Source organism: Pelophylax lessonae, assembly GCF_965119305.1.
Source record: "Pelophylax lessonae genome assembly, chromosome: 2".
NCBI lineage: Eukaryota > Metazoa > Chordata > Amphibia > Anura > Ranidae > Pelophylax > Pelophylax lessonae.
The window spans coordinates 328,957,944-329,102,122 of record NC_138769.1 but is presented as its reverse complement, the minus strand read 5'-3'; the positions used below and the strand labels follow the sequence as shown (position 1 = coordinate 329,102,122).

The 144,179-nt window shown below is 45.1% G+C and overlaps 1 protein-coding gene across 1 annotated transcript; it reads right to left on the bottom strand.

Annotated features, from left to right (window-relative positions):
- Positions 1 to 63,807: 63,807 nt before the first annotated feature.
- On the bottom strand, positions 63,808 to 124,700 carry STK40 (serine/threonine kinase 40). Its single transcript, XM_082247174.1, has 10 exons — positions 124,433 to 124,700; positions 121,383 to 121,468; positions 120,684 to 120,827; positions 115,501 to 115,728; positions 113,284 to 113,336; positions 103,987 to 104,102; positions 102,400 to 102,544; positions 96,270 to 96,389; positions 78,642 to 78,723; positions 63,808 to 64,201 (listed from the first exon to the last, which is right to left on the bottom strand). The coding sequence occupies exons 1-10, from the start codon at positions 124,542 to 124,544 to the stop codon at positions 63,956 to 63,958; spliced, it is 1,332 nt and encodes a 443-aa protein (XP_082103300.1). The 5' UTR covers positions 124,545 to 124,700; the 3' UTR covers positions 63,808 to 63,955.
- Between the last annotated feature and the right edge of the window lie 19,479 nt (positions 124,701 to 144,179).

Sequence of the window (144,179 nt, the reverse complement as noted above, 5' to 3'; positions counted from 1 at the left end):
AGCGTAGGGTCTGACAATGGGTCCAAGGATTTCATCCTGATACCTAATGGCAGTCAGGGTGCCATTGTATAGCCTGTAGAGGTCTGTGCGTCCCTTCATGGATATATCTCCCCAGATATATAATCACTGAACCACCACCAAACCGGTCATGCTGAATGATGTTACAGGCTGCATAACATTCTCCACTGCTTCTCCAGACCCTTTTATGTCTGTCACATGTGCTCAGGGTTATCCTGCTCTCATCTGTGAATAGCACAGGGTGCCAGTGGCAGACCTGCCAATTTTGGTGTTCAATGACAAATGCCAATCGAGCTCCACGGTGCCAAACAGTGAGCACAGGGCCCATTAGAGGATGTCAGGCCCTCAGGCCACCCTCATGAAGTCTGTTTCTGATTGTTTGGTCAGAGACATTCACACCAGTGGGCTGCTGGGGGTAATTTTGTAGGGCTCTGGCAGTGCTCATACTGTTCTTCCTTGCACAAAGGAGCAGATACTGGTCTTGCTGATGGGTTAAGGACCTTATAATGCCCTGTCCAGCTATCCTAGAGTAACTGCCTGTTTCCTGGAATCTCCTTCATGCTTTTGAGACTGGTGGGAGACACAGCAAACATTCTGGCCTGTATTGATGTGCTATCCTGGAGGAGTTGGACTGCCTGTGCAACCCCTATAGTGTCCAGGTATCCAGAGGTAGGGGACTCGAGTCAGACTCGAGTCACCAGTTTGAGGACTTGAGACTTGCTTGCTTAAAATCAATAAAAGACTCGACTTGACTTTGACTTGTTATTAATGACTTGCGACTTGACTTTGACTTGACTCGAATTGACTTTGTGTCCCCCCCCCCGAAAATTTTACCCACACTGTGACTGAAATTACCGTCTTTCTTCCTGACTCCCTCTCCCAACAGTCACAGTGCTGCACTGCCGCCCGAGTTCCTCCATTGTCAGTCAGTCCAACAGGACAGCAGCGGCGGCGGGGTTGAAAGCTTCTGTTGTAGTCCCGCCACCGTACACAGCAGCCACCCGCAGTACACAGCAGTGCACTTGTTGCTATTGCCGCCTGGCGTCTAGCAACCAGTGACGTCACCTGAGAGAGGAGGAGAGTGAGGCCCAGCATTCACAGCGGAGCCTTCTTCCTCCTCCACCACGCGCCTAGAGTGGTGGCTCCACCCACCTCCTCCCTCCAGCAGCTTCTCCAGCAGCATGGCACCCCACCGAGAATCTCAGTTACTGACAGACAAAGTGAGTACAATTTAATTATACATGCCCTAAATCACACATTATATTACAATCTGGTATTTAACCACTTTACCACCGGAGGATTTTGCTGTCTTACGTCTGGGCCACTTTTTGCGATTCGGCACTGTGCGACTTTAACGGACAATTGCGCGGTCGTGCGACGCTGTACCCAAACGAAATTTACGTCCTTTTTTCCCCATAAATAGAGATTTCTTTTGGCGGTATTTGATCACCTGTGCGATTTTTACTTTTTGCGCTATAAACAAAAAAAGAGCGACAATTTTGAAAAAATAACAATATTTTTCACATTTTTTTTATATGAAATTCCCCCCCCCCCCCCACAAAAAAAATTTAATGTATTTTGATTGGTTTGCGCAAAAGTTATTGCATTTACTAACTAAGGGAAAGATTTCTGTCGTTTTTGGTGTTTTTTTTTTAACGAGTAATGGCGGCGATCTGCGTTTTTTTTTTTTTTGCGGGACTGCGACATTGCGGCGGACAGATCGGACCCTTGACAGACAGGAAGCTCTGACCATCTCCTGGAGTGTGTCGGCAGCCTCTGACAGTTTCCTGTAGTATGTCTGCAGCCTCTGACAGTCTTCTGTAGTATGTCTGCAGCCTCTGACCATTTTATCTACTGTGTCTGCCATCTCTGACAGTCTCCTGTAGGGTGTCCGTCTCCTGTACTATGTCTGCAGTCTCTGATCATCTCCTGTAGTATGTATATTAATGTGCCGGGGGGGGGGGGAGGCCTAAAAAATGTTTGCCGAGGGTCCAATCACTATTAAGTATGGCCCTGCCTCCGCCACCTCACCAAGGCAAAACCAATGAAGGAAGGCTGTAGGGGCATGAGTCCCAGATGGAGAGGTGTGCTGCAGCCGTTCTACAGCAACACAGTTCTACATTCAGTTCTGTAAGCAACACTTTATTTTCTAGCAGTGCCCTTCCCGAGACTGGACTCTGGATCCGCCCCTGATATATATATATATATATATCTATATATAGATATATATATATATACACATATATATACACACACACTACCGTTCAAAAGTTTGGGGTCACCCAGACAATTTCATGTTTTCCATGAAAACTCACACTTTTATTCATCAAATGAGTTGCAAAATAAATAGAAAATATAGCCTAGACATTGACGAGGTTAGAAATAATTATTTTTATTTGAAATAATAGTTTTGTCCTTCAAACTTTGCTTTCATCAAATAATTCCTTATTTGTAGCAATTACAGCCTTGCAGACCTTTGGCATTCTAGCTGTCAATTTGTTGAGGTAATCTGAAGAAATTTCACCCCACGCTTCCTGAAGCACCTCCCACAAGTTGGATTGGCTTGATGGGCACTTATTACGAACCATACGGTCAAGCTGCTCCCACAACAGCTCAATAGGGTTTAGATCTAGTGGCTGCGCTGGACACTCAATTACAGACAGAATACCAGCTGACTGCTTCTTCCCTAAATAGTTCTTGCATAGTTTGGAGGTGTGCTTTGGGTCATTGTCCTGTTGTAGGAGGAAATTGGCTCCAATCAAGTGCTGTCCACAGGTTATGGCATGGAGTGATAGCCTTCTTTATTCAAAAATACCTTTTACCTTGCACAAATCTCCCACTTTACCAGCACCAAAGCAGCCCCAGACAAATCACATTACCTCCACCATGCCTGACAGATAGTGTCAGGCACTCCTCCAGCATCTGTTCACTTGTTCTGATTCTTATAAATGTTCTTCTGTGTGATCCAAACACCTCAAACTTAGATTTGTCTGTCCATAACACTTTTTTCCAATCTTTCTCTGTCCAATGTCTGTGTTTTTTGCCCATCTTAATCTTTTACTTTTATTGGCCAGTCTCAGATACAGCTTTTTCTTTGCCACTCTACCTAGAAGACCAACATCCCTGAGTTGCTTCTTTACTGTGGACGTTGAGACTGGCGTTTTGCGGGTACCATTGAATGAAGCTGCCAGTTTAGGACCTGTGAGATGTCTATTTCTCAAACTAGAGACTCTAATGTGTTTGTCCTCTTGCTTAGTTGTGCATCGGGGCCTCCCACTTCTCTTTCTATTCTGGTCAGAGCCCGTTTGTGCTGTTCTCTGAAGTGAGTAGTACACACCGTTGTAGGAAATCTTCAGTGTCTTGGCAATTTCAATTCTCACATGGAATAGCCTTAATTTCTCAGAACAAGAATAGACTGTAGAGTTTCAGAAGAAAGTTCTCTTTTTCTGGCCATTTTGAGAGTATAATCAAGCCCACAAATGCTGATACTCCACATACTCAACTAGCTCAAAGGAAGACCAGTTTTATAGTTTCTCTAATCAGCACAAGTTTTCAGCTGTGCTAACATAATTGCACAATGGTTTTGTAATCATCAATTAGCCTTTTAACACAATTAACTAACACAATGCACCATTAGAACACAGGAGTGATAGTTGCTGGAAATGGGCCTCTGTACACCTATGTAGATATTCCATTAAAAATCAGCCGATTCCAGCTAGAATAGTAATTTACCACATTAACAATGTTTGGACTGTATTTCTGATTAATTTAATGTTATCTTCATCCAAAAAAAACAGTGCTTTTCTTTCAAAAATAAGGACATTTCTTACAAAACTCCTTCACAGATGCCCAATGGCAGGCGGCTGCAGTAAATACAAATCCTCCAGATGTGTATCGCACTGGGAGAAATCTCAGAAAATTTTGACAAGGTGGTACCTGACACCTTTCCCCCTCTCCAAATTTTATCAACAGCATGACCCATCCTGCTGGCGCGGATGTAGCCATGTGGGTACCATTTTCCACACGTTCTGGTCCTGCAGGAGCTTGACTGGTTTTTGGAAAAAAGTTTTTGAAATTCTTTTGACTGTCACAGGTATATTACTACCACCCAATCCGGCTTTAGCACTCCTCTCCTTAGGCATTGACAACATTCCTCCTGACACACGGACGGTATACACCCATGCCCTACTAGCAGCCATAACAGTCATTGCCAGACATTGGAAACAGTCTGACCCCCCATCACACCTGGAATTAATTTGTTTGATTAACTTGAACTTTTCCTATGAAAAAGCATACCACTATTCTGTTTCTCAAAGCAAAAAATGTATTAACTACTTGCCTACTGTGCACTTAAACCCCCTTCCCATCCAGACCAATTTTTAGCTTTCAGCGCTCTCACACTTTGACTGACAATTGCGCGGTCATGCTACACTGTACCCATATGAAATTTTTATCATTTTTTTCACACACATAGAGCTTTCTTTTGGTGGTATGTAATCACCTCTGGGTTTTTTATTTTTAAAAAAAAAAAGAAAAAAGACAGAAAATTTTGAAAAAAAAAAAAGTTTTTCTTATTTTCTGCTAGTAAATTTTGAAAATAAATTTTTCTCCTTCACTGAAGGGCGCTGATGAGGCGGCACTGATGGGCACTGATAGGCTGCACTGATGGGCACTGATGAGGTGGCACTTATGGGCACTGATGAGGTGGCACTTATGGGCACTGATGAGGAGGTACTAATATGCCGCACTGATGAGCACTGATAGGCGGCACTGATAGGCGGCACTGATGAGCACTGATAGGCGGCACTGCTGGGCACTGAGAGGTGGCACTGCTGGGCACTGAGAGGTGGCACTGCTGGGCACTGAGAGGCGGCACTGACGGGCGGCACTGATGGGCACTGATAGGCGGCACTGATGAGCACTGGCGGATGGCACTGATGGACACTGACGGGTGGCACTGATGAGCGGCACTGATGAGCATTGATGGGCAGCACCATCAGCGCCCACACTCAGTGACCACAGTGCTGCCAGTCAGTGCTCATCAGTGCCTAGATGAGCAGGCACTGATGGGCACTGACTGACAGCACTATGGGCACTGATTGTGGGCATTGATGGGGGGCACTGATGGCGGGCACTGTGGGCACTGATGGTGGCAATTTGTGTATGTGTTTTACCTTTAGTAATCAGGGCACTGGTGATCAGTGCCCTGATTACATTCCTGTGTGTCCCCGGCGGCTAACGGCTCCCCCTCCTTCCTCACACTGCAGGCTCCGTGTGAGGAAGGAGCGCCGGCGATGAGAGATGATCTCATATGTTTACATATGAGATCATCTCTCATTGGACGGCTTGATCACGTGGTGAATGGCCGCTGTGATTGGCCATTCACCACGATCTGTGATCGGCTGTGTCCAAGGGACACGGCCGACACAGATTCTCCCCGATGCGCGCTCGCGGGAGCGCGCGGGGGGCGTGTCACTGGGAGGCCGTTTAAAAACGGCCTCCCTAAAATTCAAGTCCGCGCTGCAGCCGTATATAGGCTGTAGCGCGGATGGGAACTGGTTAAACATTGGGAACTGTGGACCCCCAGTAGATACTATACCTCTCTCTTCCGACAGGTTTCTTTACACTTTTACCCAGCTTTAGTTTATGACTATGTAACTACTCTGTTATTCATTTGGTCCCACTCTTCCGGTATTCAGTAGCAGCTCTTTGTTATTAATTTCTCTAGCCCAACTGTACGTTTCCATCTGTTCTCTTCATTTATTATACCCTTTTGTATAGACATGTGTATTCATGTTTTTTCTGGTCCCAGCTGTTGTTTATGGTTTATTCCCATATAGTGTTGTTAATTTTCTTGCAAAAATCAATAAAAATATTGAAACAAAAATAAGGACATTTCTAAGTGACCCCAAACTTTTGAACTGTAGTATATATATATATATATATATATATATATACACTTGGCTGAGGACTATTCTCTTGGTGGTCTTTCATGGAAAAAGGTCTAGACTCCACAAGCAGATTGCTTTCACCTTCAGAGACAATTTCTCAAAGATGCTACAGACAGATAGGTTAGAGATACGAGCACAATTGGCTGCTGACATATACAGTATCTCACAAAAGTGAGTACACCCCTCACATTTTTGTAAATATTTTATTATACCTTTTCATGTGACAACACTGAAGAAATGACACTTTGCTACAATGTAAAATAGTGAGTGTACAGCTTGTATAACAGTGTAAATTTGCTGTCCCCTCAAAATAACTCAACACACAGCATTTAATGTCTGAAACGCTGACAACAAAAGTGAGTACACTCCTAAGTGAACATGTCCAAATTGGACCCAAAGTGTCAATATTTTGTGTGGCCACCATTATTTTCCAGAACTGCCTTAACCCTCTTGGGCATGGAGTTAACCAGAGCTTCACAGGTTGCTCCTGGCGTCATCTTCCACTTGCGCTCCTCCACCTTCCATTTAAGGATGCCCCACGGATGCTCAATATGGTTTAGGTCTGGAAACATGCTTGGCCAGTCCATGACCTTTACCCTCAGCTGCTTTAGCAAGGCAGTGGTCATCTTGGAGGTGTGTTTGGGGTCATTACGTTGGAATGCTGCCCTGCGGCCCAGTCTCTAAAGGGGGGGGGGGATCATGTTCTGCTTTAGTATGTAACCGTACATGTTGGCATTTAGGGTTCCCTCAATGAACTGTAGATCCCCAGTGCCAGCAGAACTCATGCAACCCCAGACCATGACACTCCCACCACCATGCTTGACTGTAGGCAAGACACACTTATCTTTGTACTCCTCACCTGGTTTCCACCACACACGCTTGACAGCATCTAAACCAAATATGTTTATCTTGGTCTCATCAGACCACAAGACATGGTTCCAGTAATCCATGTCCTTAGTCTGCTTGTCTTCAGCAAACTGTTTGCGGGCTTTCTTGTGCATCATCTTTAGAAGAGGCTTCCTTCTGGGATGACAGCCATGCAGACACCAATTTGATGCAGTGTGCAGCATATGGTCTGAGCATTGACAGGCTGCCCCCCCCCCCCCCCCACCCCTTCAACCTCTTCAGCAATGCTGGCAGCACTCATACGTCTATTTCCCAAAGACAACCTCTGGATATGACACTGAGCATGTGCACTCAACTTCTTTGGTCGACCATGGCGAGGCCTGTTCTGAGTGGAACCTATTCTGGTACAGCCCATATACATGTAATATAGAAGCAAGTACAACTCGCTGATACGGGCCTGGACCCCCAAACCAATGAGTAGCAGGATGGGCGCGTAGTGAGCTGATGCAGTTTATTTAGTTCCAGCTGTAGCTTGAGAGAGGGGTAGGCAGAGTGATATCATCAGCACTCTGCATCTCCCTGCAGACCGAATGATGGTTTGGGCACTAGTTCCAGCTCAGCCATGTGGAAGAGCTGCGCACGTTTGCTGCTTGACTAACTGCTCACTGTGGACTGGAGACAAGTTGTTAAACATTGCATTTTTGGAATATTGATTGACAATTTTGCTGGATGTGGGCTGGTGCTATGACTGTCTCTTTGTTGGATTGGGCTGTCTCTTTGCTGGATTTGGATGTCTCTTTGCTGATTACATGCGGATGTTTCTTTGCTGAATGTATGGGGCTGTCGGATTTGGTGGGCTGGCCAGTGGGCAGGCTCTGGGAAATATGGTGTTCAGACCCGGGGGGTGGGGGGGGGGGTGGGAGTCCTAAAGCTGTGTAAGGCGCCCCAAAAATTCTGATGGCTGCCCCGGTGACTTTAATCTCTACAAGGAGGTGTGTGCAGGTGGAGGAGTCATCACTGATTGCTGAAGCATTAGATTAAAGTGTGCCGCCAGAGGTCCTGAGGTGTGCCACGGAATCATGGGAGAGAAGGGCTGTCAGACGAGCTCGTATCTGGCTGAATGAAAAAAAGGTACTGTGCTAGAATGTTTTACTGTAAAAGGGCTTTATATATGTGTGTGTGTTCATATGGGTGTGTGTGTGTGTTCATATGTGTGTGTGTTCATATGTGTGTTCACATCTGCGTGCTAAATGTAGGGCAGCCCATTCATTTCAATGGGCTTCCCTACCCGCAGAAATGCAGGGAAAGAAGTCCCTGAACCTTTTTTTTAAATTACGCCACACCAAAAGCACCCCTTTTTTTCCTATTTGTGGGGTACCATTAAGAATTATTGGCACCCCTAAAGAGCAGAGCATTTGTCTGTGTGTCAGGAACGAGCCCGATTTTTGCGTGTTCTGTGACATACAGTAATGTTAACTGAACCTTGGACAGGGGTGTCTCAAGACTGAAAATACTTTTCAGGGCGCCCCGACTAGAAAAGTAGTTCTAGTGTATGCTGATGTTTATCTTTTTTTTTTTGTATTGTTTGTGTTCATAAGTGTTTTCCCTAAGAGCCCATTCACATTAGCGCGACTTGTCAGCCTGACAAGTCGCGGTATGTCGCGGTCCATTGAGTAGTACAGGACCCGTTCTAATAGGAGCGACACAAGTCGCTCCAACTTAGAAAAAGGGTCCTGTACTACTTTGGGGCGACCTCGGAGCGACTTGCATAGACTTCCATTATGTGAAGTCTCTGCAAGTCGCGCCGAAGTCGCGGTGCACGCGACTTCACAGGTCGCCCCCCGAAGTCGTGTCGCCTCAATGTGAATGGGCTCTTAATGGCAAGAAAAAATGGACATTTAAAAATGTTCGACGTGCCCAAACACCACGTTTAGGCACATTTAGACATGCCAAGTGTTTTTTCTTCTCGAAAGCTCCTCTTAAAAATGCACTTGTGATGGTTTTTTTTTAAGCCTGTGAACGCTCCATTACAAATATGCCTGTAAACGCCCAAATGTGCATGGACACATAACATAAAGTTCCTTCTACAGGCTGAAAGGAAAAATGCCAAACACTTGTTTAACCACTTGCCTACTGCCCTATAGCACATTTACTGCTACAGGGCGGCCACGCTACGCAGGACCACATATATATATGTATGCGATCTTGCACTTCTGGGTATTGGGCCCCAGTGCGCGATGTCCGCTGGCACAAGCTTATCGTTTGGTACACAAGCAAAACGGCAGCCTGCCTATGTAAACAAGGCAGATTGCCATTCTATCAGTACAAAAGGCATGGATCCTGTGTTCCTGTAAAGCAGGAACACAGATCCATACCTTCCTCTAGTAAAGCCTAGTAACTAGTAACCCTTTAATCACCCCTGTTGTTCCCAGCCAGTGCCATTAGTACAGTGACAGTGCAGATGTATTAGTGTCACTGGTCCCCAAAAAAGTGTCACTTGAGTGTCTGATTTGTCCGCCGCAATGTTGCAGTCCCACTTTAAGTTGCTGATCGCCGTCCTTACTAGTAAAAAATAAATAAATAAATATTCCATAAAACAATCCCATAGTTTGTAGAACGCTATAACTTTTGCACAAACCAATTAACATTTGCTTATTGGGATTTTGTAGCAGAATACATATTAGCCTAAATTAATGAAGAAATTAGATTTTTTACATTTTTTTTATTGGATATGTTTTATAGCAGAAAGTAAAAAATATTGTTTTTTTTTTCAAAATTCTCAATTTTTTTCTATTTATAGCACAAACAATAAAAGCTACAGAGGTGATTAAATACCACCAAAAGAAAGCTCTATTTGTGGGGGAAAAAAAAGGTCATAGATTATAATTGAGTATAGCGTTGCACAATCGCGCAATTGACAGTTTAAGTAACGCAGTGCCGTATCGCAAAAAAATGGCCTGGCCATGAAGGGGGCTATACCTTCCAAAGCTGAAGTGGTTAAGCAAATCAAGGTTATGCTGCTGCTTAGAGGAGAAATGTACAGTAGGCACATAAAAAAATGCTGGATGCCAGACCCAAGTGACTATATCCCCCTTCCACAAAATCTTGCTCAGTTGTATCAAGCAGTCCAAAAAGAGAAAAGTGTGACTAGAAATCAGAGCCATTCTGGATATTTTTGTCATAACCTGTTCTAGAGCATCGACACAAGGCCAGAGGTAATTTCTGTTATTGCTCAGTCAAAGTACGTTCCTGGAAGAAACAGGATCCTGTTGATTGTTCATTGTTCTAGTCCAGTTAGCTGTGGTTTGGCAGAAATAAATTGCTGTGATAGCTAGTTTAAGACCTGGATCTGCGACGGTAAAGAACAACCCTTTAAGAGGAATTTAAAATTTCTATTAGCAGAATGTTTAACCACTTTTGGACCGGAAAGATTTGCCCCCTTAATGACCAGGCCACTTTTTTAAATTTGGCACTGTGTGACTTTAACTGGTAATTGCGCACTCATGCAATGCTGTACCCAAACAAAATGTATGTCCTTTTTTTTCCCCACAAATAGAGCTTTTTTTTGGTGGCATTTGATCACCTCTGTTTTTATTTTTTGCGCTATAAACTAAAAAATACTGAATATTTTGCAAAAAAATAACATTTTCAACTTCTACTTTTGGACTGCCTATCTCATTTCTTGAGGTGCCAAAATGGCAGGGCAGTAAACCCCCCCCCCCCCCAAATGACCCCTTTTTGGAAAGTAGACACCCCAAGGAATTTCCTGAGAGGCATGTTGAGCCCATTGAATATTGCATTTTTTTTGGCACAGGTGTTTAAAAAATGACTAAAAAAAAAATCTTTTTTTTTTTTTACACAAAGTTATCATTGAAATTATATATTGCTCACACATGTCACGGCTATATGTGGAATTACACCACAAAATACATTCTGCTGCTTCTCTTGAGTATGGGGATACCCCATGTGTGAGACTTTTTGGCAGTCTAGCCGTGTACAGGACCCCGAAAACCAATCACTGCCTTCAGGCTTTCTAAGAGCGTAAATTGTTGATTTTACTCCTCCCTACCTATCACAGTTTTGGAGGATATGACATGCCAAGAAAACATAAACCCCCCCAAATTACCCCATTTTGGAATGTAGACACCCCAAGCTATTTGTCGAGAGGCATGGTAAATTCCTGGAATATTTTATATTTTGCCACAAGTTTCGGGAAAATAACAATTTGTTTTTGTTTTTTTTTTATACACAAAATGCTTACTAAATGATATATTGCTCACACATGCCATGGGTATATGTGAAATGACACAATTTTTTTTTTTTTTTACACAAAGTTGTCTCTAAATGATATATTGCTCACACATGCCATGTGTATATGTGAAATGACACCCCAAAATACATTCTGCTTCTCCTGAGTTCGGGGATACCCCATGTGTGAGACTTTTTTGTAGTCTAGCTGCATACAGGACCCCAATAACCAATCACCGCCTTCAGTCTTTCTAAGGGCGTAAATTGTTGATTTTACTCCTCGCTACCTATCACAGTTTCAGGGGCCATGAAATGCCAAGAAAGCACAAAACCCCCTAAAGCTATTTGCTGAAAGGCATGTGGAGTGTTTTGCAAATCTCACTTTTTGTCACAAAGTTTTGAAAATTGAAAAAAAAAAATAAATTTTTTATTTTATTAATTTTCCAAAACAAATGAGATCTGCAAAATACTCACAATGCCTCTTAGCAAATAGCTTAGGGTGTCTACTTTCCAAAATGGGGTCATTTGGGGGGGGGGGGGGTTGTGCTTTCTTAGCATTTCATGGCCTCCGAAACTGTGATAGGTAGTGAGGAGTAAAACCAATAATTTACGCCTTTAGAAAGCCTGAAGACAGTGATTGGTTTTCGGGGTCCTGTATGCGGCTAGACTGCAAAAAACTCTCACACATGGGGTATCCCCATACTCAGGAGAAGCAGCAGAATGCATTTCACATATACTAATGGCATGTGTGAGCAATATATAATTTATTGACAACTTTGTGTAAATAAAACAAACAAAAAAAAACAACAAATTGTTATTTCCCCAAAACTTATGGCAAAATATAAAGTATTCCATGGACTCAACATGCCTCTCAGCAAATAGCTTGGGGTGTCTACTTTCAAAAAAATTGGTAATTTGGGGGTTGTTTGAACTGTCCTGGCATTTTATGCTCAATCTTAGCCACACATCACCCACTCTTCTAACCACTTGAAAACCAAGCCTTTTCTGTGACTTTTTGTTTACAAGAAAAAAAAAATGATTTACTAGAAAATTACATTGAACCCCCAAACTTCATATATTTTTTTTTTTTTTTTTAAAGCAGAGGCCCTACAGAACAAAATGGTGGGTGTTGCAATTTTTTTTGTCACCCGGTATTTGTGCAGAGATTTTCCAAACGCAACTTTTACAAATAAAAAAAAAAACACTTTTTTAAGTTTAATGCTCAAATACGCTAAATATTTCCTAATTGTTTGGTAAAATATAAAAGATGATCTTATACTGAGTACATAGATACAAAGCATGACATATTTTAAAATTGCGCACACCCGTGCAGCGGCAACAAACTACGCACATTTTTAAATCCTTTAAAAGCATTTACAGGTTACCACTTTAGAACTACAGAGGATGTCTACTGAAAGAATTACTGCCCTCAATCTGTCGTTCGCCGCGATACCTTACATGCATGCTGCAATTGCTATGACACTAGACGACGCATGCGCACGCTTTTGCATGCGAACACGGGGGGAAAGGGGTGCTTGAATTTTATTTATTTTTTTCATTATTTATTTTGCTTTTTCTATGTTATTTTGACACCTTCCCTTTCATTTTTTATTTTATTACAATTTTTATTGTTATCAAAGGGAATTTAAATATCCCCTATGATAGTAATAAGTAGTGACAGCTACTCCTTTTTTTAAAAATTGGGTTATTTTAGACTCTAGATTTCTCCTCTGCCCTTAAAGCTTCTGACCACACCAAGATTGGTTCGATAAGATGCTTTCCCAATTTCCCAATAGTGCTGTTTATATCTGGCGAAACCGAAGTCATGAAATGCTCGTAGCTTCCGTTATCTTAGGCCATAGAGATGATTGGAACCATTCTGGTCTCCAATCAGCTCTATGGTCAGCAGATGGAACCACCAGCTGCAGTCTCGGGTTACCTGGTGGGACAGGAGAGCCTGAGAAAACTGTGGAATGCGGGGGGAGGGGGTCCCCTTCCACTGCTTGTAAGAGCAGTCTAGTGGCTAATTATCCACTAGGATCGCTTTTACATGAAAGCTGACCACTGCCTGTAAAAAAATGATACCAAGATGATGCCTAAATATGCAGGCATCATCCTGGTACCACCACTCAAAGTCCAGCATTGCTTGTCCTTGTTGGGTATATATTGTAAAGTTCTTTTTTTTTCATGCAGCCTGTGGGCTGAGCGAAAAAAGAGAACAGATTCCTCCATGCACATCGATCGATCTTGTGGATGAAGAAATCTCTGCCAGAAAATGGGTGGTATGCCCACCATTAAACCTCCCAACATCCAACCAACTTCTTTTTTTTTAACAATATTTTTTATTGAACTGTATCACAGTATAACAGATAAAACATAGTAGTGGTGTACAATGGAACGTTAACAGAATTACACTGAATAGCATGTCACTGGATTGAACACAGGAGCTTGGATAAACTTCATAAACTTCATGAATAACCAAACAAACGGTATAATAAACTGTAGAATGTGAACCTCTTGGGGGGGGGGGGGGGGTGCATAGCCAAGAATAAACAAATCTTCAAGACACTGCATTAGTAATGCTTGAGCCAAAAAGAAAACTGCCGTAGTAACCGTAAGTCACTTTGTGGGGGTGGTAAGGATCCAATCTAAGATGGAGGTAAAGTTGTAAGAGTGTGACACAATAAGTCAAGGTGTGTGGGGCCTCCAGGTCTCTTGAGAAGGCTGGAGCAAGGGTGTCGGCATAACATAGCCATTTGAGATGAAAGGCTGCATGGCGTGGGTGTGGAGACAGAGCAAGATCCATATATTCCTTTTGCCAAAGATCATAAAGGTCCGAGCGCAGCTCTGTGATTGTCGGAGGAGACGTGTCCATCCAGCGTCTGAGTATGGCTATGCATGCCATCATGTAACAAGTGAGCAACCAGTGTTTGTTTCGCAGAAATATGGGTTTGTGCTGTCTTGATAAAGAGTTAAGTTGATTGTCCAGGTAACCGAAAAAGAAAAGCATAGATGTCCTTATGAAGCGGCACTCCCAGTACCTGAGTTGTAAAAGAGAGAAGCTGGTCCCAGAAAATAAAGATGAGGGGGCATTCCCAGAACTTATGTAGCAAAGATGGATGATGGAGCTTGCAAAGCGTGCAAAGATGGTTGTTCAGATCTGAAGATTGTCTGAGATGGGGAATGTATGCCCTATGAAGAATTTTGAATTGTTGTTCCCACCAGAATTCTTTCTGGATGAAGAGGCAGGTAGTGACGTAGCCCTTCAGGATAAAGTGTTGGGAGTCAGTAGAGTGGAGAACTTTGTTCCAAGGAGAGGCCGCCTGTAGCGAGACAGTTTTGAATATTTCCTCATTTGGTTTATAGAGGTGGGAGATTTTATGCTTGCCCTGAGAAATCCAAGAGTCCAGTACAGTGCCTTTAAATCGCAGGGCTTTGGACGGGCAGAGGGAGTAAAACTCACGCATTGGTGGATAAGAAATTGGTGATGTTGTGGGACCCCGTAGAGTTAAGATAATTTGGCGATGTTGAGAGGGGTGCCTGTGTCAACATCATATAGTTGAGAAAACAATGACAGGCCCTTTGAGGACCATAGGGTAAAAGCAGCATGTTGTTGCGCTTGCAGAAACAGGGGATGATTCCTGATAGGTAAGTATCTTGAAAGTCATTGTGGGGGCTCACAGCTTTTTCTTCATCTCCCTCCAAGCTGCAACCGTGTCTTTGACTAGGAGGTTAGCTTTCAATGGGGGAGGTAGGTCCTTGTGTCCGCAGTGCAACAGAGCAACCAGATCATAGGGGGCATTAATTTGGGTTTCTAAAGCAAGATTCGTAAATCTTGACTTCTGGCCTATCCAGTCGAGGCATCCACGTAAGAGGCAAGAGATATTGTAGGTTCTCGCATTAGGGAGGCCTATCCCCCCTTTGTGCCTTGGGAGGTATAGTTTGTGAAGGGCAATACGGGGTCGACGACCTTGGCAAAGGAAGGTAGTCAAGGCCCAATTAAGTCTATGTATGTCGTTGTGTTTCAGTAGAAGGGGGATGGTTTGTAGTAGATATAATAGTTTGGGAAAACTAGACATCTTATAAAGGTGGCACCTTCCGAAGAAGGAGATTGGGGGAGTCCGCCAATTTTGTAGTTCTGCTACAATCCTGTCCAAGGCCAGGGAAAGGTTGAGACTATATACGGATGAGGGGTGGCTGCCTATCTTTATCCCCAGGTAGGTGATGTATGTATTGGTAACTTTCAGTAGGAAGGAAGATGCCCACGAGGGTGTGCATGTAGTGTTTAAGGGTAAAATTTCACTTTTGGAGAATTTAATTCATAGACCCGAGTAGGTACGGAAAGTTTAAAAAACAGTGTGGATAATCGGTAGGTCGTGGTGGGGGTCTGAGGTGAAAATAAAAAACATCATATGCAAAGAGCGCTGTGCGGAGTTCCTGAGTTCCCACCCGAATCCCCTTCAAATGGGGGTGATGTGTCAAGGTTCTAGAAAGAGGTTAGAAAGCGAGGTTGAACAATAGGGGTGTGAGTGGACAGCCCTGTCTTGCGCCCTTATACAGGTAAAAAGGCTGAGAAGTGAGACCCGCGGCCACAACTTGAGCTGATGGGCAGGAGTAAATTGTACGTATCAGGTGAAGAAACGGAATCCGAATCTGACGAGGACCAACTCCAACCACCGAAAACTAACATTATCTAATGTCTTTTCGGCATCAAGTGTGATAATCGCAGGTTCGGTGGTGGAGTCAGCTTCAGAGCCACCAGTACCTTTCAGATATTAGAGGTCACCGATCTGCCTTGGGTAAACCCAGCTTGTGCCGGGTGGATAAGGGTGGGAAGGAGGGACCCTAGGCGATTGGTGATAAATTTAGAGAGCAATTTGGAGTCAAGATTGAGTAGGGATAATGGACAATAGGAGCCTGGGTCCACAGGATCTTTTCCCTTTTTGGGAATGAGTTTTACGAGGGCCTGGAAGCCTATGGGTAGGTAGGGGCTGCCTGAGAGGATCTGGTTAAAAACATCTTGCAAGGTGGGGGCCAGAGGACCCGAGGCCGGTTTATAAAATTCTGGGGTATAACCATCGGGACCAGGGGCCTTGACGGGGGCTAAGGATTTGATTGTGTTGGTAACCTCATCAAGTGAGATGGGAGCATTTAAAAGGTCTGATTGTTCCGGTGTGACAGTGGGCAGTTGGACAGAAGATAGGAGGGCGGAGGCTGCGGTGTCATGAATCGGGTCAAGGCCGTATAAAGTTTTATAGAATTGTTCAAACACCTGAATAATGTCTCAGGGCGAGTCGACAATTCTTCCCTGCCGGTCTTTAAGGACAGTTTTGTGGGTGGGAGTGGAAGGAACCTTGCAGAGTGAGGCCAATAGTTTACCCGGTTTATTCCCAAATTTGTGGAATTTCCAGTCCTGTAAGGATCTGTGTACGTTTTCCTGTGCCTCGGCCCATTCCTCAAAGCGAGATTTGGCCAAATGCCATTGTTCCCCATTTTGACAGGTGTTGGAGAGATTAAGGAGAGCCTGTGCTAAGGGCCCTGCTGGCTTCTATGTAGGCTTTATTCACTTTTTTTTTTTTTATAGGCCGGGGCATAGGAAATGATTCGGCCCCTCAGGACTGCTTTCCCAGCCTCCCAAAGCAAGTTGGGGAAGCAGTCCAGCAAGGAGTTATTGGCCAGGTAGTCAGTCTATGTTTCCTTAATGATGGTTTGGATGCCAGGATCTTTAGCAAGGTATGAGGGGAACCGCCACGGTCCCTTTTCTTTTGCTGTTGTGAAATATGTGAGGTCAATAGAAACTGGGGCGTGGTCTGATATAACGATGTCGTGGATACTGGGATGGCTTGTGTGTTGCAACAGAATGTCGTTACAGAAAATGTAATCGATTTTGGTAAGGGTGTTATGGGGATGTGAAAAGAAAGTATATTCTCTAGCATCAAGATGGGCCAAACGCCAGGTGTTGACCAGATGGAGACTGCTAGAAAAGGTGGCTAGGGGAGAGGGTGGAGGCCCCAGACGGGTGGGGGGGGGAGAGCTTTAATGCCAAATCTGTCTTCGAGGGGGTCCAGAAGGTGATTAAAGTCTCCCACCACCAGTAGAGGTGAGTGTAGATAAGGGGCTAGGATAGCCATGAATGATTGAAGGAAAGACTTGGACAGGCTGTTGGGGGCATACACTCCCGCCAACGTCCAGGAACGTGTGAGAGTTTTAAGCTGAAGGGCAACAATGCGCCCTTCCTCATCTACTGTAGATGAAAGCAGGTCACTGGGGTAACGTTTATGAATTAGAATTAAGATTCCAGCTTTCCCTTTTGACTGCAGGAGAGCCAAACACTTGGCCCACTCACAGCTTCCACATGCGAGTTAAGTCCGAGTGACCTAGATGGGTTTCTTGTAGAACAGCAATGTCCGCCCCCAGGTGCTTAAGGGGTGACCTGAGGCCCTTAACATTCCATGTAATAACTTCATACGGGATCAAAAGACTGGATAAGGCAGAGGTGCAGATATAACAACAATAAAAGTGACAGTAAAATAGTGTTGTAGCTCAAGATGGTAGCACAAGAGGTATGTTTGTAAACGAGGGATGAGCAGGTAGAGGAGGGTAGTGAGGGAGAGGGCTGGAATGAGGCCCAACAGGGGCCTAGGGTCAGAAGTACCGAAGGATAGAACCAACAAAGCCTTGACATCACTTTTTTCCTCATGTAAGCCATACATTCGTAAGGAACAGCGTTACTGGAAATCGAAGTCTGCCGCCCTCACGGTTCCTTGGAGAAGTAGAGTCGGCGACCGCGGGTGAGCAAGGCCAGGCTGCAGACTTGGAGCAGAAGTCTGATTTCCGGCAAGGCTGTGAACCTAGGAGGGGCAGTGACCCCAGTAAAAGATCAATACATAGACATTAAACATTATCCTCAAAACATCATGTGCAGCATGTAAACAGTAGTAATACAAAACTAAAAGAACAGAGAGAGACCAGATTCTAGCAGCTAGATAGCCGAACCCTGGTGGGGATGAGAGAAAAGTAAGGTTGTAGTCCGTGTCAATTTCCGGGTGTAGGCGGGTGCCAGGTGTAGCGATGTGCACAGTCAGGGACCGAGTCCCAGTAATGGGACCCCTAACGTGGCCGAGAGCGGTATGTAGGGCCTGAGAGGCGTAACTTCTTGGCAGGATCCTTCCTGGGGCTCCTCTGTTCCCTTGGTGCCTGGGGGTGTGAAGGCATGGGGCCAGTAGAGGCGTCCAAAGTAATATGGAGGCAGGAATGCAGGTAGTGGCTGGCTTCTTCCGGATGAGTAAAGGATTTTTGCTCTCCAGAGGCATCCGTGATGCGCAGTGTAGCAGGATATGCAAGGGTAAATTGAATAGCTTTCCTGTAAAGGGCTTGACAAATGGGCTGGAAAGCTTTTCTGCGTTTGGACACTTCCTGCGAGTAATCCGCAAAGATAAGGAGCTTCTGTCCATCAATCTGAAGGGATTTGGAGTTTCCGGAAAGACTTCAGAATGTTTTGTCTGTCCATATAATTGAGGTAACAAACTATAATTGGGCGAGGGGAGGGCTGTTCGTTTGAGGGGGCCCCTAGGCGGTGGGCACGCAGGCAGAGGTGATGCCCAGGGCAGAGGGGAGACGAAACATGCAGAAGTCTGACAGGGTGTCTGCGCTGTAAGTCTCAGGAAGCCCTATAATTCTCAAATTATTTCTCCTGAAGCAATTCTCCAGGTCATCAAGCTTGTGCAGGATGAATTGTTGTGTTTGTCTGGATTGTTGATCAAAGAAGAATGAGCCCTGAAGCTTGTCCTCAATATCTGACATCCTGTGTTCCAGCTCTAATAGCCTGTTTGAGTGCTCTCCTAGCTCCCTCCACAGCTGCGCTATCCCCTGAGAGATAGCCTTATCCACGGCTTCCGTGATGGTAGGGGAGAGCAGAGCCGCAACTGCCTGGGCCAGTGAAGCTACTTGGGCTTCAGGGAGGGATGGGGCTGGGTGAGCCTGTGAGGCGGCGGCGGGCTGCGAGGCCGCATCCGCCATTTCTGCAAGGCTTGGTCCGCAGACAAGCCTTTAGGAGGCGGATTGGCCTGCAAATGGCCATGGAGAATAAATTTGTCCATAGCTACCAACTCTCCGGTGCAATGGTGAGTGCTCCTCTGGGTCAGATGGGGTTGATGGGCTCTGGATGACATGTAGTAAGCAGATGATGCCGGAGCCGTCTTTCCGCGCTGCTTACATGGGCGCCGGAACCGGAAGTATCCAACCCACTTCTAATGATGGGCATACATGCAATGTTCTTTTTTTTTCCTGGGCTGAAGGAAAAAAAAAAAAAAGAACATAGCAAATTACTCCATTCGCATTGATCGATGTGGATGAAGAAATCTATGCCAAAAAAAAAAAAAAAGTGTTAAAAAACATATGGTGAAGCATAGGGGATGCTTTGTATCCACACCCCATCCCCTATGCTTCTCCATATACAGTATGCTCTTTTTTTAACTGCGGTGGTGAACTCAACTCATCAAAGATTGCCATCAAAGATTGCCGTATATGCTGAGAGCAAACGCTGTTGCTGTCAGCATAAACAAATCAGCAGCTGATGGGCGTACCTGGAAGGCAAACAAGGGTTAACAATAAAACAGTAACAATAAGACATTAAATTATAATGGCATAGAATGGGAGTATCTGAAAAGCAAAAAATGGTTAGCACAGAAAAACATTACAGTATATTATAAAGTACAGTAAAAGTAGAGTAAGGACAGAAAATTACCTCAATAAAACAACAACTACTTTTGGCTTTTTTATTTTTATTTTTTGTAACTTTTTTAACACTTTTTTTTGTAACTATAAAAAGGTTCCAGGTTAGGGTCTCTCAAAATGCGACATCTTTTGAGACCCTATGTAACTGTGCCCTAGACTGTGCCGTGCACAGGGGTGTTGCTAGGGGGGAAAAAACCAGGGGCTGAAGCCCGAAGGTAAATTTGATAACCCCTACCACATTTTTAAATAAGTCCCACCCAAGATCCTCCCACATTTTAAAGTAAGTACCACCCAAGCTCCACGCAATGAGCCCCACCCCCCCCTCACTCCTGCCCAATGCCCCACCATGAAATGTTCTTGTTCATTATTTACAGAGGCAGAAGCTGGAGCCGCTGGATTGTGCTGTTGTCAGTCAAATCCTGTGGGCAGAGCTTGGGCGGCTGGACTGGACCATACCATATATGTCAAAAGCTGCACACACCTTGGCTCAGGATATAGCCCGCAGGAGCACCCCCAAAGAAAGCAGCTTCCTGTGGTAGCACACCATTAAGAGGAGGAGCCCAGAGCACCACTGGCGTACCCAAAAAGAGGAGGTTTCAGGCTGCTCTGTGCAATATCATTGTACAGAGCAGTTAGAGTAAGTATAACATGTTTAATATTTTTACAATCAATTTAGGTATAGCTGAAAAAAGACTTACAGGTTATTCATGGTTTACACTGTTCCCAGGCACAGATGGATGGGTGTAACGCTCCTTGCGTTTCTTATAAGGTGTGGATTTTCAGCTGCAGAAGTAGTTCCACGTCAGTAGTCATGTAGGAGATATGCTGAGATACCAATCCCAACCTCAATGACTCATCATGTATGGAAGGTCTTATTTCAGCAAGTAAATACACACAGTAATTAAGCTGGTTCCTAGTGTGACTTTATATACATGTGGTAAGACAATGATAAAGGTCTTAGGGATAGGTTTGAGTGGAAGTGGTAGGTGACAGACACTTGAGGTGAGACAGTGCAGATGGATGCAGGAAGGGTTAGCGATCATGTATGATAACAGATGACAGAGTAGCAGGTGCATACAGGAGAGATCAACCCAGTGCAGGAAATAGTAGCAGTAGCCTCAAGAGCTAGCAATCTAGTTATGCAGATGTAAAAGACAGTCCTTGCTATGCAGAGCTAAATAGTGTAAGCCTAGTACAAGTCTATAGAGATTTCCCCTGTGGGGTACTTAGCACTAATAGTGATAGCCGAAGGATCGCTCAGGAGATGCGGATGATCCAGTAGCAGGATGCAGGGATCAGCGCAGCGAGGTTCGTCAGCGAGGAGAGCTTGCAAGCATGGAAGCTTCAAGCAAGATTAGTATCCAGGTACTGGTGTTTGAACGAACACATGTGAGTGAGAACCGACGCCCTAAATAGCCATCTAGTCCGGCGCTGGGTGATGACAGCTTCAGCCTTAAAGTGAAACACACCTATATGTGTTTCTTCTGTCTAGGTAGATGGAAATCACCCGGAATAAATGTGATAGGAGGCACTGAGAGTGCCAGAACCTTACATTACCCCCCCGTAAGGCCGGCTCCGGAAGGCCTCTAAGGCTGGTTGTTGATATAAGAATCATATGAGACTGGTTGCCGATGCAAAAATCGGAAGGAAAAAAAAAAAAATTCTCTTTTTTTTTTTTTTTGTTGCCGATATGAGAATCAGAATGAGACTGGTCTCCGATGCGAGAATCGGATAAGACTGGTTGCCGATATGAAAATCGGGAAGAAAAAAAAAAATTGGTTGCCGATATGAGAATCGGATAATACTGGTTGCCGATACGAGAATCGGATAAGACTGGTCTCCGATATGAATATCGGAAAAAAAAAATGGTTGCCGATATGAGAATCGGATCAGGTTGGTAACCGATCTGAGAATCGGATCCCTTGTTGCCGATATGAAAATCGGATCAGGTTGGTAGCCGATGAGAATCGGATCCCTTGTTGCCGATATAAAAATCGGATCAGGTTGGTAACCGATGAGAATCGGATCACTTGTTGTTAGGGTGTCTGCTACATGGACCCCTCACTAGAATCGGACGCATAACCATCCGAAGTAATCCTAGTAGACCTAGCAACCAATGCTTCTTCAAACATCCTCAGATCCTTCCTACATACCACCGTGCCATTAGAAGCACGTACGCAGTCAGGTGCAAGAATCTCTGTATTTTCATCGGAAGCCAGAAATGTGCTTGCAAAAATAGGAGTATCCTCAGGAGGTGGTACAGGAGGGTTTTTTGAACGTGGTATAAAGTTCACTGGAGTTGAAGGAATATCTATTCCAATATTTGTTAATTTCTGGGTGTCCTTCACTGATATAGAACGGGGACAGGGCTGGCAACAGCCTTGATAATTTCCAGGCTGTTTTTCAGGGAAGACCCTTCGGATTCGCCTGGCCTCCATTGGGAGAGCCTTAGGCCTATGGGGTCTGGTTGGGCAGAATGTAATGAAATGTCCCCCTTCACCACAATAAAAACAAAGGCCACAGATTCTCCTGTGATCTCTTTTTTCTTGTGAGGACAACCTAGCATGTATGGCACCAATCTCCATAGGCTCCTCATCCATCTCTGTAGGATCAGGGTCCAAATGGGATGTGTCAGAGTGACAAGGTCGGCTGTTTGAGGCAGGCTCGGACCATGACCAGGCAGGATCACCATATCTACTAGGTCTCCTTTTTTCCTTAGGTAGCCGGGGTCTGTGGTTACCTGGAGCGGGTTTAGGAGTGGGGTCAATAGCTGAATTCTGAGAAGAACTGGATAATGGCATTTCCATTTTTTCAGACTTCCTTTCTCGTAGTCTTCTATCTATGGTGATACTGAGTTGTATCAATGTATCCAGGGTTTTTGGCATCTCTGCTCGGGCGAGCTCGTCCTTGACGGCTTCTGATAGGCCAAGCCTAAATTGGGTTTTCAGAGATGCATCATTCCATCCTGAATCAAGGGTCCATCTCTTGAATTCTGCGACAAAGTCTTCTACAGGCCTTTTTCCTTGTTTCAAGGATCTTAACTGAAGATCGGCAGTACTCTGCCTATTGGGGTCATCATATAGGCTAGTGAGCTCTGCCAGGAACAAGGCATAGGAGTTGAGAAGCTGGTCGTTTTTTTCAAAAAGAGAATCTGCCCAGGCTCGAGGATCGCCTGATAGGTAAGAAATAATAGTACAAACCTTAATGTGATCAGTAAGGTAGGTACGAGGTTTTAGCAAAAAAAGTAACTCACATGCGTTTTTAAATTCGCGAAATTTTTTGCGATCACCTGTAAATACCAAAGGGGGATTTATCTTGGGTTCAGGAGACTGTGCAGAGGTAAGTTGTGTCAGTCTAATTACCTGCTGCGACAGAGCCTGATTGTCGTTTTTCAATTCAGCAAGTGCGTGTATTAACGCAGATACCTGCTGTTTTAATTGTGTCACCTGAGTGGCTACTTCTGCTGAATCCATTTTTTGGGTTCGTTCAATCTGTAACGCTCCTTGCGTTTCTTATAAGGTGTGGATTTTCAGCTGCAGAAGTAGTTCCACGTCAGTAGTCATGTAGGAGATATGCTGAGATACCAATCCCAACCTCAATGACTCATCATGTATGGAAGGTCTTATTTCAGCAAGTAAATACACACAGTAATTAAGCTGGTTCCTAGTGTGACTTTATATACATGTGGTAAGACAATGATAAAGGTCTTAGGGATAGGTTTGAGTGGAAGTGGTAGGTGACAGACACTTGAGGTGAGACAGTGCAGATGGATGCAGGAAGGGTTAGCGATCATGTATGATAACAGATGACAGAGTAGCAGGTGCATACAGGAGAGATCAACCCAGTGCAGGAAATAGTAGCAGTAGCCTCAAGAGCTAGCAATCTAGTTATGCAGATGTAAAAGACAGTCCTTGCTATGCAGAGCTAAATAGTGTAAGCCTAGTACAAGTCTATAGAGATTTCCCCTGTGGGGTACTTAGCACTAATAGCGATAGCCGAAGGATCGCTCAGGAGATGCGGATGATCCAGTAGCAGGATGCAGGGATCAGCGCAGCGAGGTTCGTCAGCGAGGAGAGCTTGCAAGCATGGAAGCTTCAAGCAAGATTAGTATCCAGGTACTGGTGTTTGAACGAACACATGTGAGTGAGAACCGACGCCCTAAATAGCCATCTAGTCCGGCGCTGGGTGATGACAGCTTCAGCCTTAAAGGGAAACACACCTATATGTGTTTCTTCTGTCTAGGTAGATGGAAATCACCCGGAATAAATGTGATAGGAGGCACTGAGAGTGCCAGAACCTTACAATGGGGAGGACACACTGATTACACTGTTCCCAGGCACAGATGGATGGGGAGGACAGGGGGTCAGTCATGGGGTGGTATGGAGAGGAGAGAAGTACAGGGGGTCAGTTATGGGGTGGTATGAAAGGAGAGGAGTACAGGGGGTCAGTCATGGGCTGGTATGGAGAGGAGTACAAGGGGGTCAGTCATGGGGTGGTATGGAGAGGAGTACAGAGGGTCAGACATGGGGTGGTATGGAGAGGAATACAGGGAGTCAAACATGGGGTGGAGAGGAGAGGAGTACAGGGGGTCAGACATGGGGTGGTATGGAGAGGAGGGGAGTACAGAGGGTCAGACATGGGGTGGTACACTAATGAAGCACAGGCCCCTCTCAGTTTGACCCATAAAAGCAAAAAACGGGCTTGATAAAAGGTAGGAAAAAAAAGTACAAGGGTGGGACCTGTTTATGCAGATCTAATTGTTCAGTAGAGAAGGAGGCTTCATTCCTGAACTCCATTATGTAAGCGCCTGACAGGAGAAGGGAGAGAATGTGGTGATGTCACAAGATGCAGGACAAAGAGCCACCTCCCAGGCTGAGGATGTGAGATTGGTCCCGCCCCCTGCCAGCTTCCTCCCCGGCCAGCGGCTGTTTGTTTGTAAGGTAATTGGAACAAAGCAGCAGAGCCCCACATATCGGCTACGCTTACACCGACATCAGTTCTTCATTTAGACAGCTCCACTCACTTTCATTGCGGTTACCCCCGGCTTGCCTTGGGAGTGACTTGGGGCTAATCATTTTAAAAAGTTATATGAGACCCGGGGCTTTCTGGGAGCCCGCTCTGGGCTATAGCCCCGGTCAGCCCCCCCCCATCCCCTATGCCACTGGCCGTGCTGTACCCTATACTAACACTCAACTAGTGTGTGGTAGCAACGTAAACAGTCCCCCAAGCAGAGACCAGGTTGGCCAAGACAGGAGGGATAAAAATAGCAGGTGTCACGCCTAAATCCGCATCTTCGACAGACACGACATCTTCTTTGGGGTGATCTTTGGGTAGGGGTTCTCTGGAGGACATCCGGAAAATGCCTCTCATGCAGCCATCTGGATTGTGAATTGGGGCCACAGCATCTCCTGAATACAGTAGGGTTGTGATGATCTCTTCCTGGAATTTTAGGAAGGATCCACTTCGTCCTGATGCCTTGTATAAGACAAAAGTGTTAAGCAAAGCCAATTGGAATAAGTAAACAGACACTTTTTTGTACCAGCGTCTAGCTTTCCGGGCAATTAAGTACGGCTAAAGTGATGTGCAGTCAAAAAAAGGTGCGCAAATCAGTGAATAGAAGCAGCACTAGAAAAATGTGTAAATGAAATGAAGGTAAAAAATAATGCGCTTCAATAGTGAACCAACAATGATGATGTGTGAAACATTCAAATCATATAGGTGCAAAATGCACAAAGTTGGAGGACTTCAAAATAATGTGTAAACAAAATACAGTTCATCAATTAAAGTCCATAATCAAACATGTGCAAATAATAGTATGTTCACAGGTGAGTCCACAATGAAAATGGTGACTGAGTTCAAGTTCCAACGTAGTGAGTGGCCTCTTACCATGTGATTAACAAAACAGAGCCTCCAAGCAAGACTTGACAATGTGATGATAAAATAACGCCCATTAATAAAGATGGACTCTTACCAGAGATGATGGAGGTAAAGACTTCAAGCAAAGTAGGTATATGATCCCGTGTCAGCAGGACTGAAGAGGTGGGATACTCTCCTTGAGGGTCCTCCAGATTACATCCACCCATGGCATCCAGATAAATATACTTGGTGCGGCTCAGGATGAAATGGCCCAAAAATGAATTCCCAAAAGAAAGAAAGGGACTAATAGTGCATTATCCTTTTAAAACCAAATTTAATAAAGGTAAATACACTTACAGCAATCCAAGTTAAAAAGATGCAACATAAGCTGAAGAACGTCACGGCCGCCTGCAGAACGGTTTACGTGACGAGATGACAGCATGCTCCAGTCCCAGTAGACGTCGGAAGGAGCTGGTCGCGCTGTCATCTCGTCATGTATGTATGTATGTATATATATATATATATATATATATATATATATATATACATACATAGTGCTCAGCATAAATGAGTGCACCCCTTTTGGAAAGTAAGATTTTAATCAATATCTCAATGAACACAAGACCCATTTCCAAAATTTTGAAAAAAACTGATTTTTATAGAACATTTGTTCAGCTCATTACATGAAACTAAGGTTAAGAATATAACTTCGTTTACAAAACCTTCAGTTTTACTCCAATTAGTTGATGCAAAAATTAATACATCCCACAACAAAAACTATTACATTTACTATTTTGTATCACCTCCATGATTTGTAAAGACAGCACCAAGTCTTCTAGGCATGGAATGAACAAGTTGGCGACATATTGCAACATCTATCTTTTTCCATTCTTTAAGAGCAACCTCTTTTAGAGCCTGGATGGAGAGTGATGCTCAACTTGTCCCTTCAGAATTCCCCATAGGTGTTTGATTGGGTTCAGATCATTAGACATACTTGGCCACTGAATCACTTTCACCCTTTTCTTCTTCAGAAATGCAACAGTGGCCTTAGATGTGTGTTTTGGATCATTGTCATGTTGGAAAAGTGCACAACAACCAAGGGCATGAAGTGATGCTAGCATCTTCTCTTTATAGATATAGTATATAATATAGAGCAGTACATTTGTGAGTTCATGATACCATCAATGAAATGCAGCTTCCCTGACACCAGCAGCACTCATGCAGCTCCACAGAAGGACACTGCCACCACCATGTTTCACTGTAGGCACCATGAATATTTCTTTGTACTTCTCACCTTTGCAACGCCATACAGTTTTGAAGCCATTAGTTCCAAAAACATTTATCTCAGTCTCATCACTACAGAGTCCAAGTATTCTTCTTCTTTTTCAGCATGGGCCCTGGCAAATTCTAGGTGGGATTTTTTATGCATGGGTGTCACGTACCTGGTCCTGAAGCCGAAATGCTGAGAGGGCTCTCCTTGCGGCTGAGTGTTCAATGTCCCTGAAGGTGGTAACAGGAAGCACGAAGCCCAAAGTAGCAGGGATTGCCAGCTGTGCCCCAGATGAGGGTTGGTGGTAGGGAGATCTCTCTGCAGGTGAACACCAGAGGAGGTGAGCACTAGGACCCAGGAAAGCTGAGGATATGCAGACTGCACACGGCTGGAAGTAGTTTGTAATGGAAAGTGCAGCTGGCAGGATCAACAGGTAAGTACTGGAGGCAGGTACTACAGGCTGGGTACAGCAGGTGGGCACCAAGGCAGATCACAGCAGACAAGGCACAGCTGAAGAGGTAGTCGGGGACAGAAGCAAAGGTCAGTAAGCCAGTGGTCAGCAGATCAGATAGCAGAGTCGTGGTTAGGCAAGCCGAGGTCATACACAGGGCAGATGACAAGAGAAGATCCGTGAACAATCCGAGGTCAGAGCTGGGAGCGAGACAAGAGGAATCCAAGAGCAATCTGAGTTGACAACAGGTAATCAGAAGCAGCAGCAAACACAGGAAGCTGAAGACCAGTCAGCAATGTTCATGTGCCACAGATATCCTTTTAAAGGCCAGAGGATGCTGGGATTGGACGTCCACTTTGTGCGCCAGCACGCACACATCTTTGCCCTAGTGAATGTGTGTTTGCAATACGTGTGTATGTATTCATGCGGGCGCGGCCATGTTGAGCATTGGCTAATGTGCCAGGTCTATGAGCGATTATTCTCCGGCTAGTTCCCTGTCAATGGGCTTTAGGAGAAGCTTCCTTCGTGGATGACACCCATGCATGCCATTCCTCTGCAGTGTATGCCATATTGTGAAACAGGAAACAATCACCCCAGTTTGGCTTTCTACTTCTTTAGCGAACTGCAGTGAACTTGCATGGAGATTTGCTTCAACCCTTCTTATCAGAAGACGCTCCTGGCGAGATGGTAACTTCCGTGGACAGCTTGGACATCCCTGTAAGATGGTTGTAGTTCCATCTTTTTTTTTAATTTTTGTATAATTTTTGTGACAGTATTCTAACTGATAAGTAAAGCTTTCCTGATCTTTTTGTAGCCTTCACCTTTCTTGTGTAAAGAAATTATAATTTTTTTTTTCTCAGGCCTTGTGACATTTCCCTTCCATGTGGTACTATAGCTGACAGCATGAAATAGGAAGGGGTTTTCTTTATTAAATTTTCATTTATAAGCAACTGTCTGCTGGACACCTGTTTAGTGAATAATGACTCACCTGTAATTGAATTCTTGTTAATAAAGATTTTATTGTCTAAAATTTAGCTTTGCTCCTAAAACCTTCATTGGGATGTATTCATTTTTGCAACATGGTCTAAAAGCGTTTGTTACCCTAAAAAGAATGAAAAGAAATCTGGTTGATCCTGTCAGTTCCTGTGTCCCCCTGTGTGTCCTGACCACAGTAATCATGGCTGCTGAGCCCTGACACCGTGGTCAGTTTACGTGCCTCCGTTATCCGCAGCTATCTGCAGCTCTCCCCCTGTCAGCTCCTGTGTGTGAGCCGCCCATCCCATTATATCACCATTCCAAGCAGTAGTAAATTTACTGCTCACAATCACTGCCAGCCCACTGCATGGATAAAATGTACTATACCGTGTATGTTTTTTTTTTTTTTAATTCTTCTAAATATCTTATTTCTCTTTGGCGATCAGTGGTCATGTGACTGCCCGGCAGACATCAGAGGGAGATCTCGGCTCAGCATACTACCTAAAACTGTAAGTAAACTGCAACAATGAACTTCTCCCATTTATTTTTTATTCATTTATTTTGTTATATCTGTGTTTGGTGCAAAACATACCTGTTGATCCTGCCAGAAATCTTTTGAGCTGATAACTTCTTGTGCTCCCTGCTTTACGAGTTTCCAGCTCTATGACCTACAAAACACCTCTCCTTCATGTTACAGAAAAGAGGGACCTGCTGGGACCTGTGGCTGCATCAATGTGAACCCAGCCTGAATGAATTTGTTAGGGAAAATTTTTTTTTTTTTTTTCTTACTGTAAAATCCTTTTCTCTGATGTTCATTGATGGACACAGCATCATATCTTCATTTGAGGGATGGGTTATGTTGCACTTCCTAGGAGTAGGATACTAGGCGGAAAAGGGTTAAAGTTAACAGAGCTTTAACTACGCCCCATGGGGCAGTCCCAGGTGGAATACTCCCACTTCCTGCTCTAGGGTTCAGTTTAGTAACAAGCAGTATCATAAGAATACATAACCCAACTCCACAGAGGGGTGAGGTGAGCGCTGTGTCCGTCAATGGACATCAGAGAAAAGGATTTTACGGTAAGACAAAAATCCAGTTTTCTCTTTCGTTCATTGACGGACAGTCATGTCTTCATTTGAGGGATGGGACATCCCAAAGGAGTATCAGCATGAGGGGTGGGAAACAAACAATTCCCAACAGTGCTTAACATAGCCAACCAGGTAAACCAGGAGCTCAACCAGGAACAACTGGAGTTCACGTACCAGAAAAAACACCCTCAAGAGGCAGACGTCTCTGTCACCGCAGCCTGCAAAACCTTGCGGCCAAAAGCAGCATCCGCAGGTGCAAAAATATCCACTTGGTAAAACGTAGTGAACGTGTGTACAGACACCCAGGCGGCTGCTTTGCAAACCTGAACCACTGACGCCTGATGACTGAGTGCCCTTGTAGAATGTGCCTTAACAGGGAAAGGAGGAACCTGACCCTTAATGGAATAGGCCTGCACCACAGTCTGCCTGATCCATCTGGAAATGGTCGCAGCAGACGCAGCCTGTCCCTTACGAGGACCTTCCGTAAGAATAAACAGGAATCCGACTTCTGACATCAACTACACCCTGAAGGCCCGAACCACGTCTGTTAGGACATAACAAAGGCAACACAATGTCCTCATTCAAGTGAAACCGAAACGACCTTAGGAAGGAATGACCGACAGGTGCGAAGCACCACTTTGTCCCGATGAACCACCAGATAAGGCGACCGACAGGGCAACGCAGCCAACTCCAAGACCCTGCGTGCAGAAGTAAATGCCACCAAGAAGGCCACTTTCTGTGACAAGGTAAGTAAAGGAATTTCACGAATATTCTCAAATGGCGGTCTTTGAAGGACCGACAGTACTAGGTTGAGGTCCCACGGAGGCACTGGGGACCGCACCAGGGGAGCCAAATGACGAACTCCCTGCACGAATGAGCAAACCAAGGAATTCATTGCCAAAGGTCTTTGGAAGAAAACTGCTAAAGCCGAAATCTGACCCTTAATGATGCCCAAAGCCAAACGTTATGCGACAACTTTTTGTAAAAACTCCAGAAGACATGATACCGAGGAGCAGGGAAATTACCCGAGACTCACACAAGAAATACATGCTTTCCAAACTCGATGGTAAATTTTTTGAGAGGTAGATTTTCTAGCTTTTAACAGGGTAAGAATCACTGCTTCCGAAAAACCCCTATCCTTCAGTACCTTGCTTTCAATAGCCAGCGACCGTAAAGCAGGATGGAAGATCAATCCTTGAGACAGAAGATCTTCCCTGAGGGGAAGCTGCCAAGGGACATCAGCTATTAACCTTACAAGCCTGCGTACCAGGACTGATGAGGCCAGTCTGGTGCCACCAGAATCACTGGAATCCCTTCTGCCTCGATTCTGCGCAGAAGTCTCGGCAGAAGTTGTATTGGAGGAAATGCATAAAATCAGACGATACCGGCCCCAAGGGGCCACCAGAGCATCTGTGGCATCCGCCAGAAGATCCGGAGACCTCACAATGAATCTATGAACCTTCCGGTTGAGATGAGAGGTCAACAGGTCCACATCTGGTGTCCCTCACCGAAGACACAGTTGATGGAAAACTTGCGAGTGAAGGGACAATTCACCTGGACACAGAGCCTGATGACTGAGGTAGTCCAGTCCGCCTGCCAATTTTCCACCCCTGGAATGTGCACTGCCAATAGTGCCGGAACAAGATGTTCCGCCCATTGTAGAATACCGGACACTTCTTTTGCCGCTAGGGCACTTCTGGTGCCCCCTTGGATTGATTTATGCCACAGCCATTGCATTGTCCGACTGAATCCTCACCAGACACCCCCACAGATGATCCGTCCACCGGAACAGGCAAAGTCTGATGGCTGGAATTTCCAGGATGTTGATCGGCAGACTGGACTCCTCTGAGAACCAAAACCCCTGAGGTGAATCCATGCCCAGGACCCCCCATCCGGACAGACTGACGTCCATAGTCACCACTGTCCAGAACAGGCGGAGGGAGGATTTTCCTTGACGAAGTTCTGGGGGAATGAAGCCACCAAAGCAGAGACCCTCTTGCCACCTGACTCAACAGAATCAAATTGTCCAGAGACTGTGGATGCTTGTCCCATTTGGTTAGAATCTCCTTTTGCAGAAGTCTGGTAAGGAACTGAGTGAAGGAGATGGCGGAAGGTGGAAATAGTTTTTTTTCTGGGAGAAACACCCTGGGCTGATGCTGAATCCAGAGTCAGCCCCAGAAAGTCCAACTTGTTGGACGGAGTCAAGGCCGACTTTTGAAAATTCAGAGTTCTCAAGGTGATGTCCAGGTCTGCCTTCAGGACCGATGACGATTCCGCCCTCAGAAGAAAAAGATTGTCCAGGTTCCCCAGAACCAAAATCCCCCACTGCCTGAGTAAGGCTAATACCGGGGCCAACACTTTTGTGAACACCCAAGGAGCGGAGGTGAGACCAAGGGTAACGCCACAAATTGATAGTGCTCCTCGCCTATGGCAAAGCGAAGAAAACGTTGATGTTCGATGTAAATCAGAATATGAAGGTAAGCATCCTTGATATTGATGGAGGCTAGAAAGTCCCCCTGATGAAGAGAAGCCTCGACTGAGCGAAAGGATTCCATTCTGATTTTTTTTTTACCCCCGCAAAAAATGTTTCAGGGCCTTGAGATCTAGGATAGGACGAACCTTCCCTTCCTTCCTAGGAACTGTAAAGAGGTTGGAATAAAACCCCTGAAAGCGTTCTGATTCCGGAACAGGGACTATCACCCTATGTGACAACAAGTCCTGAACCGCTCTGAAAAGGCCTTGAAGCCGATCCGTGGACAGACACAAATTGGAAGGGAAGAACCTTTATGAGGGCAAGGAACGAAACTTGATCTTGTAACCAGACCAAATCAACTCAAGAACCCATTTGTCTCGGATGAACGAGATCCATGGATCCAGAAAGAAACAAAGACATCCCCCCATCCCTAGAATGGGTGAGGGCATCCCTTCAGGCGGATGAGGGCCTATTCACAAGACCAGAGGGAACCTCCTTGGACTTGCCACCCCAGGGTCTCTTGGAACCTCCCCCCCCCCCCAGAAAGGTTGAGAGGGTTTGGACCCTTGTCCTGCAATCAATTGAGGCGAAAGGGCCGCTTGTGAGCCGAAAAGATTAGACCACGTTTGAGGCAAGACTCTCTGTTCTTAGCATCCTGTGGGAGCAAAGTACTCTTGCTTCCCGTGCGACCTTTAATGATCTCCTCCATGGAGGCTCCAAACAGATGGTCACCCACAAAGGGAAGATTCGTCAGAACTTTTTTGGAGGCCTAGTCCGCAGACCAGCATTTCAACCAGATCATGCGGCGCAAAGTCACCGCCGTCATCGATGCCCTGCAGGCTAACGGGCTGCATCCAGGGAGGCAAATATATTGCAATCCCTGAATTATTTGATCTGCCAGCTCCGCCATTTCTTGAGGGTGCTGACCCTCCTTCAATCTTGGCGTAACAGCTTTGCCCACTCCGTCAAGGTCTGGCAAGGTAATGGCAAACAGCGGTCTCAGAATTGAGCCAGCCACGGTAAAAAGATGGCGCACCAACGATTCAGCCTTCCTACCAGCAGGGTCCTTAAAGGATGGAGCGTCCAATACAGGCAGTAATGTGACTCTATTCTATCTAGAAACCTGGGAGTCCACCACCGGTGGCAACGTCAGTTTCTTTACCAGGGAATCTTCAAAGGGATATCTCCTAGCGAAGAGCTTGGGTATCCCAGCTATGCGTTTCGGGGGAACCCCACTAACTAGCGACAAACTCATCTAACTAGGCAGGGAAAGGAAACACCTGCCCAGGACCCCCCCCCCCTTTACGCACTCCTGATCCGCACACGGCGGCTAGCCGTTTCCCACCCACTGCAACACAGCCAGCCAATGAAACCACCCCTGGAAACGCCCCCCAGGGGAGGGAGATGGGGGGGGATGTGGGGGAGGGGGTTTGGGGGGGGAAACCCCTTGTGAGGAAAGGTTGAATATAGGGGAAGGTAGAGCATCGCCAAGACCATTGACCCTGGGAGGACCCACATTAACCCTTGACTTCCAGAGGGAGAAAAAGTGGTTACTCACCACACCATTGGAGACTCGGCGGGATTCACTTTATGCAGGTCATCTCCTCATCTTAGAACAAGGGATGCTGCGGGCCCGAGGAATGCTGCGACTCAGGCCACGACCAGGTCATGTGTGTCCGTGCGAGGTGTCCCACTCGCAAGCCACTCCCTCCAGTGGGATCATGTCGCGGCCGACTTAGCGCGGAGCTGTGGTATGCATGCCCTCGTTGGTCGGACTTGGGTGACTGTCAGGATCTAGAATATCCAGTGCGTAGCCCAGTCTGGCAGTTGATTGTAGTTCTCACAGGACCAAAAACTAGGAAAATAACAAAAAAGTGAAAAAAATTTTTGTTTAAAAATGAGAAAAAATGCCAGAACCATAGATCCCAGCAGGGAGCTAGGTCCTTACTCCTGACTAGGCAGAAAAAACTGAATCCTAGAGCAGGAAGTTGGAGAGTACCACCTGGGACTGCCCCATGGGCGTAGTTAAAGCTCTGGTAACTTTGTTAACCCTTTTCCACCTAGTGTCCTACTCCTAGGAAGAAAAGCATAACCCATGCGTCAAATGAAGATATGACGCCGTGTCCGTCAATGAACGAAAGAGAAATAGGATTTTTGACTTTCCATGAAATCCATTTCTATGATGCTCATTGATGGACACAGCACTTCATCTTCTTGACCATAGGGTTATACTGCCCCCTACAGGAGTAGGACAATAGGCAGAGAAAAAAAGCTTGAGCACTCCTATGGAGCAGTCCCACTTCCTGCTATAGGTCTTCAGTTTTGTAACAAGCAGTGTCAGAAGAAACAAACACAACTCCATAGAGGAGTGGTTGCTGTGCTCGTCAATGAACATCAGAGAAATGGATTTTACAGTAAGTCAAAAATCCCATTTTCTCTTTCATTCAATGACAAGACATAGCACTTCAGCGTCTTGACTGTAAGTATGTCCCAAAGCAGTGTCAAATATGAGGGGTGGGAACAGCAAAAAAAAAAAAAAAAAAAAACAACTTCCCCAAGGCTAAACCTAGCCAACCAGGTAACCTGGAGCTCGAATGTCAACAACTGGAGCTCACCTGAAAAAAAAACATCCACAAAGAGGACAAGTCCTCTAAAACAGCAGCCTGCAAAACTTTGCCGCCAAAGAGGCATCCACAGATGCCAACACATCCTCTTTATAAAACTTTGTGAATGTGTATACAGACGACCAAGTGGCCACCCTGCAAACCCTCATCATTGACGCCTGGTGACGGAAGGCCCAGGAGGCACTAAGCACCCGAGTAGAGTGCGCCTTGACAGGGAAAGGAGGAAGCTGACCCTTAACAGAATAAGCCTGAACCACAGTCTGTCTGATCCATCTGGAAATGGTCGCAGGAGAGGCAGCCAGCTCTTTGCAAGGTCCATCCATGAGGACAAATAGTGAGTCTGACTTCCGAAAAGACTCCGTACCTGCCAGATATACCCTTATTGCCCGAACCACATCCAAGGAATGCAAAGCAACTTCCTTAGGCTGCTTAGGCTTGGGACACAGGGAGGGCAACTCAATGTCTGCATTCAGATGAAAATCAGAGACAACCTTTGGAAAGAACGACAGACAGACGAAGAACCATGGATGAAGAACCATGGATGAAGAATCCCTGTGAATAACCAGGTAAGTTGAACAACAAGACAGCCCCGCCAGTTTAGACAACCTGCATGCAGAAGTAATGCCCACCAAAAAAGGCCACCTTCTGAGACAAGTATATAAAAAATTCCTCAGCCTTACGCCTAAACTGTGAATTAATCTCCGCGCTCCAGGGAGCACCAGCACACCGGCTGGCAAACAGTTAAAACCAATAGCAGCTACTTAAACAAATATGCAGTATATTTGATGATAAATAAACAAAGAATAATAGTAGTGCTTGAAACAATATTTAAAAAGTCTCTAAAAATAGAACCAAGAGAATCCCCCAAGATGCCAGTCTGGTTAGTGTCAAACTCCTCCCAGCATATGAAGCATAGTCCTGCAAGGTTATTCAATGTTGGTAAATCAGAACATCCGTCCCCAGAGACTTCAAACCTCCAACAATTCACAAACCGCAAATCATTCTTGTAGTTCACCAGGGTCACCACTATTCCACCACCAAGTGCAGGGGGACAATAGGAAATGGCCACTCACCAGATAAAGTTGCTCACTCACTCTCATAAGTGAGCACACCTCGCATATAAAAAATACCCACATAGGTAGAGATCAGCAAGAGTTAAATCCAAGATTGGTCCAGTGGTTCTCTTCCTCTCATGCTCCCATGTACGTGGAAAACATAAAAAACATTCCCCACTAGTGCAATATGTCTGATAACATTTTATTCATGAAATAACAGCACAGCATACATTGCACTCACTTGTGAAGAAAATGGTAAAAGCTTATCTCATATAATGGCAGGTTCGGAACGTTCACTGCTACTACGATGTGGCTCCACGCCAGATCGGGTAGTCCCGGAAGTCCTCCGCTGTCGTAGTCCGCGATAGGGTGCGTCGTCTGGCCACGCCCCGACGCGTTTCGTCACTTCCTGACTTCAACTGGGGGCGCGGCCAGACAAGCGCTCCCGATCTATTTATGCTTCGCCTCACGGCGTCACAACCAATGGTGAAGCAAACAGGTCACCCGGAAGGACAACTCGCCTCGTGAAACCGGAAATTGAATACAGACTGGGAACTTCCTGTCAGGCGATGCTAAAACACCACCTTTGCAGACACCAATATACATAAGTCTGAACCTATTTGTAACCCCGCCCCGGGCCATTCCAAATAGGCGTGTAGTCTGATCCAGTGACCTGCTACTTCCGTCATCACGGGTCCCATCAAGAGTTACCCAAACAAGTGAATAACCACCCGATGGTGACTCGGCGCACTCTTAATAGCATCCCATGCTGTAGGCTGCAAAATCCTGAAAAACAGAGATGCACACCTCCAACTATGGCACGCTAATGCGGACAAATAAAGAATACAATATATAACTAAAAATTAGGAATACAATCCATAATATATTACTAAAAATTCGCACATTGCTCAAACTTTAAAATCAGATATCAAATCCAATAAAATATAGTAAAATGTATAAGATCAAATATCGCTATCAAACGATGGAAATACATTCAATATGGTATAGGTCTAAAAAACTTGGATGCAGAATAGGGATGATGTTAAATATTTCCTCTAAAGTTGCAGTCGAAACTAGTAAGCTAAGAGTCACTGATGAAACAATTTAGATCAAGTTCGATGTTCAATCCCACCGGCGCGAGGGATTGGGTCAGGTAAATCCATTTAGTTTCGCATTTAGAGAGTTCCCTGACCCAATTGGCCCCTCGCCAAGGTGGTGTGACCCGTTCAATGGCCCAAAATAATAGTATAGTGTCATCAAATATACTGCATATTTGTTTAAGTAGCTGCTATTGGTTTTAACTGTTTGCCAGCCGGTGTGCTGGTGCTCCCTGGAGCGCGGAGATTAATTCACAGTTTAGGCGTAAGGCTGAGGAATTTTTTATATACTTGTGTTCTTTTATCACTCCGCTGCCATGGAAGCTATCAAGTTTCTCAGTACTAGGCAACTTGATCTTAAGAACATCTTTACCATCAAACATGTCACACCAGTAGATGAGGATATAAATGCTACCCTCAAAACCCTGTCCTTCACCCTTGAAAAGCAGGTGAGGGCCTGGTGGGACATTACCACACTAGAGGCTTATATCTCGGAGGGAATCGGGAGTAGGGGTCTCCGGTGGGACACCACAGGATGGCCTACACGATGAGTTGTCTACCTCAGAGTGGTATAGGTTTTTCCATCAAGCAGGCTTAGAATTACAAGCCTTGGTATTGAGAAGGAAAAAACACAAAATGGAAATTTTAAACAAAAAAATCTTGGAGTTACAGACAAAAATTGAAGCTAAAGGGGATATTCCAGAGATTAGGGAATTTAATATTATCACGAAAACTAAATTGGACAAGGTTGATAAGGATACCCACTTGAAGAAGGTCAAGAAATATACACGAGATTTACAGGATTTCAGGAATGGCCAGGTTTTTTGTTGGCAGGCCACCCTACCCACCTCCACCGTGGTTGCAGACCCTGAGGTGGAGTCTCCCATGGAGGCTGGTGCAAGTGGGGGGGGCAGCGAACCACTACCTGAACATTCATCTGGTCCTCAATCTGTGGCCCCAGTTGTTAGACCCAGGGCAGCCATCAGGGGGGGACAGCCCATACACATGTAAGGGGCCCAGGCCTTTCTGAGGGGCCCGGCCACCCAGGCCCCAACCAAGGAGACCTAGTAGTTGCAGCTGCAGTAACTAGCAATTGCTAAAGCATAGTGGCTGCAGAGTAAGCCGATGCAGCTGAAGGGATGTCTCTTTGCTGGATTGCGTTGTCTCTTTGCTGAAAATATGAGGCTGTCTCTTTTTGCTGGATTGGGATCTCTCTTTGTTGAATATATGAAGCAGTCTCTTTACTTGATTGGGATGTCTCTTAGCTGAATATATGAGGCTGTCTCTTTGTTGGATTGGTATATCTCTTTGCTAAATATATGGGGATGTCTCTTTAATGGATTGGATTCATTTTCATTTATTAAGTTGTAAGAGTGTTAAATAGAAGTGGGTGCACTGAAGGACTCGGTGGGATGGCCAGTGGGTGGATTCGGTGGGACGGCCAGAGGGCGAGCCCTGCGGAATGTTGGTGGTCAGGCCCAGTGGGGCCCAGGCCTTAAGCTGTGTAAGGGGCCCCAAAATTTCTGATGGCTGCCCTGGTTAGACCTAAGGTACCTATGCCCCGCCCCATTATGAGGACAATCACGGAGTGGACAGGACCTCCGATTAAGGGAGCTAAGAAAGACCATAGAGGTAATAACAACAATAAGAGTAAGAGGGGTGTAACCCGAGGGAACTTTCAACCAACAAGTATACCTACTCATAATCATTTTTCGGCTTTGGCGGATAGGCCGAATGATGGTGCTGTTACCGGAACTCCCCAAAATCAGCCCCATCAGCCTTTTTTAGGACGGGGCAGAGGGAGAGGCAGACACCGACCGTACAATCGGAACCAGCAACCCGGTCGCCAATCCCACAGAGAAAATATCAAGGAGTACGGGCCGTGCGAAGAATACAGCACAAAAAAACGAAGAAGGGACTGGTGAATGAGGGGATTTTTAATATAAGTGATGTTAGCCTAAATAAAAATGAACTGCACATCCTAGACCAGGGATTGAAATGTGCCCCGAAAAGGGCCATTAATAAATTCAATGTATTTGTGGACACACACAAATACATGAGGAAGTTGAACATTAAAAAACACTTCCTGAATAATCCCATCGTGTCCGGTAGTAATTCTAGGGATGGTGCGGTAGTTAACAGTGGGCTACGCAATAAATCATTGTTTAACCCACCACCCCAGAGTAATCAGTGCCTTGACGTGTTTAAGAATTTAGTGTTACGAGATCTCCAGTCTTTACAACCTGGTTATGAGATAGAAAAGAAATACAGGCACATACAAGAAGGCCTCGAATCACTGGAAGCTAGAAAGGAGATCATCATCCGCCCTGCAGATAAGGGAGGTGGTGTTGTGATTATGAACGAATCTTTTTATCACAACCAAATACAGGTGATGTTGAATGATGACCTCACTTATGCCAGATTACCAGGTGACCCTACTGCCAACTTTGTGAAAGATCTAGAAATCCTAGTTGGCTTAGGTTGGAAGGAGGGAGTTCTAACCAAAAAGGAGAGGAACTTCTTACTCCCTAGTGCTTGCCGCATCCCAATTCTGTACACACTACCGAAAATTCACAAAAACCCAGAGAATCCACCTCCTCGACCCATTGTAAACGGGATAGGGTCAGTGAATGCCAGACTAGGCCAGTACCTGGATAAGTTCCTACAAACCAGCGTGACTAGAACTAAGGCATTCCTGAAGGATACAGCTGACCTGCTCTTGTCATTGGATGATGTGTTGCTGAGGGACGACTCGCCGGCCTTCTTAGTGACGGCCGACGTGGCGTCCCTCTACACCATCATCCAACATAACGATGCTCTGTTGGCCCTTAATTGGGCTATGAGCAAAAGAGATGACCTGCCATGGGAACAAAAGGTCTTTATTGGAAAAGCCCTGGATTTTTGCCTAGGCCATAATTATTTCTGGCATGATAGCAATTTTTACAGCCAAAGAACTGGCGTGGCAATGGGCGCCAAATTTGCTCCCAGTCTGGCCAACATTTTTATGGCGGAGTGGGAGGACAAATTTGTGTTTAATATCACTAGACCCGAGTTAAGATACTATCGTCGGTTCATAGATGATATTGTCTTTATCTGGGAGGGATCGGAGCAAAACCTTATGACCTTCATGCAGCATTTGAACAACAACCAGAATAACATCAGACTTGAGTTTAACTACAGTCAGAGTGAAATTCATTTTCTAGATGTTACAGTAAAGAGGGAGGGCAATATCCTCTCTACCAAAGTATTCTTCAAAACCACGGACAGAAACAGCTACCTCGCCATACAAAGCGGCCACCACCCCAACTGGCTTAAGAATATTCCCAGGGGGCAATTCTTACACGTCAGGCGGAATTGCACATCTACAAATGATTATTTAGACCAGGTTGGAATCCTAAAAGGAAAGGTTTGTGGCCAAGGGATACGAGGAGTCGGTGTTGGATAGAGAGATTACCAACATTTTGGAGGCACCTAGGCCTCTGAGTCAGAGAGTCAGAGCTGGGGCACCAGAAAATGACCCCAAACAATGGAGTTTCCTCTCTGACTTCTCGAATGACTACAGGAAGGTAGAAGCCATATTTAAACAACATTGGCCGATATTGCAAATGGACAGGACCTTGGGCCCAGCCCTACCCAACAATCCCTCTTTTATATATCGGAGAGCTCCCAATTTTGGTGATCGTGTGGTGAGAAAAGTGATTGATCCACCGAATATCGCCTTTTTTCCAGATCTAAAAGGCTCATTTACATGTGGGAGGTGCAGAGCATGTTCTCTTACACCTAATAATTTGAGAAGATGCACATCTTTTTCTGTTCCAGCCATTGACAGAACATTTAAAATTAAATCCTTTATTACATGTGACACCACTCATGTCGTCTATGGACTCATGTGCCCATGTAAGCTGGTTTATATAGGGAGAACTAAAAGAACCTTGAAAATTCGTGTTGGTGAACATATCACCAACATTATCAATGGCAAACGAGAGCACAATGTGCTAGCCCACTTTCGCCAACATCACCACTGTGACCCCAGTGAACTATTATTTTGGGGCATTGAACGGGTCACACCACCTTGGCGAGGGGCCAATTGGGTCAGGGAACTCTCTAAATGCGAAACTAAATGGATTTACCTGACCCAATCCCTCGCGCCGGTGGGATTGAACATCGAACTTGATCTAAATGGTTTCATCAGTGACTCTTAGCTTACTAGTTTCGACTGCAACTTTAGAGGAAATATTTAACATCATCCCTATTCTGCATCCAAGTTTTTTAGACCTATACCATATTGAATGTATTTCCATCGTTTGATAGCGATATTTGATCTTATACATTTTACTATATTTTATTGGATTTGATATCTGATTTTAAAGTTTGAGCAATGTGCGAATTTTTAGTAATATATTATGGATTGTATTCCTAATTTTTAGTTATATATTGTATTCTTTATTTGTCCGCATTAGCGTGCCATAGTTGGAGGTGTGCATCTCTGTTTTTCAGGATTTTGCAGCCTACAGCATGGGATGCTATTAAGAGTGCGCCGAGTCACCATCGGGTGGTTATTCACTTGTTTGGGTAACTCTTGATGGGACCCGTGATGACGGAAGTAGCAGGTCACTGGATCAGACTACACGCCTATTTGGAATGGCCCGGGGCGGGGTTACAAATAGGTTCAGACTTATGTATATTGGTGTCTGCAAAGGTGGTGTTTTAGCATCGCCTGACAGGAAGTTCCCAGTCTGTATTCAATTTCCGGTTTCACGAGGCGAGTTGTCCTTCCGGGTGACCTGTTTGCTTCACCATTGGTTGTGACGCCGTGAGGCGAAGCATAAATAGATCGGGAGCGCTTGTCTGGCCGCGCCCCCAGTTGAAGTCAGGAAGTGACGAAACGCGTCGGGGCGTGGCCAGACGACGCACCCTATCGCGGACTACGACAGCGGAGGACTTCCGGGACTACCCGATCTGGCGTGGAGCCACATCGTAGTAGCAGTGAACGTTCCAAACCTGCCATTATATGAGATAAGCTTTTACCATTTTCTTCACAAGTGAGTGCAATGTATGCTGTGCTGTTATTTCATGAATAAAATGTTATCAGACATATTGCACTAGTGGGGAATGTTTTTTATGTTTTCCACGTACATGGGAGCATGAGAGGAAGAGAACCACTGGACCAATCTTGGATTTAACTCTTGCTGATCTCTACCTATGTGGGTATTTTTTATATGCGAGGTGTGCTCACTTATGAGAGTGAGTGAGCAACTTGATCTGGTGAGTGGCCATTTCCTATTGTCCCCCTGCACTTGGTGGTGGAATAGTGGTGACCCTGGTGAACTACACGAATGATTTACGGTTTGTGAATTGTTGGAGGTTTGAAGTCTCTGGGGACGGATGTTCTGATTTACCAACATTGAATAACCTTGCAGGACTATGCTTCATATGCTGGGAGGAGTTTGACACTAACCAGACTGGCATCTTGGGGGATTCTCTTGGTTCTATTTTCAGAGACTTTTTAAATATTGTTTCAAGCGCTACTATTATTCTTTGTTTATTCACCTTCCGAGACAACTTAAGCAGGGGAATCTCCCTAATATTTTCAAAGGGAGGCTTCTGGAGAACTGACAAACACCAAATTGAGGTGATGGAGACCGCACTGGGGGAACCAAGAGTCTCATGCCCTGTAGAAAAGGTACCCACCAAGGAGTGTGTGGCCAATGGACGTTGAAAGAAAACTGCCAAGGCTGAAACCTGATGGTACACAAGGCCAGGGGCTGCTCAACCCGTCAGAGGAAAGCCAAGATCCGAGTCACCGAAAAGAAACGAGGATGAACTCGGAGGGATTCACACCACGCAATGTACGTCTTCCACGTACTATGGTAAATCTTCCCAGAAGTAGATTTTCTAGCTTTAATAGCGTAGGAATCACGAGTCTGAAAATCCTCTACCTTCAGCACCAGACTTTCAACAGCCAAGCCGTCAAAGCCAGCGACTGTAAAGCAGGATGGAAGATTGGCTCTTGGGGCAGCAGATCTTCCCTGAGAGGAAGTCTGCAAGGAGCATCAGCAACCAGCCATACTAGATCAGTGAACCAAAACTGGCAAGCCCAGTTTGGAGCAACTAGGATGACCGGAATCCCTTCTGCTTCAATCCTGCGTAGGAGTCTCGGCAGAAGCTGAAGAAGAGGAAAGGCATAAAATCAGACGATACTGACTCCAAGGAGCCACTAGCGCACCTGTTACGTCGGCTAGAGGATCCCAAGACCATGCCACAAACCACTGAATTCTTCCTGTTGAGGCGAGAGGCCAACGGATCCACCACGGGAGTACCCCACCGGAGACACAGCTGATGGACCACCTCCAGATTAGTTGACCAATCTGCTTGGTCTAACGCCTGTCGACTGAAAAAATCTGCTTGCCAATTTTCCACCCCTGGAATGTGTACAGCAGAGAGGGCTGGAACGAATCATTCTGCCCACCTTAGAATGCCGGCTACTTCCCGAGCCGCCAGAACACTTCTTGTGCCCCCTTGGTGATTGACATAGGCCACAGCCGTGGCATTGTCCGATTTAATCCATACAGGACACCCCTGGAGACAACGTGTCCAATTATCCAGACAAAGTCTGATCACTCGGAGTTCCAGTACATTGATTGGTAGCCTGGATTCTTCCAGAGACCAGAGTCCCTGGGCACACTCTGTGCCAAGAACACCTCCCCAACCAGATAATCTGGCATCCATGGTGACAACCTTCCAGTATAGAGGAAGAAATAATTTTCCCTGACGAGGTGCTGAAGAATGAAGCCACCAAACCAGGGACCGTCTCGTACTCCGGCTCAACAGGATCAGATTGTCCAGAGACTGAGGATCCTTGTTCCATTTTACCAGAATCTTCTTTTACAAACATCTCGTGTGGAACTGTACAAACAGAACAGCCTCCAAGGTAGACACCATTAGGCCCAGCACCCGCATGCAAGTCCCAAGAGATGACCATCTGCTGGATAGCAGAAGCCGAATTGCCTCCTGCAACTTTTGAAGTTTCTCCAGAGGAAGAAGCACTCTGGCTGAGGATGAATCCAGTCAGGCCCAGGTAGTCCAGGCATGTGGACGGAATCAGAGCAGACTTCTGAAGATTCAGAATCCAACCAAACTCCCTCAGCGTTTGCAGAGAAATCTCCAAGTAGTTCAACAAGGCAGTTGAAGAAGGCTTGTAAGAGCAGATTGTCCAGGTACCCCAATATCGCGATCCCCCGCTGACGCAGTAATGCTAGAACTGGGGCCAACACTTTCATGAAGACCCGAGGAGCAGAGACGAGACCAAGGGGTAATGCCACAAACTGATAATGCTCCTCGCCCATGGCAAAGCGGAGGAAGCGCAGACGGGTGACACATATTGGGATATGAAGATAGGCATTCTTGATGTCGATGGAGGCGAGAAAGTCCCCAATGTAAGGACACCACCACCGGAACTGTACACGCACAAAGCAGTTTAACGCCTTGAGGTCCAGTATTGGACGCACCTTGCCCTCCTTCCTGGGAATTGTAAACAGGTTTGAGTAAAAACCTTGAAATCCTTCTAAATTTTGAACCAGAACAATCACCCCTTGAAGAAACAAGTCCTGAACCAGCCATAGAGATCCTTTAAGCGATCTGGGGACAGGCGCAGGTTGGAAGGGAAGCGAATGATTCCATGGACCCACTTGTCCTGAATCAGGGAGGTCCACGGAACCAGAAAACAGTGAAGATGTCCCTCAAGATACAGGTGAGGGTGCCCCTTCACGTGGAGGAATGTTTGTCTGCAGGTCTGGCAGAACCTGCTCATGGTTTGCCCGACCAAGACTTCCTTGGAAGCCTGAGGAAGAAGAGTATTTTCCCCTGTGAGGTCGTTTCCAAGGAAGCTCCAAAAAGGCAATCTTCCATGAATAGAACATCAGAGAAGGTGTTTTTAGAAGCCTGGTCCGCAGACCAGCATTTCAGCCAAATAATGCGCCGCAGGACCACTGCTGAGACAGAGACAGTCTAGAAAGCAGGGGAGTGGCATTTGGCTGCATTCTGATTTTTCAGAAGTCTGCTCTGGTTCCATCCACAAGCTGGACTATCTGAGTCTGACTCTGGACTCGACCTTAGCCAGAGTGCTCCTTCTTCTGGACAAACTTCAGACACTACAGGCTGCAATTCGTCCCCTGCTGTCCAGCATGGTCATCCCTCCGGACTTGCATGCGGGTGCTGGGCCTGATGGTGTCTACCTTAGAGGCAGTTCCCTTTGCACTGTTCCATACGAGGTCCCTGCAGGGGAGATTCTGGCCAAATGGCACAAGAATCCGTAGTCTCTAGACAATCAGACCCGGGGATTGAAAGAGTCCCTGATATGGTGGCTTCATTTTTCGGCTGAGCAAATCCTTCCTCCCCTTGTATTGGACCAGTGGTCACCACGGATGTCAGCCTGTCCGGTTGGGGTGGAGTTATTGGCAAATTTTCTGCTCAGGGGATCTGGACACTGGAAGAGTCCAGACTACTCATCAATGTCTTGAAACTCCGAGCGATCAGACTGTGCCTGGAATATTGGACAGATTGTCTTCAGGGATGCCCAGTGCGTATTCAATCGGCCGTGGCGTATGTCAGTCACCAGGGGGGCACAAGAAGTGTCCTGGCGGCTCTGGGGGTAGCCAGCATTCTAAGGTGGGTAGAACTATTCGTTCAAGCCCTCTCCGCCATACACATTGCCGGGGTGGAAAACCGGCAGGCGGATTACCTCAATCGGCAGGCATTGGACCAAGGGGAGTGGTCCCTCCATCCGAAGGCGTTTCATTAGTTGTGTCTCCGATGGGGCATCCCTGAGGTAGATCTGTTGGCTTCCTGGCTCAACAGAAAGGTGCAGAGGTTTGTGGCTTGGGCACGGGATCCTCTGGCGGACGCTACGGATGCCCTGTGGGGTCAGTATCGTCTGATTTACGCCTTCCCTCGACTCAAGCTTCTGCCAAGACTTCTATGCAGGTTCGAGGCAGAAGGTATTCCGACCATCTTAGTGCCCCCGGACTTGCCTCGCGGGGCTTGGTATGCAGATCTGGTGTGGCTGGTAGCCGATGTTCCCTGGAAGCTGAGGATCTGCTGTCCCAAGGGCCAATCTTACATCCTGCTTTACAGTCGTGAGTCAGCATTTCCTACGTGGTTAAAAACTAGGAAACCTATTTCTAGGAAGATCTACTGTCGTATATGGCGTACATTGCGTGGTGCAAGTGTCTTGCGGTTCATTCTCACTCTTGTTCGGTGGCTTGGATCTGTACCTTCTTTCAATGGGGGTTGAACATAAACTGGCCTTGAGTACTATCAAGGGTCAGGCGTCGGCCTTAGCGGTCTAATTTCAACAGGCCTTGGCCACATCCCTGGTGCATACTTTTCTTCAGGGAGTTAGGCACTTTACATCTCCAGTGCGATCTCTGTTGCTGCCTTGGGACCCACGATTTGGTGCTCTCAGTACTCCAGGAGCCTCTGTTTGAGAATCTTCAGGAGATTCCCCTGCTTAAGCTGTCCCAGAAGGGGGCCTTTTTGGTAGCTTTACCTCTGCGCGCAGGGTGTCGGAATCGGAGTTATCCTGTCGTTCACCTTACTGGTGATTCACAGTGATTAGGTGGGTTCTTCACCCCTGTCCATTGTTCCTTCCTCAGGTTGTCTCGGATTTTCATTTGAATGAAGACATTGTGTTGCCTTCCCTGTGTCCCAGGCCAACACATCCAAAGGAAATTGCTTTGCATGCCTTGGATGTGGACCGAGCAATTCGGGTATACCTGGCAGCTACAGAGTCTTTTAGGAAGTCAGACTCACTATTTGTGCTCATGGATGGGCCTCTGAAAGGGTTGTCCATTTCCTCTACGACCATTTCTAGATGGATCAGACAGATGGTGGTTCAGGTCTATTTAATGCAGGCACGCTGTCTCCTTGATGGTCATAGACGTCTCGGCTGGAATCCGGATCTCGCCATTCGACTAAGCTGAGAGAGAACTAGTCAGCAGCGGTGAGCTGGCCATAACGTCTTGATTATCATTTAATGCTTGGAAAATTTTATCTGATGTAAGCATATTGGATTTGGGGGGGTTTACTTTGGTGTGTTGTGTTGAATATAAAACTGCAAGACAGTATTACACTATTGTGCCTCCCATTCCATTTGTTTTTGGTACCGCTTGGTCTCTGAGGGATATCTAAACACAGTGGCCGTCCAGGTGTCAGCAGAGGAGGTCCAGACTCCCAAAGGGTGCAAGCAACCTATGCTTACAGGCACAAGATTATTGTAACTCTGGTGAGTGTCCATTCCTAAGGGGATCACTTTTTGGTGTGGTGAAGGTTTACGCCGGATCAGAACCCTAAATGCTGAGCCCTGGGAGTACCAAAATAATTTTTTCTAACAAAAAGACTGTATTGAGTGTAGATTTCACTCTTTTATGAGGACTGCATCTTTTACAATATAGTTTTTATCCTTTGATGAGAACTGGTTGATTCCCAATACGGTAATACATATTGAGCGCTATTGAGTGTAATCAATGCTGATCTTCAAATTTTAGTATTTATTACATTGTTTTATGGACTGTTTTAACATTACAGTTGCTACTATCAGGAAATTGTATGAAATTTATGCATTATTTTAATATTTAACTGTATGCCATACCCCTTATAACAATAAGCGCTGGGCAAAGTGTTTGGAATTTCCCCTTTTTTTCAACCACTTTTTTACATTGCTATTTCATGCAGGGTCATGTTCCTCCTTTCCCTGTCAAAGCACATTCTACTCAGGCGCCCACTGCCTCCAGGGCTTTCTGTCATCAGGCGTTAGTGATGCAGGTATGCAAAGCGGACTCCTGGTTGTAGGTGCACAATTTCACAAAGTTCTATAAAGTTGATGTGTTGGCATTTGCGGATGCTTTCTTTGGCCCCAAGGTTTTTGCAGGCTGCTGGTTAGAGGATCTGGTCCTCTTTGAAGGTGTATCGTTTTCTTTCAGGTGAGCTCCAGTTGTTTTGGTTGAGCTCCTGTTTACCTTGTCGGCTATAGTTAGCCTTGGGAATTTATTTTTTGCTGTTCCCAACCCTCATGTTGAACACTGTTTTTGGATATCCCAATGGTTAATTAGATCAGGAGCTGTGTCCGTCAATGAACAAAAGAGAAAGCTGGATTTTTGTCTTACCGTAAAATCCATTTCTCTGATGTTCATTGATGGACACAGCACCCACCCCCCTCTGTCGAGTTGTAATTCTTCTGACACTGCTTGTAACAAAACTGAGTGCCTATAGCAAAGAGAGGGAGTATACCCCCTGGGACTGCCCATAGGCATAGCCAGACTTTTTTTCTGCCTAGTGTTCTACTCCTGTAGGGGGCAGTACAACCCAATGGTTAAGAAAAGCAGGAGCTGTGACCGTCAATGAACATCAGAGAAATGGATTTTATGTTAAGTCTAAAATCCCATTATTACAACCATCTGTACTTGGTCGAGTCCTGTCCATGCTACTGCGGTTTGAAACTGTATGCAGATTTATTTTTGATAGGCGCTTTTTATTCTACTTAACTGTAAGTGTTCTGAAATTGTAATAAAATGCCTTTCCTTTATGGTTTTACACTGGAGCATTTTTGTTTCCTTTCCGTAACATTTGATCAATTTTGGGAGACTATACATCTACTATATATCCTGACCAATACAAGGAATTGTGAAGGAGATCGATCTGAGGTGCCATTTAACATCATCCTCGGCACACCAGGTGTACATACGCCAACGCATGAGTCGACGCACTAGGCGTAAGCCAAACTGGGTCCACTCACTCTGATAAACCTCTTTAAACAATTGGTGGTGGACTGTGATACAACTATTTTGTCTTTACTTACCATTTGCAGCACAATTTTGAAGAATTTTTGTTTCACATTCACTGTGGCAACAAGAATTTTCACCTTTTTTGGATTTTTTTTTTTTCACTTTTGTGCCATCTAACGCATTTATACCTTTTCACCATTGAACCCAGTTCATCTATGTTACTTTATTAGCTTCATCATCATTAGTTTAGTTATTCACATCTAGCGCTGCACTTTTTGTTTACAACCATCTGTACTTGGATGGATGGCAGAGGGTGTATGGATCATGCATTTAGCTCCAAAAAGGAGGGCTTCTTCAGGATTCACCCTGTAATGGTTACAGCGCTTATAACTCAAGTAATAGTTGACAGAACAGACATATTATGCAAAAATATGCTGAAGGGCCAGTACCACACTGGTCAAAGCCAATATGCATAGGCTAATGGGCCATACACACTATAAGATTTTCTGAAGACCTTTTCCTTTAGATTTACCAAAACCATATAATATGGAGGTAAAACCTAAACACTTTCAATTTGTATGCAATCTGGCAGGCCCTTGCACTACATAAAAAAGGTAAATCTGAAGGAAAAAGTCTTCAGAAAATCTTATAGTGTGTATGGCCCCTAAGGTATGCACTATCTCACAACAGTTAGTATACCCCTCACATTTTTATGAATATTTTATATCTTTTCATGTGACAACACTGAGGAAATTACACTTTGCTACAATGTAAAGTCGTGAGTGTACAGCTTGTACAACAGTGTAAATGTGCTGTTCCATCAAAATAACTCAACACACAGCCATTAATGGATAAACCGCTGACAGCAAAAGTGAGTACACCCCTAAATGAAAATGTCCAAATTGGGCCTAAAGTGTCAATATTTTGAGTGGCCGCCATTATTTTCCAGCACTGCCTTAACCCTCCTGGGCATGGAGTTCACCAGATCTTCACAGGTTGCCACTGGAGTGCTCTTCAACTCCTCCATGACGACATCACGGAGCTGGTGGATGTTAGAGAGCTTGCGCTCCTCCACCTTTTGTTTCAGGATGCCCCACAAATGCTCAATAGGGTTTAGGTCTGGAGACATGCTTGGCCAGTCTATCCCCTTTACCCTCAGCTTCTTTAGCAAGGCAGTGGTCGTCTTGGAGGTGTGTTTGGGGTTTTGTTGGAATACTGCCCTCTGGCCCAGTTTCCGAAGGGAGGGGATCATGCTCTGCTTCAGTATGTCACAGTACATGTTGGCATTCATGGTTCTCAAAAGGACATGCAGCTCCCCAGTTACGGCAGCACTCATGCAGCCCCAGACAATGACACTCCCACCACCATGCTTGACTGTAAGCAAGACACACTTGTCTTTGTACTCCTCACCTGGTTGCTGCCACACACGCTTGACACCATCTGAACCAAATAAGTTTAGCTTTGTCCCATCAGACCACAGGACATGGTTCCAGTAATCCATGTCCTTAGTTTGCTTGTCTTCAGCAAACTGTTTGTGGGCTTTCCTGTGCATCATCTTTAGAAGAGGCTTCCTTCTGGGACGACAGTCATGCAGACCAATTTAATGCAGTGTGTGGCATATGGTCTGAGCACTGACAGGCTAACCCCCCCCCCCCCCCTCAACCTCGGCAGCACTCATACGTCTATTTCCCAAAGACAAAATTCTGGATATGATGCTAAGCATGTGCACTCAACTTCTTTGGTTAACCATGGCGAGACCAGTTCTGAGAGGAACCTGTCCTGTTAAACCACTGTATGGTCTTGGCCACTGTGCTGCAGCTCAGTTTCAGGGTCTTGGCAATCTTCTTATAGCCTAGGTCATCTTTATGTAGAGCAACAGTTCTTTTTTTCAGATGCTCAGAGTTCTTTGCTTTGAGGTGCCATGTTGCAGTGACCAGTATATAGTTATTATAATGTTAGGTTGAGAAAAAAAAAAAAAAGACACAAGTTCATCTGGCTCAACCAATGAAAACAAAAACCGTAAAAGAAAACCCAACAATACAATCCCATATACACAATCCTATAGCCACAGTTGATCCAGAGGAAGGCGGAAAAACCCCAGCAAAGCAAAATCCAATTTGCTACAGCAGGGGAAAAAAAAAAAATCCTTCCTGATCCCCCGAGAGGCAATCTGATATTCCCTGGATTAACTTTACCCATACATATCAGTACCCATTTATAATATGTACACCCAGGAAAGCGAGCTAGCCAGAAGCACCTCTGAAGGGAGTCTATTCCACATTTACACAGCTCTTACGGTGAAGAAACATTTCCATATTTGGAGACAAAATCTGTTTTCCTCTAGACGTAAAGTGTCCCCTTGTCCTCTGTGTCGACCTTAAAGTGAATAACTCAACACCAAGTTCACTATATGGACCCCCTATGTATTTATACATGTTGATCATATCCCCCTTAGTTTTCTCTTCTCAAGAGAGAATCTTTTCTCATAGCTGAGCTCCTCCATGCCTCTTATCAGTTTGGTTGCCCTTCTATGCACTGTCTCCAGTTCCCCAATATCCTTTTTAAGAACTGGTGCCCAAAACTGAACTGCATATTCCAGATGAGGTCTTACTAATGATTTTTACAGGGGCAAAATTATATATCTCTCTCTCTGGAGTCCATGCCTCTGTTAAGTGAGAGAGTGAAAACGAAAAAAAAAATTAACACACCTGTTCCCCATTCACAGCTGAGGCCTTGTAATTTCTTTAGACTTACTAAAACCATATAAGATGAGGTCAGACCTAAAAACTTTCAATTTGTATGCAATCAGGCAGGCCCCTGCACTACAAAGTTGAAGGTAAATCTAATGGAACTCTACCAACAAAAGTTGTATAGTGTGTATCCAGCTTTAGGGGTGTACTCACTTTTTTTGCCAGTGGTTTAGACATCAAAAGCTGTGCGTTGAATTATTTTGAGGGAACAGCAAATTTACACTGTTATACAAGCTGTACACTCACTATCTTACATTGTAGCAAAGTGTCAGTTCTTCAGTGCTGTCAGAGGAAAAGGTATAATAGTATTTACGCTCTATCTACTATACACAACATGGACATACTTAGAATTACACCATAAAAGACATTCTGCTACTCCTCCAAAGAACGAGGACAGCACATGAGACTTTTTTGATGTTTGACTGGATTATGAACCAGATATTTCCAATTGTAGATCACAGAAATCAACCAATTATATTAGAACAGTGTACTATAATGGTTGCCTCTGCACAATTGGTCAGGGAACATGGTAATGAAGACTGCTGTAGTTGATGCTACACTAAGCTAAGCCTAGCCTAGTGGGATGTGGCTGACCCTAGGAATGTCATGTTCAAGGGCCAGGGGATAGCTGGGACTGGTGCCTCTCAAGAATGTAGTTTGTGGGAAGTGTAGATGGGTTCAAGTTGCAGGTGAGAGCCACAGTCAATAAAAAGGGCAAAGTAAGTATAAGCAACACTGCACTGGTGGGGTGGTGATCAGAAAGGGTGTTGCTGGCTGCACTGATGTGGTAAAACCCTGTGGTTGAGCTACATTTTTTACTCCCCCTTTACCTAGAAAGATAACAGCCAGGGGTGTAAACATGCCATAGTGTCGCACTGGACAAGCAATACTTGCTGCTGAGTGCGACCCATTTAAGTGAATAGGGCTGTGCTGTAACTGCCCCTGAGCAACATTTTAAAAAAAACAGGCGGTGATCCACTATGACATCACAGTGCTCTGGCCAATGATCAGAGACACTATATGCTGCAAAGGCATACCAAGTCTCTGATCACTAACCAGAGGAGTACAATGTCACCAGTGACACTGCTCTGGTGACACCAACCATTTATTTTTACTTCTTCAGTGTGTAGTGGTGTCCAGCACTGTGCTACACACTCCCTCATCGCCGGTCGGACGCTGGGAGAGGAGAGACATTAAAGGCTGCAGCATTAGGCTGCTTACATGTGCAATCACTGAGACTGATCAAAGCAATTGCATGGTACTAGGCCAATCACATTTTCTCTGTAGCCCAATCTGTGATCTGCTGTATCTGGGACACAGCAATTGGAAATAGAGCCTCACACAGGCAAGAAAACAGGAATAGGCTGCTTAAAAAAAAAAAAAGTATGCTAATGCTTTTTTTTTTTTGCCATACTTATTTTGTGGGTTAAGCAAGCACATTTGTGCTTTCCTGTGACCAAGAATCAGCTAACCGTGGGCTAAAGCCCGCTGCTAGCACAGAGCTGCTCCAGGCTCTGGAACGATCCCAACCACATTGTCAGATCAACCCAGCTGCCTGACTGCCAGGTGTCACTGGCTTTCAGCGCTAGAGGGGCAGAGCAGTGATCAACAGTCACTGGACTCTGCTCAGAGCTGACCGAGAAATGAACGATCAACAGTAACGCCATCACTGACTTACAGCTGGCAGTTGATAGTTGCAGTATAATAATGATGAAGAAGTGAATATGAAGGATTTGTTTAACAATCCCAAACTTCTCCTTTAACACAACACTAATGGGCCATACACACTAAGATTTTCAGAAGACTTTTCCCTTTAGACTTACCAAAACCATATAATATGAGGTCAAACCTAAACACTTTCAATTTGTATGCAATCTGTCTGGCCCTTACACTACATAGAAAAGGTAAATTGGAAGGAAATCTAACCACAAAATTTGGATAGTATGTATCCAGCTCAAGTGTACCATACACTCACCGGTCACTTTATTCAGTACACCTGTGAAATTGCTTGGTAACACAAACTGCTAATCAGCCACACACATGGCAGAAACATAATGCATTTAGGCATGGTGAAGATGACTTGCTGAAGTTCATACAGAGCATCAGAATGGGGAAGAAAATGGATTTTTGTAAGAACTTACCGTAAAATCCTTTTCTCTTAAGCTCATTGACAGACGTAGTCTTCTTGATTCTCAAGAGCTGGGTTATGTTGTCTCCGCAGGAGTAGGACTAGGCAGAATGACAAAACGTTCTGGCTCCACCCTAGGGGGCAGTCCCTGAGGGTATATCCTCCCTCTCTCTGCTACAGGGAATCAGTTCTGTTTAAAGCAGTACAGAGAAATTAACCCAACCCAACTCAATGATAGAGGGGCGGGTACTACGTCTGTCAATGAGCTTAAGAGAAAAGGATTTTACGGTAAGTTCTTACAAAAATCCATTTTTCTCTATCGCTCATTGACAGACGTAGTCTTCTTGATTCTCAAGAGCTGGGACATCCAGAAGCAGTGCCACAAATGAGGGGTGGGATTGACAAAATCAAATCCAATCTAGTAGGCCCAACCGGTGCCAAACTAGAAGTTTTAAAGGCTCATTATAAACAAAGAATGAGACTAAAAGAAAAAATTTTCCAACGGAAAAAAACCCTCGAGGTAGACCACTGGTCTACTCAAATTGCGGCCTGCAAAACCTTGCGGCCAAATGAGGCATCAGACGATGCCATTACATCAACTTTATAATGTTTAGAGAAGGTATGCACCGACGACCAGGTAGCCGCCTTGCACACCTGGACCACTGACGCCTGATGGCGAAAGGCCCATGACGCACTAAGTGCCCGAGTGGAGTGCGCCTTAACAGGGAACGGGGGCTCCCGACCCTTAATAGAATAAGCCTGCACTACCGTCTGTCTGATCCATCTGGAAATGGTCGCGGCAGATGCAGGCAACCCCTTTTTGGGTCCATCTGGGATCACAAAAAGTGAATCCGTCTTGCGAAACGAGTCTGTCGTTTTCAAGTATACCCTGATCGCCCGGACCACATCCAAGGAGTGCAAAGCAAATTCCCGAGGATGACTGGGCTTAGGACACAGGGAAGGTAATACAATTTCTTCATTCAGATGAAATTCTGAAACTACTTTTGGTAGGAAGGATGGATTCGGACGAAGAACCACCTTATCTCTATGAACCACCAGATATGGTGAACGACAAGATAATGCGGCCAGTTCTGACACCCTGCGTGCAGAAGTAATAGCCACCAAGAAGGCCACCTTCTGGGACAACGTGGGTAGAGGAATCTCCCTAATATCTTCAAAGGGAGGTTTCTGAAGAACCGACAACACTAAATTAAGATCCCAGGGGGGTAACGGCGCGCGCACTGGCGGAGCCAGATGTCGCACCCCCTGGATGAAATTCCGCACCAAGGAATGAGTAGCCAAAGGCTTCTGAAAGAAGATGGCTAATGCTGAGACCTGACCCTTGATAGTACTCAAGGCCAGTTTCTGCTCAACCCCTTGTTGCAGAAAAGCCAATATTCGACTAATCGAATAAGACCGAGGACGGAACCCTAAAGGTTCACACCATGCAATGTAGGACTTCCATGTGCGATGATAAATCTTTCTGGAAGTCGCTTTCCTTGCTTCAACTAGAGTAGGAATAACTGAAGCTGACAAACCTTTGTCCTTCAGCACCTGGGTCTCAATAGCCAGGCCGTTAAAGCCAGCGATCGTAAAGCAGGATGGAAGATCGGTCCCTGAGACAGTAGATCCTCCCTGAGAGGAAGTCTCCACGGGACGTCCGCCACCAGTCTGACCATGTCGGCGTACCAAGCTCGACGAGGCCAGTCCGGAGCTACCAGGATTACTGGGATTCCTTCCTCCTCTACCCTGCGAAGAAGTCTTGGCAGTAACGCGAGAGGAGGGAAGGCATATATTAGCTGGTATTGCCCCCACGGGGCGATCAGTGCGTCTGCGGTTTCTGCTAGAGGATCGCGGGAGCGAGCCACGAATCTCTGAACTTTCCTGTTGAATCGTGATGCCAACAGATCCACATCCGGTGTGCCCCACCGTAGGCACAACTGGTGGAAAACGTCTGGATGGAGGGACCATTCCCCCTGATCCAGGGTCTGACGGCTGAGATAATCTGCCTGCCAATTCTCCACCCCCGGAATGAACACCGCAGAGATTGCTGGAACAAATCGTTCCGCCCAGCGAAGAATGCAAGCCACTTCTTTGGCCGCTCGGACACTCTTGGTGCCCCCCTGATGATTGACATAAGCCACGGCCGTGGCATTGTCCGACTGGATCCGAACCGGGCTGCCCTGGAGCTGCTCGGTCCAGTGAATCAGACAAAGTCTGATCGCTCTCAGTTCCAATACATTTATCGGTAATCTGGATTCTTCCGGGGACCAAAGTCCCTGGACAGATAACTGACCAAGAATTCCTCCCCATCCGGATAGACTGGCATCCGTGGTCACTATCGTCCAATATATTGGCAGAAATGACTTTCCCTGGCTGAGCATTGGAGACCGAAGCCACCAAACCAGAGACTCTCTGGTCTGTTTGCTCAATCGTATCTGATTGTCCAGGGATTCCGGATTCCGATTCCATCTGAGAAGAATCTCTTGCTGAAGAATTCGGGTATGGGACTGGGCAAATGGGACTGCTTCGAATGAAGCCACCATCAACCCCAGAACCCTCATGCACGTCCGAAGGGAAGACCAGCTGTTGGACAGTAACAACTGGACTGCTGATTGAATCTTTCGAAGTTTCCCTACCGGAAGGAAAACTCTCGTCCTGACTGTGTCTAGAATTAGACCCAGATATTCGAGCCTCTGGGTGGGAACCAGAAATGACTTTTGCTGGTTCACCAGCCACCCGAATTCCTGTAAAGAAATCATAGTAATTTCTATGTTTTGTAGCAAGGTCTGAGGAGATTCTGCATGAAGCAGAAGATCGTCTAGGTAACCTAGAATCGATATACCTCTTTGGCGCAGAAGTGCCAACATTGGGGCCAACACCTTTGTGAAGACCCGCGGAGCCGTGGCGAGACCGAAAGGTAACGCCACAAACTGATAGTGGTTCTCCTCTACGGAAAAGCGTAGAAAACGCTGATGTCCTGCGAAAATGGGAATGTGAAGATAGGCGTCCTTGATGTCTATGGACGCTAGGACATCCCCTGGATGCAGGAAGGCTGCTACCGTGCGAATGGACTCCATTCTGAATCTTCTTATGTTGACGAAAGAATTGAGTGCTCTTAAGTCCAGAATTGGACGCACTTTGCCCTCTTTCCTGGGTATTGTAAACAGGTTTGAATAAAACCCTTGAAACCGTTCTGTCCAAGGAACGTGGACTACCACTCCTTGTTGTAGTAAATCTGTGACTGCTCTCCGCAGATCTTCTAAACGATCTGCGGATAGACGGATATTGGAAGGGAAGAATCGCGCCGGTGGGAGAGATCGAAACTCGATCTTGTACCCTGACCTTATGACTTCGCAAACCCATTTGTCCGGGATTCTGGAAAGCCATGGATCCGGGAACCGGCGAAGACGTCCCCCCACCCCAGTTATGGGTGGGGGCGCACCTTCAGGCTTTGGATGGTTTATCTTCGGGTCTGGAGGGGGCGGGCTTTTGCTTGCCCGACCACCGACCCCTGACGCCTCCTGCAGGAGCTTTGGAGGACTTAGTTTTTTCACCCGCTGGACGAAAAAACCTCTTGTGAGCAGAAAAAGAAGGCCCTCGTCTTTGACGAGTTCCTTTACCTTTAAAATTTTGCGGTAAAAAGGTGCTTTTTCCACCGGTGAGATCCTTAATGATCTCATCTAAGTTGGCTCCAAATAGACGCTCTCCTGAAAAGGGGATATTAGCCAATGCTTTTTTGGAACCTTGGTCGGCTATCCAACCTTTTAGCCACAGTGTACGCCTGAGAACCACTGCTGAGACTGATGCTCGCGCCATTAATGGAGTGGCGTCTAATGCCGCATCACATACAAACTGTAACCCCTGTATCATTTGTTCCAACAAATCTGATACCGCCTGAGGGACTTCTTCTAAGTCCCGGCGTAACCACTTGGTCCATTCAGTTACAGCCTGCGAAACCAGACCAATAGCAATTATTGGCCTGAAAGCTGATCCAATCAAGGAAAACATGGTGCGAGACATAGCTTCTATCTTGCGATCCACTGGATCTTTAAAAGACGGAGCGTCTTCTAAAGGAATAACCGTGGCTTTATTCAATCTAGCAATAGGTGAATCCACCACAGGTGGTTCTGTCCATTTCTTAATAAGGGTTTCCTCAAACGGATAACGCCTGTCAATGCGTTTGGAAATATTAAAAGTGCGTTTTGGCAGACGCCATTCTTCATCGATTGGATTGCCAAAACATTTGGGCAATGGAAAAACCTTTGCCACTTTGATGCGCTTTTTAGTCCCAAAAGGGATCTCAGTTTCAGCTATTTCTGATGGAATACCCTGTAACCTTAAAGTCTCTAGAACAGATACAATGAGTGCGTTTACCAACGCTTCCTCTCGGGCTATGGCAGATGCCGAAACATCCTCCTCACTGTCTGAAGAGACAGGACCCGAGACACCAATACCAGATGAAGTACCTGCAACTGCAGAAATAGGCTCAGAGTCTGAATCCGAGGTTTCAGATAATAAGGGGTTAGGCGGGGGTCGCTTTCTTGCGCCCTGTCCCTGACAAGCCACTTCCACCCGGGACACAAAAGTTTCCATAATAGCTGACAAAGATTCAATTGTCAATGGGGTGCTGGAGGATCCCGCAGACCCCTCGAGGGGATCCGGAGGAGATACATGAGTGGCAGGGTCCATGTTAATACAGGACACTTTGCCAGCAATAAACAAAAAAACTTTTTTTTTTTTTTGTGTGTCTCCCCCTAGCGCAATAGCGCCCCTCAGAGTACCTGCTTCTCGATCCCAGAGAGAGAGAGAGGGACCCCCAAGGCTCACCAACCGATGCAGTGCAGTTTCCAACAAACTGCAGCCAGCGTCTGTCTTACACAGACTGGAAGGTGCTGTTTGCTTTTTCCCGGGCAGAAGGCGTGGCTCCGCCCCCTGTGTACGCCTTCCGGCGTTCCCAGCCCTCCACGAGGAAGCTGGGCTCACAAAACATGGCCGCCCCCATAGAAGAGACATAAGACTCCAAAAACATGGCGGCCGACATGACCTGAGGACATATATGTATTCGGTCTACGGCAAAATGGCGGCGGACCGCCGATATCGTCTTCCCAGCACATCCACCTGCACTCTGGTTCTCCTCTACCTGAGAGGTGACATATGGATCTACAGAGATACACTGCACATAAGGTAGGATTATACCTCCTATGTTTGCTGTAATGTTACAGTCTGCTGGGTAGAGTGTTAGCTCTTGAACCAAGTCCACTTCCCACAAACACATGCTGTATTACAAGGGGGACTTGTAAGTGTCAGATATATACTGACCATATATGGAGGGGCCCATAATATATACTGCCTCATAAATGAGGAAAAAAGGGAACGTTTTACTCACCATACCGAACCGACAGGCACCCTCTCTTCATAATACCCTCTCCACCGGGGTGGGGGTTTGTGGACGCCTCGACTCTCTGGTCCTGGCGTCCAAGCGAGCTTTTAACTCGCAAAGTCAGTCCCTTTACTGGGACTCCGTCGCGGCCGACTCAGCGCACTGGTCTGCACGCGCTTTTAGGCAGAAACCGGGGTGACCACTGGATCTCACATCCAGCCCGTCGCCCGGCCCCGCATACTTACTTGAATATGTCGCGGCCGACCAAGCGCAATGCCTGGTCTGCACGCGCTCGTAGGCCGGCTGGGGTGACCACAAGTGTCGCCCAGTCCGGCATTTTTGCTTGAAGATCTCACAGGAAAAAAACACTGGAGAAAACTACCTAAAAAATGTCTTTTTCTTAAAGAAAAAATGTCTTGCCAGGACCAAAAGATCCCAGCAAGGAACTTAGGTCCTTACTCCTGACTAGACAGAAAAAAAACTGATTCCCTGTAGCAGAGAGAGGGAGGATATACCCTCAGGGACTGCCCCCTAGGGTGGAGCCAGAACGTTTTGTCATTCTGCCTAGTCCTACTCCTGCGGAGACAACATAACCCAGCTCTTGAGAATCAAGAAGACTACGTCTGTCAATGAGCGATAGAGAAAAGGGAATTTAAGGGACTTTGAACATGGCATGATTGTTGGTGCCAGGCGGGCTGGTCTGAATATTTCAAAACCACTGATCTACTGGGATTTCCACACACAACCATCTCTAGGGTTTACAGAGAATGTTACGAAAAAGGAGGAATATAAAAAAACGAGTGGCAGTTGGGTGGCAGAAAATGCCTTGTTGAGGTCAGAGAAGAATGGGCAGATGAAAGGCAACAGTAACTCAAATAACCACTCGTTACAACCAAGGTTTGCAGAATACCCTCTCTGAATGCAAAATACATCAAACCTAGAAGCAGACTGGCTACAGCAGCAGAAGAGCACACCGAATGCCACTCCTGTCAGCTAAGACCAGGAAACTGAGGCTTCAATTCACACAGGCTCACCAAAATTAGACAATAGAAGATTGGAAAAATGTTGCCTGGTCTGGAGTAATCTTGATTTCAGCTGAGCCATTTAGATTATAGGGTCAGAATTTGGAGTAAACAACATGTAAGCATGGATCCATCCTGCCTTTTATCAATGGTTTAGGCTGGTGGTGTAATGGTGTTGGGGATTATTTCTTGGCACACTTTGGGCCCCCTCGTACCAATTGAGCATTGTTTAAATGCCACGGCCTACCCAAGTATTGTTGCTGACCATGCCCACCCCTTTATGACTACAGTGTACCCATCTTCTGATGGCCAATTCCAGTAGGACAATGCACCATGGCACAAAGCTCAAATCATCCCACTGGGATCTTGAAAATGACAATGAGTTCACTGTACTCCAATGGCCTCCACAGGCACCAGATCTGAACCCAATAGAGCACCTTTGGGATGTGGTGGAATGGGAGATTCGCATCATGGATGTACAGCCGACAAATCTGCAGCAACTGCATGATGCTATCTCGTCAATATGGACAAAAATCTAAGGAATGTTTCCAACACCTTTGTTGAATCTAGGCAACGAAGAACTAGGGTAGTTCTGAAGGCAAAAGGGGGGTCCAACTCAGTACTAGCAAGGTGTACCCAATAAAGTGGCCGGTAAGTATATAGACGTGTTAACACGAGAGTCTGAATGGGGCCTTACTTGTGCTATATGAAATCACACTGTACATTTTTTATTTTTGTTTGTATTTGATAAAAGACTTTTTATGCATTCAAATCTGTCATGGTGAGAAGGGTTTCACCAGGATGCACCCACCCCAAAGAAAAACCCCACAAACACACTATTTTATATACAAATACACACAGTGGAACCCCTCGCAGATAGATGTTTGTTGCAGTTTGTGCACCGCATTTACTCGCACTTCCCAGCTAGCAAAACCATGGTCACTTTGACCAGGAAAGGGAACCTCTTTAACAGAGCCCCAGATAGCAAAACAAACCCAGCAAAGGTTCTAATCCTTTCCTACAAAAAAATAAAATAAATACACACACACAAACACACACTAAAAGTCAAACATTAGCGACCTAAATATTTAAAAGGATAAGTTCACCTTTTGTAACATGTTACACCCATATTCAGGGTGTAACGCAACAAATCCACTCCCCCATGTGACAGGTGATCTTCTCCAGCTCTCCATCATTCTCTGCAAAGACTGTGGCCTGCAGGGTGTGCCCACGTCACTCAGAGTTCTGGGAATAGAAAACTACAAGGTACAGCAGCCATTGCGGCTGTGAGCTTGCAGTTCTCAATTGACTACCACAATGCTGTTGAGCACTGTGGTAGTTTGTTGATGCTTCCTGTTTGGCTGTACATAGTTTAAAACTGCTTGGCTGTACAAACAGTTTACACAGAGTCTACAAGAGCCCTGCATTGCACCAACGATCTGATTGTGGGAGCAATGCCTTTCAGGCTCCCAACAAAAATAAATGAATGCGCTTTTTTTGAACCTGTGAAAAGATGTACATTTATTTTTAAAAGGGTGAACTTATTTTTTAACCACTTGCCAACCGCCAGCAGAACATACAATGCGGCAGGTCGGCTCTGTCCCCCAAAACAACTTACTGTACGTCCGCCCATTTTCCACTCAGAGGGAGCCAATCAGCAGATCCAGTAGCACCCACGAGAACTCTCCATGGTGACAAAATGGCAGGCTGCAGTTGTAAACATGGCAGACCGCTATTCTGTCAGTGTTAGAAAGCACCCCCTAGGGACACATTTAATCGTTTGCTCGCCCCTGGTTAACCCGTTCCCTACCAGTGTCATTACAGTAACAGTGCATATTTTTAGCACTGATTACTGTAGTAATGTCACTGGTCCCCTCAAAAGTGTAAAAACAAAAAAAAAAAAAAGTCAGTTAGGTGTCCGTTAAGTCACCCAGCAAAAAAAAAAGAAAAGGCCAAAAAAGCTGACAAATCTTTCCCCTAGGTTGCAGACATAACTTTTGCGCAAACCAATCAATATACACAAATTGGGATGTTTTTTACCAAAAATATGTAGCAGAATACAAAATTATAATACTGTATTTATCGGCGTAGAACACGCACTTTTTCCTTCTAAAAAATGTAGGGCAAAGCTGCAGTGCGTGTTAAAAATAATGGAGTTCAAAGCTGTTAATTTTAAAAAAAATTTCCTGAAATTTCCCTCCTAAAATTGAGGTGCGTGTTATATGCCGATAAATATGGTAATTTAAAAAAAAAAAAAAATTTTTTTTGCGCTACATTTGCGAACATTAAAAAAAGTGACAATTCTATATAAAAAAAAAAAATATATATTTATATATATATATATATATATATATATATATATATATATATATATATATATATATATATATATATATATATATATATATATATATTTTTTTTTTTTTTATATAGAATTGTCACTTTTTTTAATGTTCGCAAATGTAGCGCAAAAAAAAATATGAGTCACACAGGTCATCAAATACCACCAAAAGAAAGCTCTATTTGTGGGGGAAAAAAAAAAAAAAAAAAAGGACATCAATTTTTTTAGGGTACAGAGCCACACGACCGCACAATTGTCAGTTAAAGTAACGCAGTGCCAGATCGCAAAAAAATGGCCTGCTCATTAAGGGGGAAAACCTTCCGGCCCAGAAGTGGTTAAAGAAAACCTGTCACAAAATACATAGGCTGCCACTGATGGCAGTGTCTCCTTAAAATTCTAAATTGTCTGGATGCAAAGGCTGACCCCTTGGCTTCAATTGAGTCACTGACTTGAAGCAGGTATGCAGAGTAAGCAAAAAAAAAAAACGTAGCTTTGACCAGTTACTCAAATGATAGACAATGAGCAAGATAGCAACCATTTTCAGATGAGTTAAGAAATGGCTCTCACTTTTCTTTTTTTTTTTTTAAAGACAGGTTTGTTTCAAGTTTAGGTTTCATTTAGGAATCTTTAATCGGATTCTAAAGAGATTGCCTAGAGTTTGGACCCAGCCAGTACCCATAAAAAACTGATCGGGAAAAATAAATTACAAACCATGCAATCTGCCCAATTAAACAAGTCAATGAGAACAGCAACAGCACTTTATAAAAACAGAAAAATGCACACTGGCCTTTATTTAATAACATGGTGCAAACAGCAATGATGTGCCTAACAACCAATCAGATTTCAGCACCTTAGCCAATGCAGTGAAAGATCTGATTTGCCATTATATGTTACCGTGTACTGGTTTTTACCCTGCCAAATAAAAGGGAATATACCTATATATACAGATATTTAGAGAAGCATTTTTTTTTTTTTAATGAATCATCAAAATTCTATGTCACAGTGTAACACAGTGAACACACCATTCCGTGCTTTGTAAAGGAACCTCAAGATTGTTTTCAGACTAAAAAAAAAAAAAATATAACACATTCTAATAAATAGGCAAGATTGAAATCATACAGGGGGGGGGGGGGGGGGGAAAAAACACAAGTCAGACGACAGGAGAGGATGTGGATGTTATAAGCCTGATGGTTATAACACAGCTTATTCTTTCTACATGGATATTGCAATCCAGCGGATATTCAATATCAAATATATATCTCTATATAAGGATATATATTATTTATATATATATTTATATATGTACACAATATCTAGACTGTCACCCCAGCAGTAAAATGGGGGACAAACTATGAACAAATAGCAAATAAAAGACAAATCTGTTCCACAGCAGACTCCTTCTAAATGCTGTATGTTTCCACTCTGTGGAACTTGCTACAAAAGAGAGGTAGATTTAATGTCTATGTATAGATCTAAATATATATATGTATATATTTTTTTTTAAAAAAAGCTGAAAGCTAAAGAATAAAAATTGTAGGAAATAGGGGATTAAAACAAGAAAAAAAAAAATGTATTTAATGCTGCCGTGCCTTGCTTGCATTTGCTGCAGCTAATGGCATCTGAAATTTACACCCTGCTTGAAAATAATGCTACATTAGCTTGTATTCATTGTGCTGGAAGTGTATTGCTATAGGATAACTGGAAGGGGCGTCAGGGCTTATGTATTTAGACAGAATCATAGTAAAGGAAAAGAAAGGTGAGCGAGGCAAAGAAGACGTCTAGCACCATGTAAACCTTTCACAGCTGAGGGAGATTCTCCACCTGATGTTTTCAAGGGACAATGAAGCATCTAGGGCTTAATGGAGTTAGTGAGCATTGGGAAGAGTCAGGTGTGGTGGAGGAAGGTATCGCTGGGCCAAAATTGCAGCGTCCAAAGGGCTCACTGGCTGAGCATCATATCCCAATCTTCTAATGGGTGGGAAACTGCCAAAGTGACGTTTCTGAGGGAAGTTCTTTGCTTCGTGGATTGTGTTTTTCTCCTCTGCCAGAAGAAGCTGTTGTCGCATGTAGTTTTCAAACTCATACTGAGAGGATTCTTCTGTCACTTTAGCCTACAAAAATAAAAAAATAATATGTCAGAGAAAAACCTGCACTCCATCTCAAGCCAAACTATAGTGGAGGGAATGGACTTAAAGTATAACTAAAAAGGCAAATTTTTTTTATATAGTTTTGGGTAGAGTGGAGAGGGATTAGAACATCTGGTAGTTTTTACTGCAGTCCGTTTCGAGAGATTCACCCTCTCCATGTGTCCGGTTTATCATGATCATTGAAAGGAATACTATTCTGGGGACAACCCAAAATCTAGGATTTATTTTTAGTGGGAAAATCTTCCAATGGGGACACTAGTTCTAGTGAGATGTGGTCCCCAAAGAATTCTTCATTTTCAGGGATTTCCGCTCACTTCCTGTTTGGCTTTGGGACAGAAGTAAAGAGAAATCTCTGCAATGGGACACACATGGTAAGGTAAAAAAAAAAAAAAAAAAAACTGACTGGAGTAATAGCCCTCCCTTACTCTAGTCAAAAAGAAAGTTTTGCCTATAATTCTACTTTAGTGACTTGCAAAAAAATAAAAAATGGATTTTTGACTTAAATCCATTTCTCTGATGTTCATTGACGGACACAGCTCTTCATCTTAAACATTGAGGGTATACTGCCCCCTACAGGAGTGGGGCAGGAAAAAAAAAGTCTGTCTACGCCTATGGGCAGTCCCAGGGGGTATACTCCCTCTGCTATAGGCACTGCTATAGGTTTTGTTACAAGCAGTGACAGAAAAATTACAACTCCAAAGGGGTGGGTCCCCATCAATGAACATCAGAGAAATGGATTTTATGGTAAGTCCAAAAACTGAATTTTTGTAAAATCTTACCGTAAAATTCCTTTCTCTGAGTCCTGACAGTCGCCGCCCACCCATTCAGTATTCACCAATGGGTATTGACCTCTTATCCATAGGAGCAAGCTAGGCATAAGACTTGTTAGAAACAAAGCAATTTACATAGACACACCTGTAGGGGGCTGTCCCACTGGTCCAATACCCCCCTGCTATCAGCATTCCCAACTCAGTTTGGTAGCAAGCAGTTAAAGTCGAAAAGATCCCCACTTAGAGGGGCGGGGGCAGCGACGGTCAGAGGACACAGAGAAAGGAATTTTACAAAAATTCAGTTTTCTCTTACGTCCTCTGACAGTCGCCGCCCACTCATTCAGTCTTCACCAATGGGATGTCCCAAAGCAGTGTAGACATGAGGGGTGGGAAGCGCAACCGTCACAAGGGCAAGGCAGCACCCAGGTCAGAGAAAGGAACCTTATCTGAGCAAAAAGGTAAAAACTCTGGGTAACAGAAAAGCTCAACTGGAGCCAACAACCCTGGAAAGCAAATTAACTAAAGGGAGAAAACAACCCCAACAGACGGGGACCGGCCAACGCCAAGGCCCCCTCAAGGCACTGCCGCACACAGAACTTTGCGGCCAAAGGAGGCATCAGCTGATGCCAAAACGTCAAGTTTATAGAATTTGGGAAAAGTGTGCACGGACGACCAAGTCGCTGCCCTGCACACCTGGGCCACTGAAGCCTGATGGCGGAAAGCCCATGACGCACTCACCGCTCTGGTAGAGTGCGCCTTGACAGGGAGGGGTGGAACCCGTTGCCTAATAGAATAGGCCTGTACAATCACATGCCTGATCCAATTAGAAATGGTTGCTGCAGACGCAGCCATACCCTTCTGAGGGCCCTCGGGAAGGACAAAAAGGGAATCAGACTTCCTGAAGGATTCAGTGGACGCCAGGTACACCCTGATCGCCTGGACTACATCCAAGGAATGCAAAGCAAACTCCTTAGGATGCTTGGGATTCGCACACAGCGAAGGCAGGACAATATCCTCTTTAAGGTGAAAATCTGACACCACCTTAGGTAGGAAAGATTGGTTAGGTCGCAAAACCACCTTATCCCTATGAACCACCAGGTAAGGGGAGCAGCAAGAAAGAGCCGCCAACTCCAACACTCTGCAGGCAGAAGTGATCGCCACCAGAAAGGCAACCTTTCGGGACAGCACAGGCAGAGGAATCTCCCTGATGTTCTCAAAGGGAAGTCGTTGCAAAACGAACAGGACCAAATTCAAGTCTCAAGGAGGTAAAGGCGCTCTCCTAGGAGGAGCCAAGTGACGCACACCCTGAATAAAGGTGCGTATCAAAGAGTTTGACGCCAAGGCGCGTTGGAAAAGGATTGCCAGCGTAGACAACTGACCTTTAATCGTGGTCAGCGCAAGACTCTGGTCCACACCAGTTTGCAGGAAGGCCAGCACCCTCGCCACCGAAAAGGAGCGAGGATCGATGCCCCTGGACTCACACCAGGCAAAATAAGCCTTCCAGGTACGGTAATACATTTTACCGGACGAGGGCTTCCTAGCCTTAAGCAGGGTAGGAATGAACGCCGACGAGAGACCTCGATCTCTCAGGACCTGGCTTTCAACAGCCAGGCCGTTAAAGCCAGCGACCGTAAAGCAGGATGGAAGATTGGCCCCTGAGACAGCAGATCATCCCGTAACCGGAGCCGCCAAGGAGGCTCGACGACCAGTTGCATGATGTCCGCGTACCAAGACCGGGGCGGCCAGTCCGGGGCCACCAGAATCACCAACTTTGGTTCTGAGACCAACCTGCGAAGGAACCTGGACAAAAACTGAAATCGGGGGGGGGGGGGGGGGTACGGGAAGGCATAAATCAGGCGATACTGATTCCAAGGCACCACCAGCGCATCTGAGGCGTCTGCCAGAGGATCGCGCATTCTTGCCACGAACCTTCCTACCTTGTTGTTTACCCGGAATGCGAACAGATCCACATCCAGGGATCCCCATTGCGCACACAGCATCTGAAACACCTCCGGGTGTAGGTACCATTCCCCCTGATCCAGGATCTGGCGGCTCAGATAATCTGCCTGCCAATTCTCCACACCCGGAATGTGAACTGCCGAAATCGCCGGGACGTGTGTCTCGTCCCAAGACAGAATCTTGGTCACTTTCTGGGCCGCCCGGGCACTCCTGGTCCCCCCTTGGTGATTGATGTAAGCCACCGCAGTGGCGTTGTCCGTCTGCACCCGCACAGGATGGCCCCCGAAGATGATCCGACCAACGGAGCAAGCACAGTCTGATCGCTCGCAATTCCAAGATATTTATCGGCAGGGAGGATTCCTCCTCCGACCAAGTGCCCTGGGCAGACAGTGTGCCCAGAACGCCACCCCAACCCGAAAGGCTGGCGTACGTGGTGATCACCGTCCACAACAATGGCCGGAAGGACTTCCCCCCTCCGTCATGGCTTGGCGACTCAAAGATATCCTCTTTTCCAAGGATTGAGGATGCCTGTCCCACCTGGCCAGGATCTCCGCTTGGAGAGATCCTGTGTGGAACTGTGCAAACGGTATCGCCTCGAAGGCCAACACCATCAATCCAGGGACCGCATGCAGGTCCTGAGTGACGAGGATTCGCTGTCCCTGAGGGACCTGACCTCGGTCTGCAGAGTCCGGAGCTTGTCCTCCGGCAGAAACACTTTGTCTTGGGCGGAGTCCAGGACCATCCCCAAGTAAGGGAGACGAACAGAAGGAGACAAGGTCGACTTCTGAACGTTGATGGTCCACCCGAACTCCTGGAGCGTCTGAACCGTAGTGGACAGATAGCGTAGCAGGCTCTGACTGGCACTCAACCTTAACAGGAGATCGTCCAGATAACCCAAGATCGCAACTCCCTGCGCCCGTAACAGGGCTAGAACAGGAGCCAGCACTTTGGTAAACACCCTTGGAGCCGAAGCGAGACCGAAAGGTAACGCCACAAACCGATAGTGTTCCTCCGCAATTGCGAATCGGAGGTACCTCTGATGACCTTCGAAGATTCAGAGCTTTCATGTCCAGAATTGGACGTACCTTGCCCTCCCTTCTGGGCAAGGTGAACAGATTGGAGTAAAACCCCCGAAATCTGTCCCGATGTGGCACCGGGATGATCACCCCCTGGGCGAGAAGATCCTGGACCAGCCGATGAAGATCTTGCAAACGATCCAGGGTCAAATGAAGATTTGAGGAAAAGAACCTATCCGCGAAAGGAATGCGATCTTGCAACCCGATCGAATGATTTCCTGAATCCACCTGTCCGGAATCCGGAGCAGCCAAGGTTCGAGAAAAAGGCGCAGACGTCCCCCCACCCCTGGAAACGGGTGAGGGCGTCCCTTCAGGTCGAGGCGGACTGGCTTTTGACTTGCCCGCCCAAGACCTCCTCTGGCCACCATGGCCTTTGAAGGGTTTCCCCATGTCCTGTGCTTTGAAGGCACGAAAGGACCCCTGATTAGGTTTAAAGGAAGGGCCCCGCTTACCGCAGAAAAACTTACCTTTGGGTTTCGGAGGCAGCAGAGTGCTCTTGCCCCCAGTGACCCCTTTAACCAATTCGTCCAGGGAGTCCCCAAAAAGGCGAGTCCCTGCATAAGGGATATCAGACACCGTCTTCCTGAAAGTCTGGTAGGCCGACCAGCTCTTCAGCCATACCAAGCGACGGGTAAGCACGGTGACAATCAACAGTCGTGCGGCTAAAGGGGCCTCATCCAAGGCCGCGTCACACAGATATAGGACAGCCTGAATAATCTGGTCCACCATCTCCAAAGTAGTAGGAGGGGCAGAATCAGCCACGAGGGTGCGTCTGAGCACCTTGGCCCAATCTGCCACAGACAGACACCATGACGGAGGCGAAAATAGATTTCAACAAGGAACCCGCCGCCACATAGGAGTGGCGAGCGAGAGATTCCATCCACCTATCCGTGGGGTCCCTGAACACCGGAGAATCCTCCATGGGTACAAGAGTGGCCCTATTCAACCTGGACACCGTGTGATCCACCTTAGGGACCACAGACCAGCGCAAATCCGTAGGAGACGCAAAAGGATAATGGAGTTGAAACCGTTTTAGGTACCACAAAACTGCGCTTCAAATTGCGCCATTGTCCGTTCACCATTTCGTGAAACTCGGGACAAGGAAACACCTGTGCCGCCTTCTGGGTTCTGCGAGTCCCAAAAGAGGACCACTTACCCGGAGGGTTGGGCTCATCCTCCAAATGTAGTGCATCTTTAACAGCGGTAATAAGCGCAGACATAGCAGCACGTTCTCTGGCCGTCCCGGGGGGGGGGGGGGGGGATCATCCCCCTCTTGGTCCTCCGCCTCCCCTTCAGACTGGGAGGATTGAGACCCTTCAAGGGGCACACTGTCTATGGCAACCATGTCAGACTCTGAATCAGAGGAGTGAGAAAACCTAGGCCTTTTCCTAGAATCCAGTTCAGACATGAAAAGATCCACTTTGGACGCTAAAGTCGCAAGTGAAGCAGTAATCGCAGATGATTCAGACGTACCTGAATCATCCACCAAGGCTGGGGGAATTTGCTGTCCTGGGACTCCATAAAAAACTTTTATGGAGCTGGACCTTTAAATTGCAATAGCGGCTATACCCCCGCAAACAGGGACTAGACTGAAAACTCCCTCAGGCAGGAATAGAACTGATAGCCAAGAGATATTCCCCAAAAAACAGCAAGAACAGACCCCCAGAAGTGTTACCACGCTGGCTGATGATCTCTCTGCATGAAGAAAGGAAGTGATGTCACACCGCTAGGGGCTAAACAGGATTCAGACTAAGGGAATCTCTCTGCATGAAGAAAGGAAGTGATGTCACACCACTAGGGGCTAAACAGGATTCAGACTAAGGGAAAATGGTTGCCCACAGAAAACAATGGGAGGCTCCGGGAAAATGGCCGAACACCTGTATAAAGCCAGCCACCACACACAAGATGGCGCCCGAAGGGTGCGATACACTAGCACGGAAAATGGCTGCTGAAGTGGCCACAGTGAAGCCAAAAGCAGCTGCCCACACCCAAAATGGCGGTCCCGCGGTTTTTCACCGCTGCGGGTCGCCTACACACGTCTGTACCCAGCATTGCCACAATAGTGCCACCGAGGTTAGGGACCCCAATAACCCCCCACTGAGCGTCCTGGATGCGGTAGAGCCCCCGCAGGGACCGGGAGTAATGCGAGCCCCAAACACACAGACATGAGGGGATAACACAAACCTAATAGACTGCCATCCCCAGACAGAGGCCCCACACAAAATGTACTCGTTTTACGACGGCGTGGGCGCCTCTCTGCGACGGGAAGCCTCCCACCCCAGGTGGTGGGGGTGCCGTCAGCCAAACAGGACTCTAGCAACGCACGGAACCGCGGTTGAGACGTCCCAAGCGAGGTGGCCACCGTGCGGGCTTTCGTCCCTGAGGACAGGGACAGGTCATTTGCGAGGCCAGGGCGTACGCATAGCCTGCTAAATGCTCGATGGCGGGCTGGGATTCCATAAGGTCCTCTGTCCTGACACACCAGGACGACCAGTCCGACTCCCAGCTCCACAAACGCTGTAGTCTTCCGAAGATCCGACTAACTAAGCGCAGGAATAAATAAAAAGCTAGTAGTGCAAGAAAACACTTTTCATAAAATAAAAGTAATAAAATTACAGAAGAAAGGCTGAGACCGTAGCCCCAGCACAGAGATAGACTATCTTACTCCTAACTAGGCAGAAGAAAAACTGAGTTGGGAATACTGATAGCAGGGGGGTATTGGACCAGTGGGACAGCCCCCTACAGGTGTGTATGTAAATTGCTTTGTTTCTAACAAGTCTTATGCCTAGCTTGCTCCTATGGATAAGAGGTCAATACCCATTGGTGAAGACTGAATGAGTGGGCGGCGACTGTCAAGAGGACGCAAGAGAAATTCCATTTTCTCTTTTGTTAATTGACAGACAAAGCTCCTGATATTCTTAACCATTGGGACATCCCAAAGCAGTGTTAAAACATGAGGGGTGGGAACAGCAAAAAATTCCCAAGGCTAAACAGTAGCCAACCAGGCAACAGGAGCTCAACCAAAACAACTGGAACCCACCTGGAAAAAAAAAAATGAAAAAAACAAACAATTACACCCTCAAAGAGGACAAGGTCCTCTAAACAGCACAAAAGAAGCACCTGCAGATGCCAACACATCCACTTTATAGAACTTTGTGAAAGTGTGCATCGATGACCAGGTGGCCACTTTGCAAACCTGCATCACTGACGCCTGATGTCGGAAGGTCCAGGAGACACCGAGCGCCGAGTAGAGAGCGCCTTGACAGTGAAAGGAGGAACCTGACTCCCTGACGAAATAGGCCTGAATCACCATCTGTCCGAAATTGTCGCAGAAGAAGCGAATTGCCAGAACCACATCCAAGGCATGCAAAGCAATTTCCTTAGCATGTTTTGGCCTGGGACCATGGGAAAGCAACACAATGTCTTCATTCAAATGAAAATCAGACTACGGACAGGAGCGAAGAACCACCTTATCACTGTGAACCACCAAGTAGGTGAGTGGCAGGGTAACGCTGCCAATTCCGACACCTTGCTCGCAGAGGTGAAAGCCACCAAAAAGGCCACCTTCTGGGACAACATAAGCAGGGAAATCTCCTGAAGATTCTCAAAAGGAGGCTTCCTGGAGGACAGAGCACCAGATTGAGGGGTCCCAGGGCAGCAACATGGGCCGCACTGAAGGGGACAAGTGCCTTACTCCCTGAAGAAAAGTACGCACCAAGGAGTATGTGGCCAAGGGCCGTAGAAAGAAGACCGCTAAGGCTGACACCTGCACAATGTATGTCTTCCATGTACGATGGCAGATCTTCCAAGAAATACATTTTCTAGCTTGTATTAGCGTTGGAATCACCGACTCAGACAAACATCTATCCATTTGCACCTGACGTTTTAACAGCCAAGCAGTCAATGCCAGCGACTGCAAAGCAGGATAGAAGATTTGGCCTTGGGACAGCAGATCCTCCCTGAGAGGAAGCTTCCAAGGAACGTCAGCGACCAGCTAATACAGGTCAATGTACCAAGCCCGGCAAGACCAGTCCATGGCCACTAAGATGACGGGAATCCCTTCTGCCTTGATCCTGCGTAGAAGTCTTGGTAGAAGCTTGAGAGGAAGGAAGGCATAAATCAGACGATACTTACCCCACAAGCGAATCCGTGGCGTCCACCAGAGGATCTCGTGACCGAGCCACACACCTCTGCACCTTTCTGTCGAGGCAGGACGCCAACAGATCGAACTCGGAGATGGCCCGCCGGAGACAACTGAGGAGACCACTCCTTGGTCCAGCGCCTGCCGACTGAGGTAACCTGCCTGCCAGTTTCCCATCCCAGGAATGTGTACAGTGGAGGGGGCTGGAACAAACCACCTTAAAATGCTGGTTACCTCCAGAGCCACCAGAACACTTCTTGTTCCCCCCTGGTGATTGACATAAGCCACGGTCGTGGCATTTTCCGATTGAATGCGCACTGGACATCCCTGAAGACGATCCGTCCAATGTTCCAGGCACAGTCTGATCGCTCAGGGTACCAAGACATTGATAATAGCCTGGACTCTTCCAGTGTCCAGACCACCTGAGCATAAATTTTGCAGAGGACGCCTCCCCTGCTGGACAGGCTCGCATCCACGGTGACCACTGTCTCATACAATGGGAGGAAGAATTTGCCAAGCCGAAGCATTAAGCTGCCATATCGGGGACTCTTTAGTTTCCCGCAGCTCAGATGATCAGATTGTCCGGAGACTGCAGATTCTTGTCCCATTTGGCCAGAATCTCGCTTGCAGGGACCTCGTATGGAACTGTGCAGTGGGAACTGCCTAAGGGAAAAAAAAAAAAAAAAAGGTAGACACCCTCAGGCAGGGATTACCATCTGCTGGACCGCAGGAAACAAATTAAAGCCTGCAGTTTCTGGAGTTTGTCCAGAGGAAGGAGCACTCTGGCTAAGGCAGAGTCCAGAGTCAGACCCAGATAGTCCAGCTTTTTGGACAGAACCAAAGCAGACTTCTGAAAATCCAGAATTCAGCCAAACACCCTCAAGCTTGTATGGCGTTTTCCACCAGAGCAGTAGGAGACTCCACTCGCAGGAGGAGGTCGCCCAAGTAGCCTCTCCCACGGCAAAGCGGAGGAAACACTGGGGACGGACACATATTGGAAAGTAAAGATAAGCGTCCTTGATGTCAATGGAGGCAAGAAAACACCCCCCTGATGCAGGGAAGCCACCACCGTGGGAACGCACTCCATTCTGAACTTCTGCACTCAAAGCAGTTCAGCGCCTTGAGATCCAGAACTGGATGCACCTTGCCCTCCTTCCTGGGGACTGTAAACAGGTTTGAGTATAAACCCCTGATAACGTTCTGAAGTCGGAACCATCACCCTTTTAAGTAAAAGGTCTTGAACCGCCCCAAAAAGAGCCTGTAAGCGGACCAGGGACAGTCGCAAGTTGGAAGGAAGAACATTACAGGAGGGTAAGAACGACACTCGATCTTGTAGCTGGACTGAAAAACCTTGTGGACCCCCCTGACTTGTACCATGGGAGTCCACGGGTGCACCTTCATGCTGAAGGGGCCTTGTTTGCAGGTCTGGAGAAGCCCGTTCTTGACTTGCCAGACCAAGTTCGCTTGTATCCTCCAGAGGAAGCCCTGAAGGCCCCGATCTCTTGTCAGTTGAACCCTGAGGGGTGAAAAAAAAAAAACAAAAAAAAAAAAAACCATTTATGAGCTCAGAAGGAGAGCCCACGTCTACGACGAGGGTCCTTGCCCTTCCTAGCCTGCTGAAGAAAAAAAGGTACTCCCCCCATGAGACCTTTACTGTAATGTCATCCAGAGTAGCCTCAAAACAGGCAATCTCCTTGAAAGGGAGGATCAGTCCAGGCCTTTTTAGAAGTCTGGCCCGCAAACCAACATTTGAGCCAAAAGACACACCAAAGTACCACTGCTGAAAGAGTCAACCCACTAGAGGAGCTGCATCCCAAGAGGCATCACAGAAAATGCAGCCCCTGGACCAGCTGGCCTGCCAGCTCAGCAAAGGCAGGGGGAGCTACCCCACCTCCAGGTCACATCGCAAAATCCAAGCTCATTTGGTCAGAGTCTGACACCAGGGCAATGGTGAATATTGGCCTCAGCACCGAACCAGCCAGGGTGTACATATTGCGGGCCACAGCCTCCGCCTTCCTGTAAGCCGGGTCCTTAAAGGCTGGGGACTCTTCAACCAGAATCATGGTTGCCTTGTTCAATCTGGAAACCGGAGGGTCCACCACCAGTGGACCAGTCCACTCTTAAGGAGGGACTCATAGGGGTATCGCCTAGCAAAATTGCTTAGGGACCCCAAGAGGACGCTTTGGTCATCCCCACTCATCAGTGACAATTCTGTCAAAATAGGAGGGAAAGGGAACACCTTTTTCCGCTCTGGATGGCTTGTGAATCCCAAAGGGAACCGGTGCCTCAGCTTCAGCTTTGTCCTCCCATCTTTAAGGTCGCACGCACAGCTACAATAAGTGTGTCCACCAGCGCCTTTTCGTATGCGGTTGCAGAAGTGGAGGAATCCTCCTCACTAGCTGAGGATTCAGGGTGCATGGTCGCAGACCCAGCAGGGTGACCCACGTCCGTGGCGGCCAAATCAGATTAAGGATCTGATGGGACAGATGAGGCAGAGAAAGGCGGGGGCGCTTTTTGCCAGCCCGTCGCCCAAAAGTCACCTACTCCTGGGATACCAAGGACTCCAGAACCGCCAGCAGTGCATCAATAGATGGATGGCACTGGGAGGGCCCCGCAGCCTCAGAGAGGGGATCAGGTGGGGAAATGTGGTCCAAAGACTCCATAGGTCATCAGGGGGACCCCACAAAAAGTGTAACACACTAAGGGACAACCCCCACCGTTCTGGCAGCACACCCGGTTGCCAGCCACAGAGCACCAATCGAGCCTCATGGAGGGAGAGGGCCCCACCAGACTCTCCATCCCACAGAAACCAGGCACCGCAGCTACCAGAGGAATCTGCATTGCATGAACGGCGACCAGGAAATGGAAAGATCCAGGGAGTCAGAACCCAGGGATGAGGAGGGGCTGAAATCGCCACCCAGAAGGCTCCACTGACATGGCAGCTGCTATTTTTAAATGGCAAACTTCCGAAAAATGTCCGCCATGCATTAAGCACACAGGCTACAAGAAAATGACGACCCCCATGCAGCACCACAAGGTTCCCAGGAGGGATCACTAGGCCTCAAAACTGGCACAGGCGGGGGGGGGCCCTGGCCAGAGCCCCCACCAGGTACAGACTCCCAAAGCCGATCACCAGCGGTGCGCACCCCCCTGCCCCCATCAGAACAGGACCCTGCCCCCACCCTGGATGGTGGACCAGGCCACCCCACAGCCCCAGCATCAGTGGGGGAGATAGCCCACAGAGACCGACGAGGGGGGTACCTAACGAGAGGGGGACCCAGGTGTCCGACCGTCCCATGGAGGGGCCCACGTCCACCCCAAAACCCTCCAGGGGGGAAGGGGAGAAGGTCACTTAACATACCAGGAACCAGGCGGGCACCGCTCCAGACAGAACCTCCTTTCCATCGAAAGATGGAGACCTCACAAGGCGTTTCACTCGCAGGCAAGCCCCTGTCTGGTGGGGCTATGTTGCGGCCAACCTAGCGCAGAGCTTACGTCTGCGTGCGCTCGCTGGCCACACTGGGGCGACCACTTGATATAGACTGTCCAGCCCGTCGCCCAGTCCGGCAGGAAAAAAAACCAGGAGAAAAAAAAACTCTATCTAAAAAAGGAAAAAATTGCAAGGCCCAGAGATCCCAACAGTCCTTACTCCTGACCAGGCAGAAAAAACAAAACAAAAACTCAAGCACCTATAGCAGAGAGAGGGAGTATACCCCTGTCAATGAACAAAAGCGAAAATCCAGATTAAAGTTCCCTGCAATAGAACCGCTAACAGCAGCCTGTTTTCTGCCTCCCTCCTGTTGGCCTCCCAAAGATGGAGTCACTGGAATGGAATTATGTCATTCTACACAGTGGGAGTTGGTTGGCGGATACCGCGGACTTGATATCCGCTGGCACCTGGCGATCCTTTGGTACATAGGGAGAATGGCGATCTAGCTATGTAAACAATACATACCGCCGTTCTGCCAGTACAGAAGGCATAGATCCTGTGTCTCTGCAAAGCAGAGGCATCGATCCATGCCTTGCCCTAGTACAAGCACCCTCCCCCACCAGCAAGGCACAGTTAACCCTTTAATCGCCCGATGTTAACCTCTTCCCAGCCAGGGTCATTAGTACAGTGACTGTGCATATTTTTAGTAATGATCACTGTATTTGTTTAAATCGCCCCCAAAGTGTAAAAGCATCAGCGTCTGATTTGTCCGCCGCAATCTCACAGTCCTCCTATCACTGATCGACGCCATTACTAGTAAAAAAAAAAATCCCATAGTTTGTAGAGGCTAAAACTATTGCGCAAGCCAATCCATATATGCTTAAAGGGATTTTTTTTCCTACCAAAAATATGTAGCAGAATACATACTGGCCTAGGCCACAGCAAAAGGTGATCAAATACCACCAAAAGAAAACGATTTGTGGGGAAAAGAGATCAATTCTATTTGGGTAAAGTGTTGCACAACCACGCAATTTTCAGCTTAAGTAACGCAGTGCCACATCCGGCCTGGTCATGAAGGGGGGGGGGGGGGAGGAGGAGGAGAGGTAAATCTTCTGAAGGGCAAGTGTTTAAGCATGCAACATTCATGGTTTGAATCTTGGCTGGTCCCCGCTTAGCCGGCCGAGATTTGAACCATCTATGGCCGGCTTAATGGTCTTTTATCAACCGTTTTTCCACTTCTGCAGCCAAACTGGGATAACACCTACTTTATATAGGTTACATCTTCACAATAACAGAGAAAAGATGTAATTAAAAAAATTGCAGCTTAACTTTTAACCTGCCTTAAAATCTTTCATGATATCCCTGCTTTGTAACGTTTAGGAGGGCAGCAGCTGTGGAGTAATGTATAACCGCTAACCTTGTCTGTACTGCTTTTGCAGTTCATCATGAGCTGTAAACTAGATTTGAACACTGCCTATCCTAATGCCTTGTACACACGATCAGATAACCGGAACGCGCATCGTTCGAATTTTGTTGCAGGATACTAGTATCGAATTTAGTGGTGAAAAAAGAAAGTCACAGCGCTTGCAAAATAAATGCCTACAATAACCAAGTGTGTAATAAAGTTCACAAAATAAGTACAGATATCCAGTGCATGAAGTGAAATATGAATATAAATAAAAATATTGCTAATTAATAGTGTCCAGAAAACTGATAATAAAGTCCACAAATTTAAGAAAGTTCAAATTTCATGTGCACAAAAGTGCAAAATAAATAGAAAAAAAAATGTTAATGAATAAAACACAAAATACAATAAAAATTGCTTCTGTGCAGATATTAAGGTGCTCTTAAGATGATCACTGGTGCCAGGTGACTTGAACCCCTTCAGATACCCCACTCACCAGAAAGGGTGGACCCTTATTAGGGGTCAAAAACCGCTTGTATTAAAAAGGGATCCTCCAATCTGTATTCCTAGCTAATTGGAGATTATGGCATTTCAAATCTTCTCCTTGATGAGAGATACATACATTGGATAAGGGGCTGGCTCCCTTCAATGTGATGGCCCTGGGCAGCTGTTTATCTACTGTCTTCTCTACAGCGGTTCAAAGTCCAGCATTTATAAAGCCTGTCTGAGGGGGCGGAGAGATCCAACGTCTATGGTCAGACACTATAGCAGGCTGCTGTGCTCTTCAACTATAGTACCCCTCTTTCAATAAGGCAAGCAGGCCTACCAGTATTCGGTTACCCCCAGAGTTCAGGGAATAGTCGTTATCCGATCCAAGGTCATACACAGGGAAATCAAATCTGGTGAGTGGGGTATCTGAAGGGGTTCAAGTCACCTGGCACCAGTGATCATCTTAAGAGCACCTTAATACCTGCACAGAAGCAACTTTTATTGTATTTTTTTTATTTATTCATTTTTTGCACTTTTTTTTTCGTACGATTCTAGAAAAGCTTCCTGGTTCCGTAGCTACGTATCGGATAGTGCAAAACAAAAACCATGGCAGCCAGGCTTTTTCCGGGTTATTTTCGTGTTTCTGATCATGCGTGGTATTTGTCTATCGATTTTTAGCAGACGCATATTGTACTAATTAAAAATTGTCGTTTGCTAGGCTCTTGTACGACAAAACATTTTGGGTTTGTCCCTTTGGATTTTGTTGGACGAAATGTCGCGATCGGCTGTCGAAAGCTGTGTACTAACGATCAGATAGCTGTGCGATCAATTCAAAAGCGATTATTTTTCCACACGAATATCTAATCGTGTGTACTAAGCATAAAAGGATAACAATTTAAGCATTGTACGGTAATGCGGGATATTTGGGGACAAAGACATTTGAGAATGTCTAGAAATTCTTATCAGTCATGGCACCTTCTAAACAGTACTTTTTTTATTATTATTATGCAATGTGAAGATGGAATACCTAAAAAATATACACCACTTTTCCTCTTCCAGGGAACTTTAACCTGAATTTTTTTTAAGCTGACAGGGTCACTTTAAAACAGAACACAATTTTAGAACAGTCCTTACCTCCTGCAAATTCTCCGGACTGGTCACATGATCAATGTCGGGAACAACCTGCAGTGGGCCACTTAACGAGGACATAGATTGCCTACAAACAGGAAAATCCTTTGTTATTAGTTATGCTCCGATTTTACAAGATGACAATGAGAAAAAAAAAAACATTGTCAGAAGAGTAGAAAACATGCAATAAAGATTTTTGTAAGAACTTACCATAAAATCCTTTTCTCTGAAGTTCAAAAATCGACAGACGCAGCTCCATCTTTACTAGTAGGATTATACTTCTCCCATGAGGAATAGGCACTAGGCAGGCAAAAAGCTTAACCACACCTATGAGGGCTGTCCCTGCAGGCATAACCTCTCACTCTGCTGTAATCAGTTTAGTTGCAAGCAGTGTTCAGAAGACGAAAAAAAAAACCCACTCTCAAAAAGTAGAGGAGCGGGAGCGGTGTCTGTCGATGAACTTCAGCAAAAAGGATTTTACGGCAAGTTCTTACAAAAATCCAGTTCTCTAGCGTTCAGCAACAGACACAGCTCCATCTTCATTACTAGTAGTGTTGTCCCAAAGCAGTATATTTAGGAGGGGTGGGAAGACAACAAAAAATTAAACGCAAGTCCCCCAAAGGCTAAACCTAGCCAATCAAATAACACAGAGCTCAACCAGGAACCGGAGCTCTCCCAGAACAAAAAGGACACCCTCAAAAAAAAAAATAAAAAAAGTTCTTTCAAACTGCAGCCTGCAAAACCTTGCGGCCAAAAAGTATCCGCAGATGCAAACACGTCTACTTTGTAGAATTTTGTAAACGTATGCACAGACGACCAAGGTGCCGCCTTACACACTTGCAGCACCGACGCCTGATGGCGAAAAGCCCAAGAGGCACTTAGCGCTCTCGTAGAATGCTCCTTACCTGGGAAAGGAAGAACCTGACCCTTTAGTAAATACACCTGAGCTACCATCTGCCTAATCCATCTGGATATGATCTCTGCAGACAATCCCTTACGAGATCCTTCAGCAAAGAAAAAAGCGTCCGATTTCCCAAAAGACTCAGTGGTCTCCAGATAGACCCTGATCGCCTGAACCACATCCAAAGACTGCAACGCAAATTCCTTAGAATGTTTGGGCTAAAGGTAGAGTGAAGGCAACACAATGTCTTCATTCAGATGAAAATCAGAAACCACCTTAGGAAGAAACGAAGTACCACTTTATCTCTGTATCATCAGATAAGCCGAGTGGCAGGACAACGCCGCCAGTTCAGATAAGCTGAGTGGCAGGACAACGCTGCCAGTTCAGATACTCTGCGAGCAGAAGTGATAGCCACCAAGAAGGCAACCTTCTGGGACAACGAGAGCAGAGAAATCTCCCAAATGTTCTCAAAAAGGAGGCATTTGAAGAACAGATAATACCATATTGGAGGTCCCACGGGAGGTAGTGGGGACCTTCTCGGAGGAGCTATATGGCGCACTCCCTGGATGAAAGTACAAATCAATGCATGAGTAGCTAATAGGCGTTGGAAATATATAGCCAAAGCCGAGACTTGGCCATTGATTGTGCCCAAAGCCAACCGCTGTTCAACTCCTTTCTGCAGAAAGGCCAAAATCCAAGCTATAGAAAACAAGCGAGGATGCACCTTCAGGGATTCACACCATGAGAGGTACGACTTCCACATATGATGATAAATCTTCCTGGAAGTCGACTTCCCAGCCTTCAAGAGCGTAGGACTCAGAGTCAGAAAGACCCGTACCCCTCAACAACTGGCTGTCAACAGCCATGCCGTTAAAGCCAGCGACTAAAGCAAGATGGAAGATTGGGCTTTGAGACAGCAGATCTGCCCTGAGGGGATTTCTCCAAGGAGTATCAGAAACCAGCCTTATTGGGTCCTAGTATCAGGACCAGGGAGACCAGTCCGGAGCCACCAGAATGCATTCCACCACTATCCCACGCAAAAGCCGCGGCAGAAGTTATATTGGGGAAAATGCATACATTAGCCGATACCGACCCCAAGGAGCCACCACTGCGTCTGTGGCGTCGGCCAGAGGATCTCGAGACCTGGCTACGAACCACTGAACCTTCTTGTTGAGGCAAGAAGCAAACAGAGCGACCTCAGGAGTTCCCCACTGAACACACAGGAGATGAACACCTTCGGGTGCAGGGACCCCTTCCCTTGATCCAACACCTGACCACCACCTGCCAGTTTTCCACATCTTGAATGTGTACAGCAGAGAGGGTTGGAACAAAGCTTTCCGCCCAGGCCAGAATCTTGGCCACCTCCTTGGCTGCCAAAACATTCTTCGTGCCCCCCCCCCCCCCCCCGGTGATTGATGTAAGCCACAGCCGTGGCATTGTCAGATTAAATCCGAACCAGAAAATCTTGCAGAAGAGTAGTCCAATGGCTCAGACATAGCTTTATTGCTCTGAGCTCCAAAAATTTATTGTAAGTCTTGACTCTTCCATCGTCCGGGTACCCTGGGCACAGAACTTCCCCAGCATCCCGCCCCAGCCCGACAGGCTGGCGTCCATGGTTACTACTGTCCAAAAGAATGGAACGAAGGACTTGCCCTGGCACAGAGCTGTAGACTGAATCTACCACAACAGAGCAGACTTCGAGTTGTGGCTCAACCAAATCATGGAACAAGGATCCAAAGTCCTTTTTGGATTCTATTTGACCAGAATTTCCCTTAGTAACGTTCTTGTGTGGAACTGAGCAAAGGAGACCGCCTTAAAGGGCGATACCATCAGACCCAAGGCCCGCATGCAAACTCAGAGGACAGATTGTTGTGCAGCAAAGACCGAATCGTCCCTGAAACTTTTGTAGCCTGTCCAGGGGGAGAAAAACCTTCAAAAGGCTGAATCCAGAGTCAAGCCCAGATACTCCAGTCTCAGGACAGGAGTCAGCGCAGATTTCTTGAAATTGATTTTCCAACCAAACTCTTGCAGAGGCCTGACAGTGATCTCCAAATCCCACAACAAGGCTGAGTGAGTCCACTCAACAGGAGATCATCCAGGTACCCTTGTACCGCAAACCCCCGCTGGCATAACAATGCCAATATCGGAGCTAGGACCTTGGTAAACACTCTAGGAGCAGAGGCGAGACCAAAGGGTAACTCCACAATTGGTAATGTTCCTCTGCTACCACAAAGCTAAGAAACCCCTGAAGTCCAGCGTAAATAGGGCTGTGTAGATATGCATCCTTGATATCTATGGAGGCTAAGAACTCTCTCTGATGAAGAGACGCCACTACTCTACAGATGGATTCCATCCGAAACCTCTGTACTCCAAAGATTCAGAGCCTTGAGATCCAGAAAGGGACACACCATGCCCTCCTTTCTGGGCACTGTGAATAGGTTTGAATAAAACCCTTGAAACCATCCCTGAGATGGCACCAGTACAATCACTCCTTGCGACAGCAAATCTTGTACAGCCCCACGCAGGTCCCGTAACCGAATTGGGGATAATTGTAGACTGGACGGGAAGGACCTGTCCAACGGACAAGACTGGAATTCGATCTTGTACCCTGATCGGATCAGTTTGTGAACCCAGTTGTCCTGAATCAAGGAAGTCCAGGGTCCTTGAAAGAAAAAAATACATCCCCCCCTCCCCCAGAACCGGGTGAGGGCGTCTCTTCATGCAGCTGAGGACTTGACAGCAGGTCCAGATTTTCCAGACTTAGCCTTTCCCGACCATGGCTTCTTGGGACCCCCCAGAAGACCTGAACGATTTTACTTTCTCTTGCGACCCGGAGACACGGAAAAGACGTTAATGAGCATTAAAGGAAAGCTCTGCCTAGGACGTGGCGCCTTACTTTTAGACGATTGGGGCAGATTAGTGCTCTCAAACCCCCCCCAATACCTTTGATCAACTCGTCAGAGGATCCAAACAGACTTTCTCCTGTAAACGGAAGATCAGCCACAGCCTTTTTGAGGCCTGGTCAGCTGACCAGCATTTCAGCCATACCAAGCGCCTAATCACAATCCCTACTGCTGACGTCCTGGCCACTAACAGAGCTGAATCCAGGGATGTATCACACATGAATACCAGAGCTTGAGCAAACTGGCCTAGTAATTCCAGCACTGCAGGGGGAAGCCGTGCAGCTTCCAAGTTACTTTTAAGTAACTTCAGCCATTCAGCAGCAATCTGAGCTACCAGAACCTCCACAAAGGCAGTCTTTAACCTGTGACCTGCCACCACATGTAAATGGCGGGACAACGATTCCACCCGTCTAGCCACGGGATCTGGAAGAGTGGGCGATTCTTCCACTGGTACCGGAGTCTCCTTATTCAACCTGGCCACCGAAGAATCTACTTTTGGTGGAACAGTCCACCTATTAAGACTGCCTTCGCAAAGGGGTAGCAGCATGCAAAACGCTTAGGCACCACCAACATGTGCTTAATGTGTTTCCATTGTTCATCTACAATGGAGTGAAAAAATTTTGGGCAAGGAAATATTTTCCCCGAATTAGAGGGTTTGCAGGGACAGGACAGGTCCTTTTTACCGTCAGAATGCAAAGACACAGACATCTGAAGATGGTCTGCGTCTGTGGCGACCATATCCGAGAGTCCCAAGACCCTGCTGATGTAGGTGAGGGTGGAGGGCGTTTGCAGTTGGCAGCCCCAGAAAAGACCAAATCTACCTTGGATATCAAATTTATCAAAAAAACCACAAACAAACAAACTGAAATCTCTGGCTGAGACTGGGAACCAGAAGGTCCCTCAATCGCTCCCAGGGGTGTTTGCAGGTGAAATTTTATTGTGGAACTCCAAGTTACGTAATAAACATTTTTTAGGGTACTGTCCCTTTAAGACTGCTAACACTGCGGGCTCTCGATCCCTGAATTATATAAATAATAGAGCAGATGAGGAGAAACCTCAGGAAAAAACGTTACCAGACCACAAGAAGCTGCCAGCACGATCAATGTATGATACTGACTAAACCGGAAGAGAAAACTCTGACTATCTGTAGAAAGCCATGCCGCAAACCTTTCCAGCCCATAGACTTCAAAAACATGGCCGCTTATACATTCTCAATGGGGAATATAAAAAGGCTGCCCATGCAATCTTAAAGGGAACATAGAAATCATGAACCATAGCAAAATGACGGTGCACCATGGGGTCTCCAGGACGACCAAAAGGGGTCCCAGAACAGTAGGTATTTAAAGGTCCCTGAACAGGGATCCACACAGGACCATCCACCCCCTCAAATAAGTGCCATAACGTCCGCATTATCACCCCCCCCCCCCAGGTAAAAACCTGCTAAGGGTGGGGGCATTATGAAAGGGAATACCAGACTAGTCCTCCGAGGTGCCAGGGAACAGAGGAAGCCCCTAAGGTCCAACCATTCCAGGGAGGTGCCCACGACCACCCCGAGACCGCTAGGGGTTTTAGGGGGCAGGATTTACTCACCATACCACGGTACCAGGTGGGTGCCACTCCGAGACAGATCACCTCCCACCCGGGATGGGGATGCTGTCAGCCAAAGGGAAGCTGCGACTCAGGGCATTCCAGGTCATGTGCGTCCCAGCGAGACTGTCCATTTGCAGGCTCGTCCCCATCTATCGGGGCACTGTCTTGGCAAGGCCTAGTTCAGGACTATAACCTGCTCACGCTAGATGGCCAGGCTGGAAGACCTTAAGGATCTAGATTATCCAGTGCAAAAACCAGCCGGCTGTTGCTTGTAGTTCCTCTGGCTCTTGGTCCTCAGCAACTAACCAGTGGGAAAAAAAAAATCCCTGTTACAGCCAAGACCTAAGTCCCAGCAGGGCTAGGTCCTATTCCTAACACTAGGCAGAACAAACTTATTAATGATAGAGTATGAGGGGTTATGCCTGCAGGGACAGCCCCCATAGGTGTGGTTAAGCTTTTTGCCTGCCTAGTGCCTATTCCTGATGGGAGGAGCATAACCCTACTAGAAATGAAGATAGAGATTATATTATACACACACACAAAAGTGAGTACACCCCTCACATCTTTGTAAATATTTTATTACATCTTTTCATATGACAACACTGAAGAAATGACACTTTGCTACAATGTAAAGTAGAGTGTACAGCTTGTATAACAATGTAAATTTGCTGTCCCCTCAAAAATAAAAAAAACTCACACAGACAATGTCTAAACCTCTGGCAACAAAAGTGAGTACACCCTTAAGTGAAAAATGTTTAAATTTCGCCCAACAAGTCAATATTTTGTGTGGCCACCATTATTTTCCAGAGACCTTGTGCTCCTCCACCTTCCGTTCGAGGATGCCCCACAGATGCTCAATAGGGTTTAGGTCTGGAGACATGTTTGGCCAGTTCATCACTTTTTACCCTCAGCTCCTTTAGCAAGGCAGTGGTCATCTTGAAGGTGTGTTTGGGGTCGTTCTGTTGGAATACTGCCCTGTGGCCGCCATTAGCTATTGGGACGAAATGCCCATTGTCAGACCCTATGCTGGTGCAGTGGGTCCTGGGTAACTTCTGGTTCACGACAATGCCCGGCCTCGTACGGCAAGAGTATGCAGCCAGTTCCTAGAGGATGAAGGAATTTATAGCATTGAATGGCCCGCATGCTTGCCTGACCTAAATCCAACAGAACACCTCTACGACAGGTGCTCAGTTTCAGTTCATCCGACGCTCCCAGGTTGCACCCAAGTCTATTCAGGAGCTCAGTGATGCCCTGGTCCAGATCTGGGATTAGAAGCATGCTTCAACCTTCTCAGGCATGCATAAAGTCACGTGGGGGCCCTACAAACTACTGAATACCATTTTGTGTTATGCAATGAAATTTCAGCAAAATGGACTTGCCTGCTGCATTTTTTTCACTTTGATTTTTGGGGTGTCTCTGAATTTAGCCCTCTGTAGGGTAATAATTTTAATTTCCAGTTAACGATGTGGCATCCTTTCATTCCGAACACATTATCCAGTCTAAATCAGAGATATCCAGCATGATATTTCTCCCAATTAAGATCTGATGCGTTTTCAAAGTATTCCTTTACATTTTTTTGAGTGAAAAAAATTATATTATATATCATAATAGAATTTTTGTAAGAACTTACCGTAAAATTCTTCTGAGTCCTCTGACAGTCGCTGCCTGTTCAGTTAGCCTTCACGAGTGGCTAATGGCGCCCTCTGCAGGAGCAGGCTAGGCAGTGAAAAGGTTAACAAACAAAAGCCTTTACACACAACACACCTCTAGGGGGCTGTTCCTCAGCCATTACCCATCAGCTACTAGGAGCTGTTCTTCAGTTTTGTAGCAAGCAGTACATGAAGACTATCAACCCCAAAAAGAAGAGGGGAGGAGGCGGCGACTGTCAGGACTCAGTAAAGAATTTTACGGTAAGGTCTTACAAAAATTCTATTTTCTCTTACGTCCTTTGACAGTCGCCGCTCGTTCAGTTAGCCTTCACGAGTGGGATGTCGCAAAGCAGTGCAGGTGTGAGGGGTGGGAAGACGCAACCAAAGAAAAGGCAACGTGCAACCAGGCCAAAGTCGAAAAAAACTGAGCGAACAGGGCAACAAAAGCTCAACAGGAGCCAACCCTGGACAAATATACCCCAAGAAGAGACAAAAAGTCTCTGCAAAATAACCGCCGCGCGTAAAACTTCGCAGCTAAAAGGAAGGATCCGAGGATGCCAAGACATCAAGTTTGTAAAATCTTGTGAAAGTGTGACAGACGACCAGGTCGCCGCTTGCACACCTGAGCCACAGAAGCTTGATGGCGAAACGCCCAAGGAGGCACTGACAGCTCTAGTAGAATGAGCCCTGACAGGGAAAGGAGGAACCTGACCCTTGACCGAATAGGCTTGAACAATCGTTTGTGTGAGCCATTCAGAAATAGTTGCCACGACGCAGCCGAACCCTTCCGAGGTCCCTCAGGAAGGACAAACAGAAAGTCAGACTTCCAAAAAGACTCTGCGGCAGACAGGTAAACCCTGACTGCCCTAACCACATCCAAGGAATGTAAGGCAATTTCCTTGGGATGCTTGGGTTTCGCAGAAAGCAAAGGCAAGACAACATCTTTGTAGAGGTGGAAAGCAGATACCACCTTGGGAAGAAAAGAGGGATCGGGTCTCTTAAGACCAGTTTGTCCCAATGAACAACCAGATAAGGCAAGCGGCAAGACAGCCGCCAACTCAGACACTCTGCGAGCAGAGGTGACAGCCACCAGAAAAGCAACTTTCTGGGACCACACAGGCAGAGGTATGTCTCTGATGTTTTCAAAGGGAGGCCGTTGCAAAACGGACAAAACCAAGTTCAGGTCTCATGGCGGCAAAGGAGCTTTCCGCGGGGGAGCCAGATGTCGCACCCCCTGAATAAAGGTGTGAATCAAAGAATTAGTTGCCAAGGGACGCTGGAAAAGAATGGCCAAGGCTGACAACTGACCCTTAAATCGTGGGCCAGCGCCAAATGCTGATCCACACCTTCCTGTAGGAAGGCCAAAACCCTTGCCACCGAAAAGGAGCGGGGATAAAACCCCTGCGACTCGCACCAGGCAACATGCGCCTTCCAGGTACGATGGTATATTTTTCTAGAGGTAGCTTTCCGAGCCTTCAATAAAAAGGTAGGAATGACAGCACTCGAGAGACCCTTGTCTCTCAAGACTTGGCTTTCAATAGCCACGCCGACAAAGCCAGAGACTGTAAAGCATGTTTGAAGATCGGCCCTTGAGACAGTAGATCGTCTTACAGCAGAAGCCGTCAGGGAGGCTTGACCACCATCTGCATGATGTCTGCGTACCAAGACCGATGCGGCCAGTCTGGGGCCACCAGAATGACCAGCACCCATTCCGACTCCAACCTGCAGAGGAACCTGACTAACAGTTGAATCGGAGGGAAGGCATAAATCAGCCGATACCGGTGCCAGGGCACCACCAACGTGTCCGTGGCATCCGCCAGAGGATCACGGGTTCTGGCCACGAACCTTCCCACCTTTTTTGAGACGGGACGCAAACAGATCCATGTCAGGAATCCCCTACCGGGCACACAGGAGGTAAACACCACCGGATGCTGGGACCATTCTCCCTGGTCCAGGTTCTGGAGACTCAGAGTCCGCCTGCCAGTTCTCCACACCCAGAATGTGAATGGCCGAAATCGCCGAAACGTGCGTCTCGGCCAAAGAGAGGATCTCAGCCACTTCCTTTGCCACCCGGGCACTCTTGGTGCCCCCTTGGTGAGTGAAGTAAGCCACTGCCGTGGCGTTGTCCGTCTGCACCCGAACCGGGTAACCCTGAAGCCAAGTTGACCAATGGAACAAGCAGAGCTTGATTGCTGAGCTCCAAGATGTTTACAGGTAAGGCCTCCTCCACCGACCATGTCCCCTGGGCACAAAGCGTGCCCAGAAACTCCACCCCAGCTCGACAGATTGGCATCCGTGGTGATCACTGTCCACAGCAGAGGCTGGAAGGACTTGTCTTGTGCCAGAGTCGGTGACAGGAGCAACCATAAAAAATCCGATATTGCGAGGTGGCTCAGAGAAATCCTTCTGTCCAACAACTGAGGCGTTCTGCCCCACCTGGCAAGAATCTCTGCTTGCAGGTTTCTCGTGTGAAATTGAGCAAATGGGATCTCTTCGAAAGCCAAAACCATCAAGGCCCAGAGACCGCATGCAGGCCCGTAGAGGAGAGATAGTTGTCCCTGAGGGACCTGATCTCGCCCTACAGGGTCCAGAGTTTGTCCCCTGGGAGAAAGAACTTTGCCTAAGCGGAGTCCAGGACCATTCCCAGGTACGGGAGGCGAACCGAAGGAGTCAGAGCCGACTTCTGGAAGGCGACGGTCCACCCGAACGCCTTGAGCATCTGAACCATGATCGACAAATCGTTTGTCAAGGTGGCACACAAGCTCAACCTTAACAGGAGGTCGTCCAGATAACAGAGGACCGCAATCCCCTTTAAACGCAGTAAAGCCAGCACCGGAGCCAAAACCCTGGTGAAGACCCTGGGAGCCAAAGCGAGCCAGAAGGGCAAGGAGACAAACTGATAATGCTCCTCTGCCTCCGCGGAGCGGAGATACTGCTGATGACCCTCGGAGACAGATGTACAGACACGCATCCTTCAAGTCGATGGAGGCCAGGAAATCCCCTGGACTCAACGATGCCACCACAGACCGGATGGCATCCACCCGAAACTTCTGAACCCTCACAAAACGGTTCAGAGACTTTAGGTCCAGATCGGACGCACTATGCCCTCCTGTCTGGGCACTGAACAGATTGGAGTAAAAACCGCAAAACCTTCCCCGTGAAGGGACTAGCACAATGACTCCTTGGGCGAGAAGATCTTGAACCGCCCCCTTAAGATTTCCGAAACGATCGGGAGTCAGATGTAGATTTGATGGAAAGAACCCGACTGCGGGGCGAGAGCGAAACTTGATCTTGTACCCTGAACGAATCAGTCCGTGAACCCACCTGTCCGATTTCGGGACAACCAGGGTTCCTGGAAACAATGCAGACGTCCCCCCACCCCCGAAATGGGTGAGGGCGCCCCTTCAGGAAAAGGCAGACTGGGCCGCCAAACTGGCCTGAACGGCCTTGGGCTTACCATACTATGGCTGCTTGTGACCACCTGAGGTCTAAGGATTTCCCATCATCTGTGCCCCAAAGGCACGAAAGGACCCACGATGACCCTTAAAAGAAGGGCCCCGCCTAGCGCGGGGTAATTTTCCCTTAGGCTTGGGGCAAAAAAAGAGTACTCTTGCCCCCTGTAAGCCCCTTGATCAACTCATCCCGAGTGTCCCCAAAAGGACTGCCACCCACATAAGGGACAGACACAGTCTTCTTGGAAGCGTGGCCAGCCGACCAGTTTTTCAGCCAAATAATGCGGCAGATCGCAACCCCAACCGCAGACCGCCGTGCAACCCAGGGAGCCTCAGCCAAGGCCACGTCACACAGGTACATCACGGCCTGGGTCACTTGATCCACCACGTCCAGGGCAGCCGGAGATACCGACTGCCACCAACGTGAGCCTAAGCGCCCTAGACCAGCTTGAGAAACCATCACTGAAGCGAACACAGGCTTGAGCAGGGAGCCCGCCACCAAATATGTGGTGGGAAAACGTCCCCACACGCCTATCTGCCGGATCCTTAAACACCGGGGAGTCCTCCATGGGCATCGAGGTAGATTCATTTAGTATAGAAACAGTGTGGTCCACCCTAGGTGACACCGTTCCAAAGATTATCAACAGGATCCGCAAAGGGATAACGGCATTTAAACCTCTTGGGCACCGCCAGCATATGCTTGATGCGACGCCATTGGTCGTTCACGGTTTCGTGAACACTTCGAGGCAGGGGAAAACCTGACCCGACTTCTGGGCTTTGCGGAATCCGAAGGAAACCCACTTACCTGACAGGGAGGGCTCATCATCAAGATTTAAAGTCTCCTTAATGGAGCCAATAAGTGCATCCACCGCAGCGCGGTCCCGCGCCTCCGTAAAGGAAGACTCTTCCTCCTCCCCATCTGAATGTGAGGGACGGGGACCCCTCAGGGGGGGCGTTGTCCATGGCAACCAAATCAGGCTCTGAGTCAAAAGACTGAGAGGGCATAGTCGCAAGAGCAGCTGATAATGAGGCCATGGAAGAGGATTCAGGAGTTCCTGAAGCACCAACCAGGTCTGTGGGTACCGCCATACCCCAAGAGTGGGCCCACAGAACACCCCCACAGATAATAGTCCCCTTTAGGGACCCAGGGGTAGTAGCACTCCCCAGTCCAGCGAACGGGGGCACCGCTTTGATACGGAACACCTCCCACCCTGAGTGGGGGTGCCGTCAGCCAGGAAGGATGCTAGCAACTTGAATGGGCATTCGAGTTGTGACATACCGGCGAAGAAGGGACTCCGCAGGCTCATCCCCATCCCAAGGGGCACTGTCATTGCAAGGCCAGGGCGCACAAATGACCTGCAAACGCTGGGTGGCAGGCTGGGACTCCATAAGGATCTATATTATCCATTGCGAGGCCCAGCTCTGCTGTCACTTGTAGTCCTCCAGGAATTTCCCTAACTAGCGATAGTTAGTGAAATAAACAAGCTATTTTCAAAGAAAAAAAAAAAAAAAACTTTTCAAGAAAAAAATATAAAGAAAGACACTAAGTCCCAGCAGGGAAGACCTAGCCTACTCCAGTCCTAACGCTAGGCAGCATAAAACTGGAGAGTAGCTCCTAGTGGCTGATGGTTAATAGCTGAGGAACAGCCCCCTAGAGGTGTGTTATGTGTAAAGGCGTTGTTTGTTAAACTTTTCATTGCCTAGCCTGCTCCTGCAGAGGGCGCCATTACCCACTCGTGAAGGCTAACTGAACGGGTGGCGACTGTCAGAGGACGTAAGAGAAATCTATCTATATATTTTTTTTATTAGACCCTAGAGAATAAAATGGCGGTTGTTGCAATTTAGGTCACACAGTACTTGCGCAGAAATTTTTCAAAGGAAATTTTTTTGGGGGAAAAAAAAAAATATATACTTTAATGCAAAAAATATATTACTCAATTCTTGGTAAAATATAAAGAGGTCACACTTTAAAATTGCGCACACTACGGTACTTAAAAATCCCCATAGGCGACTCTAAACTGGTAACCTGTAAACATTTTTATAGTTATAGAGGAGGTCGAGAGCTAGAGCCAGTGCATCCTTGGTGTCGGCTAGAGGATCTCGAGATCTTCCCATGAATCTCTGCACCTTCCTGTTGAGACAAGAAGCCAACAGGTTGACCTCGGGAGTTCCCTATCGGAGACAGCTGGTGAAACACCTCCAGATGGAGACCACTCCCCTTGGTCCAAGGCCTGTCGACTGAGGTAATCCACCTGCCAATCCTCCACCCCTAGAATATGCAGGGCAGAGAGCAGGAACAAAAAGTACCACCCACCTTAGAATGCCAGCTACTTCGAGCCGCAAGGAAACTTTTTGTGCCCCCTTTGGTGATTGACATATTGCACGGCCGTGGCATTGTCCATCGACACCCCTGAAGACACACTGTCCAATGGGCCAGACAAAGTCTGATCACCCGAAGTTCCAGTACGTTGATTGGTAGTCTGGACTCCTCCAGAGTCCAGACCCCCTGAGCACAATCTGTGCCCAAAACACCTTCCCGCCCGGACAGGCTGGCATCCGTGGTGACAACCAGTACAAGAAGGATTTTTCCCTGTCGAAGAGCCAGTGAGCGAAACCACCAGATCAGGGACCCTCTCGTACCCAGACTCAGCAGCATCAGATTGTCTAGAGACTGGATTCTTGCCCCACTTGAAAAGAATCTCTCTGCAGAGGTCTCGTGTGGAACTGTAGACACCATGAGGCCCAGCACCTGCATGCGAGTCCTGAGAGACGACCGACTGATGGACAACTGGAGTCGAATAGCATCCTGCAGCTTCGGGAGCTTATCCAGCAAGAGAAACACCCTGGCTCAGGTAGAGTCTAGAGTCAGACCCAGATAGTTCAACATGGTGGAAGGAACCAGAGCAGACTTCTGGAAGTTTAAAGTCCAACCAAACTCTTGCAGAGTCCGCACAGTGATGCCCAGGTTGTCCTGTAGAGCAGTCAGACTCTGCTCATAGAAGATAGTCCAGGTACCCCAGCACCGCAATCCCCCGCTGTCGCAACAATGCTAGCATCAGGGGTCAACACTTTTGGGACCAGCCGAGGAGCTGAAGCGAGACCAAAAGGGTAAGGCCACGAATTGACAATGCTCCTCGCCAACAGCAAAGTGGAGAAAGTGCTGATGCGTGACGTATATCGGGATATGGAGGTAAGCTTCCTTGACATCAATAGAGGCCAGAAGATCCCCTTGATGGAGATGCCACCACCGAATGGATGGAATCCATCCGAAACTTCTGTACCCGCACAAAGCGGATCAGGGATTTGAGCTCCAGGATCAGACAAACTTTGCCTTCCTTTCTGGTAACCATGAACAGGTTTGAATAAAACCCCCGAAATGTGCCGAGCTTTGAACTTGTACAATCACCCCTTGCAGTAGCAAATCTTGTACTGCCCTGAAGAGTAAGCAGGCGGTCTGAGGATAAAAGCAAGTTGGATGGAAAAAACCTCTCAGGAGGATAAGACCAAAATTCGATTTTGTAGCCAGTCCGAATCAGCTTGTGGACCCACCCATTTTGAATCAGGGAGGTCCACGGGTCCGGAAAGAAGGTAAGATGCCCCCCCACCAGATACGGGTGGGGGCGCCCCTTCAGGCAGAAGAGGGTTTGTCTGGAAGGAACTGCCCTGGGCTTACCAGGCCAGGGCCTCTTGGCACCTCTGGAGACGTTCCGAACGGATTTGGATTCTTTCTCTTGAGACTGAGGGACAAAAAAAAAAAAAAAAAAATGCTTATGAGCCGAGAAAAAAGGGACCACTCTGCAACAAGACTCCTTGCCCCAGGAGGTCTGTGGAAGGGGAGTACTCTTCCCCTCTGATTTCTTTAATTTAATTCAGGGAAGACCCAAACAGGCGATCCCCCATAAAGGGGAGATCCTCCAAGGCCTTTTTGGAAGCTTGGTCCGCAGACCAGCATTTCAGCCATATCATGCGCCGAAAGACCACTGCAGAAACTAAGAAACTAAGGGAGCCGCATCCAGAGAGGCATCACAGAGAAACTGCAGCCCCTGGACCAACTGGTCAGCCAGCTCCGCAAAGGCAGGGGGAAGCGGTTCCCCCTCCAGGTCGTGGCGTAAAAGTTTAGCCCACTTCGTCAAGGTCTGGGACACCAAGGCAATGGTAAAAACCGGCCATAGTAAACATGTGCCGGGCCAAGACCTCTGCCTTCCTATCAAAAGGGACCTTAAAAGCCAGAGACTCCGCTATGGGAATCAAGAGGATTTGTTCAGTCTGGAAATCAGAGAATCCACCACAGGCGGGACAGTCCATTTTAACAGGGACTCCTCAAAGGGGTACCACCTAGTGAAATGCTTAGAAACCACCACTATGCATTTAGGGCAACCCCACTGATTTGCAAAAATGTTGTCAAAATTAGCAGGAAAAGGAAAAAACCTTTGCCGCTTAGAGGATTTGCAGGTACCAAAAAAGGTGACCGACGCATCTGACGCCTCCATTTTTAAAGTTTCCCGCACTAACACAATCAGTGCATCCACCAGCGCTTTTTCATGTGTGGCTGTAGTGGAAGACGAATCATCCTATCAGAGCACTCGGATTGTGTGGACGCAGACCCAGTAGGGTGACTCGCGTCCGTAGCGGCCAGATCAGATTTAGCATCAGAAGAGACCGAACAGGCAGGTGAAGGCGGTGGACGCTTTTTGCTGGTCCTCTTTTGCAGGACCATATCGATCTTTAACACCAAGGACTCCAGAGCTGCTGCCATTACAGACAGGGTGGACTGGGACCCAGAAGGGTCCACTGAGATGGGATCAGGGGGGAAAATCTGCTCCAGGGACTCCATGTTAGAGCAAAATTAGTTAAAAAAAAAAAAAAACACCAGGTGATGGCCGCCGCGCTAGCGGCACTACAAATCCCAGCACAGCTGAATCGCTGCTATAGCAGAGAGGAGTATCCCCACAATCACTCACCAGCACAGATCAGAGCACTGTATGCTGTGCACCATACGGCGATCAGAAAGAAAGATAAAGTCCAGAAGTCAGAGGTTACTGCCCCCAAGGCTCCAAAAACATGGCCACCGCTTTAGTCAATGGAAACTACTGAGAAAATGGCTGCCGGACTAAACAAACATGGCCGCCATATATAGTCAGCCGTCCACGGCAAAATGGCGGCTGCACGCGGCGCTCAGGACCCACAGGGGATACCAAGACATTCGGCCAGTAAAGGGAGAGCCCTGGCAGGAGCCCACCAGGACAACACCCCAAAAAAATGCACCCCCCAGCCCCAATTGCCTCCTTAACACCCCACAGGTGATCTGGATCAGGTATGGCTACACCCAGGGAAGGGGGGAGGTAGGTGTGGGTAAACAAGGGGTGATCCACGGGGGACCCCAACATGTGGAGGGGAACCATGTGGGAAGGATGGTAGCCCGGTGGTTCAACTTTTCCATGGAGGGGCCCACGTCCATCCTGACAGGCCACCAGGGAAGGGGGGACACTACTCACCACTCGGGGCAGACCACCTCTCCATCGAAATTGGGGTGCTGTGTCCAGGAGGCACGCCGTCACTTAGGCCTGGACCAGGTCGTATGCGCCCTCGCGGGATGTTTAACTCACAGGCCAGCTGAGGTCTGCACACGCTCGCTGGACGGACTGGGGGGACCGTAAGGATCTAGAATATCCAACCCTTCGCCCAGTCCATCAGTTGACTGTAGAGCTCACAAGACCAGAAAATAATTAAAGGGAGGGGGGGGGGGAAAAAAAAACAGTTTAAAATAAAAAAAAAAAGAAGGAACAAAAATGCAAGGACCAGAGATCCCAGCAATGAAATAGGTTTTTACTCCTGACTAGACAGAACAAACTGAATGCCTATAGCAGGAAGTGGGAGTATACCCCCTGGGACTGCCCCATAGGCATGGTAAAGTTTTTTTCCTGCCCAGTGTCCTACTCCTGTAGGGGCAGCATAACCCAATGGTCAAGAAGATTCTGGAGCTGTGTCTGTCAATGAACGAAAGGGAAAAACAAGTTTTGCTTATAGTTCTACTTTAAAGTTTCACTTTTTCTGCCAAAAAGCTCCTCCCCTTAATGTACTGGTGATGGGTTTTTATTTGTCTGTAAACACTCCTCTTTTAATACGCCTGCAAAGCCTAGGTGTGCAAGGCTACATAAGAAAATAGAGGTGTGTTTAGACAAAAAAAAAAAAATGCAAACACCTGTAAAAGCAGAGGGTTTTTTTTTTTGAGCCCAGTGTGCATGAGGCCTTTCTACCAATGGCTTAAAATTATGTATTTTTTTCATATATTTAAAAATGTAACATTCTTGCTCAGACCTTTAAACTTATGACTAATTGTAACAACATTTTACTATCTGATGAAACTGTAGATAATGTGTGTGCCAACCCTCACTGGATATATTAACTGCTTTTAACAAGGCATGAAAAGTTTGGCTCCAGATCAGTCATCCTGATCCTTTTCTTTACTAATTGGCAAATCCACTGACCTGGAAAAGTATGTTCCTCATCTTCAGTGTTAAGTGATGCTGGGCATAATTTAAAGTGGTACTGTATTAATCGTAAAAAAATATATTGAGGCTTACCAATTCTTGAATGTGGTGGCTACATTACTTTTCTATTTCAGGCATGCTTTCTTTTATTTTTTACCAGGTGATCTTGCCAGTAAGTCTGTTTTACAACAACAAGCTCTCGTGCATACATAGAAGTTACAAGGATGAGACAAACTATTAAACACGGACATAGGTGCTTATGATCAGCTTTTTTTTGGGTAAAACCTTTATTAAAAAAAAAAGTGACAAAAACGGTTTGCTGTAACTGCCTAAAAAGTGTTAGCCGGGGTTTGGTTTCAAGTTGTTAATGTATTCAAATCTGCTAGTGCATTGAACACTTAACACGGCTGTTGCCCAGAAGCACCCCTGTGATTATTCATTCAGATCACCAAGTGAAAACAGAAAAAAGCCTAAAAAAGAAATCTAATGCAGGCACCACATTTAAAGATTGTTACACTGCAATATATGACATTTTTTGGTTTTGGGTTTTAATACAACTAAGTAACAAGTCTCACAAACCAGAGACCTAGTGAATTCAATTTAAAAATATGGGACTGTTTGATTAACAGAATAAAATCAGCAACCTACCACGAAGAAATGATTCCTCCTAGAGACTCCAGAACCTCAGATGCAGTCAGGCGCTGCTGAGGATCCAAAACCAGCAATTTTCTTATTAGGCAAACTGTATTTTCTGATACTCTGCCATCCCTGTATTGATAAAGAAAAAATGTTTAGCTGGAGAAGAGTTAAAGAACATCTGCAAACAGTAGGAGAAAGTTAGCCAGGTTTGTTATTTTTAAAGAAAAATATATACAGGACTTTAGTATAAAACTAAGTGTGACAATGCAGAGGCTTTTGAGCACAGCATAAAGCTGGCCATACACTAGCCAAAAAATCGTTCAAACTCCTTTTCGAAAAACGAAAAAAAAATCACCATGAGAGCAGACGATCAAGCCATCATGTAATGACCAAATTTGGAATGATAAATCGTTCAATGGACATAAATTAATCAGTTTTTCCGTTCAGTTTGTCGCATATGCCTAGTGCAAACAGTTTGGGTGAGAAACACATTAACCTTTCAATTCATCGTTCAGCAGAATTTTCCAAACTGTTCCTTTGATTTTTTGGCTCCAAAAAGTTAAAACCGATTTTCTATTTGTGCCCATTAACGGGACGAAAAACGAACGAACTGACCAAATGACAGATTTTCTAATGATTTTTTGGCTAGTGTACGGCCAGCATAAGTGAGCATATAAACAATGGTATGCATATAGCATAAAGCCAGAACATGTATAGGAGTCTGGGGGCGAGAAATCTTCAGCAGCCTCCTCTACCAGGACCTCTAGGATTTTCTCCATTCCCTTCTATAGCTGCTTTTTTTTTTTTTTTTTAGCAGGTATGGGGGTATTAAACTCAAAAGACAGCAGGGTTGAAGGAGTTTGGTGTGAGGCCTGGACAGTGACAGCGGTGTTAAAACTGAACTCCAACTAAAGACTCGTACACTATGGAAAAAAAAAAAAAAAATTTATATAAAAATCGGGCAAGAATTTTTGTTCAAAGAACTTTTGTACGATTTTCGTATAGTGTGTACAGTAAACCACTTTCTACAGCCGATTCTGACCTTCTGACAAAGTGTGGGATATCCCACGCTACCTTGTAAGTAATGATATATGGCTTGTCTTGTAATGGGTGGCTGCATACAACCTAATTGTGTTCCCACAATTTGAATTCAAATAATGAGTGTAGTTGTTGCACCCAATTCCCTTAGAAGGGTCAGTAAAAGAATGTTTAATTATAAAAGTGCAGTCTAAAAACCCTTCCGTGTCCTTAATAGGATTAATGAATACACAAATATAAGTGGGTCATATATAAAAATAGTAAGATCATAAAATAACTAGAAAAAAAAGTTTGAGACAAACTTTAAGTTGGCTTGAAAAAGCCAGACCAGAAAGTTTGAAAAGTTTAGATCGATCGATAGATAGAAAAGGTTTGAAGATCGATCGATAGATAGAAAAGGTTTGAAGTTCGATCGGTCAATAGAAAAGGTTTGAAGATCGATCGAGAGAAAAGGTTTGAAGATCGATCGAGAGAAAAGGTTTGAAGATCGATCGATAGATAGAAAAGGTTTGAAGATCGATCGAAAAGGTTTGAAGATCAATCGAAAAGGTTTGAAGATCAATCGAAAAGGTTTGAAGATCAATCGAAAAGGTTTGAAGATCAATCGAAAAGGTTTGAAGATCAATCGAAAAGGTTTGAAGATCAATCGAAAAGGTTTGAAGATCAATCGAAAAGGTTTGAAGATCAATCGAAAAGGTTTGAAGATCAATCGAAAAGGTTTGAAGATCAATCGAAAAGGTTTGAAGATCAATCGAAAAGGTTTGAAGATCAATCGAAAAGGTTTGAAGATCAATCGAAAAGGTTTGAAGATCAATCGAAAAGGTTTGAAGATCAATCGAAAAGGTTTGAAGATCAATCGAAAAGGTTTGAAGATCAATCGAAAAGGTTTGAAGATCGATCGATCGAAAAGGTTTGAAGATCGATCGATAGATAGATTAGATGAGTTTGAATTAGTTTACATTGATTAGCATCAAAGCTTGATTGAGTCTAATGGGATTTGGAGCTTGGGTCATCTGAACATCCTGTCAATGAAAGTCTATGGGCATTTTTTGGGTTTTTAATTTTAATTTTTAGGAAAACCGTAACTCAAACCAGTCTGAAAAGATATAGCACACCGAGTCAGAACAGTATGAAGGTCTGTGCCGAGTTTGGAGTATGTAGCTTGAACGGTCTAGGAGGAGTTAGTGTCCAAAAATTTTGCGGCCAGAAAAATAAAAGAGAAGAAGAAGAATAATAATAAGTTTAAATACAATATCAGTAAGTTGGCTGTTCCAAGCCAACTTAATAAGATCATAAAATAAAATCAAACACTGGTTCCTAGATAACTCTAACAGTGATTATAAACGTGAAACATATGTACAGTGCAAAAATCACAATACCGCAATATAATTGCATAAGGAAAAGGCCTTAAAAATGCAACATGTATGTGCAATTCATAAGCGAGTCCATAATATTACCAAGCACAAGTGCAAACAAGTTGTTCTTTATAAATAGTATTCGCCAATACACAAACATAAGTGGATCATATAATAAGAGACCATAAAATGAAACCCTGGTTCTTAAAAATGCAACATCTATATACAATTCATAAGCGAGTCCATAATAATCCGTAAATCAGAAAAGTGCTGGTGCTTCTCAACTAATGCACTTGCCGCTGTTCAACCCCCTCTTACTAGGTCAAATTTCGCCTTCCCTAATTTGCTGGGATATGCACGGTGGACTGCTCTTGCGTCCTTGTTTGTTCCATCCAGATACCCTTTCAGTGGACTGTGTGGCCCCCTTTAAAACAGTGTTTTTTCCTCCATATAAAGATTCAATGCAAAAAAGGGGGGGTCCTTGGGGTGTAGTAATTTCAAAATAGGTATTTAAAAAGTAGTAACTTACATTTAAATTTAAAACAAACCGCTCCTGTAATGGACAGCAGAATACAATGGTTCTCCTCACTTCCTCTGTGCAGCAGTGTCACCTGACTCACCCTACCTGTGTCATCATGGTCCCGTGACTTCATCAGGGGTGACCTTGTTTATGCAATTATATTGAGATACTGTGACTTTGCAATAACGCCATTGAGTTGCAATTTTTTTCACAGTAAATATTTGGGTTTCACATTTATATCCACTGCATTAGAGTTCATCTAGGAACCAGTGTTTGATTTTTTTTTTTTATATGGATATTTATATATGACTCACTTATATTTGTGTATTTACCAATACTATTTACCAAGGACACCAAGGAAGGTTTTAGACTTTGTATGCACTTTATAATTAAACACCATTCTTTTACTGACACTAAGAGCATTAGGTGCAAAAACAAACATTGTTTGATTCCGACCTTCTGAACGACATTTTCTGAAGGGGCAAGATCCAAAATGTCTTGTTTGGGAACAGAACGAATGATTTTCGCTCAACTTCTACAGTTTTCGTACGAGATCAGAAAAACGAAAGACTGCGCGTGATCAGAAACAAAAAAATAAATAAGCTTTTGTCTAACAAATTTTCTTTCATTGGTTGCGATATGCTGTGAAACGAGGAAAATCAGACGATTGTTCGCCCGATTTTCCTTTGTGTGTGTACCCGTACCCCACTTTACTTTTCACTAGAACTAAATGGAATGATCAGTCCCAGCATATATTATACCTCTGTACTATGGGCTCTGTTGTCTGCACATCCCCTGACATTCTGAGTTTGTGCAAGGAGGAACAGTACAGCCAAAGCCCTACAAAATGAACTCCAGCAGGCCACTGGTGTGAATGTCTCTGACCAATCAGAAACAGACTTCATGAGGGTGGCCTAAGGGGCCGAAGTCCTGTAGTGAGACTCTGTGCTCACTGCCCAGCACAGTGGAGCTCGATTGCCTTTTGCCACTGAACACCAAAAGTGGCAGGTCCACCACTGGCGCCCTGTGCTTTTCACATAAGAGAGCAGGTTCACCCTGAGCACGTGACAGACATGAAAGGTTCTGGAGAAGTGCCCTATAGTACCTATAGGACTCTAGGCAAAAGTGGCAGTAAAGGGTAACCTGGGGTGTGATGCAACACCTGGTCACTCACCTGAGACTATGCTCCAAGTGGTTGAAATTTAGTGCCAAGTTTGAAAAGTTTACACTATTAAGCAGGGGTACCGAATTAAAATTCACGGAGGTCCGCTTAGTAAAATCATCTTCCAGCGGAGGTCCGAATCACATGTTTGCGATTTGATTCAGATCCTTTACATTACAGCACCCTCTCCTAGGCATTCCCAACTCTGCAGCTGGGGAACTCAGGTGAAATTGCACATGTTCCTGACCCGCAGAGAAACGCGCCACACTTCAGCACAGCTTTGTGCCGCGCAATTTAGAAAAAAAAAGGGCCGCGCAATTTAAAAAAAAAAAAAAAAAGCCAGGGACTTGTTTCCCTGCATTTCTCATGGGTAGTACAGCCCATTAAAATAAATGAGCTGATCTACCTGTGAAATGCGAATGCACAGATCTGCACTGAGCCCCATATCACAATGCCATCCTTACATAAGTTCAACAGTGTCACTGCACATTACAGTTCCTTCCCTTCACATCAAGATCCCCCTTGTCTTCTCATACCCCCTTAGCCCCTTCATTACAGTACTCATATCCCCCACATTGTCCCCAGCTCTCCCACATTGTCTTCAGCCTCTAAAGCCTCCATTACAGTCCTCAGTCCCCCACATTACTGTCTTCCGCCCCCCGACATTACAGTACTCAGCTATAAGCCCCCTCCCCCGACATTACAGTACTTAACCCCCACACACATTATAGTACTCTTCTTTGCAGTACAGTGTCTCTCCCCCTTCCTACATTCCATCTCCCCTACCTTATACAGACAGGACGGCTCGAGGCATAGCAGGTCTGAATGGAGAACGGAAGCTGCAAGATGGCTTGTTTACCTCGGGCAGTTTCTGCCCTCCCTCCAGAACTGTCTTGCCTCCCGCTGTCGGTTCTGAGAAGAAAGCGTGACAGCTGAAAGGAGAACAGGCTCCTAAATGGCGCGACCGCTGCGATCCAGAAGGGAGAGTGATGGGGGCTCGGACCGCCATTTAGTGAAGCATGCTATAAAGTGAATATGTTTCAAACACAGTTCCAATTTTAGTTAAAGTGGTTGTAAAGTCAGAACTTTTTTTTTATCCTAAATGCATTCTATGCATTAAGAAAAAGTCTTGTGTGCAGCAGCCCCCCCCCCCCCAATACTTACCTGAGCCCATCTCGATCCAGCAATGTTACAGAAGTGTCTCGGCTGCCCAGGACTCTCCCTCATTGGCTGAGATGACAGCTCAGTGCCGTTGGCTCCCGCTGCTGTCAAAGTCAGTGAGCTAATGAGGGGGGAGTGGAGGCAGGCCGCGGTTCCATGTCTGATAGGACACAGAGCTGCGGCTCAGCTGTGCCCATAGCAACCTCTGGGGGGGGGGGGGGGGGGGGACACAGAACAGGGACTCGGGAAGAGGAGGATCTGGGCTGCTCTGTGCAAAGCCACTTCACAGAGAAGACAAGTATAACGTGTTTTTTGTACAAAATAAAACTTTTTCACTCAAAAACATTTGAATGCATACTAGTCAGGATTGCAGGGCTACAGTTTTGGTTCAATAGTGGTCATGTGATTTTTTTTTGGTGTTGCATTATTATAAAACAAATAATTGAAATAGCATACATAAAAAGGAGAGTTGGACCTGTTCATGTCGGTAGAGCTAGGAACCCAGGAGCAGATAATATCACATTAATAGTGATTGAGAGCTGATAAACAGACCATTGTCCATTCAGGACAAAGTGACAGGGTCTATGTAGAGCCCACCATCAGGCAACCCAATATCCACAATCGCAGTGCTCCTCTACCACCCCTTCTATGTCTGTCACTGCAATAAACCCTTTGCTACTGGGCATGGGGAAGGTTTACTCTGCTGTGGACCCAAAAATCTGACCAAGGATATAAAAGCCAAACACTTGTTTAAAAAGACAGTAACAGAGGCACAAACAAGCACCAATGCATTCCTCAACACATACAGATACTCAATAAAATGCATCAAAAAACTAATATACTATGGCTAGTTTCAGTTAGAAGTTTAATTTAAATTCCTAATTTATAAAAATTTCAACTCACTCTGGGATAGAATATTCCGCTGCCTTAATTTTGCGAAAGAGTTCTTGAGGTATGCTGTCATAGAAGGGAAACTGACCATACAACATGGTAAAAAGGACTACACCCAGAGCCCACATGTCACTTGGCTTTCCTCGGTAAGGCCGACCTTTGAGTCAATAGAAAGACAAGTTATTAATTCTGGTCCAGAAGTGAATTCCATAAATAAAAAATAAAAAAACAGATACCTGTAATAAAAGCTGAAAAACATAAGACAACACAAACATATCTGGTAATAAAGATGTAGCCCTTCTCAAGCTTCAGTATTATTTTAAAAAGGAAACTTAAAACCTAGGACAGATCTATTAAAATAGACAGGATTATTTTGTGATATACGTGCCAACTCTCATTTACTTTCAATATGACTAAAAATCCTTCAACTTGGTTGCCTATCTTAAACAATTCAGCTTTGATGCACACCCAAACCTCTGGCTGTCTTAAGAAAAAACCATGTTCCCCAATTGTCACAATGAAAATTTGCAGCATTATTGATGGTTCCAACTACAAGGCCACACACACCCTTACAATTAGATTGCTGCAAAGTACTGCTGTAACATGCAGTCCAGCAAATTTTAAGGACTTTGCATGCAGGAGACTTTGCCTGCTTTTAATGTACTCCCGCAAAATATTTTTAAAAATGTTGCTTCCCTGAATTGTTCGACCCAAGGGTCCTTTCCCACTTGTGCGACTTAAAATCATGCGATTTCTATTGGGACTTTACCTTTGGAGGAGTGCAACTTTGTTACAACTTTGGCTTTGACCAATGTGATAGTTCTGTTTGCACTCAACAAATTCTGCACATGTCTAGCAACTATGTAAAGTTTTGTTTTTCTTTACTTCCTAATGAATTCCAAATTTCAGAACTAATCGAACTGGTCGAAAAGTGATCGACCGATTCGAATTCTGTGTGAATAGCTGGTCATTAAGGAGCAGGCTGGCAAGCCGCTGCGTCCTTAACTGCTGATGACTCCTCAGCTGTCAGCCAGTTTCTCCACTGACTGCTGAATCTGAGAAAAACACACAAATGCAAAAACACCCCACACACCAAAAACCAGCGTGGGGTCAAAGTCAGTATGCAACCTGGCAGGTCGGGTGGGGGTTCGAGGAGTGAGCGTCTTCCCCCTCCCTTCTGGGGGGGGGGCTTGGGGGGAATTGCTTGATTCCCTCATCAATGCTGACTGTGATGGGGAAGCTCTCCCGCAGCGCTATTGTATTCTGCCAGCAGGGAGCCTTCCCCACCACCAGAACACAATGAACACGGTTGGGGGCTATAGCCGCTGGCAGTAATCACAAGATTTTTTTTTACTCACAGCTGGTTAAACTTAAGTTCATCAATGGATCTAATCTCAGCCGGTCCCAGTTAAACCAGCCAGGATTTGATCCATTTATGGCCAGCTTAACTAATAAAAACAAGACAAGATCTAAAATAAATAAAAATAAAAACTTCAATGCAAAAAAGTATCCTAACTAAAAGTAGAAAGCAATATGAAAATGATAAATTATATATATGTATGTATGTATCTCAGAAGGTGCTTTTACAGTGTTCCTTACCACTAAGTACATCAGGACTAATGTATGCTGGACTTCCCCTCTGATCTTTCAATAGGTCATCTTCACTCACCAAATGTTTCCCAAGACAGAAATTAGTGATCGTTATTCTATGAGTCCTGAAAGTTGATTAAACAGAAAAACACATATGAACCATGACAGATTAAGAAATATTTTTTTACAAGTTAGCAATGGCAGTCTAAATATTCACAACTACTCAGCACAGGTTTCCTTAAAGTGACAAAAAAAAACCATTAGGAGGAATATAGATTTTCTTTTTATATGTTCTATTGAAGTATGGATTCTTAACTCCGGGTTGGCTCAATCAAGTCCAACTGTAGTAGGAACGTAGGACACCCTCACTGTCTCGCTCGCTGGACTATGGATTATGGACTATGTACCATTTAGTGTGCAAAGAACATTTCACGTGACTGCAATGAACATGCACTGCTCGTTTCAAACAAACGCAAAGTGAGGGGATAGGTTTGGTAGCACATGGAGGACGGTATAAGGAGGCAGAACAGAGTTAAATGATTTAATGAAAAATTGATTGTATGGATGTGATTTTTTGAGAATAAAAAGGTTGCTTAGTGTCACTTTAAAATTTAAAGCAAAACTAAACCCATAACAGGATAAAAAAAAAAAAAATTCTCTAGCAAGGACAATACATATCACATAATTATGCTACGAAAATAAGGGTGCTGTAAATTGCCTCCAGCATTACTCCCGTTTCTTCTTGCCAAAGCCCAGAGCCCTAACAAAATCATAAAGTGGAATTAAACCCCTTGATTTAGGCCCCTTTCACACTAGTGCGACTTGTCCCGCGATTTTGGACCGCAAAAATCGCATGACAAGTCGTTTTCCATTATTTTCAATGAGCCCCATTCATATCAGTGCTTTTTGAAGTCACAACGACTTCAAAGTAGTTCCTGCACTACTTTGCCACGATTTGATTGCGTTTTGAGCCATAGCTTTCAAAATCGCAGCAAAGTCGCGTCAGATCGCGCCGCAAAAAGCGAGGTAAATTGCGTCACATAAGTGTGAAAGGGGCCTTAACAGTTTCAAAAATTTGTTACATTTCTGGAATGCCAGGATTGCCAACTGTCACATTGCTTGTGTCCTCAACCAAACTGTCACCAATAAATGGCCGGTGTCATAACTGATCACATGTGCAGCACCATGGCACAGCTGCAGGTCAAACAGAAGCAGCTTCCTTGGCTGTAAAGGATCGGAGGGCTTAATTCCGCTTTAAGGCTGTCAGCAGATTGGCATCTACAAACACGGCAGTGCCTAAAAATGGAGAGCAACTGAGCAGGGTGAAACTGTTTTACTGGATTTTAAACAGTATAGGCACCTACTTTTAATGTTTTATATAGCTATACCTGTAAAAGGGGGGGCCAGCCTGAAGTGATCTAGCAGGACTTCATTTTCTGACTAAAGTTTCACTTAACATTTTCAGAACAGTTATATATTATCTATCCATCTATATATTCAAGGCATTCCTTGAGGAGTAACGTCATAGTTATTAGTGTGCTTTGGTTAGCACTAGTTGAACTGTCGAGCTAGTAACTGGCCAGTGCCATAGTAAATCACAGGTGCAGCACCTAGGTACATGCAGATGAAAAAGGCTAAGATAGCAGCTTCCTTGGCTGTAAGGTACAGGAGGGTTTAGTGCCACTTTAATATGTCTGTTGGCCATCAACTGGCTTGGCCAGATGTTTGGTTTACTCTAATAGAGAGGTATGTAAATAAGCAGACCTCATGCATCAGCTTATCTTGTAGGTGGGGAGTCAATCATTCATAAATATCTAGGTAGAAATGTAAAGCTTTCACAGAAGAAGTCATTCTGTGTTGCAAACTACATCCTACTCCTTACAGTACAGCATAAGCCATTTTAAGTCAAAAGCAAGATTACTGCTGCATCGTTTGATGGGATTCCAAGATGGAAAGTAAGCCTTAACCCTTTTGTTGCCAGAACTGTTTTTTGCACACAGTAACAAATCTATAAAGCTCCAATTTTTCGGTCACAATATTACTGTAGCGGTTCACCAACCACTTTTTTTTCCCCGTAAATACACTAAAGGGAGGCTTACATTTATCAGATATTAATGTAAAACCTTTATCACAAAAAAAAAAAAAAAAATGAATAAATGGTTTGCAGTAATAAAATATTAGCTGAAGTCTGGTTTGTTAGCGTATTTAAATCCGCTTGCACATCTAACACCCTCCACCCCCTGAACTGACAGTGCTGCTCCCCAAAAGGTGCCCCCTGTGTTCTTTCATTCACAGTGAGGGCATTCTAATACAGGTGGTGTGTTACTGGTCAGACCACCAGGTGTGAACACAGAGGTGGAAAAAAACCTAAGAGAAAAACTAATGCAGTTTCCACATGGAAGGATTGGTAAGCTGTATTAATTTTTTTTGGTTTTGGGTGAATACTAACACTTTAACTGAAAAACCTCTATAAAATTCTTGCTCTCACTCTGGTGTGCATGGTCATATGTAAAGTGTAGCACAAAGCAACATTCTTGTACGTATGCATACCCTAAACACAGAATGTGTTTATGTACCCCGTTACCCCGAAAGTAAGACATCCCCCGAAAATAAGACCTACTTACAGTTTTGCCTCTCAGTGAAATATAAGGCATCCCCCGAAAATAAGGTCTCCCCGATAATAAGGCCCCCGAAGCTACCGTAACATTGTACTCTGGACCGTATCGGCGGGCGCCGCCGCTCAGCCGGAGCAGACAGGAAGTGCGAGGTCTCTTTTAATCAGAGAGCCTGCGCCGCCGCCAGGACAAGCTGCTGCTTGCTGCTCGCTCTGCCCTGATGGAGTCTGGCTGACTCACAATTAGACAGTGAGTCGTGCAGGGCAGGAGTCGGGCACATTGTGTGGATACACAGGGGAGACTGAGGTAGGGGGAAATGTCTGTAAAGGGGTGGGGGGGATGTCTGGTGAAGGTGTTCACTGGCACAGGGGTGGGGGGAGTGGGATCACTTAAAATGACACAGGAGGATCAGAGGGGGCAATCAAAATGACACAGGAGGATCAGAAGGGGTTACTAAAATGGTGATCCCCCCCTCCGATTCTCCTGTGCCATTTTGATTCCCCTTCTGTTCCCCCCTGTGTCATTTTAAGTGATTCCCCTCCCCCCACACTGATACCCCAGTACTACCGTACCGTATACAGGTAATACATTTCCTTTTTTTGTTCAACAATAAATGTGTACCATATTCTTCATGGAAAAATAAGACATCCCCTGAAAATAAGACCTAGCGCATCTTTGGGAGCAAAAATTAAATATAAGACACTGTCTTATTTTTGGGGAAACACGGTACATGTGTGGCGGTGGTGAGGGGGGGGCTGCCCAAAGTAAAAGTAGGGAAAAAGTGCTAGGGTGTATAATTTAATTTTTTTTAGCATGTTTATAAAGGCAGGTTCTCTTTACTGAGACATTACCCACAGACACCTGACATGAGGGTACTGGGCCAAAGGTGGGATAGCAGAAGCGGGTCTGTGGAAGTGATTGGATAGCTTTACACCAGCCCAACCATTTCCATCTGAAAGCCAACAGTTGAATTGTCAGAATTATGCGCAATCCTGAAAGTGTAAGCCCCCCTCCCCCAGTTGCAGCTGACATATAGTGGCAGTAAGAGTTAAAAAAAAAAATACCCAAAATGTATTTTTATGGCAATTGCACAAATAACTAGTACGCTTCTGAAACTTGTAAAGTACCTATAGACAAAATGATTTTAAAGTTTTGGGGTGAGAATGAATTAGACCCCCCGCTGTCAGATTTTACTGGTATCTGGGACTATTGCCAGATTTTTTTTACTCCAGTCATACAATCAGACAGAAAGTGAAAGAAATGCTCCAACAGTAACAAAAACACCCCCAGAACAGAAAATGTGGAAAATAGGATTTTTGTACGCACTTCATTCTTTTCCTGTCCACTGGAGAGACAATCTAACCTCCAGGTTTTAGTGCCACCTACAGGAGGATGGGACACTAGCTAACATACTGTATGGCAGCCCAGGAGACCCTCCAGCATGCCTAGTTTTGTAGAAAATCAGTACTAAGTGCATGATCATGGATGCAGAGGAGTGAGACCCATGTTCCTCAATAGAATACAGAAAAATGCAGGATGCAAACATACATAGGATAGTGAAAACCCTGTTTGTATCTGTATGCAGCACTTTTCTTCATGGACTTTAGTATCCAACACAAAAGCCTGATTTTGTTTTCTCGTCCAATGAGGGGACAAAGTCTTTAGCTGAGAGGTTGGTAACACAGAAAAATGCCAACAGGCCCTAGAAAGAACAATAGAACTGGAAACTGCCTGCAGTTCAAAGGATCAGCTAAAATGGACCCTATGTCTGACGCTGGCATCAGATGAAGCAGAAATATCCACCTGGTAAAATTTAGGAGAATGTGTAAACAGAAGACCAGGGGGCAACCTTGCGAATCTAGTAAACAATTGCTTAATGGCAAAAAAAAAAAAAAAAATCATCTAGTAGAATGAGCCTTAACAGGAAAAAAAGATGGAACCTCATCCTAAAGACAACAAACTTGGATAATAGTCTGTCTGCACCACCTACAGATGGAGGCACAAGAAGCTGGTGCAATCATTTGGGGACCTTCTGTAATTACAAGTAGGTAATAAGACTTTCTGAAAGAAGATGTGGCTGAGAGATCCAGTCTTTGCTCTCATGAATGCGTGAAGCACATCCATGCAATGGAGAGAAATTTTTTATAAACTGAAACCATAAAAATCGTAGAACGTACTGGATGAGGTGGAAGGCAAAACTACCTTAGGCATAGAAGAAATCCTTGGACTTCTGCTTGACAGCTGGCTTTCATTTGTGGACATGTTGTTAAGATAGTAGTGGGACAATTGACAACAAAGAGAGAGCCGCTCAGGTGCTAGTTCAAAGGGTGGTGCTGGTCAGATCCGCCGTCCAAGCTATGAAGAATCCAAAAAAGTAGACCGCACTCGGGAAAGTAAGATGAAAACAATCAAAACTCCTTTATTCTTCTTCGGTGTAGCAGACAGACAGTACAATGCACATAACAGACGTGCCCGGTTAACGCGTTTCACGAATTAAATCGCTTACTCATAACCATACACTGTAACCAGTGTATGGTTATGAGTAAGCGATTTAATTCGTGAAACGCGTTAACCGGGCACGTCTGTTATGTGCATTGTACTGTCTGTCTGCTACACCGAAGAAGAATAAAGGAGTTTTGATTGTTTTCATCTTACTTTCCCGAGTGCGGTCTACTTTTTTGGATTCAAGATAGTAGTGGGCACATATATAGCCATCTCGGCAAAATGTAAAAGGCTTCATGCTGAAATAGGAGAATGGCAGGTCATTCTCCTAATTCTAGCACTAGGATCTCTAAAGCAGTCCTTACACTAGCTGTATCTGACCAATTTCCAGGAAAAACTTACTGATTTTGGGTCACTTTAAAGCCCAGCCAGTGACTAAAGGGGAATTCTTGGTTTTGCAACCTGAAGAGGTTGGGGGGGGGGGGGGGGGACGACTTTGTTTTAAAGCAGATGTCCCCCCAAAAAAAAAAAAAAGTTATGCTTAAGCCCTCCCCCTCCCTTTCAACAAATGCCCCATTTTTTGGGGGAGAGGGGGCTTGGGAGGTTTGCGGGTACCAGTTTTTCAGTTTTGAAGTTTACCTCTCCCCCTCCCTCCCCACAATCTTCTGGGACACGCAACAGGTGCCAGAAGACTACAGGACCATTCACAAGGCGCAGCTCGCACATGCGCAGTGGGCAACCGGCTGTGAAGTTGCAAGCCGTCACAGCCGGGTGCCCAGTTGAAATTCAGGCACCAGGACAGAAGATCAATGGAAGGAACGGTTTGGGTGAGCACATCGCTGGATCCTGCGGCAGGTGAGTGTCTTGTTTATTAAAAGTCAGCTGCTACAGTTTTTGTAGCGGATGACTTTATAAAAACACAATGTCTGGAGCTCCTCTAAGTTGTAGAAGCCAGACAGGAGCTTAATTTTTTTTTTTTTTTTTTTTTTTTTTTGTGGATTTTGGGTACTGAAGTCAGTTGGCTTTTAAATTTTTGTTGAATGTACTTTCGGTAAATCATTTTGCGTACACATGCGTGGGAGATATACATGGCTGCATTATAGACATACAATGGAAGCACTATTATCCAGACTTAACCAGCTGTACTCTTGGAGATGAATCATCCTGATTAAGCCAATCGTTTCAAACATAAGCCCACGCTACTCTACGGGGAACACACAGTAGCACAAAACAGTGCACTAAAGAGCTCTTATTTCAATTTAACATAACTGGAAAAAAAAAATGGGATTTTTGACTTACCGTAAAATCCATTTCTCAGATGTTCATTGACGGACAACTCCGGATATTCTTACCTATGGGGTATATTGGCTGCCCTGCAAACCTGTGTCACTGGTGCCTGATGACGGAAGGCCCAGGAGGCACTAAGCGCCCTAGTAGAGTGCGCCTTGACATGGAAAGAAGGAACCTGACCCCTGATGGAATAGGCCTTAATCATCGCCTGTCTGATCCATCTGGAAACGGTCGCAGAGGAAGCGGACAACCCTTTGCGAGGTCCATCTGTGAGCACAAATAGAGAGAGACTGACAGCCTGTAAGACTCCGTAGCTGCCATGTACACCCCAATTGCCCTGACCACATCTAAGGCATGCAAGGCAATTTCCTTTGGATGTTTAGGCCTGGGGCACAGGGAAGGCAACACAATGGCTTCATTCAAATGAAAATCAGAGACAACCTTTGGAAGGGACGGACAGGGTTGAAGAACCACAATATCCCTGTGATTTACCAGGTAAGGTGAACAGGATAAAGCCGCCAGTTTTCCAACACCCTGCGCACAGAGGTGATAGCCACCAAAAAGGCCACTTTCTGGGACAGCGTAAGCAGGGGAATCTACTGGAGATTCTCAAATTGAGATCCCAAGGCAGCAACGGAGCCCGCACTGGAGGAACCAAATGTCGGACACCCTGAAGAAAGGTACGCACCAGGGAGTGTGTGGCCAAAGGTCATTAGAAGAAGACCGCCAGAGCCAACACCTGGCCCTTGATGGTACTCAAGGGCGATTTCTGTTTATATGAGGTTACTGTAAGAAGCTGCATCACTTAAAGTGGATGCAAATTCAACAAAATACTTTAAAAATATAGTCATGTTTTTGCAGAAATCTGGAACAGGTTCGTAAAATTTAAAAGCCAAGGGACACTTTAGGAAGCAAGTCGCTTCACTGTATAGGATATACAATGGTTCACAAATAATTGCCAGTTTTTTTTTCATGGCATACAGTAAGTTACTCATATGTTTGTCCAGTGCTAATGTAAGATTGCTAAAAGATGTGCAACCGCTCGATATGAAAAATAAGACCAGCCTTTTTTTTTTTTTAACCAGGGTGCTACCCTGTGAGGAGAGAGGGAGGGAAGGAACTTCCTCACAGCTCTCTCCCCACCTTCTGCGACCACTACTCCTGTATTGATGAGTGAGGCACAGTTTGTGCTGGGGGGGGGGGGGGAGGTTGTGCTCTGGAGGGCAGACTTGGGGATGTTAATGTAAGGGGGGGGAGGTAGTACAATCTAAGATCACTTACTCACAGGCTACATTTTAGCCTTTGTTTACACCAGGTGTAGTGCTGCAATGAACGTTTTCCCGCACGTTTTCCCATACCACACAAAAATGTGTTGCCCTTTGCAGTTGTGTGTGGGTGCTATTCATGCTTAATGACACCCCACGCATTTTGCAACTGTGCATATGTTCACGACCATAAAAAAAAAAAAAAAAAAAAAAAAAAAAAGAAAAAACAAAGTGATTATGCGAACAAAAAAAACATGCACGTGCTCGGACACAGCTCCTAGTGTGAACAAGCCTTCAGACTGGTCTGCCCCAGGACTGTGTGCACAGTTCTAAAGGGTGCCTTGCCTGGAGAAAAGAAAAAAAAAAAAAAAAAAAGTTGAAAAATCCTGCTCTAGTATAGTCTTCAGAGCTTTGCATGCCTATGCAGTCCCAGGACAGAGAACTAACTACTCCAGCATAGCTCTTCTTCTACCGTCACTAGTAAATAAATGTACACATTTCAACTTGATAGCAATGAATGCAAAATCCATAAGACATAGCTTGAATTAATTTGATTCATTGTGAAAATGTGAAGTCTGTACTAACTAAGCATACGGATGTCCAAACCCTGGAAACAAGGTTTTGATAGACTGGACTGCATCCAACACTACCCTTTCAGCATTATCTTCTGCTTGCAATGGTGCAAAATTACACTACGTGGTCCAATTTGTATAATATTAGGTGCCGATATTCTTTACAGTTAAAGTTTTTATTTTAACACTGTCCTTTTAAATGTTAATTATTTTTTCATTACTTTTATTGCTGTCACAGGGAATGTAAACATCCCTTGTAACAGAGTAATAGGCAGCAACAGGTACTGTTTATGGAGGGATCTGGGGTCTACAAGACCCCAAACCCCTCCTCTGCACTTAAAAGCATTCAAAACGCCAAGTTTGGCTGTTTTGAATAGTGCAATTTCTATGTCTGTCGCCAGTAATTGGAAGGGATTGTCATGACAGCGCTTCCGGGTTACTACATCGGAGACCCAATCAGAGCAGATTCCAGCTTTGTTTAGGTCCTCGGCCAGCCGTCGGCTGGTCGTTTGAGCCTCCCGATGGTCGATCCCATATACATACACACATACCGTATTTAATCAGCGTATAACACGCACTTTTTCCTCCTAAAAATGGAGGAAAACCAGTGCGTGTTATACGCCTATATAAAAAAAAAAAAAAGGCTAGGAAGCAGTGCCGAGAGGTAGAAGGGGGCGGGTCAAGGAGAAGGAAGGAGGCGCTGTCATCGGAAGTCCCGCCTCCTATGCCAACGTCTATCATAGGCGCCGGGACTTCGATGACAGCGCGTCCTTCCTTCTCCTCGGCGCCGCCCGCCCCTTCTACCTCTCGGCGCTGCTTCCTGGACTTTAAGTGATTGATAGTGGCACTGGCGAGGCTGCATATATGGGCAGTGCGCTGGCGAGGCTGCATTCGATTAAAAAGAAATGTTCTGAGTTCAAAGCTATTTTAAAAATTTCAGCTTTTTTCTTGAAATTTCTCTCCTAAAATATAGGTGCATGTTATTAGCCGATAAATACGAACGATAGATATACATACATACATACATACACACACACACTTTAGCAATTCAGTTCAACAATATGCACGTTACAATTTTTACTACGGGAGACATTTCTTAACTTGGTCTGGTTGATCTCTTACCTCTTGTTCAGCACCATATTACCCAGCTTCAAGTCTCTATGAACAATATTTTTCTATAAAAAAAAAAAAAAAAAAAAAAAAAATAGAAAGGAAGATTCTATTACAGTGGTGCAAACATACTGACTCACAAAAATCATTGCTATACATCAGGGGGTAGACAAACTTAGAGGTGGAGATCTACCTGAAAAACATGGGAGAAATTAACGATCACCGAGCACAGTGTCACCTCCTTACACCCAATTTAAAACCTTCAATTGCCGTACTACCATGTCACAATCGCATGCATTGCATGGCAATCATGGGTTTAAATCAACCGCAGGGTGTTTGACAGGTAGGGAGGAAGCAATAGGTTGCCTCCTAACCACCTGTCAAAAAGGTACCCAGATCGTGCCTCCCACACGTAAAGTTGGGAGGTGCTAAAACCCTGCGGTTGAGTCAGGTTTTACTACCCCCAAACCCACCAACAATGACAGGGCAAAGAACTCCTGCTGCAGCATGTGTACACCCCTCACCACTGCAGCTAAAGGGGGTGCGGTTGGAGCAGGGGGTGATAAAAACACACATTCTACCTTAGGGGTTTTATCACCCCCAAACTGCAAATGTAAACTAACCCTTACTGGTCTGGGCCCCCTATAAGGCTGCTCTCACACTGATGTGCTGCAGTTTCCCTGCGTTTTTCCATAAACTTCTATTAAATCCTACAGGTGTGGTGCACTTTCTGAAAGTGCACCAAACCCACAGCATATAATAGAAGTCTATGGCTAAGTTCAGCAAACCAGCAAGAAAGCTGTACTGCACCCATGGTAAACTGCAGCGCATCAGTGTGAAAGCAGCCCTATACTATTATGCTCCGTGTATTTCTTTACACTGACCTTAAGAGCTTCTTTCCTGCTGCTGGCACCACTCTGCAGACTGCTAGCCAGGATAGGAGGTGGGGTGCAATTGTAGCCATCCGCTTTGGACAGGAGCCAGCACTACAGAGAAGGCATTGGCTTATGTGGCTCTGGCTCCCTACTACAGCTTCAACTTTACAAGTCATTCCTCTGCATTGCACTCTGATGCTCTGGGATGGTGGGTCAGAAAGCCTAGACTGCGACCTGTCAGTCACCTGGCCGTGATCCACTGGTAGATCGCGATCTACGGGTTGCTGACCTTGCTATACATCCTGTACAGATCTTTAAAAAATAGTACATTCTAATGTAGGTGGTTAAATCTTGCAATTGAAAAGGCACCTTTTAAAGTGGTTGTTTCTATGCATCAAGATAAAAAGCCTTGTGTGCAGCAGCGTCCTAATACTTACCTGAGACCACTCTCTATCCAGCCATATCCACAAGTGCCTCAGCCATCGGGGACTCTCTCCTGATTCGCTAAGACACAGCAGCAGCAACACTGGCTCCTGCTGCTGTTAAACTCAGTTAGGCAATAAGGGTAGAGGGGGGGGTGGGGCCCATTTGCAGCTTTGTGTCTTAATGGATACATGGAGCTGCACCTTGGCTCCAGTGCCCCCACCATCAAGCGGCCTTCTGTGGGATAACACCACAAAAGGGAAGGGCCAGGAGCTCCAGCCAGGGACCCGAGAAGAGGAGGATCTGGGCTGCCCTGTGCAAAACCAACTGCATAGAGCTGGCAACTAATAGGTTTGTTATTTTAATAAATAAAAATAAAAAAAACACACACGACTTTACAATATTTTAAAGTTAATACTATGTACATGTCTGTTACAATGACTGCAATCCAAGGTCAGTTACTTCTAGTTTTTTGACAAGTAAATGTCTCCTGCGCTCAAATAGTACATATAGGCCAAAAAGGCATTGGTTATATTGCTGGCCTCTGAAGTCTCGCTGCCGTCTCAGGATGATAGGTAGCCACACAAACTGAAAGCATAAAAACAAGAGAAGGGCGCACCGACCTAGTCCAATACCATAAGATATTTATTGAAAATTGTTAAAACCACAATTTATTCTACTCACAAGAGTACGCTATATAAAAGCAATAACCAAAAGATCTTTTGGTTATCGCTTTTATATAGCCTACTAGTGAGTACGCTATTAACAATTTGTCAATAAATATCTTACGGTATTGCACTAGGTCGGTGCGCCCTTGTTTTGTTTTTTTCACTTTGTTTTTTTGAACAGGATTATACTGCAGATCAAGCTCATATGAACATTAAAATAAAAATGTTACCAGACCTTTAAATGCCAAGCATTAGAGAAATACCTTATGAAGGGCTTCTACTACTCGGACAACATCATAGAAGATAACTACTGTTTCCCGTTCCCCAAGTCTCTTTTCTTTGATGACATAATGCTGTAAATTGATTAAGTCTGCAGTCTTGTCACTGAAATCATGGGCACAAAGACAATCCAGCACCAGACATATCCGTTTCCGCATCTTCCTCACTAACTTGTTGGCATCCAGATCTTCCGCAATTTCACATGTCCGGTCCTGGGAATATGAAAATCATGGCTTGACAGTGAGAAAGTTTCAACATTAAGCAAAACAAAGAGAAAACTATGTTTTACTTTTCATGAAGACACAAACAACCAAAAAACTTCTTAAGTGTAGGTTCACACTAAAGCGATCACAGACATTGCATATGAATCGGAGCGCACTGCTCCTAAAATCACATGCGATGTCTGTGCGGTGCAAATTCAGCCATACAGATCGCACCGCGAGCACAGTGAACTCGCACAGGACCCTTTTTTTTTGGTCTGCAGCAGAATCGGATCGCATGGTGGTTCACACCAGTGCAATCCGATTCATGTGTGAACTGTCAGATCACACTGCGATATGCGATCTGATCTGGGGGTGTCGTTAACCTTGAATTGACACCCCCAGCGTATCGCATATGGCAGTGTGAACTGCCTGTTCTGTGGATTCTATGCTGGAACAAGTAGTATATTTTCGCATTGTTCCCGCATCGCATAGTGTGAACCGGGACTTAAATGTGCTGTAAAAATGCATGTTATGCTAATGTCACACCAGTGTATTTTGCTTGTACTTATTTTCACATATGCAAACTGCATCTGCATTGTAAACAGCTCTAAGTGCATAAAAGTATGCATGTAGGCTGAATGCAGAAGAACATGAGGAAATTAACATTTCAATTGCCTTTCAAACAGATATTTTTAGAAGATTTCTTGGCTGGGAACATTTGACTTGAGGTATCATTGAAACACAATGCTATAAGCTATACACCAAAAACTACAATAGTGTGACAAATGGGAAAAACTCCATAAGGTATAAAATGGTGGATAAAAGGTCAAACTAACCAAATTCATAATTCATGTCTAGGACACTGGAGCATAAAGGAGTGGCTAGTTGCTTTGAAGGAAACCAGAGGCAAAAAAATTTGAAGTGAACAACTTGGATCAAACGCCCGTCACCTGCCTGGCAACTAAATCAAGCCTCCAGGTACACCACTAGTTAGTTAACAAGAGCTGGTTAACATAGGGAAAGAGCTGTTTGGAGCCCTTTGAATGGATTAAGTCTACTCCAAATTGAAATTGGGGGAAAAAAAAAAAAAAAAAAGTTATACATTTCAAAGTCTGTGGTGAACACTGCAATCCGTGCGTGTTTTCCGCATCACACTGCAATTGCAATGCCCTTGCTGCTGTGGTTTTAATACATATTTAGTGACACCCCAAACATCAGCCACAAACAGTGCGTTTGCCTGCACGGTACAAAAGGACAACCCAATCCAGTTCCGTGCGGACCCAAAAAAAAGTGCACCTACTCCTTTGGTGCATACTGAGCCTATTCAAAATTGTACAATCAGATAATATATAGTGTATGGCCAACTTTATACACCTAAAAACTAGGGATGTAACGATATCGAAGATATGGCGATATCGTATCGTCGTGGTCGTGTCTCGATATCGTCGTGGTTGGGTTACAATATTAAAAGGACAGGTGTCCGTCAAAAAGCAAGAGGAATAAACACAGTCCCGCGGAACAAATCATTGTTAACTACATAGACGAGTTTAAGGATTTTTTTTACTGTTTTTTTTTTCTTGCAATGTAGATATTTTGATCTTTCTGATGAAAAACGTGAACATAAGCTAAATGATAGGTCAGTGTTTTTTTTAAAGGATTTTTGACTGACTATTTTATTTAAGTTTAAGTTATGTTCCTAAATACCAGTTTTAAGTGCCGGTTTACACTTATGCGATGCGGGAAGGCTGCGAATTCGCAGCCTGTTCCCGCATCGCACACGCACCCCCGGCAGTTCACACTGCCATATGCGATACGGTGGGGGTGTCAATGTAATGTTAACGACACCCCCAGTTTGATCGCATATCGCAGTGCGATCGTGCAGTTCGCACAGGATCGGATCGCACAAGTGTGAACCGCTGTGCGATCCGATCCTGATGCTGCTGCAAAAATGCCTCCTGTGCGTGTTTGCTGCGGGTGCGATGCGAATTTAGCCATACAAACTGTATGGCTAAACTCGCACCGCACAGCCGATCGCATGTAATGTCGGAGCAGTGCGCTCCGACATTACATGCGAACCCCGCACACGCAGAAGTGTGAACCGGGGCTAAAAGGCTGCCTTTATTTGCCTTGCACATTTAAACCTGACTTAACTTGATCTTTGTTTGCACTTAAAAGGGAATTGCCTATTGTTTGTTTACAATTGTTCTAGCTGCTTCTTAACTTGAACATTGCACAGAAGAATCAGTTATGCAACCAAATATTACTATACAGAATATTGATGTTCCTGACTACAACTTGCACTTTAAAAGCACTATGTGATCAGTGTTTTATGTTGTCATGGATCCATAAATACAACAATAAATTGCCTGTTGACTGACAAAAGCAGAATAAATGTCGGTATTTTTTCGCTATTATCATCACAAACACTATCATGAGCTATTTAACAATACCATGAGCTTTTCCACAATATCGCATTAAATATCGTACCGTGAGGTCAATATCGAAATTGTATCGTACCGTGAGATTTTGATATCGTTACATCCCTACTAAAAACCTAGTCACGCATTTGGTGTCATTAATTGGAGTGTAAGAAACAAGCCAGCCTTTCACACTGGCTTTCCGCCCGGCGGACTGTTTTGCTCAGCGGGGGAACAATTTCCAGAGACAGACCTGTCAGATCCCCACTCTCCTCTATGGGAGATCGGATGAAAACAGACCGCCTGACCATACAATAGAAGGGCCACACACCACGGCTAGTACAGAGTCCTTTTATTGAATATATCCCAACGCGATACACACAGGACACTGACAGGCCTCAAATGGTTGATGCGTTTCACACAAGAAAATGGTGCTTAATCATAATCTCACAGAAACCTTCCATTTCCACTAGAGCAGAGCTGGGAAGGATGAAGTGTAAACTCCTAAGCTTTTGATGAAGGACTGATTACCTGGTATACTTTGTCCTCACTCCCTTGGGATCTGACTATACAAACCTCAGTGGAGAGGTCTCTGTCATGAATGCAGTCACATTGGAGCATTATTGGGATAAGGAGTACAGCCTACAGTTTCAAATCAAGAGTAGTGGGAGAGTCCTGGTATTTGGCTATATGCACATCTGACCTCTTTAGTAAGAGGGTCCACAGCTTTTGGTAAGCTTACATCCATATTAAAAGGTGGCGTCACTCCTTGGAGATCTACTGGTGAGCACTTTTGTTTGAATACTCATGAAGAGGAGTTCATTTAAATCTATATGAACTTTATGAATTTATATCTGAGAGCTGTGTCACTATACCAATGTGCTGGTATATCCGTTTTTTGATCTGGCTACATGTGGGCGTTCTATGTTACTTACATAGCACGACAACCATTGATGTTTGAGTTAAATGCAACTTTATGAAGCGCTGCATTTAATATGGTTTATAATGCGGCTCTTTTAGAATAGGCCAGAGATACCCAACTGATCTTCATTAAATAGTCCCAGTCCCACCCCCACATGACAACATTGTTAACGGCACCCTAAATGCAGATGCAAGCACAGGTTTTCCCACAAAACTTGCCGAAATTGGGGGTTTAAAAAAATTCAAACCGCAAAACCCCTAAAATGTCCCATTTGTTGCGCACCGGGGAAAAACTTGCCCACTAGATGTCAATGGGGCCTGAAAGTATAATTGGTGTGTTTACACAAAAACAATGACCTGAGTGTCTCTGCCCAGTCTCTCCCATGTACTTTTATAAAATCGGACCATACACTATAGAATTGGATAGTAAATCTAAAAGCAGATCATACAGAGATTTTTCAAATACTATATAACAGGAGGACACCCCTATCTATACAATCGCTTTGTATCCAAATCAGGCAGACCCTTGTAATACATAGTGGGGGGGGGGGGGGGGGTAGATATACAGGAGTACCATCAGATTGTATAGTGTATGGTGAGACTTCCAGGGATGTACTACTTCTGTTTTCAATACTACAGCTCTTCTCCACAAAGGCTGTTATGGGAACACACAGCTCCTGCATACTCTGCCAAAATGAACGAACTATGCAAGAAGGTAAGGCACAAAATAATTGCTCAACAGAGGATGACACTGGCTGTGTATTTAGGGAATGGGGTCTGCACTGGAAAATTTTACTAAAGAGGCAGGTGGGAACATCTCCTGGAGGGGGAGGTCAAGTGCAGGCTGTGTGTTGTGGTCAGCTGCTTAAGTACTTCCTTTTAACAGTTTTCCTGTCACAAATACTATAACAAATGCCAGGAAGTAATGGCACAGACACTGGGGGTTGAGATAATACCTGCTCTAGAATAAAGAGAAATCTGTTTTCTGCAACAGAGGTACAATAATAGCATATTGGTACATCGGGAAGCTTAACAACTTAAAGACCGCCCGCCACAGTATTACCGCTGCAGGCAGCCTCTTCTGGGCGAACCAACATAGCCCTACATTGGTCACGCTCGTGGTGCTAGGGGTTCCCGTCGCCGGTAGGCAGCAGGAATGCTGATGCATGGGGGCCAGCGGCTGCGATTGGCGCCGGGCACCCTCGATCACTCCCTGCTGAGAGAAGGACGGTGGGCTGTTGTAAACACAGTCAACCGTTCTCTTTGAAATGATCACAGAGCGCATGTGATCCTTCTATATAGGATTCCAAGGTCTCTAGGATCATTTTACAAGCCCCTCTCATCCCAGGGAAAAAAAAAAAAAATTGTACAGGTGATAAAAAGAAAGCTCTATTTGTGGGGAAAAAAGGATATCAAAATGTATTTCAGTACAGCGTCACACGACCGCGCAATTTTCCGTTAAAGTTTTGCAGTGCCGAATCGCAAAAAATGGCTTGGTCATTAAGGGGGCAAATGCTTCCGGTCCAGAAATGGTTAGAATAAAAAAAATAAATAAAAAAAGAAGGGGTGTACTTAAAATCCTTGAGGCAAAAGTCTCTAAAAATGTACCGTATTGCTTTGCTTTACCTGGAAAAGACCATGGTGATGGACCACTCCATCCTGATTGTGCAGAAGAGATAATAAAGAAAATTCAGTATGCAGCAGCATTTTGCCTTGTCTCTCTTCCTGTGTCTCCCCTGATTTATCAGGTCTTTCTTCCAGGCTCAGGATCTGACAGGAAAATAGAAAATCACACATCAAATTAAAAACAAACACATACAAAAATGTTATATATATATATATATAACGACTGAGTGCTGCAACTTTGTCATTTTACTACATATCTGGACTCTTGGATGGGCTTATTTATAAAATTAAATCTGATAACCACTGGACTGTCATAAATAAAAAGGGACCTCAATTTAGATGCAAACATTTTATAAAGGAACTGCGAGTGAGCATAGACTACACCAATAAAATGGGAGTCATCTTCAGAACAACTCTAAACTCGCTAAAAATAAAGTGCCAATTAGAACTCCCCACATAAAAAGTAAATATTACTAACTTTCCTGCTGCACCAAACGCAGCTACAATCCAGTAGTATCAGAAACAAATACTTATGGTGGCATTCACCTCCTGTGCCGCTTGCTATATTTAGTGGTGCAGGCAACAGCAGATGTGAGAATTTAATGGTTTGCAGGGATCTTAGTTATTGGTATTTTAACTAGGAAAAGAATGCGCAGCCTCACAGTATAGTGTATTTGAGAGCAACTTCCACAAGCTCACCTTAAGCTGATAAAAGTCATCTGTGCCATCTTTCCGTGCCAAGCACTGTACAATGCTCGGGACAGGAGAGTTTCCTAAACGAGGCCCTGCAGAAAGAAAATCTTTAAAATAAAATATAGAAAAAGAAGAAAAAAAAAAAAAAAGGGAGGCAAACTGCATTTAAAGTAGATTATTCAGCTTTCATTAAAACCCATTTTAACCAGTTGAGGGTGCACTACATCTGGCAAAATAAAAAAAAAAAGTTTTATATATATATATATATATATATATATATATATATATATATATATATATATATATATATATATATATATATATATATATATACATATATACACACACATACACACACACACACACACACACACACAAAGAATAAGGCACCTCATCCTTCTGCTGCTACCTATTCAGCAGATGCCAGCAATTCCTGATATTCAATATGATAGTGAGGAGTTTCAATGAAAACACAGTAGCTGTGTTGCTGCTGTCAGAGGCCCTCCACTGTTTATAAAAAGTTCAGACATGAGATAGAGATAAAAGTTATTCCTTGTGTATGCACTCCGGTTAAAGGTAGGACTTTCTATCTGTATATGATGTAACCATGCAGTAGTACCCACCCACAGTAAGCACTTCATTGCTCCTGGTTTACCACACAGTGGAGAAAATGCAACCAGGAGCCATTGCGTCAGAGAAAAAAGCAGCACCAGGTCATTCAAAGCAGAAACGGCTCCAGTAGGAAGTCATGGGGGACAAGTTTAGGAGCTCAGACTGAGAAAACTTGATTTTGAAATGAAGAGCTTTTCTGGAACAAGTAAGCAAATGGCTTGCAGATATTAAAATTGTGCAGCTATAAGGCTCCATGTACACGGGACGTTAGAAAAAATGTGCTGCAAAGCTAGTTCTGACGCCGGGAAAAAGCAGCTGTTAACGTGCTTTCAGTAGCTTTTTCCATTGGCGTTATTGCACGTTTGGCCACGACTGCTTTTAGCAGCGTTTTTTCTGCCTCCATTCAAAATCAATGGTTCCCTATGGGAGCCTATTGATTTGAATGGAAGTCGCACTGCAAGTCGGTTCAGGATGAGGGGGGGAACTCCACGCCAAAAAGGGGAAAAATAACTGCGTGGGGGTCCCCCCCCCCCCAGGTTCCAAACCAGGCCCTTCAGGCCTGGTATGGAATTTGAGGGTAGCCCCACCCGAAAAACGGGCGTGGGCCCCCCCCCCCCCAAAATCCATACCAAACCCTTATCCGAGCATGCAGCCCGGTAGGGTAGGAAGGGGGAGGGGACGAGCGAGCCAGGGTTGTGGGGATGAGGCCCTTGTCCTCATCAACATGGGGGCAAGGTGCTTTGGGTGGGGGGTGCAGAGCTCCCCCTGCCCCAAAGCACCAACACCCCCCCCCCCATGTTGAGGGCATGTGGCCTGGTATGGTCCAGGGGGGGTGGGGCCGCTCGCTCGTCCCCTCCCCCTTCCTGCCCTACCAAGCTGCATGCTCGGATTAGGGTCTGGTATGGATTTTGGGGGGGACCCCACGCAGTTTCAGCATGGGGCTACCCTCAAATTCCATACCAGACCCGAAGGGCCTGGTTTGGGACCTGGGGGGACCCCCACGCAGTTTTTTTCCCCCATTTTTATCGTGGAGTTCCCCCTCAAGATTCTCACAGTGCAAGTCGCGCCGCAAGTTGGATCATCCTGATCCGACTTGCGGTGCGACTTCCATTCAAATCAATAGGCTCCCATAGGAACCATTGATTTTGAATGGAAGAAAAAAAAAAAAAAAAAAAAAAAAAACTTATAAACGTGGCTGAACGTATGTTCATCACGTTCGGCTGCGTTTCTGCGTTTGAAATGCCGGGAAACACACGCTCGAACACAAATAATTGCATTCCAAAAAACGTCCCTGAACTCAACTGCCTGCAAATGACTAAACGACCCTGTGTACATGGACAGATAAGATAACATGTAGGTGGGTTCAGGGGCTTCTGAAAAAAACGCAACGTCCCGTGTACATGGAGCCTAAAGCCCAAATCCAGAAAACCTCTTGTAGTGGGATGGCAAAGTTTTGTATGTGTTAACTTGCAATTTCTGTCTAGAGGACAGAGGCCCCATTCACACGTGAAGTGAAGGAGGGACGCATGTTCCCGCTCTTTTTGTTTTATTTACACATTTTCCACCTGTTATGCGTGCGTACGGCAACCCATTCACCTGATTAATGGCCGAAAATAGCTCTTGTTGCAGCACATTTTTTGCCAGGTAAAAACACACATCTGCTACCCTCACTTGGGATGCTCATTAATGGCACCACATGAGCGACCCCCAATAGCAGCAACTAGTTTCCAAAATGCACTTGTGTGTTTTGTCACGCATTTCGAAAACGCACAGGTGTAAATGCAGCCTTCAGGCCCCTTTCATGCGGGCCTTCCGATCAGGCCCACCTGTCAGTTTTTCAGGTGAACCTGATTGGACGCTCCATGTACCTCTATGGAGCAGTGGATTTCAGAGGTGAAATGTCCGCTGACACCTGCTGCTATTTGATCCTGTCCATGAAATCCAGATGGATGGTAACACTATTTTCCATCCGTCTGGAGGACCGGATGAAAAAAAAAAAAAAAAAAAGTTTTTATCCGATCTCCCCCATAGAGGAGAGTGGGGATCTGACAGGTCCGTCCCAGCACAGTGAGCGGAGGTGGAGGGGGGGGGGGGGGGATTTGAGATCATGATCTGGGGACAGTCTCCTGAAATCAACAATGCATTCCATGTGTATCAAAAAAAAAAAAAAAAAAAAAAAAAGGTATATAATTTTATATACATGTTTATTATTTAATAAATATGTGCACGGCCAGGTATGTAGCAGTCCCAAGATATATCGCTAACAAATATCACAACATTCAATAGGCATGTCAGGGACATGTTCCCAAGTCAGCACAGATAGATTACCATTAACTACCACTAACTACCACATCTTGTGATTTTGTTAGATCTTCTCAAGATACACATTTCCTGGCTAAAACATGCAACTCAGAAGTATAAAACAAAGCAAGACTGAAGCCTACCTAGAATGAAAGGACCTGCCCTCTTTGCATTACTTCCCGAGATACTGGTGCAGAGTGCCTTGGATCTGGAAGAGGTCTCTCCAGAATCCCTTTCAGATGCTCTCCTCTTCATCCTCTATCTGGAAAAGGAAAGTGAGAGAAGACGGATGCATGGGGTGAACTGCTGCTTATTCATTTGCTCACATGCGTGCCTTTTCCCCTTCAACATAGGTTTCTCCTCCTACAGATTTTACAGTCTGTTCCTAAACAGACACTTCTCCATCTGCTTTCACCAGCACATGCACTGAATACTGTACAAGAAAAAAAAAAAAAGGGATAGGTCATCTGCTTTTAACTCGTTGCTTCAAACAATTCAAATATTGAAGTAAAATTATGAAATTAAATATTTTCAGTAGAAGAACAATGTCCAGTAGCCCCTGCCTCTCCACAAGTCCCCCCCACATAGGTGCAAAATGCAACAGCCCATCATACAGTTAAATAGGATCAGAGTTCAATTTTCTTTGATGATAACAGGAGTCATGGCAGGTTTATCAAGATGTTAGTTCAAGGACACCATCATCACCACCTTAAAAAAAAAAAAACACACTTCTCAAGCTATAGAAGTGTGCTGTATACAAACAAGCAAATTGTACACAAAATACTGCTGTATTGAAACATCACAACAAATGTAGAGTAGAGTAAATTCCCAGCAATTCTTCTGAAAAGCTCCTAACTGGGCAAAAGCGAAAAAGCTACCCCTGTACAAACTGTCAAAGAAACACTGTACTACAAACCGCACATCACAGTTTCTTCAAATGGGAGTTAATACCTGACAGAAAGTGATGACATGATTACATAACCACACTTGTTTTATTACACACTAAAATTAATGATAATGTGACCTGCTGCTATTGAGCTTATTTACCATAGAGGACAAGATAACCTGCAGTGTACGCTGACTCACATACGTTGCATCACAAGAGCTGCTGTGCTAACACGCAAGATAAATGCTCTATAACAGCCTGAAGAAAACAACTCATTCTTACAAAACAGCAGATGTACATTTCACAAATTTAAAAAAAAAAAAAAAAAAAAAAAAAAAAAAAAAAAAAAAAGGTATAAATAGGTAGGTTGTATTTCTGTATTCCTGCGTCTATGAAAGCATTCAGTTACCTTCAGCTTTTGGAGTTCCCAGATTCCTGCAGTGGGTGCACTATAATGTACATTATTGCATCAAAGTATTTCAGAAGGTTGACTTTGCACTAGTTCCTGGGCACAAGGTTTGCCCAAGTGTAGGTATGTATTTCACATTACTATTCATGTTTTATGAAAGGTACACTGGGAAAAAAAGTGCACGTTGTGCCTATACGGCTTCATGTACACATAGATTATGAAAAACGTTCCTATCCTGAACGTGATTCTTCTACATTCTGGAGAGGGAGGTTGAACCTCACCTAACTGTAGCAGCTCCTAAATGATCCTAAAAGTCTATTTGTACACGGACACATTTATGGGTTTATTTACTAAAAGGCAAATCCACTGTGCACTACAAGTGCAATTGCTGTAGATCTGAAGGGGACATGCAAGGAAAATAATCAGCATTTTTGCTTGCACAGGACTGGATGATATCAGAGCTTCTCCTCATTTCAGATCTTCCCATCAGATCTACAGCAACTGCTCTTTTAGGGCAGAGTGGATTTGCCTTCAGTAAAATCATCCCCACAAGGCTTTTATAGAGTTGAGTTTAGGAGCTTTGGTGAGAAGAAAAAAAAAAAAAAAAAAACCCAACGCAAAAGCTCCTAAACCCAGGTTTAGGAGCTGTAGTGGTGTACATAAAGCCTTAGGCTCTGTTCACACCCGGGCGATTTGAATCACCGCAATTCTGCCCACAAATCCAACAACATGGCAAAAACGCTGGATGCCTTTTCAACGCCATTATTTCTTAATGCCACCATGCCATTTTGCCACGATTGACCAAACGTGATGAAATCGCGGCAAACATCGAAAAGCCAAACGCCCCTGGCTCTATGCCAAGATTTGGTACAGGAGTTTCTTTGGAGCGCTTTTTGGAGTGGAAAGAGGCAGATTTAGATGAACGGTGCCGCTCCCCTAAAAAGCTCTGACGCAGCACTACGCTCAGGTGTGAAAGGCACGATTCACATCTATGCACATTGCTTTTAAGCATTTCTGCAGTGCTTTTTGCTGAACTCTGTTTTTTGGATACACGTTTTTAATGAGTTTTGCATTTTTTTGATTTGTTACCTTTTTTTGGCCAAATTTGTTGTTGGGCAGATCCATGCAAAATGCGTTAAACACATGCTACGTGCTTTTCTGCAGCGTCTCCATTTAAGTCTATTGAACCCAAAAATATGGATTTTTGACTTCCCGTAAAATCTATTTCTCTGATGTTCGTTGATGACAGCTCCTGATCTTCATGACCATTGGGTTATACTGCCCCCTACAGGTGTGGGACAGGAGTAGGAGTAGAACATTAGGCAGAAAAAGAATCTGGCTATGCCTATGGGCAGTCCCAGAGGGTATACTCCCTCTCCCTGCTATAGGTACTCAGTTTTGTTACAAGCAGTGTCAGAAGAATTACAACTCCATAGAGGGGGTGGGTGCTGTGTCCGTCAATGAACATCAGAGAAATGGATTTTATGGGAAGTCAAAAATCCCATTTTCTCTTTCGTTCATTGACAGACACAGATCCTGATTTTCATAACCATTGGAACGTCCCAAAGCAGTGTTAATCATGAGGGGTGGGAACAGCAAAAAAAATTCCCAAGGCTAAACAGTAGCCAACCTGAAATTAAAAAAAAATAAAAATACACCCTCTTAAGAGGATCCAGTCCAGTACCCAGCAAAACCTTGCTGCCAAAAGAAACATCCGCAGATGCCAACACACCCCCTTTATAAAACTTTGTGAAAGTGTGCACAGACGACCAGGTGGCCGACTTGCAAAACTGCGTCACTGACGCCTGATGGCAGAAGGCCCAGGAGACACCAAGTGCCTGAGTAGAGTGAGCCTTAACAGGGAAAGGAGGAACCTGAGCCTTTATGGAATAGGCCTGAATCACCGTCTGTCTGATCCATCTGGAAATGGTCGCAGAAGAAGCGGACAACCCTTTCCGAGGCCCATCCATGAGCACAAATAGCGAGTGACTTCCTAAAAGACTCCGTAGCTGCCAGGTACACATCCAAGGCATGCAAGGCAATTTTCTTCAGATGTTTAGGCCTGGGACACAGGGAAGGCAACACAATGTCTTCATTCAAATGAAAGTCAGAGATAATCTTAGGAAGGAACGACGGACTGGGGCGAAGAACCACCTTATCCCTATGAATCACCAGGTAAGGTGGACAGGCTAATGCCACCAGTTCTGACACCCTGCGCGCAGAAGTGACAGCCACTAAAAAGACAACCTTCTGGGACAATGCAAGTAGGGGAATCTCTCGAATATTTTCAAAAGGAGGCTTCTGCAGAACTGAAAGCACCAAATTAAGATCCCAAGGCGGTAACAGAGCTTGCACTGGAGGAACCAAATGTTGGACACCAGGGAGTGTGTGGCCGAAGATCGTTGGAAAAAGACCGCCAAGGCCGACACTTGGCCCTTGATAGTACTCAAGGCCAAATTTCTGTTCAAACCCCCACCCACGTTGAAGGAAGTTTAAGATCCGAGCCACCGAGAAGGAGCGAGGAGAATCCACAGGAGACTCAGACCACGCAATGTACATCTTCCACGTACCATGTTAGATCTTCCTAGAAGTAGATTGCCTAGCTTTCAACAGGGTAGGAATCACCGACTCATAAAACCCCTAGCTTTCAGCACCTGGCATTTAACAGCCAAGCTGTCAAAGCCAGCAAATGTAAAGCAGAATGAAGATTAGCCCTTGGGACAGAAGATCCTGAGAGGAAGCTTTCAAGGTTGGCGACCAGCCGCACCAGATCAGCGTACCAAGCTCCAGGAGGTCAGTCTGGAGCTACTAAGATGACCAGAATTCTCTTGGGTTTAGTGTTCTGCCTCCACCCCAGGAGGTGGACCAGACCACCCAAACAGCACCAGCATTTGTGGAGGGGAGGGGGGGGTGGAGATGGGGGAAAGATGAAAGGGGGGTGCATTAAGGAAAGGAGCCCACGTGCACCCAAAAAATTCTCCAGGGCGGGGGGGGGGGGGGGATGACAGCTACTCACCATACCAGGAACCAGATGGGCACCGCTCCAGACAGAACCCCTCGCCATCTAAATGGGGGGGGGGGGGGGGGCAGTCCACCAAGAGGATTGCTGTGAATCGGGCTGAGACCCGGTCATTGCGACCTCGCAAGGCATTTAACTCGCAGGCCAGCCCCCGTCCAGTGGGGCTATGTCGTGGCCAACCTAGCACGGAGCTGAAGTCTGCGGTGACCACTGGATCTACATTATCCAGCCCGTCGCCTAGTCTAGCAGTTAATTGTGGATCTCACAGGAAAAATCCAGAAGATAAAAAAAAAAAAAAATACAGTAAACCCCCGCTCCATCGCGGTTCAGTTTTTGTGGTCCCGGTATTTCGCGTTTTTTTTTTTTGTAATGTTATTTTACTATATAAATCATTAAAAATGAAATATTTGTGTTTTCCATAGCTCTTGCTATGTCTCCCAGTATCTTTTGTGTTTAAATCAGTTTCTATTGTTTTAAAAGTGTGTTTAAAGACCTTAAAATGCTTTTACACGTACAGTGACAGTAAAAAAAACATGCCTACAATGCATTTTAATAGGGTTTTTCTATTTCGCGGATTTCCACTTTTCGCGGCTGGGTCTGGAATGTAATGGAGGGGGGGGGGGGGGGTTTACTGTATTTCTATAAAAAAAAAAAAAAAAAAAACTGAGTACCTATAGCAGGGAGAGGGAGTATACCCCCTGGGACTGCCCATAGGCATAGCCAGATTCTTTTTCTGCCTAATGCTCTACTCCTGTAGGGGGCAGTATAACCCAATGGTTATGAATATCAGGAGCTGTGTCCAAACGAAAGAGAAAGCAGCATTTTGGTTTAAAAGATTCCCTGGCCCTTTCTAAAAACATAAGAGGCCCACCTGGTTCCTGGTATGGCGAGTAGCTTTCCCTCCCCCCTGGAGAATTTTTTGGGCGGACGTGGGCTCCTCCTTCCCCCATCTTCCCCCCCTCCCCTCCACTTATGCTGGGGCTGTTTGGGTGGTCTGGTCCAGCATGAAAAAAATGTATTGGGGCAAGTGGCGCCTTAAAGCGGAGTTCCAGCCATTTTTGTGTTTATTAAAAGTCAGCAGCTAAAAAGGTGTAGCTGCTGACTTAACACACATTCACCTGTCCCACAATACAGCTATGCGTTTGACGGGAGCCTCGGTCCCCTCCCTCTTCTCCCTGCGGTGTCAGCATCACAAGCGTGGGCACCCGGCTGTGACAGCTTGCGGCTTCACAGCTAGGTGTGAACTGTGCATGCGCGAGTCATGCTGCGCTTCCTTAGTGGCCGGGCAATCTTCTGGCACCTATGACTTGATTGCAGGGGGTTTGGGGACTTCCACTTGAGCCGCCTAGAGCAGGTACCTGTCAAAACTAGGTACCCGCTCCCCCCCCCCCAAAAAAAAAAAAAAAAAGGAAGACAAAAACACCACACGAAAATAGCTGCAAAACAATTATTGAACAAGGCTTGATAACTAGGCCTACATTTTTCCTGAAGTATGCATACAATGGAAAAAACAACCTGCTGGCTTTCACATACAAGACATTGTGTAAAAGCAACATGACAAAGATTAGAACCGTATGCCTTGGTTACAGCAGCAGCATTAAAGAAGAAAGTCACTCTGAAAGAATATTAAGACGTGTATTATTTCCATTCAAGCCAACATCTAGACAGGTTCAAAGCAACATGCTGAATATTACTGAAAATACTACCCTTCCAAAAACAAAGCCTAAAAATCCTCTTCTGCTATGTGAGCTGCACACAAACTGGTTTCACTTTCTCTGAAATTCTTCACACTCCCACTTGGAATGATTACCTAAAGCTTAAAGTAGTTGTAAACCTCAGACATGAAATATGAACATCTCTCTCTATATAGTGTGTACTTCACTCAATTAGGAGCACTAAAGGCTCGTATACACGATAAGAAAATCAGGCGAACATTGTCCAAAGAATTTTCGTACAATTTTTGTATAGTGTGTACAGAACTTTCTACAGATTCAGAATTTTCGTACAAATATTCTCTAAGGGACAAACTCCAAATTTTTTCTCGTACAGGAAAAATTTAACGATTTTTGTTTAACCACTTGCCTACAGTGCACTTTCACCCCCTTCCTGCCCAGGCCAATTTTCAGCTTTCAGCACTCTCACACTTTGAATGACAATTGCGTGGTCATGCTACACTGTACCCATATGAAATTATTTTTTTCACACAAAATAGAGCTTTCTTTTGGTGGTATTTAATCATCTCTGGGTTTTTTTTTTTTATTTCTTAAGAAAAAAGAAAGACACTTGAAAGAAAAAAAAAAAAAAAAGTTTCTTATTTTCTGTGAGTAAATTTTGAAAATAAATAAATTCTCCTTCACTGATGAGGTGGCACTGATGAGGTACTAATATGCCGCACTGATGAGCACTGATAGGCAGCACTGACGGACAGCCACATCAGTGCCCATCAGTGCCTAGATGAGCAGACACTGACTGGCAGCACTATGGGCACTGATTGATTGTGGGCACTGATGGTGGGCAGTTATGGCATTTTATTTCACTCTTGTGTAATAAGGGCACTGGTGATCAGTGCCCCGATTACATTTCCCTGTGTCCCCTATGAGGAGGAGCCGCTGATCGGCTCTCCTCGCCTCACACACTGACAGTGTGAGCCGAGGAGAGCCGAATAACAGCACTTCCTCATTTACATGTGACCGGCTGCGATTGGACACAGCCGATCACATGGGTAAAGATTCACGTCATTGACTCTTTACCGAGATCGGGATCACGCCGTGTCCTAGCAACACAGCGCGGTCTTGATCGCCGCTCCACTCGCCCCAGGGGGCACGCGCGAGAGGCTGTTCTGGTGTGCCGTCATGACGGCGTCCCAGGATAATAGCTACACCGCTCCGCCGTCATTAAGTGGTTAATGTGCATCGTTTTGGTATGATTTTTGTACAAGAAAAATCAGAAAAGACTGCGCATGATCAGAAACAAAAAAAAAGCCTTTGTCGTAGGAGTATTTTCGTAAGAAAATTCTTTCATTGGTTCAGATTTGTTGTGAATCAATGAGGAAAAAGCGGACAATCGTTTGCCCGATTTTTTTTTTTTATAGTGTGTACCCCACTTAGACTACACGTAACCCTTTCATGGACCCTTCCACAGTCCAATCAGCTGGGGATATGTCTGCTAATCCCCTGCCAACTGAAGGAGAGTGGGGCAGATGATAGGTCAGTGTCCGCTCAGGTTTTTGTAGAACAGACTCCACTGTGCTCTATGAGTGGCTGGGAGTAAAAACAGACTCCACTGTACATTTAAACCCGGCTTCCTCCGATCCGGTCTACCCAAACGGCAGGCAACAATCTGGGTGGTAGGAAGGTGAAAACAGACAAGTCCTTTTACACCAGATGGTCCATAGGAATGCATGGACCAACTGATCAGGTCTCCCTGAAAAAACGGACAGGCAGACCTGATAAGATCGCAGGGAGCCCCCAACTGGATCTTCTGCATCTAATCTTAAACGACCGTTTGGATGGGACCTAGAGTATTGGTGCTGCTTAGGAAGGAAAATCAATATACAGTAAAACCTTGGATTGAGAGCATAATTTGTTCCGGAAACATGCTTGTAATCCAAAGCACTCGTATATCAAAGCGAATTGTATTTGCTCCTCTAGAAAACCAGGAATCTAAAAACCAACCTTATATTTTTTACCAGACTCACTTGATATTGAAGCCAGGGACAGGAACACAAACTAAGCCTGCATCTAAATTTTTTTTTTTTTTTTTTTTTTTTTAAAAAAAAAAAAAGAAAAAAAAAAAAAAAAAAAAAAGAGGAGAACAAAGGCCCCAACACAAAGGAAACTCCCATATTTCTACCTTCACATTTCCTTTAATGCAAGGGAACCGAGTTATAATGCCCACAGACAGCAGAACAAAACTGAAAGCACTATTTATGGTGGGAGCACATGACTAAGAAAGGAAAATGGGACTGTCGCCACCACTATTCTTCACCACAACAATTCAGAGACAGATGTGTCATGGATTTAACCCCTCCCCCCCCCAAAAAAAAGAAAAAAAGAAAAGAAAAAACAATTCCTATTACCCGACGCAAGTGAAATGACATGCAGGTCCTGGCAGGATTTTTTTTTTTTTTTTTAGTCCTGTTTATCCTGGATGATATCCCATTGAGGAAAAACGTAAACAGGCTTCGCAACGGCACACAAACTACACTGAACAAAATTAGAAAGAAAAAAAAAAAAACACAACACTTGTTTTTGCCCTCGTTTTTCATGAGCTGAACTCAAAGACTTTTTCTATGTACACAAAAGGCCTATTCCTCTCAAATATTGTTCAATAAACTTTCTTTAGAAAAAAATATTTGGATCTGCTAGCAGCAGGGTTTAGAGCCAACAGTGGGTTCTTCTAAAAGCAACCCAAGCCACTAACTAGCTACTGAATAGCATTTATGAGCAGCTGGAAGGGATTGCCCCCCTCCCGCCACCTCCTGTGGGCTGTCACATCCCACAGGGACACCAGATCGAACAGTGGACGCTTTCCCCGGCTGGCCACAGAGGCGGACAAATATTGAAAGAGCTCTGTCCGCCCCTGATGTAAGAAACCGGAGACGATGAGCATACATCCCTTGAGCGAAGCTAGCTGTGTGACATCAGCACACATGGATGGGTTGACAGCCATGATTATCGGAGCGGTTTGCTTGCAAGTACAAAACTTTATAAATAATCATTTTAAACTAAGTATAGCACAATGCATTCTCTTTCTTGCTTGCAATCCATGCATATGTGGAAGCTGGTTGGTGGAAAACACCAAAGGGAGTAGTGACTGGTCAAGATAGTGAAAGTGTCGGTCCTCCAGAGGGAAATACTTTTAAGAGCAGATGACTTAAGAGCAGACAATCTCCTTATGGGAGATCCTTTTGGCCTGAAAACAGCCTGTTTACAAGGATCAGTTGTGACACAAGCACTTTCATATATTTAAAAAAGGCACAGAGCACTATGCTTTGCACTTGGATGGACTTTATATGCATTTTAAATTTACTTGTTTAATAACAGTTCAGCATTTTTTATTCACTTTATGTGGAATGTTTATTATGTAATTTGTTACATGATTTGCACTATTTGTTACTGTACATTTATATTTTATATTAAATATTTAAGATTAAATATTATGATTTGATTTTTTTTGATTAAAAAAAAATGTAAACCCTCACATAAACCAAGTGAAGTGAACAGCCTCAGATGATATGCAGATGAAACAAAGGTCCCTACATACGTTCTACATGTATATCTGCTGACTACTGCTTTATACATGCTTTAGAGTGCACATCTCATTCAGAGATTTTCCTATTCCTATTCAGCACTGGGAGTGGATTCTTGGCATATAGCCAAGACAGCTGATTGGAGGAAAGGCACACACCCCACTCCAGAGACTTGCAGAACTTGTGCCGTGACAAGACCAGCTCTCTGCTAATATTATATATATCTATATCTTTTTATCTACCTGGTAGCGCTGTTTTCATATTGCAATCTACTATATATATATATATATATATATATATATATATAAAATCTATCTTATAGCAACCTCCAACAACACAAATTTCAGCCTGGTTTTATCTCAGAAGTTATCATGCTAACAGAGCAAGGAAACAGCAGAAAGACACAGGACTCAGGGCTTTGAGGAGAGATCCAGATAGATGTGCTTCGGTAAAAATATTTCATGAATCAGGTTTACACCCACTTTAAGAGACAGCGCTTTTTTTTTTTCAACCAGATGAACCTACTCTCATCACTTACGGTTTCCCAAGTGCCACTTTCAAAAATGGAAAGCATTTGATCACACCGATCTTGGTGTGATTAAATGATTTTAAGTGTAACTGTCACAATAGAACAGCAATAAATGTAATTATAAAAAAAAAAAAAAAATTAAAAAAAGCGACAGTGTTAAAATGCTACATATATACCATTTTTTTTTTTTTTTTTTTTTTTAAAGCAACCTTCCCACACACACATACATACACACAACCCGTTTTATCGCGGTTCAGTTTTCACAGTCCCGGTATTTTGTGTTTTTTTTCTGTAAGACCTATTAATATTATTTTACTAATTAAATCATTTGTTAAGTATTTTTGTGTTTTCCATTGCTCTTGCTCTGTCCCTCAGTATCTTTTATGCGTTTCTATTGTTTTAAAAAAAGTATTTAAAGACCTTAAGCCCCGGTTCACACTTCTGCGTGTGCGGGGTTCGCATGTAATGTCGGAGCGCACTGCTCCGACATTACATGCGATCGGCTGTGCGGTGCGAGTTTAGCCATACAGTTTGTATGGCTAAACTCACATCGCACCTGCAGCAAACACGCACAGGAGGCATTTTTGCAGCCGCATCAGGATCGGATCGCACAGCGGTTCACACTTGTGCGATCCGATCCTGTGCGAACTGCACGATCGCACTGCGATATGCGATCAAACTGGGGGTGTCGTTAAGATTACATTGACACCCCCAGCGTATCGCATATGGCAGTGTGAACTGCCTGGGGTGCGTGTGCGATGCGGGAACAGGCTGCAAATTCGCAGCCTTCCCGCATTGCATAAGTGTGAACCGGACCTAAAATGCTTTTAAAAGTATGGTGAAAGTTATAAAAACATGCTTACAGTGTATTTAAATAGGGCATTTCTATTTCTTGGATTTTCACTTATTGCCAGAACGCAACTCCCGCGATGGGGGGGGGGGGGGGGGGGGGTTACTGTAATATATATATCTCAAATTACACAATACATGATTAAATATCCAAATCAAAAAATAAACCTGAAGATATAAAAGCATCTGCATAGCCAATAGGTCATTTTTTCATGGATAGTCCCTGATCAGTGTCCCGATAAGTGGTCACATTCAATAGCTCTACGCGTTTCGTGGAGTTTGCATCCATTCTTCAGGAGCTTTGTAAAGGTAATCTGCAAATATGGACTAGTTATCAAACTAGACACAAATCTCATTAATAGGAAAAATACACCAATGAATTCTAAAAAAAAAAAAAAAAAAAAAAATAAAAAAAAAAAAAAATCAAAAATCTGTTTTATATGCAAATATTCCCAGAAGAATAGATCTAGAATAAGAGATAAATCTGGGATTCAATTAAATAGATTAAGTCGTTCGCCGTTATTGAATGCACAATGTGGGTAAACAACTGATCCGGGGCTGAGGCGGGTATACGCCAAACGGTCCATATTTACAGATTACCTTTACAAAGCTCCTAAAGAGTGGGTGCAAACTCCACAAAACGCATAGAGCTATTGAATGTGAACACTTATCAGGGACTATCCATGAAAAAATGATGACCTATTGGATATGCAGACATTTGGATATTAATGATGTATTGTGTAATTGAGATATATTATATTATAATATATATGTGCCTTTGTATGATTTTTTGAGACAGCATTCACCTCATTTAAAGTCCCATTATCCTCATTCCCCTTTTTGCATAGTTTTAGGGATGGAGGTTTTTGCTGTGATGCTTCAGATCAATATTACTATTTACCCAGCGTAACCTTTTATATATTTTACCAAAATACTGTGTGTTTTTTTGCATTAAAATTAAAAAAAAGTGCATTTCTTCCCCCAAAAAAATTGCATTTGAAAAACCAGCTGCAGAAATACAGAGTAACAAAAATTTGCAACAGCCACCAAGTTATTCTCCATGAGCCTCTGCTTATATACTGTTTGCGGGTTCAAAGAAATTGGAGAAAAAAAAAAAAAAAAGTTTAAAAAAAAAAGTTAAAAAAAAAAAAACACAATAAAGCCCCTTTCAAAGGGAAAAAAAAAACAAAACACAAAAAAAAAAAAAAAAAACCACACAAGTAAACTGTCATGAGGAACAAGTAGATTGGGACCCTGATTTAGTTGCAATTTCAAATGGCTTTTTACACAAAAGTCCCCTCAGAACACGTGGTGAACATTATGATAAGCCACTCGATACAAACCTAGCCATTCAGATTATGCTCATTCTGCAAAACAAAATCTTCCCAATTCAGCTAGTCCATTATACTTAATACGCAGTTCTGGTCAATTCTTACCAAAATCTAGGAGCCAGCTTCAAAAATAGAAGGGCCGAAAAATCCAGTGACAGGTAGCACAAAGCTGAAGTTTAGTTTTTTGTTTAATATACAGCAACATATTAGTTAGGTTTAATGGTGTGTATCTCATTAACTGCAGTTTGATGCATCTAAAATTCTCCTTGCAGTGTTTTTCACATCTGCTGGATACCACCCTGAGCGGCTGTTTTCCAAAGATGTTAAGGTACACATGATGAGAAAATCTTACGAAAATACCGCTTTTGAAGCAATCGTACAATAATCTGAAAAAAGCTTTCGAGAGCAGTTCAGGACAGGTCCTGCGAAATCATCCAATGGGACAAGCACAAAAATTTCTCATGCGATACCAGATGGTCCGATTTTCAAATAATCAGTACAGTATTCGTCCGAAAACACAAAATAAATAAAAAAAAAAAAAAAAAAAAACATTTCATCACTTCTGTTCTGAATTTTTTTTCTGTTGTATAATAATTTTCAGATCTTTAATAACCTCTTCATTTTCAATATGAAGATTAGCATTAAAGAAAAAAAATAAAAAATAATAATCTCATTGTGTGTATCAGGTTTAATTGTAGTCGCTACTACTGGGAAAAGTTACACTGCCTGCCTATCCACTCTACCTCATACTGCTTGTATTACTATTATCCCAAAATTCATTGCATTCTGTGAACGGAGGAAGAAGTGTAATCTGCAACTACAGGAAACATTTGGTTGAAGTTATTGCTGCCAAAGGAGGTTCAATCAGTTATTAAATCCAAGGGTTCACATACTTTTTCCACCTGCACTGTGAATGTTTACATGGTGTGTTCAATAAAAACATGGCAACATTTCAATCTTTGTGTGTTATTAGTTTAAGCAGACTGATTGTCTATTGTTGTGACTTAGATGATAATCAGATCACATTTTATGACCAATTTGTGCAGAAATCCACTTCATTTCAAAAGGGTTCACATACTTTTTCTTGCATCTCGCGTATGTATGTATGTATGTATGTATGTATGTATGTATGTATGTATGTATGTATGTATGTATGTATGTATATATGTATATATATATATATATTTTTATTTATTTATGTTCGACATTAATTTAGATTCACGATATTTAAAATTAATATATCGTTGGCCACTATTGGCACAAGAAAAATGTATCCCTAAAAGTTCTATGTATGTCTTCACACTGGTCCGTTGTGTTAAAAAATCCTGCTTGCTGCATTTTTGGCCAAAAAAACTGCACCAAAACACATACATCACTTTTTTTTTTTTTTTTTTTTTTAAGCAAAAACCCTAGAGAATAAAATTGCGGTCGTTGCAACATTTTATGTCACACTGTATTTGCACAGCAGTCTTTTAAACACAATTTTTTGGAAAAAATACACTTCAATGAATTTTAAAAAAAATAAACAAACTGTAAAAATTAGTAAAATTTTTTTTGTAGAATGTGAAAGATGTTAACTCTAGTAAATAGATACCCAACATGTCACGCTTTAAAATTGCACACTCGTACAATGGCAACAAACTACGGTATTTAAACATCTCTTGTGACAGTAATAAGCAGTGACAGGTACTCTTCATGGAGGGATCTGAGGTCTGAGACCCCAAACCCCTCCTCTGCACTTACGGTATTCAAAAAAAAAAAACGCCAAGATTGGCATTTAATACTTTGGATTCTTTTTTTTTTTTTTCAAAAACTGTCAATGTTGGGTGCTGAGTAAACAGGAAGCGACGTCGCTTCCAGGTTACGATATCGGAGACCTGATCAAAGCAGATTTCGGCTTTGTTCGGGTCTCCAGCCGATGCGGCTCTACAAAAATCGCATGCGATTGCTTGCAGCGTGATTTGCACCAATTCATTTTGTATTGATGCAAATCACACTGCAAAGCATCGGTTTCTGTATTGGGAAAATTGGTCCCAATACTGGTATTGATGCATCCCTACATAGTCACAAACACACCAAATTTTCAGCCAATCTGCTGTACGAGAACTGAAATATTTAACGTGTTCTTACAGTAGAGTCTCTGGTGCATAACAATGATGTAAACACACCAAGGTTATTAAAGCATCTGGATAAATCATAGTGCAACATTTCTCTACTTTTGAGCACATCCTCACACCTGATCCCCGCAAGGCAACCTCTAAGGGAATGTGCAAATGGGAGAAAAAAAAAAAAATGTGTTCAGCCACCAGGGATAGAAAGAACCAAAACTAAACAAATACACAAATGCAGATCAAAAGTTGGGGTTGTTTACTTAGAGGCAAAGGTGGCAGGACTAATGCTGGCCACACACCTGCTGAAGAATCGTTCGAAAAACTGTCATTTGGTCCGATCATCCGTTTTTCATCCAGTTAATGGGCACAAATAGAAAATCGTTTAACTTTTCAGAGCCGAAAAATCGAAGGAACAGTTTTGAAAATCTGCCAGCCGAACGATAAACTGAAAGGTTAATGTGTTTCTCGGCCGACCTGTTTGCATGAAGTGTAATATGTGGCAAACTAAAATAACGTCCATTGAACAATTTATCTTTCGAAATTCGGTCATTACATGATGGCACAATCATCTGCTCTCACGGCTGAGTTTTCTCGATATTTCAGCTAGTGTATAACCAGCATTAGAGACACTAAACCTTTTATTTAACCACTTGCCGTCTGCTCACGTTGAGCCTACTGCGGCAAAGTGGTTCGTTATCGTCCGACGACGTAGACCTACGTCGTCAGACACTCCCCTTTCTTGGAGGCGCGCGCCGCCGGAGGCTTGCTCCCGCTGTATTTAGTCACAGCGGGAGTCGGGCCAGGGGAGGAGCAGCGGCGATCGCCGCTGCTCTTCCCCGATCGTCGGGGATCTTGTGTGGAGATCCGCCTGCTTGTGTAAACACAAGCGGGCGGATCTCCTGAGTGACAGGCAGGGTCACATTGCAGGGTTCAGCATAGTTGAACCCTCGATCTGTCCTTGTGTCACACAGTCACCTCCCCCCACACACGTTAGTAAGCACCAGGCATACATTATGTACCCCTCCCTCTCCAATAAAATTAACCCCTTCCATGCCAGTGTTATTTTTACAGTAACAGTGCATATATAACACTGATTACTGTAGTAATGTCACTGGTACCCCCAAAAGTGTCAAAAATGTCAGTCAAGGGTCCGATCTGTCCGCCGCAATGTCGCAGTCCCGCAAAAAAAAAAAAAAAGACAGAAATCTTTCCCTTTGTTAGTAAACGCAATAACTTTTGCGCAAACCAATCAAAATACGCTTATTGTGATTTTTTTTTACCAAACATAGGTAGCATAAAACAAATTGGCCAAAAATTTAAAATAAATTTGATTTTTACATTTTTTTGGGGGGGAACTTCATATAAAAAAAATGTGAAAAATATTGTTATTTTTTCAAAATTGTCGCTCTTTTTTTGTTTATAGCGCAAAAAAAAAAAAAAAAAAAAAAAAAAAAAAAAAAAAAAAAAAAAAAAAAAAATCGCACAGGTGATCAAATACCACCAAAAGAAAGCTCTGTTTGTGGGGAAAAAAGGACGTAAATTTGGTTTGGGTTCGGCGTCACATGACCGCGCAATTGTCAGTTAAAGTTGCACAGCGCTGAATCGCAAAATGTGGCCCAGACTCAAGACAGCAAAATCCTCTAGTGGTAAAGTGGTTAAACCAAAAACTTCTACTCTGCATGTATTCCTAAAGCCGATTTGAACCAATTAAAACAAACTTTTTGTTCCTCTCCCCTCCTTACAAAAATAAAAGAAAAAAAAAAGTCATACAATTTTTTTTCATATTGTAGTACCTTTTTGTGCTGCCAAACAGCATTTCCTGTTTTTTGGCCTACAGGCCCTGTTGCCTCCTGGGATTGCCATCTCACAGTCACCCCCACCCCAGGAGGCAGTTAATTTCAAAAAGTATATGCGCACTGCATGATTCTGTGCAGATATTGCAACTGCTACATTGGCCTTATCCCAGAATCTGGTGGCATATGTGCGCATGCACAGAAATCCCCACACGCAGGGATGCACTGCCAGGTCTCAAATCCAAAACAGACTGGCAATGCATCTGCACAAGCATGAGGGAAGGGACGTTCCATTTCTCTCAGCCAAATCTCCAAATTCCTATTTTTTGGCTGCTGCGATCCAACATTTATTGGAGGGGGGGGCTATGATCATTCCCTATGTACCCACTTTATACAGAAAAATAGTCACGCCCTGTTGCTCACTTCTGAGATGGGGTATGTGTATGAATTGTTTTTGGAGAATAAGGATATAATTTCATGTCACTCTAAACTAGGGTTGCACAGTTTTTATTTTTTTTTAAATTAGCGAGTACAAGTAACCGATACTTGTACTCAAGTACTCGCCGATACCTGTGTAGTATAATTTGAGCCCATACAAAATGAATGGGCTCAAATAGGACTGTAAAGAATCGCAATGTGGTGCGATTCCTGTCCAAATCACATGCAGTTTGCTGCGCAGCTCCGGAGTAAATCCAGGCTGAAGTAACTATGACAAGCCCTGATTCACACAGGAGCAGAGGGGGAAACTGCATGCGATTCAGACAGGAATCGCATTGCATTCCTGTTCAAATCACATTCTTTGCAGTGCAATTTGAGTCCATTAATATTGTATAGAAGAAACTCTGAATTTTGTTTAAAGAATAAACAAGGAAATGCCTACAGATAATGTGCAAAGGTACACCATGTAATGTGCACACTGCTTATAATAGGGGTAAAGCATTTCAGAAATGTAGGTAAAACCTTCTACAAGGAAAACATTTGTAAAGTGAAAGAGGTGGATTACAGTTAGGACAGTTATTGCGAAGTTCAATACAGCACAAAAACATAATTGCAACTGCAAGAAGTACCTTTGTCTGGTCACAGGCTACCAGAGGGAAGAAAACACACTTAAAAGACTGACCAATCAGCAAACAATCCTGGACAATAAGGAATAACAAAATGCATGGGAAACAATGTTACTTCCAATCAAAATCCTTGACATAAAAACATCATATATTATCCTAAGACTAAATGCATGCAGGCACAGGGTGGATAGAAATTTACAAAAAATGTATTTTGTTTTTATTTTTTTAAACCAAATTTTTTCTTAATTTTTATCAAACTTTAAATAAAATTGTTTTGGAGAAAATAAATAAAATAAAAATATCTGGATTTCTATACAAGATAGATCAATTTAGTATATTCAATCATGAAATGCGGCTTAGTTATGTAGCATGAGGCTGTATATTCTGCAATAGAATTTTTGTAAGAACTTACCATAAAATTATTTTCTCTGAGTCCTATGACAGACGCAGCCACTTCATAGTTTACTCACAAATGGGTAATGCGTCACCTACAGGAGTAGACTAGAAAAACTTTTCACTAGACACACCCTTAGGGGCTGTCCCCTTAGACATTACCCCCAGACACATCCAGCTTACTAATCAGTTTCATAGCAAGCAGTGAAGGAAAAAAAAAAAAATTAAAGACAACCAACCCCAAATAGAGGGGCGGGGGCTGCGTCTGTCAGAAGACTCAGAAAAAATTTTTACGGTAAGTTCTTACAAACATTCTATTTTCTGACGTCCTCTGACAGACGCAGCCACTTCATAGTTTCCTCACAAATGGGATGTCCCAAAGCAGTGTAGGCATGAGGGGTGGGAAGAAATGCAACCACTAAACCGTAACGATCCATCAAGGCCAGAAAAAAAAAAAAAAAAAAGTGGCCAACAAGGCAACAGAAGCTCAACTAACAGGAGGTAACCCCAAAATGAAAATTCACCCCAGGAAGAGAAAAAACAAGTCTACAGCAAACAGCAGCCTGCAAAACCATGCGGCCAAAGGAAGCATCCAAGGATGCTAATAAGTCAATCTTGTAGAATTTTGGAAAAGTGTATACCAACGACCAGGTCATCGCCTTACACACCGGAGCCACAGAAGCCTGATGGCAAAAAGCCCAAGAGGCACTCAGTGCTCTAGTAGAATCTGCCCTTGCAGGGAAAGGAGGAACCTGACCATTCAGTGAATAGGCCTGAACAATAGCCTGTCTGATCCACTTGGAAATGGTTGCAGGGGACACAGCCGAACCCTTACAAGGTCCCTCAGGAAGGACAAACAGGGAATCAGACTTCCGAAAGGATTCCGTGGCCGACAGGTAAACCCTGAATGCCTGGACTACGTCCAGAGTATGCAAAGCAAATTCCTTGGGATGCTTGGGCTTAACACAAAGCGAACGCAATGCGATATCTTCATTGAGGTGGCATGCAGACATCACCTTAGGAAGAAAAAATAGGTTGGGTCGCAGAACAACCTTATCCCGATGAACGACCAGATAAGGAGAATGGCAAGATAGCGCCGTCAACTCAAGACACCCTGCAAGCAGAGATGATGTCCCAGAAGGTTGCCTTTCTGGTGGCTAACACCGGCAGAAAGACTTCTCTGATATTTTCAAAGGGAGGTTGTTGCAAAGCGACCAAAACCAAACTCAGATCCCACGGAGGCAACAGGGATCTCCTTGGAGGAGCCAAATGACGCACCCCATGAACAAAGGTGAGAATCAAGGAATTAGTCGCCAAGGGACGCTGGAAGTAAATAGCCAGCAAGAAACTGATTAGTAAGCTGGATGTGTCTGGGGGTAATGTCTAAGGGGGCAGCCCCTAAGGCTGTGTCTAGTGAACAGTTTTTCTAAATAGTTTCACTGCCTAGTCTACTCCTGTAGGTGGCGCATTACCCATTTGTGAGGAAACTATGAAGTGGCTGCATCTGTCAGAGGACATAAGAGAAATTTACATTTTTGGTAAACTCATTCAATGAATTTTGATGCAATCACACAACTACGTAAGGTCTCTTTCACACGGGCTTTCAGATCCAATCCGCCTGTCGGTTTTTCAAGCGGACCGGATCGGATGCTCCATGAACCCCTATGGAGCAGCGGATGTCAGCGGAGACATATTTGCTGACACCTGCTGCTATCCGATCCTGTCTGAAATCTGGACGGACACCCTATTTTCCATCCAACTGGAGGATTGGATAGGATCAGATGAGAATGGAAAGGCGGTTCGTTTACATCCGATCTCCCAATAGAGGAGAGCGGGGATCTGACAGGTCCGTCTCTGCACACAGAGTGGAGACGGAGCCGTCATCCGCCTGCTCAGCGGGGATCAGCGGATTGATCCCCTGCTGAGCAGAACGGACTCCGTCGGCCGCACTGCCCATGTGAAAGGAGCCTTAGAGCGGAAAATCTCCTCTACCCCTTCCCTCCCTGCAATCTTCTGGGACATATCAGAGGTCCTAGAAAATTGCCTGACCAATAGGAAGGCTCTGCGCTGCTCAAGCATGCGCAGTACACACCTGGCTGTGAAGCTGCAAACTGTCACAGTTGGGTGCAGACACTTGCAATGCCGTCGCAACGGGGAGGAGAGGGAGAGAAACGAGGCTTCGGGCGGCCGCTGGACTGTCGGGCAGGTAAGTGTGTGTTTATTAAAAGTGAGCAGCTACACTTTTTTGTAGCTGC

What these genes read in the sequence shown, in the direction of transcription:
- STK40 (XM_082247174.1), bottom strand. Translation starts at nt 124,544, where the DNA reads ATGAAGAGGAGAGCATCTGAAAGGGATTCTGGAGAGACCTCTTCCAGA. An exon ending in TAGTCCTGATGTACTTAGTG is followed by an intron (nt 102,545 to 103,986) that starts GTAAGGAACACT and finishes ATTGACTCAAAG; the next exon opens with GTCGGCCTTACCGAGGAAAG. An exon ending in GGAGGAATCATTTCTTCGTG is followed by an intron (nt 78,724 to 96,269) that starts GTAGGTTGCTGA and finishes TCCTGTTTGTAG; the next exon opens with GCAATCTATGTCCTCGTTAA.